A 144,179-nucleotide genomic window follows, 5' to 3' on the forward strand; every position below is an offset into this window, starting at 1 on the left:
CCTGCCAGACAACAGTGGGGCAAGCAAGCACATGCAGGACTGCGCCTTTAACCCTTTTTTCAAACTTCTATACTTTATTTTTAAATATAGGTCCGCTGGAGCTGGGTTTAATTAGACAGCAATAGGCCAAAGTAAACGCAGCTTGTGGAAGCTTGATCTAAGTCCCTGGAGTAGCAGAAAAGAAGTGGTCATGAGAACATTTTCTTTATCGGAAGGAGCTTGGGTCGGTGGTGGTGGTGGTGGTTTGGGGGGGGGGACGTCAGGTGCATCGTGAGGTGAGATCGTTGAGATTAGTAGGAACGAGGGGGCTTTTACGATGGCTTCGCACGTGCTCACAGTGAGCGGCGTTCCGGTTTAAATTCTGGCGGAGCGCTGCGCACAGGCGTTTCTCTCGGGCAATTACGCCAGAAATTAAGTCAGTGTACATTAGCGCGACTGCCTCGCCCCGTGTACTTATATCCTGGCTTTGACTGCGAGCCAAAAGAAAAAAAGCACAGCTTTTGTTCGTACTTGTTTGTAAAGTAGAGATCTTACCAGTCGGTTCAGCTTGGGGAGCTGATCAAACGCGGTCACGCGGTATGTTCTTACACGCCTCGTTTTACACGGCAAACTTGTGTCGCCCCGTTCCCTTTCCAAATGCTGCAGAATCCGAGGAGCAGAGGCGACGACTTACCTTTGTTTTTTCCACCAACGTATTAAGAAGTTAGCTCTTTTAATAGACCCACATTGAAATGTAAACCATGAACGCTGATATATATACATCATTACCGGGTCATCGCATGCCATTTTGTGTAGACATTGGATTAGGGTTAACTAGCGCACATATAGCTTCATATTAATGTTCAGTTTATCATCACGCGCGGAGATTTGAGAACGTTAATGGATCTGGCTTTAAAGACTGACCAAACGAGCGTCGTATGAGCAAATCAATCAGAATGTTCCCGATCCCTTCAGATATCTGAAGCTAAGCAGGTTGTGATCCTGGATAGTGCTTGGGATGGGCGATCCCATCAGATATCTGAAGCTAAGCAGGGTGTGATCCTGGACAGCGCTTAGGATGGGCGACCCCCGTGCATAACGCGGGGTCCTGTGGGGCGACGTGGTGGACATTGTAGCAAAATCAATTGTTGTACTGTACTATACTCCAACGTCTATGCTCCCCGCCTTTAAAAACTTGCACTGACCCGTCGTGGTTAAGTATGGTCATATAAACCCCCCACGACTGGTACGACGCGCAGAAGCCCTCTTCCAGGAGTGGATTGACAAAATACCGGTGTACGTATCAACACACTCACAACCTTCTCTCGGTCTCTTGGGACTTCATAACATATGTCCACTTCATAAGATGCGTCTTGCACGCTCGCCTGCAAATGTATTATAAAGCTGTGAGATCAATGCCACGTGAGATGTCACGCCTTTGACACTGCAATATGCCTCCGTGTGCTGTTGCCATCATCCCTGCAAGTGCCCCCCCTCCCCCCAATACATCGGTGCTTGTGAACGAGCAAGATGATAATTTGCGAGCCGTGCTCTGCTCACACCTGGCGCAGCGGGAGCGCGTGACGGGGCCGTGAATCATCGTGCCAATACGACGCGCGGATAACAATGTGGATATGTTTTGGGGGCGGTTAGAAGACACGTCCATTAGTGTTCGAGGGAGGATGCAACCGTCACTCAACAACACCGTTGTATCAAAATGGGGGACCTTGTTGCCAATATATATTTTGAAAAAAAGGTCCCATTCTGGAGCTGCTCACCGCAAGCTACAAATGCCCTCTGGTCTGACACTGCGCCCTAAATTAGGCCGTCTCTGGTGTAGGACAATCAGTTTCAAATGCAATGCATCACAGATTAATTATCAGAGTATTCATAATAAACATTTTTGGGTTAGATCGCGTTATTTATAAATGTGTCGTAACCCTCCACCACCCAACACGGCCAATCACTAAAAAAAAAGTGTCACGTTGACAAAAGACAAATAGTTCACTACTTTAGCCCACCAGTGTGTTGAAGAGTGAATCCACAACATTTACAAAAAAATGTGAGTACGCCGGTTCGCTGGCAATTACATCCAGCATCATCGGGCAATTTTCCAGAATGGTGAAGCCCTCCACTTGCTCCCGTTCTTAAATAGAGCAGCAGCAGCAGGGTGATGTCATCATTTAACTCATTCAGGTGCAGTGATTTGAGGCGGCGGGGGGGGGGGTATTGTAATTATATAATAGATGAGTAATCAGTCAATTGTTATGATTAGCAATGAGTTGTAGATGAGTTATTAGTTGTAATGTGTATTATTTAATAACTGAACCTAATTACTACGACCACTCAAATTCAGAAATTAAAGGTGAGGGGGGGGGATTATTTAATAGATTAGCAATCAGTTAATTATTATGATTAGTAATTATTTGTAGTGTGTGTTATTGTAATTATATACTACGTTAGTAATCAGTTAACTAGTATGTGTTTCCCCTATAAGAAATTGTAATATGTATTATTTAATAATACGCTTCCAGGCCGCACTAAGTCTGTTGCTGTCAGTGCGATTAAAATATTTGTCTTTTATCAACGTGACACTTTTTTACTGATTGGCCGTGTCGGGTGGTGGAGGGTTACGACACATTCATAAATAACGCGATCTAACCCAAAAACTTTATTATGAATAATATTGGTCGCGAAAGCCTACTACGTGTTCAACTTATCAGAGTATGTTTGTTTGCATGTTCACCGCAAGTACGTGTGGTTAATGCAGTACTTGATCCCTTGCAAAAGGTTTCTACTTGGCGTTTGAACATCTGAACACAACTGTTGTATTGCCAGAAAGGGTAAAACCTATTCTTATTTTTTCATACCGTTGTATCAGTCCACGGTGCTATGATTTTATCCTTAAAACACACAAATTCGTATTCAAGGTCCAGAGTTGATTTGCTGCTGAAAAACACATTCCTGCGGAGGGAGCTGGTAGGAACGTTGGGTTACTCGGTCATTGGGCAGGGTCAACGGCGGCGTGGTGTATTCCGCAAATATGCCCGACTGTGAGGGCGGGCACAAGCCAGTATGAGTAGGTTAAACGTTGAGTTATATAAGGGCACCACGGGGTGACCAGCCCCTCCCCACCCAGCCCCACCCCTCCCACCCAGCCCCTCCCCACCCAGCCCTTTCACACCCTCCCCTCCCAGCCCCACCCTCCCCACCCAGCCCCTCTCCACCCTCTCCTCCCCACCCTTTCCTCCCCACCCAGCCCCTCCCTCCCCACCCAGCCCCTCCCTGCACGACGGACACAATAATCCCCTGTGGGCTGGTGTAACCAGGAGGTTCCTACTAGTATAACATTGAGGCGTTGCTCATCTTCTGTTTACGGCCCTAAGCCACTGGAGGAAAATCCACATTGCTATGGTGGGGCTTAGTCTATCCAAAGCACAAAGCCACTGTTGACTTCCCCACAAAGTGGTATTCATTTCAGCAGCCCGGACGGATGATGGGCTGAGTCAACCCCTAACCCGGAACTTGCAATCTTCGCATTAAGAGTTGCTCGCTCTTCCGCCGTTAAACTGGCCAGTTGGCTCAGTGGGTAACGATGGCAAATAGCGGTGGTGCAGTGGTTGGAGCTCTGTAATATGAATCCGATGACGTGAGTTCTATTCCCAGCCACGGCTGACATCAGTGACAAGTGGTATCTGAGTCGGTCTGTCCTGGCTCCCTCAAGCCATTCTTTCAGTAACCAGCTTGGTGAAGTATGGTCAAACAATTCCTATGACTGACACGGCATGGAGAGGCCTTCATCCAGCAGTAGATTACCCATAGATCAGTATTTTTTCAGAGGTGCGTCAATAAGTCTCGAAACCCGTGAGTCTATTATTGGCCGATTCTTTATCCCTTTTCATCTAGCAGGGGATAATGGATGTTTGATGATGTGTGGCGATGAATTCACGGGCCTTTGTCGACCCACTGCTGGATGAAGGACTCCCCATGCCATGTCAGTCATGCGGGTGGCTCTGCCATACTTCACCACGGTGGCCGGTATTTGTTGGTGAAGGGAACTTTTGTCACCGGATTCATTGCATGGTATGCTAACCACTGCACCACCGCTCCCGACGATGGATATATCATCACAATTTCTGAACAAGTGAGCAACACTTGATAACGGCTCTACCACTTGGTCAGAGGGCTTCATTTGTCACTCGATATTTTCCAGAACGCTGTCACGCTTCGCGTAGGGACTAATGTCGTCAGGCACTACCACGAGAATACAAGGGCCGCCTTTCCATAACAACCCTATATATGATTGCACCCTACATTCAAGCACTGTCATTTAAAGACATCTGGCAACCCTAAAAGCTATTCATGCAGAACCATGGGGACCACATTCGGCGAGATGGACGTTTACTGCCAAAAAATAACCGGCGTTCCGGAGTGTCCCGACTGATCTGAAGCACTGCGTGTGCACAAGTCCAGTGTGGTTTGTCTTGAGAGAGAGAGAGCCTCGTTTCTCACCACGAGAAAGTGTCATTGGTAAGTGCGAGCTCTATAACTGCCAAACTAACACGTCATCGACGCCAATACTCATTTAAATGTTGGGGGGGTGGGGCGGTGGGGGGCACAGGCACTGAACATTTGTGACTGCGTGTTCACAACTTGAGAGAGGACACACACAGCACGCAGCAAAGCACTGCGGGGTGTGGCGTTTCTCGCATTGGCAGCTGCTGACCGATCAAGCGGAACCCACAGAAACGGCTCATGGCCCCATCACCAGGGCGGGGCGGGGCGGGGGGGGGGCTAGATTACCACACGGGATGATGACGATGGTTGATGATGATGGGGGAAGGGAGGGAGGGAGAGAGAAGAGGAGGAAGGTTCTGATGGTGGGGCATTCTGGGTGTAGGGTGGGGCATTCTGGGTGTAGGGTGGGGCGTTCTGGGTGTAGGGTGGGGCGTTCTGGGTGTAGGGTGGGGTGTTAGGGGTGTAGGGTGGGGCGTTAGGGGTGTAGGGTGGGGTGTTCGGGGTGTAGGGTGGGGCGTTAGGGGTGTAGGGTGGGGTGTTCGGGGTGTAGGGTGGGGCGTTCTGGGTGTAGGGTGGGGTGTTAGGGGTGTAGGGTGGGGCGTTAGGGGTGTAGGGTGGGGTGTTAGGGGTGTAGGGTGGGGCGTTAGGGGTGTAGGGTGGGGCGTTAGGGGTGTAGGGTGGGGTGTTCGGGGTGTAGGGTGGGGCGTTAGGGGTGTAGGGTGGGGTGTTCGGGGTGTAGGGTGGGGCGTTCTGGGTGTAGGGTGGGGTGTTAGGGGTGTAGGGTGGGGCGTTAGGGGTGTAGGGTGGGGTGTTAGGGGTGTAGGGTGGGGTGTTCGGGGTGTAGGGTGGGGCGTTCTGGGTGTAGGGTGGGGTGTTAGGGGTGTAGGGTGGGGTGTTAGGGGTGTAGGGTGGGGCGTTAGGGGTGTAGGGTGGGGCGTTCTGGGTGTAGGGTGGGGTGTTAGGGGTGTAGGGTGGGGTGTTAGGGGTGTAGGGTGGGGTGTTCGGGGTGTAGGGTGGGGCGTTAGGGGTGTAGGGTGGGGTGTTCGGGGTGTAGGGTGAGGCGTTCTGGGTGTAGGGTGGGGTGTTAGGGGTGTAGGGTGGGGCGTTAGGGGTGTAGGGTGGGGTGTTAGGGGTGTAGGGTGGGGCGTTAGGGGTGTAGGGTGGGGTGTTCGGGGTCTAGGGTGGGGTGTTAGGGGTGTAGAGTGGGGCGTTCGGGGTGTAAAAGGATTGGAAGAGGGCAAAGCCCTCAGTTGTGGGGGTGGAGGAGGAGGGGAGGGAGCTGTTGTTGTGGTTCGGGTGAGGAAGTGGGGAGGTGGCTGTGGCTCGTGAGGAGGTGGATGAGTGTTCAGTGTACGTGGGGAATTCACGAGTACAAGACGGGGCAGGCATGGAGACGGGCGATATCTCGATCAACACACTTTAGTGAGGTGGGGGGGGACATTTGACAACAGAGCGGCACTGTTTTCTACCTGCGTTCTGAAAACTCGCCTGACCAGTTTAAGTGACCAGCAGTCACGTTCCCTCTCTTGCTGTCGGTAGATTGAACTCTAAATTAGCCTCTCCGTGTCCACCACTACCCTGCACCGTGCACACGCTGATCAACAAACTTTTGCCAGGTTCCACATCACATTACCGAATTTCTCCCCCTACAATCTTGATGTGGTTAAAGATCGGGTTGAAAAAAACTTCATGTGCATCACTTCGGGTCTTGGAGTGGTGTGTTATTACTCAATTCACAATACACTGAGACTTTTAAGGTCCCGTGCAAGACTCGCGTCACCGCCGCAAGCGGCGAGAGCAATAAATGGATGGGCCGAATGCCGGATGATCCTAGTAGCACAAGTAGCTACATATGTAGTTGCACAAGTAGCTACATATGTAACAGCTACATGTGTAGTAGCTACGGGCCCCGCACTTTCAAGGGCCTCGCACTAAATGTATTCAAACTATCAATTCCGATTCAGTGATTCTGCACTTGCTCTATTACTATGGTACTATACCTCCTTCAACTTTTTTAGAACGACTGGGTGTTTAAGGTGAGCGATTTGTCGTATTATCTGGCTGTATAGCAAACGAAACAATACAATTACTTTACTATGCAAGTTGAAAATGTGTGTGTTGCGTCTACACCGCTGTGATAATTAGGCTGTTTAAGAAATTAGTGTTGATTTCTTAGCTGTTCCAATACGTATTTCCCTGTTTGTTTCCATAACCGAGTAAGACAAATTAGATTATTCCGATATGAAGCCAGCCTGTTCTCCATCACTAGGTACTGTTCGTAAGAACCACGGTGAGGATATAAATGTTTCAATCTGATTTTTTTTTCAGAGAACAGTAAGTGGTTTTACTGATGAAAATTTTAAAAGGCGTCGTCTAAAATTATATCCAATTTTCATCTTAATAAACAGAAGCTGCTAGTCCTCCACACAACATCCCCATTCCTCGTGGTCTTTGGCTGCTACGATCCTAATATCGGAAGGAAGAACGTTCCAGACGGCCGCGCATCTGAAAGTGCGTGATGATGCAGCGAGCGTCTTTGTTCGATGGTTAGCCAATCTTACTCCAGCATATTAACTGATCCCATGGCTCCGTCTCCACAATGTTCATACAGTAAGACGCGTTATCCCCTCCGCAAACGAAATTCAATTTTAAAACATGGATGAACATACATGCTGCAATACTTAAATGCCGGGTGCAAATGCAATTATTAAATTACGTTATTAATTCGAACATTTTTTCCCCTTTGTACTTTTTTTCTCATTGATCGAAAATCAGTAAGAGTACCCACATAACAGAGTGGGTAGTTCTCAAACTCAAGATGGAAAGGCAAGAAGCCTACTTTCTTTAAAAAGGGGATTAGCTGCAGCCCTACAATGTCTAGCTCACGCTACTGCTGGTGGCAGGGCCTGCACGAGAGGGACCTCCAGAAAGGTCCTCGAGTGGGCATTTGGCCTACTCTTCCACATGGGCCAGACATCTTGGAAGATGTGGGAATGCCCACACTTTACCCTACCACATGCAACCTGTTGACCCACGAACTCTGCTGTGCCCACTTAGACTGCTGTACGGTCCAAGGACATTTATAATCAACGCACAGCGTGGTCCAGATGTCTTGTGACCTCCAATGAATCGACTCCTAACTTTTTTCCCCCTTTGCACATTCATTTCTGTTTTACATAAACCTTACTTACAGAAATAATATGAAGTATTGCAGAATTAAAGGAGGGTCACAAGACATCTGGACGACCCTGTCCGTTATTTCAACAGCTGCGCCAGCAGGCCGCACCGTTTATCTCTCGATTGTGACGTCAGTGTGTTGACCATTACACTGACTCCCACATCGCCGACGATTCATTACCCCCCTTGAAGAATGCACGTGGAGGTGATTCATCAACTCCCACCTTGCCCAGATAATGCATTCGAGATGTGAGCCACATCACCGTGGCCTCGACGGAGTGCCGCGTATGTCCGCTTCTATCCTCTCGCAGTTGAGTGTGGTACCTTTATGAATATTCTCACACTTTGGTGAAATGCTGCGGGTTGCTTTTCAACGCCTTGTCCGTGTGTCTCCGGGTGGATTTAGAATGCCTCTCGTGGCTTTTGCCGTTTGCCAATAAGTGGCAATCATGGGTAAAAACAAGCGGTGTGGGTGAGTCAGTGGATACGGGCTGTGATGGCGGTGGTGGTGGTCGGAGAGACTTTGCGGCGATGGCCTTGTTTGTCCCTCATTGTCAGCAAACAGCAGCTTTGTGTACAGGATCACGGTCTGACGGTGGGACTGTTACTGATTTGTCATGTTTACAAACGCACGCCGACAAAAACACGGCAGGTTTCCCTGGCAGCAGGCGCGCGAGCGCGTCACGCTGCCCCTGCCCGCAACCTGCTCGTTGTGGTGGAGACCTGTGCGTTCGCGCAATGTCGATACACATTTTTCCACCGCAGTTTCAAATGTGGGCATTTTTTTTTCTACAGTTGTGTGTTTCCCTGAAAGTTTTGTGATTACACATCGTACCCATATTATTATTATGGTTATCACACTTGTACTGGCAATCCAGGGGTCGCCGGTTCGATGAACCCAGCTCCACCCAGCTCCATCCACCACAAGTGACCAGTTTGGCTGGCCGCTTGTTGTGGACAAAGTGCCGGTCTCGCCAGAGTGGAAGAGTAGGCCAAAATAAACCCTGTTTTCCTCGAGTGGAGACCCTTCTGTCAGCAGTCGCATGAGCAAGCGATTGCAGGGCTGCACCTTTACCTTTTACCGACAGTCATGTGATTATAATAGTTTTATCAGACTACGAAAATATATATTCATGCCTAGATTGTTGTCTGTGATTGCTCCATGTGGTCTGGTCAATGCAATGCTTTATTGAATTGAGGGCTAACTCTGTTAGATTATAGCTAAACCTGGTTTGACAATAAAGTAATACATCAAACTTGATTTAATGTAGTACCCTTCACAATAATATAAATACGACATACGATTGCATGTAATCATAACAACTGGTATTCTAGACAAGTATTGCAGTTTTATTATCAAATAAAAGAGTGTATATGAAAGGTTATTCTTTTTTATATTACACGTGTTTACCCAGGTAGACCTCACTGAGTCTAAGGAATTTTTTTTAGGAGGGTCCTGAAAAGTGTTTGCAGTAGGGGGCGCTGCCACTGTATGCAATCCCAACTGAGTAATTGGCAGATAATCTTTCAGCAATGTCAATGTTTGGCCAATGCCCGTTACATTATGCGAGGAAATGGGAGAATCCGGAGGAGTTCCATCCAGAACAAGGGGAGAACACACAAACTCCGCACAGAGAGAAAACCGAGTCGGAAATTGAACCCAGGCCCCCTCTTGCTTCGAGACCCGAGTGTTACTACGGCACATTTGAGATCCAGGATTTGAATCCAGAATTCAGATTCTCAAGTGCAGTGAATGTATGGTCTCAGCCCGATCAACAACGACTGAACGGGGAAAAAAATCCATCAAAGTTGTCTTCTTCACTCGAATTTGGGAAAAGGAAAGTGTCTCTAAGAAATAAAAATTAACGTTTTCATTTCATTGTAATGTGACAAATGTCCCTATAGTAGGGCGTGTGAGAAAGTCGAATGCCTGGTGTGAACGGGAGGTCTCAGGAGTAGTTTTGTGACATCATCTTTCTGACACTGACTGATACGAGTCGATGCGCCACTCCCTGAGAGTTCAGACTGCTTACGCTATTGCCTCATGAGATGATGCTAAGAGCACAACTGAAATGAACAATAGACTAGAGTGAACCATGTGCATGGTCTGTGAATCAGGCAACAATACAGAATACAGTATTATTTTATATATTTATTGGGTGGCCCATTAATAGATATCCTACTGATTTCTGGTAATTGAATATTGTGAACATGATGGCTCCATATAGTCCAGAGCGACCGAGAAGGAAGGTGGTAGCCTCTGTTTGAGACTCACACACAACGTCGATTCCAAACTACTACGACTATTTTATTTGCCAGGTAAAGCCCACTGAGCTTACAGCTGTTTTTCAGAGGTGACGTGACCACATATGATAGCGCATCAAAGTGGCTTCTCATCATCATGTGGGAAGGTAAAGTAGCAGCCAAATAATCTAAATGAATGTTTCTAGATGTAGAGGGCGAAACCTGAGGACCTGGAGAAAAATCCACACGACCATGGGGAGAGTGAGATCACGCGAACTCCGAATATACTACAGGCATCGTCGAAGTCTGGGATTGAACCCACGTGCTCCTGCTTAGCAGGCGAGGGTGCGTACGCCCAGGATATATTTGGACATGCACCACCGCAAAGGAAAACAATGTACACATTGCAATGGAAATTCGGACACAGGTTCTTTTAAAATGTACAGAAAATAAATAGAGCGGAAACCAAAAGAGCGGAGACGGGTGTGGTCACATGTACATGATGCCACGTTTAGCAGCCCCCCATGAAAATCGATAATTGTGTAATGTCTCCGTATTCTTTAAGTGAGGTATCTGTACATGTACAACCCTGTAGACGTGCTATACTGCAAACAGAGCAGACACAGATGACGTTTATAACGAGCCAGGCGGTGGTGCCGATGCTGCACGTGGCCTGTAATCCAGACCTGTGGAGGCAGCGAGGGTTGGTGGGTAACACAAACGAGCTTTTAAGCCCGTCCAAGGACGAGTGTATATTGCAGTAAATCTGAAATATTCAATAGAAAAATTGTTCAGCTTATGATTATTAATGGGGGGGTGGGGGGGGGTTGCCCCATATGGAGTGACGTCACCCGCTAATGGTTCTTGGGGAGGGATGCCCCATGTGGAGTGATGTCACCCCCTCATGGTTCTTGGGGAGGGATGCGGCATGTGGAGTGCGCGACCTTCTTGTGCGTTAGTGTAAATTTCCACGCGGGCATGAATATTAATGGCAGGGGGGGGGGCTCTTTTGCAGTGACGTCACGCACGGATGTAGCACTGTGCTGCTTAGATTTATTTTTTACCGTCACTTTCTGTAAAGAAACGTCGTCATATTTGAAGCGACTTGCAGAATAAATTATTTAATTCAGCTCCATCTTCCTCTGCGTTCGTGTAAAAATCCACCCACTTATGAATATTAATGAGGGGGAGGGTGGGTTTATGTGGAGTGACGTCACGCGGGGGGTGGGCCTTATGTGGAGTGACGTCATGTGCGGGACGGACAGACATTTGTGGGTGATTATAGTAGGTAATTCATAATCAACGTTTTTGGGTTTAGATCGCGTTATTTATAAATGTGTCGTAACCCTCCACCACCCGACACGGCCAATCAGCAAAAAAGTGTCACGTTGACAAAAGACAAATAGTTCACTGCTTTAGCCCACCGGTGTGTTGAAGCGTGAAACCCCAACATTTACATTTATAAATAACGCGAACTAAACCCAAAAACGTTGATTATGAATAATATTGGTCGCGAAAGCCTACGTGTTAAACTGATAGTAGGTAATGTTGCGAAACTCCCTGTGCATGTCAATGTGCCACACCGTGGCTCTCCAGAAGGCAGTACAGCAAGTGGACTAATCACCATGGTTTCCATCCGTATGGGAACAGAGTGCTGCCCATTCACACGCAGCGCGGGTCTTCTCCGGGTTCCTTGGTTTCCCCCCACACGTATAAACATCATCAATGGGCTGAATATTTTTACAATAAAAATAAACCAATGCGCAGACCCACCTGGAAAAGAAGTCATATGACTCAGCGTGGCTTTGCTGGATGAAGAAGTAAATTATTACTTGGAATTTAACTAGGCCAGAGTGCATTCAAATTAGACCTCTTGTTAAATGCTGGTTTATATGAGCACATAAACACAGCAAACATTCCAACGTATGAACAAGCAATAGGTATGAACATCGGCTTGGTGGTTAGTACATTGTGCTTGCTCTATAAGCACGGTGACTGGAACTTCCCTTCTCCAACCTGCACAGGCTAGCATGGTGAAGTATGGTCAAACAATCCCCGTGATCGACGCAGCGTGGGGTGGGGGGCTCCATCCAGCAGTGGACTGACAAAGGCCTGCCAATGATTGTGCAACAGATTTTCGTCTGTACGGTGACAGTGTAGGACGCTGCCAATATAAAGTTTTCATTTACAAAGTGATTTAAACAACATTCATTTATTTTTCATAACAAAAGCTAATCGTGGCGAACATAGACGGAAATTAGCTCCGCTGAGGTTTACAACCATATCAGTCAAAACACTCTGCGTGCGGTGGGGGAAACGGTGCGGTATGACCATACGACCTTGAATAGGAAACCACAGAGAGAGGTCAAACCCGCCAATCCAAATATGACCCGAACAAACACCTCTCAGTACCGCATGCAGTGTTGGTATTCATCGGTTTTTATTGAGGTCGGAGCTACACAAGAAACATCGTCAACAAGAGCGAGAGTGCCGCTGCGTTACCTGGTACTGACCGCTTTGCTGTATTTATCACCAGGTTAGAACCCGCTGTGGAGCGGCGGATAACGCACTGTGCTATGAATCCGGGGACTCGTGTTCAGTTAGGGGCCAATGGTCGACAATCGTGGAAGGCGATGTCTGAACCGGTCTTAGTTGTCACTGCCTTCACCAATCCACTTGCCAGTGTGGTGCAGTATGGCAAAACAGTTCCCATGGCAAAGGGGCTGTTTATTATTTTATTATGAGATGAGAGCGGAGGTCTCTTCCAATGGAGACCTGGATTGAATATACTCGTACAATGCGGTACCGAATCTACACGTACAGTCCGTAACAATCATCGAGTGCATTTGTGGCTCGCACCATTTTTATGCTGGAAGTCTATTACGAGGGTGCTGCTACGTTTCTCACAGTCCACAGTCGTTTCACAGTCGGGAGCATTGTCGTTGCATGCAATCCCATTTGACCAATTTGCAGGTGATTCGTCAAATTTGGTCAGGCCTGCCTGCATGTCTGGAATATAATTTTTTTTTTAAATAAAAAATAAAAATAAAATAAAAATCACGACGTTTCGGAGGCAACACAAGCTTCCGTCTTCATGTGGAACCGTCACAGCAAGTAAGAAATAGCAATCGTGCAGTGACGGTTCCACCTGAAGACGGAAGCTTGTGTTGCCTCCGAAACGTCGTGATTTTAATTTTATTTTTATTTTACTTTAAATGTAAATTTTTTACCTACGTGACTTTACCGAAAAAACCTAAAAATATGAATCCTTGCAGTCACGAAAGCTTCAAATCTAGAATTAATGGAACAGCAAACTTCTGCAACAAGCAGCGGACGCGCTACTGCTGGGCCCCCAAATCACCGTCAAAACTGCCATTGGAATTCGATATTTACAGGTATCACCCAACACTACAAGGTGACCAATGGATGGTTGGACAGTAATTGATCCTTGACTCCTTCCGTGCATACCTTTGAGTGTTGTTACCCTTTCGTATGAGTGAGTTTTCCTTCAGGTTTCTCCTACATGCCGAACTTTCACTCGTAGATTTGCTCTTCATTGAGTTTTGGGAATGTACCACATGTTGCTTGGCGTGACGTCAGACAATTTGCTCAGAGCCACTTCAGTTGTAAAGAGGTCGGACATCATGCCCAACAGCACACGCATGTTTGTTGAACTTCTTTCGCACCGTACGTAGCCAAACGCGCTAATCAGGGGTGCGTTTTTGGGTCTTACATGGTCTTAGATGTAAGACCCAAAAACACGTTGGAGAATCACACAGCATGAATGGAATTGTCCAAACTTCTCAAGACTCAGTGATGCTTTGCTGGACATTATTATAATATACTTGAAGTTAAGTTCAAAGTTTATTCACATCAAATGAGCACGAAGGCCCTTTATGCGACTATTTTACATTCCCATGGTGGAGGAAACCTCACCCCTGAGGAAGGAAAGGCTGAGTTGATCTCCAATCTCCGACCAGGAGTTGAACTCTTTTTGGCTTCCGATTATGAGTCAAGGGCTTTAATCACAGCCCCGCCCGGTCGGGTGAATGCACGGTGTGGTTTTTTTTCTCAGACATTCCAGAAGTCAGCGGCGGTAAAGTGACTCAGGGATCATAGGACCGTGCCTGTCCCATCAGCGTGCAGGTCGTGCAACTGCATCGGAGCCATGGGTTCAGAAGGACTCAGATGCTGCCTGGCTACAGAGGTGGATGGAAATTGAACAAGGGAGCCGATTTCATTCCTTGCATCAGGGCTCATTCGAACCACGCAATGCCACTGCGTACCACTGAGATCCCGAGTTTAAAATCTGGTTTCAGCCACATGCAATTAAACTGCTTCCCAAGCGTAGTGAGTTGATGGACTTAACCCGTGCATTAATGACAGCACAAGTCTAAATGAGTTTAATTTGCTCTGGCTAAATGCTAGCATTGGGAATTCAGATAGATTGGTGCATCTGCCCTGTGACAACATTGCTGTGCTACAGGGTGAGTGGAAAGGTGTGCCCCTTGTTCGAGTATTAAACAAAAAACGAATACTATCGTTTGAATATGACATCTGAATCAGGTCTGTAAAAAACCTGCGCCTGCAGGCCATTCATCACCACGGGGTGATGCACCTCGTGGTCACTTCCCACACCTCCGATATTAGCACGGTTGGCTACGTACGGTGCGACAGAAGTTCAACATACATGGCCTGACACCAACAGCACAATAGGAATGTGAATACAAGAAATACAATCTTACGTAAAATCCGCTGCGTTCTACTTTTATATCGCTGCTACGATGGTTACTGTTCCCACGAAGGTCACTCATCCCCCCCCCCAACCGTGTTCAGGACATAGTCTACCAGGCTGACTGCATCATCATCCACAGTGTCCATCCATCACACTGCTGCAGGTCACGATGCTTCCCTTGCTGTCTCCTCCCTGACACGGCTCCACTTTGGAATTCCCTCGCAACGTCTATTTTTCAAAGTCCTCATCAACATTACAAAATTCAAGAACACGTGTTACGCTCCCATCTTTTACACTTTCAACAGTGCCGTTTGTTGCTGCCCGCGTGGCGTTTTGGGACCTTTGGGCCCTGTGCACAGCAACCCGTGATTGAATAAAAACACTTCGTCTGAGTCACCCAAAACAGGACTCCTCAGCCCGAGGTCTCGCAGCAAGCCCAGCCCTGAATCTCTCATCACAACCACAACCACCACCACCACACGCCTCGCCAACTCTCTCCACCCCCAACATCCTCCCCCACCCCACCCCAACCACCACCACCAACACAACCCTGCTCCCCCAACTCACCCATCCCCACAACGCCATTCATCCACTCCCTGCACCAAGTGAAAAATAGAAAAAAAGACTCCGAGCCACACCCAGCCCCGCTCCGAAGCGAGGAAGTGGCGTGGGTGTTGGGTGAGTGTGGGGCATCGTCGTCTGTCTTGCGTTCGTGGCTCTCTTAAAGCCACACAGAAGCGACGGTCCACTCTTCTCGCGCGAAGTTTCGCTCTGCGTCGAGTAAGCGGAGCTCCTCAAGTCTGTTGCCTGCTCACTCCTTCCCTCTCCCACCTCCCTTCTCGTTCCCCTCCTCCCCACCACGCTCTCAACTTCACTTTCTGCCGCTTGCCACGTTATGCTCTCTCTATATCCCTGCTGATGCTGCTGCTGACGGCGCTATAAATAAGTAAAGCAAGTGGCGACTGCGCAGTTCTATTATTCTATACCGTACGTGCGTTGTTATTCTGTGTTAAAAATCGAAACAAAAGTGTGTGTCTGTTTGTTTAAACATGTACATGCTTGCTCAGTCGTAGCCGCAGACCCCTCTAACGCTTCGTAACAATTATATCGCAAATAACGCAGCGCAGACCCTTCTCGCCACTTCGCCGGAGGTGGTGCTGCTGGGGGGGGCATCAGCCCGCGGCGTCCGTGTCCCGAGTCGTCGTCGCTGCGTCAATTTCTCGCCTCGCCCTCTCCACCACCACGGCGAGAGCGCGAGGTATCTTATCCACGCACGACCAACCACCTGGACGCGGGACACTGCACATTTGGACATCTTCTGGCGGGCTGCCTCCTGCTTATACGCCGAAAGACATCTCCCTATCAGATGCAACCTTTTGCTGTTGTTGTTGTTTACAAGTTGCTTGAGATAAGTTGGCTCGCTTGTTATATTTGTTGGGATGTGCGCGCTAAGGCAGCTGCCAAAAGTCAATTGAAAATGCGGTTGCTGTTCTGTATACGAGTAATACCTTAGGCTTCCTCGTAATTAGCGTAATGTCATTTCAGTTACCTAGGCGAGCCTCGCTGAGTCTCACGACTCGTGTTCAGGAAAAGGGGCTTGTGTACCCACCGATGTCTGGCCGCAGCTGTTCAGGATGAGTGTCGTGGGACGGATTGTTTAGTCGCAAAGGGGGACCGGAGAGATCCCGGAGAAAACCCGCGCGCGCACAAGGGGAGGCGGGTAACGCCCAGAGCGGCCAGCAGACAGATTAAAGAATCAGTTGCTCTCAAGGAAAGTCGATTAGGCGTTTATCACAATTCTGTCAGTGATGTGAATTCCACATTATCGTGGCGAGGGAAGTCTTTCCATAGGACACTCGAGTTGATTATTCCTCGAAGGAAGTGGCCAAATATGCCTCCCTCCCCACCCAATCCAATGCAGAGACCTCTTTAAAAACGAGAGAGATGGAACGGCGATTCTTTCCGTGGATACTTTGGATGATTAGTCTTAGTCTCGCACGCATGGAGGGGTGTAGAGAAGGGACGTCACACAGCTTGCATCCCAAGTGTCGGCGGAGTCCGGTGGGGCGTGTTGGATGAACAGGTGTGTGGCTCTCTTCTCACCTGTATAGCGTTACCTGCCCCGAGGCGTCCTGCTTTGAGCACCACGTGCCAATGTGCAGCTTATCTGTGTAATTCTATCCTGCCCGGTAAATATGTCCCCGTACAGCAAATGTTTGTGTTTGCGTGAATGCAATGCGTAAATAGTGTCGTCTTGTGCAGGCTATAGAGGCTACTCGTTAAGAGTATAGACCAAAGCACAGGTAAGTTGTTTAGTTGGGTAGAAATTAATGTATGTGTAATGCAATTGAAAGGCACGTAATTGCCGAAAGTAGTTTTAAGCTTTAAAATATTAATATCAAGTAACTTGATAAGTTAATTCCCCATGCATACAGCTATAGAGTGGGGGGGTATAGAATTCGCCGTACAGTACTTGTATCACAGGAGTATTCCTGTATCAGTTACATTTATTGTTGGCTAAACATCGCATAGGGGATAATAGGCAAGGTCCAACGGGGTTATCAAAGGCCGCGTGTATTGTACTCGTTTAATTATTCTGTGGCTGGATCGTGCGAATTCTGATAGCTTGGGGAGGCCATCATCTTGCAGTGGATTGATCATGGCTGATGATGAGTTAATAAAGACCACGTTAAGTTGACTTTGTTGAATTTGTGAGAACTCAGAGATCGGTATAGTCTCACTGTCAGGAGTGGTTTGGGCCACCAAATTACTAAACGCAAAACCAATGAAATAAAGTTATTTCAATTAATTAAATATACATCGGAGTGAAACTACGGTATATATTCTGTAACAAAAATCTAGAATTGCTCAAATTCAGCGGGGTGATTCAGACTCCCAGACCATTACACAGGAGTCTCCCCGGCCACTCCCTGCACGTGGGTCTTCATGTTTGTGTAGGATAAACAGCTTTTGACGCGTGCTATCGAAGTTACAGTTTTATTCGGGATTTGAGCGAGTTTATTAACAACAAAAAGACGACGCTTCCGTAGCATTGCATTGCTGGGGCGTGGACATTTTTTTTGTTACACGTGGTTTCCATCTTAAAAAAAAAACAAGTTGTGCGTTCGACCGTGAGTCCTGACACGTACCCATGTACTCCCTCCTCCCCCTCCTCGCAGCTCGGGGCCGCTGCCTCCTCCTCCTCCTTCCTTCGTTTGTTTGCCAGACGCTCCGATCCGCCTCCTCCCTCCCAGAGTTGTGCCTGCAGCAAGCGAGAGCAGGGGAGGGGGAGAGAAAAGCCCCCCCAGCACGGTAAGCTGCCCGCATACTTGCCACATGTGCTCAGGTCGCAGTGCGTTAGGGGGCGGGCGGGCGGGTGCAAGTGGAGTGAAGAGAGTTGAGTTGTATGCTTTGGATGGGGGTGTGGAGGGAGTTGTTCAGTGGCTTCAGAGGCGGTGGAGAGTGGAGAAGTGGTGATTGTAGGTGTGGTGTTAGGTGGGTGCGGGTTTAATGTGGAGCCCAGGGACATTAACTGGGCGTTGGCTCATCACTATATGGCAGCATTCACAAATGGAACATTTAAAACGCTCCAGTAGCAGTTTGCGACTGGTGGTCATCCAGAACAGACCTAACGACGCAACACCCCGATCCACAAACACGAAGGAGACATCACAGCGATGTGGCACTTCGCTGCTCCTGACGCGTCCATCTGGGCTTGAATGCGAAACTGCGGTTGTTGCTCTGAGCCTACATCAGCAGCCATACGAAAGAAGAAGCATTTAAGTCTGCTAATGAAGAGCTGTGGTGCATGCACCATCTACCTTCTAGACACTCTTGATTCATTCTTTCCGCAGGATTTTTTCCCCCCATTTTTAATAAAAGTGTTACCATAAATACATTTTGCAATATAGGCAAGATGGCTAGTTTAGAGATTTTTTTTAATTCTCACAGCTGGTAAAAACAATCCCGATACCTTGGGGCGAGGGTTAGGCAGGTGTGGGGGTTGCCCTACTTCCCCACGCTGGTCAGTGTGGCGCTGCATGTTGAAGGCTAAAACCAGAGAGCTGTTGAGATATCACTCAGTGCTGATGTTCGCGATCACTGAGAATCTCTCTTGGACCAACTGGTTCATAGCGCAGCGAAGAATTTCACTGATCCTCCATGGAGGTGTAAGTTACTTTAAGCAGAATACATCTGTAGTTTGGGTGTACTCGCTGCTGCTGGTTTATGTTGCTGGAGCTGACTTGCAGATACACAACTCCGCTCAGAAGCAGCAGCAGCAGCAAAAATGTAAACATTTCTGCGAAGTCGGCTGTGGAATGGCAACAGATAAAATGCGGTTGCGAAGTAAAAACAAAGGCATGAATTTGGCGAATAAGGTTGCATTTTAGTTTTTTGTTTAGAATGGAGCTCGACAGTGACCTCTTGTGTGTGGCCGAGAACGATCGCTGTACAGTAACAATGTCGCATCTCCGATTTAGCCGGGGTCTCTGATGTCGGCGGATGTGTGAGACATCGGTCAGATACGCGAACGTCTGTAGACAATGACATTGCACGGCGTGCAAATAGGTTACGAGACAAAAATAAAGCGCAAACTGCTTTCAACTTGAGAAACTGCTCCGAAGTAATTAAGAACACTGTGACGTGCATCGCTATGCAGTTTGCATGATAGGACCAGAAATATTCCCCAAACAACATTTTTGTTCAAAGCAAAGGGAATTCAATGGAGAGTAACATTTCAGGACCTCTGCTGTGCAAGCCACGATAGCCAGCGATGGGGACGACCCTGAGTCGCGCTTCGCCTGCTCGCGGGCTGCCGCTTTCGGTAACCTTCGTGGTGGACACCGCTGACACGGGCACGGACACGGACACAATTTCCTCGGCACTCGGTTAATTGGTCTGTTAATTTGTCTGTGAATTGGTCTGTTGATTGGTCACAGTGGCTACGTGGCGGTCGGATATGCGACCTTTTTATACCCTGCCCTCGGTGAAATGGGATTGCCGCGTGGCACGGTGGCCACGTATAGCAGCAAAGCGACGCCTCAACAGTAGCGGCGTGAAGTCGTTGCAGGGCATCTGCTACGAGGCCAGGGCGTGGCATGGGTGGTGGGGGACAGACTTTTTGAGAAAGTCCCGGTGAGGGAGCAATGCAGGGTGGATTGGGTGGCATTAAAATCGAACCTGCTTGCCAAAACGAGGCCCAAGCATGCAGAACGTTTAGAAGATAAAAACACATTTTCAAAGGGAAATAAATATAAAAATCTGGAAAAGTAAGTAGGCGGACAGGCAGATTTGATGGACAGACAAGAGGCAAAAAAAAATTTCGGGGCAAAAATGAGTGAACCCATTTCCCATGAACGGCGTGATTCATGGTCTACTGAATTCTGAGTTTACAGTTGCATCTGCAATAGCGGCCGTTATGACTGTGTCCTGAAAATGTCTTGAGGTTGTGACTCGTGCTTGTGGCTTGTGTAGCAAGCGAGAGACCGAACAAGAGCACATTCTGCAGTGGCGGATGTCCACAAAGTGCGCTCAGAATGGCAGTTGAATGCCTGCAAAAGGGCATGTGAAGAACGCGGGGGGCTCCCTTTTCGCCAAAATGCCACCACAATGTTCTTTTTTTTTTCATTTTGTATGATGGAAACGGGCGACTTGCTGCTTGGAATTCTCTGAGAGTTCGTGTTTGCACAGTGAAGAGGCGCTTCGCATGTCCGCTTTAAGGATCGTGTAAACACGCCGTCAGTTTCGGCTGCGATGACCACCCCCGTCCGCCCCCCCCCACTGCTGCGTGGTGCACGGCGTGGTGTTAGTGGTGTGTTGGTGGTGTGTTGGTGGTGTGGTGGTGGTGGTGTGGTGGTGGTGGTGGTGTGGTGGTGGTGTGTTGGTGGTGGTGTGTTGGTGGTGTGTTGGTGGTGTGTTGGTGGTGGAGTGGGGTGTTAGTGGTGGTGGTGTGTTGGTGGTGTGTTGGTGGTGGAGTGGGGTGTTGGTGGTGGTGGTGTGTTGGTGGTTGTGTGGTGGTGGTGGTGTGTTGGTGGTGTGTTGGTGGTGGAGTGGTGTGTTGGTGGTGTGTTGTGGTGGTGTGTTGTTGGTGGTGGTAGTGACAGACTGTGGCGAGCCTCCTCGCTCGTCCCCCCGCCTACAGCCCTGGCCTCTCACAATGAGCTCGTGTTGTGCTCAAATTTTCTAAATTATGTAACGTGGACAAAAATGTAAACTGCACATAGTGTACGCGGCGCCATGGCTCCGCTAAAGACCTTTCTGGAATGAACTAAACCTATTGCAAACTATTTATTTCGTGAGTTTGGTCAAGTCATGTCCTGACTGCATAGCTGCACGTGTGTTTACACGTGTATATCGGAGCATCAATAATCCCCCCTTAGCTACGTAAATAGTTATGCTTCAGAGTTTGAAAACGTTGGACAGTGAACAGATTTTAGTGCGGTTTAAAAGGTGGATGGACGTAACATTGTTATTTTGTGCGGGGTCTTTGAAATGAAATACCAAGTATAGTGTTTGTGCCATTTTCCAATCTTATGCAGGAGTTTTTAAAATAGATGATTATAATGCCAGATTATAATTCCAGACCTGAAAGCAAATATATTTTGATAATCGGTTGAACCTCAGCAGAACGAGAACGATGAAATGCAGTAAAATAAAAATAAAAATATCCCTGATTGAAAACAAGTTGTTGGATTTATGAAAATCAGTGGCTTTAATTAAACATGATTCATCCGGCATTGCAGGATGAGATCTGCAGATGGGATTGAGAGAAATGTCTTGAAGGGCTAATTAGTTCGTCCTTCAAGACAATTCGTTGTATTCCTTTGCTGGCGAGATGTGTGCAGCATTGCAAGACCAGAGAGCGATAAGTTTGACTTGACAAGAAATACGTCCGTGAGACATGAATAATTAACAGAGACTTCTTTAGATTAAACGTTCAGAAAAAGATCCCCTGTAAATGCCCTGCTAGTGTACCGCACACCGCACGAAGGAGTAAGATATGTTCTTCAGGTATGCCATGCATTTGGCGTATTCGTCTTACTTGCTATGATGCGGGTAGTCAATTTGTCATGTACTTTTGTATACTTGAACATTCTTGTAAACACCACCGCGGCGGATAAGATATATCTATGGCAAGGCCACAGGATGAGCTGGCGTGCGAGGTTGTCATGACCCAAATCATTCCGTTCGCTTGAAGCATCCTGCGTTCCTGACGCTCTTGCACAAGAACAACATCACGGTCACCAGACCCGCGTCGTCGGTGCCCATTGACGAGTCTCCCGCACGTTCCAACTTGGGCATTGCGTGAGCGGTTGGCCGCCAACGGGGGCACATCCTCGGTGTCCCGGCTGACACAGCCGTGCGCAAGTGATAGATTCATGGAGACCCCCCCACCCCAGCACGCAACCCCCGCCCCCCAAACCCCCACCCAAGCGAATTGTGTTTTCCAGCTCTAGATTTAACACGGGAAATGTAATTCATCAGCTGTCGCCGCATTGGCGTCAAGTGTTTGTAATCACTTTCCAAGGCTGCGTCGTAAAATATCGGCGGTGGAGGAAAAAAAAATTTGCAGGTGCAGAGCTACATTTGCGGTGAAGTCTGTGAGTAGCTCGCGCAGCCCTAACAATTTCTTGCTCGCGCCCACTGATGGCGAGAAGCCCCTCTCGGAGGTGCCGCTCACTCTTCCACAATGACCAAGACGTCTTGGGCGTATGTACCAGAGGTGTGGACTCGAGTCATGTGACTTGGACTCGAGTCAGACTCGAGTCATGAATTTGATGACTTGCGACTCGACTTGGACTTGCATAACAATGACTTTGTCCCACCTATGAGATGTGGACTCGAGTCATGTGACTTGGACTCGAGTCAGACTCGAGTCATGAATTTGATGACTTGCGACTCGACTTGGACTTGCATAACAATGACTTTGTCCCACCTATGAGATGTGGACTCGAGTCATGTGACTTGGACTCGAGTCAGACTCGAGTCATGAATTTGATGACTTGCGACTCGACTTGGACTTGCATAACAATGACTTTGTCCCACCTATGAGATGTGGACTCGAGTCATGTGACTTGGACTCGAGTCAGACTCGAGTCATGAATTTGATGACTTGCGACTCGACTTGGACTTGCATAACAATGACTTTGTCCCACCTATGAGATGTGGACTCGAGTCATGTGACTTGGACTCGAGTCAGACTCGAGTCATGAATTTGATGACTTGCGACTCGACTTGGACTTGCATAACAATGACTTTGTCCCACCTATGAGATGTGGACTCGAGTCATGTGACTTGGACTCGAGTCAGACTCGAGTCATGAATTTGATGACTTGCGACTCGACTTGGACTTGCATAACAATGACTTTGTCCCACCTATGAGATGTGGACTCGAGTCATGTGACTTGGACTCGAGTCAGACTCGAGTCATGAATTTGATGACTTGCGACTCGACTTGGACTTGCATAACAATGACTTTGTCCCACCTATGAGATGTGGACTCGAGTCATGTGACTTGGACTCGAGTCAGACTCGAGTCATGAATTTGATGACTTGCGACTCGACTTGGACTTGCATAACAATGACTTTGTCCCACCTCTGGTATGTACTGTATGTGTGAACCTCTTTCGCGCCGTACGTCGCCACCCATGCCGATCGGGGGTGCGGGAAAAGGTGGGAGTGTCCACACTTTACCTCACCGCAACCCACCTACTACCAATAGACTTATTCCTATGCATATGCACAGACAGTACATTATAGCATTTGAAATGTAAAATAAATCCAGTAACAACATGGAATGCCATTTTATGCATCCCAAACCTCGCAATGAATACATTTTCACACGTTAGTGCATTCCAGAATGTATAATGAGTACTGAAGAGTAATTTATTATAATGCAATCCGTCTTTGCTTCTTCGCGGATTGGGTTGGGGTGCTGGTTCCAGAGATAGAGATAAGCCTTGGAATTCGAGATTGTCGGCTGTGTGCGTGTTTCTGTGTATGTGTAGAGACACTACGAGTAGGAGGCACTCTTGATTATTAACACGGCATGATGCTAACACTTAGTAACTACGGCTCCCAGTCAGGACAGCTGGTAGGCTGCCTGACTGGCGACGCCGAGACGGTGAAGACCCCAGCAGCACGACGGGGATCCCCCCACTCCAAACGACAGCCCCGAGGTCCCCTCCCGGGGCCCCTCTTATACTGTCACGTGGCCTGGCTCCGCCCCCGGCCACGCCCCCTTCTGGAACCGTCTAGCGGGTTCTCGATGTGACCCTTCCGTACGTGACCTTTCCCGAACATCCCTCGGGTCTATCACGTGGCCTGCTGTCCGTCAGGGCTGCTGTGAGCTGCCGCTCCCCTTCCCTGCCAGCAGCCCGCGCTATGCTGCTACGTGACCGATTCTATGTCACTACATATGTATGTATGTAGAACTTCTTTCACACAGTACGTAGCCAACCATGCTTAACCGGAGGTTCAAGCTTTCTGTTGACATTGGTGTGCGGTGCCAATTTGCCTGTCGCTGTGGTAAGTGAAGTTAGCTTGGCAAGGCAGCAAAGAGCACTGTATTCACATACTATGGGGAGGAGAAGGAGGAGGGAGGGATACTGCCATGGTATAATCACATTGGATTTGTAATCTCAAAGTTGCCGGTTTCTGATCTCCCGGCGTGGCAGATGAGTACAGCGGTGCAAGTGTTATTCAATTCCCCTGCCTCTGTCCACCCAGAAGATTGATTGGGGCAACTCCGCATGAAGTTGATTGGCAAGTTGCGTGGTGTGGGGGAAAGCGTGGATACTCCTACCAGCTCTTCCAGGATGTCTGACCAGCGTGGAAGAGGGAGGACAAACTTCCCCTCTAGAGGGCCGCTCTAGAGCCCCCTCCAGTGGAGGCCCTTCCGCCAGCAATGGTGGGAGCAAGCAAGACCCCAGAGTTGCACCCCAACCTTTACAAAGTGAATTTTTGATATAGAGTAAATAAATAAATAACATTGGTTCTCGACATTCAAAAAAACTTCAGGAAGCCCTCCCACAGGCCTCAGACATGGGTCGCGTAAACATTCAGAATTTTAAATTCCATAGCTATCGGCTTCCTTGCCTGACATTTGGAAAAGTGCAGCAATTAGTTGTTTCCCCCCCCCCCCTGCAAACCCATTTTAAAATAAGAGCAGACTTGCAGTAATTATACTCCGCATTTGTGAGTGTGTTGGTGCATGGATGTCTCTTACATCTTTGCAAACTTGTTTTCCACACAAAGGCTTTTGTGCACTCGCTTTACACACGCCTAAAGAAGAACACTCCATGTTGTTGTTAGTCGTTCAGGAGCCGGGTTCCTTTTTAACCATAGGGTGCATGGGAATACCAAGACGATGATCATGCCCACCAAAAAATGATGGAATTCAATAGCTGTCCATCACTTGGCATGGCGTGCTATATTTATTATCTGATGTACAAGCCAGGAAATTGAAATCCAACCACACAAAAGGAATTAAAGTTTTTTCCCTGCCGCCCAGATATAGTTTCTCCCCGCAACTTCATGCGTAGAAACTTGACCCGAACATTAATACTCGTAAAAATATATATTCATGCTAGAAACTGTCAGGTATAGCCAAATACAGATAAAAGGCCAAACATGGTCAAGTTTTTAACAAACCACAAATTGGACTTAACTTGGCAACACAAATTTAAAGCCAGCAAAGTTCTAGCATACCAAGTGCTGCTGCCGAGTTCTGCCTCTCATCAAAGTTTGCATTCAGTTGTACACTTTATGCTTCATTTGCATATGCGGGTGAATTGAGTTGTTTTTGTTATATAAGGGTGTCCCAGAGGAATGTGTATCGGATCTCCCAGAATGCCTTGATTTGTGTTGCTTCGGCATTGGGATAACACTTCGAAGCCAGTGGCAGATAGCACATTCCAGAATGTCCACATTCCACACTGAGTCTCAACCACCCATTTTGGCTGTAGCCTCTGTTGGTTGAATGGTACACGTTTTCAAGAAGTATAATATTACACAATTTGGTGGTAACACTGTGGCCTTACAGAATCAGAGATATAATAGGTGACATTTCTGGCACGTGTGCTATAAAGCAGGGCCGTTGCCCGAATCCTCGCCAATCATATATTTGTTTTCTTTTAGAGCACGGTAGATCACCCGTTTCCTGCCGTCCTCAATCCACGAATGGACGAAGGTTTCCCACGTCATATCGACCATTGGGTTCATTGACCGTACTTTGTCGTGCTGGCCAGCACGGGTTGATCAAGCCAACCAAGCACCGTTCCAAACATCAATTACCATCGATGTTTGTCGTGGCCAGGAGTCGAACTTGGGTGGCCGGGTTTATAGCGCAGCGTGCCATCACCGCACTACAACCGCGGTCGGTATCGCTGCGGTGTCTGCATTTAACTTGCGCGTACAGACACGCGGATTTGTAAACGGAACACTCCCAGACACTCCCGCACGTGTCTGTGTGCTTGACCCACCACTGGTACAGTAGTTAATCCTCCCTTGGTATGGCGCAGACAACACCACACCTTGTCGGTGTGGGGTGACAGAACTGGTCTGTACTGTCCAGCCCTAACCTGTCTGGTTGAGCTGCAGCAATCTGTGTCAAGCAGCTCAATTGCATTACATTTACTTAACTTGCACGCTTAATGACATCACGTTGCCATCGAACAAGCCACGGTAATGTAATGGCTTGTACAATTTTGCTCCACTGCGCTGAACAGACCTCACGGTATCAAAGGGAGGGCCCCTTACTGTACGTGACATCAAGCAACCGAGCAGCATCTGTTTTTGACAGGCCGTACCTTCCTGATGAGACGCTGAAAGTCAAAACTGGGCCAGAAATTTAGCGATGAAATATATTCTGCCCGATCGTCGCATTTGATGGACTTAATGTAAAACATATTTCAGCAGCACCTGATGAAACACGCTGTCTGTAACCAGGACTTGTGTCTGTAACACAGTATAGCGATAGCAATGCAATTGCAATTCAGTTTGGATAATAATCGTTTTCACAGAAACTGTCTTATTAGTGGTTCGCGGATAACATACGTTTTACTGTCGTATTTGTTTTGCGGTACAATGCACTTTGGTAATGTTCCACAGCTTTACCGGGTGGCCATGGGAATGAAATCATTGAACCAAAGTGGCCCAATGGAGAGCCTGTGAGCAGCGGACACAGCTGCCTCATTGGGGCCCAATCGCCCTCGTGGACACTTTTCTAATTCCTCGTGCGCAGTGCGGGAATATATTCACTGCAGATAGAATATCTGCTCATGACTGTTCACATTTTCACACAGCTTTTCTGTTGCCTAAAAACGCTTGCCATTTGGAGTGCGGGTCAATTGGCAACAACAAAGCATTCTCAGCATAGCCAGGTTGTGTTTTGAAATGAGCTTTAGAAAATAAAGAATACAAAAACTTCTCCCATGCCAAGCAAGTCTGGAAACTGTCTAAAGCTAACTTGCAGAATGTACTTGATTGATACCGATGTGGATTTATAGTGTTATGTCTTGGTGCTCTTTCTGTAAATTATCCCTGTGGATTTTTCTTTATGAAATGATGTCACGAACGTTCGGTTGGTTCTGTCACGTAGCCTGCCGCTGAACTGCCCGCACTTGTTCTGCAATGTTGCAACATGCAGCAAACGTCGATGTGCCTCGCAATATAATTGTTTATATATATGCATCAAATAAAGACACAGTCTCATAACAAGACTTTAGCCCTAGGGCTGACCCGTCTTCAAATATGAATTGTATTGAAGGTTGTTTGTGTAAGGCTGTAGATTATGAAAAATCGAAAAGCGACAAATTTGAAACATCAATCTATACCATTTACAGCGCTGGAAAAGTAATAGGTTAATGTTATTAGTAAGATTTGTAGGGGGGAAAAAACCTCCCCAAATCATTGCCAGAATCCTGCCAATGGTGCGAGAACTAAGATAGTTGCCCAAATGCCGTTGAGAAGACCATGTCTGGTCACACAGCAGATGCAAGTGGTTCGTTTTCATTCTCTTTGTTTCTCTGAAAGCGTGAATATGGCCACAAATATCTAGAAGATGCTGCGTGGTTTGCTTTTCAATTTCCTTTTGGAATTGCAGTTCGCCGAAAATATTTGAGTGTATTAAATATGACCATGTGATGTGTCTTTTTAAATATATATTAAGCTCCCATCACGTAACACTATTAACTCGGCACACTTAGGTTATGCAAGATAGTATTGCATTTCTAAGTCTCTTCACTAACAAAAGCCATTTGGGCTTAGCATATGGCAGCCCTTTGTCAGTCAGATGCTGATTGAAGGCCTCATCATCCTGTGCGAGTCAAATATTGCAAGTAATGTTTTCGGAAGGGGCATTCTTAATGGATACGTGAACTATTTGTTTTATTTAGCAGCTAAAGCCCACTGAGCTATATTTTCAGAGGTGACCTGGCCACACATGATAGCTCATCGAGGAAATGGCTGATATCATTGGCGGGATCAACCCCCCCACCACCCCCTATAACCTGCTGCATTCCAGGCGAGGGAGATAACATCTAAACGACTTGCGGGGTCTATAACGGCTTGCAGGATAGTTTAAGCGTCCTAAAAATAAGTTACCAGGGTGACTATTAAGTTTTTAGAAGAGTCGTTTTTTTTTACAAAAAGTAATGCATGTGAACATACCTTCGACAAACTAAATACAATTTAGCAATTTCACGAAAGCCTAATTAGTACAGTGCAGGGCAGAAGAGCACAATGTCACATCCGACTTGCTCCGTGACGGTCCCAGTGTGCAGCACGACCGCATGTGTGTTTGTGCACAAACACAAATGCGCAGAAAGTGTACGTTTGAAAGAGGATGTTTGAAATATTCACTCGATTTTTTTCGTGCGTTTTTTTAATTTTGGTTCTCGCACCCCCCCCCCCCCCCCAGTAAGTTTCTACCATTATTATTGTTCTGGTGAGAACTTAAAAACAAACACAGTCAGCCAAAGGGCACTGCCGCACGACGGGCAACTCCACCACGGGCAACTCCGCCACGGGCAACTCCGCCACGGGCAACTCCGCCACGGGCAACACCGCCACTGCCGCACGGATCTGTAAATTCGAGCTTCTTCCACGTGGAACAAAATTGGGCCGCCCAGACGAACGTCCACGATTGGTGCCGATGGCCCCACTCGTGCGCTCGGGGTGACATCTGTTGCCACATTCTCCTCCCAGGAATAGGCAAGGGACGGGGAGGGAAGAGAGGATTGGAGTCGGACAAATATTAGCGAAGGGACGTGAGGGGGCTGGGTGGTTGAGGTTCTTGCTGCTGTTGAGTTGAAGAGCAAATTCCGAGAGATGTGGATGTTCAGCTTTGCCAACTTATTGGGTGATCACGAAGGTTACATTAGCAGGGCGAAGTGCTTCGACTGTGTGAATGTAAAAGGCTATAAATAAGACGTTGAGTGTATACGAGGTATCGGGTTCAGTGATCACACTCCACTAGAAACCACTGCGACCTTAGTTGGCTGCCTGGCCATAGATCACATCAGTCTCAAGTAATAACTGAAGCAGTCCCCCCCCGCGTCAACCTACACCGACCATCATGGTGAAGTATGGCCATACGGTGTGAGAAGGCCTTGGTCCAGCAGTGGATTGTATGTATGTTGAACTTCTTTCGCACCGCACGTAGCCAAACGCGCGAATCGGGGGTGCGGGAATGACAGAGACGTGTAAATTATTTACATTTTAAAAAGGACGCTGCATTGATTGTCATCGTGAAGTATAATCAACCAGTAAACCAGTATAGTGACGAATGTCCAAACAATCCCCAAGACTGAAAGGCATTGGCAGACGTTCATCCACCAGTGGATTTATAAAGGCCTTCAAATTGTGTTATATATCACTTCATTGCTTGCATACAAGAATCTCTACGCTGGTTTGAGCGATCAGAGCATTTGCGTGCGTCTGCAATGTATCTCCCGTCAGTCACTGTGAGACTGCTTCGTCTCTCCGCTTTGCTGGCTCCGCCACGTGTGCGCGCGTCTGTGTACTTGAAGGTATCCATGGGTCCCACATGGAGATGGGAGGTGGAGCATTGGCGTGCCTTTCCCAGGCTTATTATAACAACCGTGTAAAGTTTTGATACACACTTGGAAACATTCTGAGTTGTCCTGAAATGTATTTACTGTTGGGACTTTGTACAGAAAGCAAATTACGTTTCCATCAATCTAGCACGGCACTCCCCATTCACGTACAGACGTGGTTCTCTCTCCTCCGCCCTCTCTCCCGGACCAACTCACAGCACCCCCCCTCGCCGCACCCCCTCCACTACAACGAAGTGGCCGCGGGGGTGAGGAATCAATCTGGTGCCCCATAAACGCCATGAATGGAATTTTATATTAATATCTACTTTTTCCCATTTACCTTAACGAAACGCAAACGATTAAAGGAAACGTTATGCATGTCAGCTGCAGCTGGGGCCATCTGTGCGCAAAATGATTTGGGAGCTGGGATTTGGAATGTGTTTATTTTGGCTTTGTTTTTGTGTTGCATGCTGCCTTGGATATCTCCTTTTGAGGGGGTGGGGGGGGACTTTGAGTTGAGCCCAGTTGTAAAATATCAATATATGCATCCGAAACTGCAAAAACACAACCCAGTAGGGCCAATGTGCGTTTGTGTACAACGCCTTTGTCGCACTCCAAAAGCACACGCTTTTTCACGGCGGTAACACCGATGTACAAAAGGGATATTGTTTTCACGGTTTCGGAGCGAGTGATGCGATGTGCCTATGAAGAGTGTCACTGAAATGGGCAGTGGTACATTCACTTTGAATGGTGAGCATTTCCCGTGCCAGTGTTTACGCGTTTGGCACGCAGCCCACCAGCACCGGTGCATTTAGTTTGGTTGAAGCCCATGTATGCGGCTGGCCATTTTGACACGAAACATCATCTCCAGCTTTGGTCACCGTTGACACGGCATCGTACGGCCAGCAGAACCTTTGTAAGAACAACCACGCACAACCCACGGGCTCTCCTTTTTTTGCCCACAGAGTATTTCACAGTTGAAGCTCGTAAAACCACAATTGTGCATTGCTCTCATGGCAATTTTAAGCAATTTCATGGCGTAATAAGCATCCAGCCGGTAATGCGGTGTGATGATAGTGCACGGAGCCTTTCCGAGGTCTAAATGGGCATCTAATTGTCCTTGGAAATAACAGCAGTGAAATGTCGCTACCCATTGAGAAAAGCCACGGCATTGCCAATTGCACATTGCGGAGAGGGTGAGCGGAAAGAGCGTTGGTGGGAATGGGTTTGGTTGTCGTGAGAGCGTAGATTAGGGGCAGCGTGTTTGGAAACGTCGGGGAATGGATGTGACCTAAACGTGCCATGGGTTGGGATTAAGCGAGCAAGTGATGTGCCAACTTTCTTCATCACCGCAACGTACTGTCGTGCCGGTCGCCCAGATTTGCAATCGAGGGTCATCCGATTGAGAAACTGCAAAAGGAAATTGTATCACGATTCGTAATGGGGCAGCCGTGGTGGCAGTTTATTTGGCCAAAGTGTTCGGAGTGGGTGTGGTGTCTGGGGAGTCGGGGGGGGGGACAACCCATGTGATGGGGGGTGGGGGCAGGGGGGACCGATGTGCTGGGGTGGTTAACCACAGAAGTATGAAAGGCCCCCCTCGGGTAACCCTTTGGATGCGGCATGAAAGAATTACAAGTTGGAACTGGTTGGGGCAGGGGAACAGAAATTCTGGCATCGGATGATAGCGAATGCCACCGAGAGAGAAGCCCAGCGGGAATGCACAGCGGCGAGTCGTACACGCACACTGGCCCTTGACTGTGCAGAGGAACGGCGAGCGCAGCTGCTCGTGCATGTGTACGCTTGTGTGCTTGCGTGCGTGGGAAGAAGTTGTGTGGGACATGAAGAGGGCACGGGTGGTACAATGCCACCACTTTTATCGTCCATGTGACACCAACGTATGTGTCGCCCTCATTCGTCGTACGAACAAGAGGGGGGTAACGAACCACATTTATTTATCTATCCCAAGTGTGGGATTAGAGGTTGGTACACTCATCTCGCTGTAAGATAACCTGGGCTGTGTTCCAGCATTTACAAAATCCTAAGGTCTGCCCAGTCACCTTGACCTGCAATTAATTCTAGACCTCTTGTGTGTTTTTTTGTCCTCGTTCAATGCATCCCATTGTTATCAAGTGGCAAAATTACCGGGCAATGAGTGCCCACTGGTGCAGGCAGCACCACCGGGGGGAAGGGGGGTGGGGGGAGCAGAAACACTCGAATCACACCGGCGGCTGCGTGTGTGGTGAACGTTTCAAGTTCCCATTACGGCGAACAGAGAGGGCCCTGTTGGAGCGCGCGGCAGCTTCCTTCCCGTGGGTCGCGCTCGGCGAGAAAATCTGATGAAGCTCTTTATCTCGCCCAGGTCCCCGTTGTCGTCAGTCGACTGCTGGATGGAGGCCACCCCACGCCTGTAAGCACTGGGAATTGTCTGACCATACTTTACCACATTTGTAACGGTGAGGGTTGGTGAAGGTGTTGCAGGTGGTCGGGTGCATCCAGTACTGCTCAAGATGTCACCCGCTAACGAATGTTAGCTGTGGCCGGTAATCAAACTCTGGTTTGCAGGGTTCACGAGCGCACTGCGCTAACTACTGCTCCACCACTCTCCCACCCCTCCCACCTCTTTATCTTTAAATGGGGAAAATTAGGTCCTAGCAACCCATTCAAAAATCCCTTTCCTGTGTTTAGAAGATAGCTGGGGTGGGGGGGGTGTTTGCGTAGAGCTGAAATGGTGGCTGCGGCTTGGGGCGCAGGGGACGCGTGATCGTACGGGACTCTCTCCCGGGTTTGGCCGGAAGTCTCGGGCACGGTGGTGTGCGAGCGAGGGGCGTGTGCGGCATTACGCACACGCCCCGGTGGTTTTACAGCTCTGTTGGATTTGTAACCTCAGTCTGCAATAGAAAATGGAAATGGGGAAACAAAAACCCACTCGCCCTTTTTATAGCAAGAACCATTCGAGTATAAACAAACAATGGATTTATAGTTTTGCGCTCGGTCTGACGGGATGGAAAATTGGTGGAGGTTTGAAAGGGGGAAAAAACCCAGAGCTTCCACGCTTTACGCAAACGTAACAGCAGCAACAACAAAAACAACTAGCAACCCCTCCCTGAACTTGCCTCAACGCCCGCAAGTTAACGGGGCATCCATGCAGTGTCTCGCTTAAACCATGGCTGGTGGATTGGCCTGCACTAGACGGCGGGGGGCTGTAGAAGATGCGGAAGTACCCACAACTGTCCCCACCACGCGCCACCTGCCGATCGACCGACTTTGCCGCTACCCATTTCAACTGCCGCTGCCGGGAGATCAAATCGACGCCGGCGACCTCCGGATCGTGAACTCCGTCGTGCGAAACCACTTCCGCACCGCATCTCAGGCGAGGGCGCTCTCCATTTTAGCGCTCGCAAGTGAGATTTGTAGGAATGAAATGAAAATCGTAGCGCGCCAAAGTTGTAACATTCCATTCTGCCCTCCGCAGAGGGTATGGGATCACCTGGCGGGGGGCCTGGGGGTGGCGTGGCGGAGTGCGCGTGGGCGGCTGTGGAAAAGGGCCGGGGCTTTTGGCTTGAGCGGAGCGGCGCACATCTCGCGCTTGTTCCCTACTCGGCGGAGGAGGGTCGGAGGGGATGGCGAGTGCCCGGGGGGTTAGGGTCCCGCAACTCCCCCGGGCTTGCATCGCCACTCTGTTAACATGCCGCCTTCTGCTTGTGGATCTGGACGCTGACAGAGGGAGGGCGCGGGGTCAGGATTGGAAAGTGGGAAGTTCCCACTCGGACAACAACCGATTGACTCATTTTTTGCAGTGGCTTAAAAGTAACGGGGTGTGGAGTTCTGTCTTGTGCAGCTCCTTTGTCTATCCACTGCTGGATGAAGGTCACCCTATGCCCGTTGGCCTTGGGAATTTTGACCATACTTCACCACACTGGTCAATTGACTGTTATTTGGAGCTGATCTTGGTTGTCCTGTCCACATGCCACAGCTGTATATATATAACTTGTAGCAGCATACCTTCTATTGTTGATGTGAACGGGCGACCTTCTGTATCACATCTATCACCAACATGCGCTATCTACCACAATGCCCACATCTTCCTGTGCTAACCCTTCATTATCTTTGCAATCGAATAGAATACAACAAACATTAGCCAACTGTAATGCAAAGCCACGGGGTGGAGCTATGGCGCAGTCATTAGCACACTGCGCTATGAACACAGTGACCCAGGTTAGATTCCCTGCCACGGCTACAACGTCAGTGGCGAGTGATATCTGGGCAGGACCTGGACCTCCCGCCTCCAATTGACCAACTTGCACAGAGACGGGCATGGTGAGGTATGGTCCAACAATCCCCGTGAACAACGCAGCATGGGGATGTGTTCATCCAACAGTGGTTTTGCAACTCAATGTAAATGCGAAAAACGCGCTTTATTTTCGTGGAGTTGCACATTCATTATGTTTGTGTCAAGTGGGCATTCTGGTCAGCTGTTTACGCTGACCACATGGGGTGAGGGAGGTCTTGTAAGCGAGAAATAAGTTGTGAGCCACTGGCCCAGAAGCATTACTTGAATGAGAGTTGACCCAAGGCAACTTTTCATTTGACATTTTTTACACATTCCGATTGTTTAAAAAAACGTATCTCTTGACTCGGCCAGTGTACTGCCACAACAATGGGCTTTGCCTTCCGACAAAAGTGCAGTAGGATTTTGTTATGCAAAGGAAGCAAAGGAGATTTCGAGATTAGCCTCTCCCGCCTCTTGAAGACTGCGAGCATGTATCGTTACCTGCAGAGCGATATTATCGTCGAGGCTGATATGGGGGATCTCAAAGACGCCGACATTACAAACATTACACCCACGTGTGAGAGTCTCCAGGTAAAAGCCCCCCGTACAAACCGTCTCCTTATGAAGCGTAGATTGAACTCTGTCGCTTGTTGCGATGGCCAGTGTGGGCCCTTTGTAAATGCGGTCGTGAAGTTCGTAGCGGCAGTGTCCATGACTTCAGTCCGGAGGATTGGAGAAGTGGGCTTGGTGGGAGGGGGAACCGCACGTTGCTTGTGAACTGCCCAACTTGAGAATACAGTAGAGCAAGTAAGGTTTCTGACAGGATAGCTGTGGTGGCGTGTTGTGTGCATTCTCTTTAAGATGGCATAATTTGAGTAAAGAGCCTGATAATATCGTCGCTGTTTTGAAGTTTTGTCTATTGATCTTTGTATAATTTTGTTGTTTAAAGCTCTTATACCAAAACCCGTATGCAACTCTTACCAACTACAACTTTTAATTTGTGCCGTCGATCGCTGGCCATTGGAAGTTGTGGGCCCTCTGGGCCAGTGCTCGGCCGACTTGGTTTTAAAAAAGAAAAGTGGTGGCGGCGGTGGCGGCGGTGGCGGCGGTGGTGGCTTCTCCCCGCCCTCTGCAATATACAAACATTGACTTTGGTAAGAGCACCTGCTTGGCGTAGTTGAAATTCCATTTTTTCCGCAGTTCGGGGAGGATTCCAAAAAGCGACTGGCTCTTTCAACAGAAAGCGTCTGGCTGTAATTTTTCCGGCCGAAAGCAGTGCGAGAAATACGCACGAGAAGATAGCAGCCGCACGTCCACGACGGGCCTTTGCAAAGGTCTCGACTCTCCACGTGGCATTGACGCTCTGAAAGTGCTTCGCAGCGGCTCGTTAAAAAAAACGGTTTTATATAATGCCGTTCACTGGATTGGTTCCCATTTTGGCTCCTCCTGAAGGCCGCATTGTTCTGCACATGCTCCAGTTAGACCCTCAGCGGTTCCCCCCACACTGCGCATTCTAGAGAAGGAGCAGATATTTGTTGATGTTAACAGTGGACACAAAGCGGTTGGCACTGGCACGGTGTGATGCTCAGCGCACTGAACTCGCAACTCAAGAGGTCGGCTGTTGGATTTGATCTCCCGGCTCGGCAATTGAAACAACGGTCCAGGTCTCTTAAATCCACTCCCAACCACCGCACCACCCCCCGTCCCTGTCCACCCAACAGTATAAATGGAGACACCACAGTTGGTTGATGGGCTTGTCGCATGTGGTGGGTTAATGTGTGGATACGCCTGATCAGCATGGAAGAGTAGGCCAAATAACCTCTCATGTAGGCCCATCATCCAGCAGTGGCATGAGCAAGGTGTTACAGGGCCGCAACTTTACCTTTCTGCAATAAAGTCCATAAACATGCACAGGTCAGTGTTATTTAAGCTTACAGTAATTTCAGCTGATTTTATTGCTGCAATGACACTACGTCACTAACGCTACGTCAGCAACTGCACACCACATCTCTATATTCACCTTGTGTTGAGAGAAAATAAAGGTGAGAAAATGAATAGACTCCAGAATGGGGCCCCGGTACGTTTGGTAAGAACAATATTCCTCATACCAAGCAAATCCTGCGCTCGCCCTCTCGACTGTTCCAGGAGGGATCCGACTTTTAGCAGGTGGGCCAATTCCTTTTGAGTAATATTTTTTCGTGTGCCAAGAAATCCGGTTGCCGAACTAAAACACATGCATTGATACCAATGCACACAGGTCAGTCGGCCTACTTGCTGTGCGTTCAGCAAAGTCAGGCTTGTTGATCAAAACCAGTACAGAGTTTGCCTGTTTACACAAATTCTGCTTGATAATATTGGTGTGCGAATCCCAAAGTAATTATGATAATATCATATTTTAAGTTGTATTTGGAGACTTGGGAGGGCACAATGAGATTGTGCGCATTCTTGCTGTTATGCTCTTTTACATGTCACCACCTCTTTGGCCTGTACGTAGGCCGTCAACCCTTCCCCATTCAGAGACGTCTGCAAGTTGCCGGGTGGGTGTGTCCCCCGTTCACCGCCGAATCTGCGAGCCGTTCAGCGTTGATGTTATTTAGAGAGGCTTAGCGCCGTTGCTTTTAAAGACATTGTGCTCACCGCGGAGAAGTGTAGCGACACGACCACACTCTATTATAGCGTACACGTACGTCATCGGAATGCGAAAGGGTTAAATGGACGCAAACTCACGACCAATCCGTTTCGCATCAGCGGTTGGATATGCCCTCTCCTCTACCTTGCATTTCACCTGCCACCACCCCGACCCCTAGTGGATATCATGGTACCCCAATAACACGCCGCACCCCCGCCAATAGAAGCATTGCTACGACACCAACCAGTGGGCGACTGCATGTATGCATGCGAGTGATTGATTACATATAAGTGTATTGTTTTAAAAATGGGGGTTAAGCACCGATTCAAGTGTTGTCCCACTGCCACTGTCCTACGCTGGTAAATTTTACATTTTTGCAAGGATAAAAAGGGGAGGGGGGGCTAAATATGCAAGTAATTGTGAACGCACCTGGGTAAGTGCATGACGTGAAATAATGTGCTTGTGAAAACTGCCCGTGGCACTAAAATGCTTTTGATCGCCAAAAAATCCGGGCCCATCGAGTGCAAATGCCAGCTTTAATGAATTGTTGGCAAATTTTAAGTTCACCTATCCATCATGCGTTGCCTTTTAGAATAGTTGCAGTGGATAATGAATTTCTGCCAATTGAGCAAAAGCAATGTAAGTCCCATTCACGATTCCGATGAATTTTTTTTTTATGGACATTTTTGCACTCTCCATAACCCAGCTCCTCTACACACAACAAAGAGGAGCCGATTGGAATGGGGTAAAAAGAAAAGAGAGATAAAAATATTTAAATTATATATCGCCATCTTCAATCGGGCTAAAAAAAAACCCCCAGCAGCAGCGCAGGGGAAACGCAAAAATGCCGTCGCAAATTTTAAAGAAAGCCACGATGAAAAAAACTCGCCCATTGTTCGGGGAAAAATTCCATACAAATTCTTTTAATGTGGAAAAGGAAGCGAGGGTACGTTGTTTGGCGCTTCCTGCACCGTGCGTGTGATGTAGCGCCGCGTGTGGGAGCCGTTGACGTGTATTGTTAGGAGCGCTTCGTTTCCCGTCTATCGGTGGTGGGAAGGCCCCGGTTGGACACGCCAACTTCTTCCCGAGTTCAGCGACGCACCACCGTGGGGCAGCCGCCACGCTCGCTGCTCACTTCCCCAAGGGGCTGCCAGTGCAGGGGAAGCCGTGAAAGGGGGGGGGTCCCTCTCACCGGGGGCTCGTGCCCGTGCATGGGGGGTGGGGGCCGCTGCTGTTGCGTCTCGCGCAACGCACCACGAACCCGGTGATCCGAGTTGGACAACAGTGGTGATTATCTTCACTGTTTTCTGGCGCTCTCTTAGGTACACTCAGACTTAAACGTGTACGTGGTTTGGCATGCAATAACAAAGATTAGGCGGCCGGGCGTGGTGGTGTAGCCCGCACCAACCGGGCTTCTTCATAGCTGCTCACTCGCAAAAACTGTCCCCATTTGTCGGTCGAGGCTATACGGGGGGGGGGGGGTTGGAGCTTTGCAGGGGCATGCACGAGTGTGGGTCGCTGCGAGTGCACGACGCAACGGGGGGGGGGTGGGCGTGCGTCCGTGCCACGCGGCCGTGGCCTGTGCGGCGGCTTGGTGAGTGAACGTGTGCGGTCCGTCAGCGAGTCTCCCTGAGTGTAGGCGTGCGGGTGAGTGTGCAACTCGGTTCGTGAGTGTCGTGATGTATGAGCGCACGGCTGCACATGACCTCGTAGGTCTCTTTTATTTTTAAACGAGTATGTGGAATAAAATGCAGGGTGTGAGCAGCATTGGTCATGTAACTGCCTCTAGAATAGGTTAAGCAATTCCAGTCATTGCAGTTCATCTCTAAGGTTTGGCTTTTGCTGTAAATGCAACGTGTGGGGAGGTACAAAAGCGAAGCCCGATTTTGTGCACGGTGTGTCGGGGAAAAGTTTCACAAACTTGACCCAAAGTACCACGCACAATCCACTGTGGCTCATGCAGCAAGTTGCAAGCTGCGAGAGAGAGAGATACAGAGCTTCTGTGGCTATTAGAGATTTTACAGTCCCTGCTCAGTAAGAGAAGCTAAGCCAATCTTGTCAAGAGCCTCGCCCTTATCGCCGCGTGTTGAGTCGAGATGTGTCGCCCTCCCGCTTGCTTGCGCCCGCTCCGAGCTTGCACGGAACCCGCCGCTCACTTCTGTGTGCCGGCTTTGTGCGCACTCATCACTTCGACACCTCTGCGCCCGCGTGCACGGGTGCTCGGCATGCCAACACCGCAATCGCCTTGTCATAATACGTCTCGCGCGCGTGTGCGTGCGGGCGTGCACGCGCGCAAGGAAATATTTTATTTTATTATTTGTTTTTATATTTTATGGGTCTTTCGGTAAAGCCACGTAGATATAACAAAGAATTATTATTAGTTGTTGTTGTTGTTTTTGCCCGCGTACGGGCGTGCCCAATGGTGCGCGTGCGTTCGCATGCATGCGTAGTACACACGTCGGAACGGGTCCCGTTAACGCAGGCACACGAGGCATTTGGGAGGCTGCGTCGAAAAGTGGCGTTATAAGAGCGCGATTAGGTCACGCTCGAGAGATGCCGGTGGGGGGGGGGTGTAACGTGTCGAGGAGGTGCTGCCACCGCCGCACGGCTTTCTGAAGTGTATCTGGCTGGAACGGGGGTTTAGTGGCGCGCTCGTGCAGTTGGGAGATACGATCGCTGGCAGGAGCCACCAAGGAATCCTTGATGCGTAGTCGCACCACGTGCCCCGCCGCAGCCATATTTCTTGAGAAAAACCCGCGGTGACCTTTCTGGAATGCCGCACTCCCCAACGAGAGGGGGTTGGGGTGAACCCCAAACACGAGGCTCGAATCGTGGGCGTGGAGCCAGCAATTACCGTGAATTCTGTGTCCATTTGTTTACGAAAGATTTTCTTCTAATTGTTTGTGTATTGTCCGGGGTGGATGTTTTCGCTATGCGATGTGAATCAGTATTAACAAGGCGAGGTTGGAGTCGGGGTGGTTCTTCCCGTTTCTACAGCCATTCCTGTAAAGTGCCTTCAAACTGTGATCGGAGGAAAACTTGATTAGGCACGGCTGACCTGCATTGTTGAAGGCCGCGGCAACCTCGTTCCGTCTGCGCATCGCCCCCAATTCGGTTGGGGGCTCTGCGTGCCAACGCCGCGACAACAAACCACCCCGCGTTGTGTGGGGGGGAGGGTTGTTTCTTCGCAACGCGTTTGTTGGATTTCCATTTAACGTAGCTACTTGGCAGGCCGAGGGAGAAGAGGATGCGGGGTGCAGAGATGGTAGTGGAAAGAAAGCAGGAGGGGGGGGGCATAAGAGAAAATAAGCTGAAAGTAGGCCATATCAAGGGTCCACACGTGCTTCTGTGGTGATTATGTAGGAGGTGCCTATTGCACAAAGCCCCTTTAAACCTGTTTATATGGGGCTTAAAGTATGCACATCTGCTCCCCAAATGGGATTCACGTGGAAACAAAGCATTTTCCAGAAGTATAGATTTTTTTTAATATATGTTGCTTATTTTTGGTGGCCAAGGCATTTTACATTTCGTTGCAGTTTGTTAGCTCGCTTCGACGAGGCGTGCGCAGGCCTCGAGGGTCAGGGTTCGGTGGTTGGGGCCTTTCGGGTCTTGTAGCAACGATTTGCTTGACTCTTGCAAGAGTTTGTTAACTGCGCATATTTGTGAGGCTTTAGCCCTGAAGCCTCCTCTGTGATTAGCTGAAATGTGCCCAGCGTTGCGTTTTTTTTTTAAAGGCTTTGCTCCGGTTTTCGGGTGTGGCCGATGAGTGAGCTGTATGACTCGTGTAAAGTAAACCCCATCTCTCACTCATCCGCAAGGTGTTTGCACACATGCAGTGAAGGAAATAGACAAAGCCTTAGGCCGGTCATCATCATTAGCCACGGTTAATCCACTGCTGGATGAAGGCCTCCTCAAGCTGCCACCATCGCTCATTATCTTTCGATTCAACAATCCACTAGCACTTTGCAAACAAACCCACCTCATCACTCAATCTCCTCTGTAGATGTGCAAACGTTCGCGTTCCATTTCTTGGTAGCCACTGCATCATAAATTCTTGACGATTGGGGTTGGCTTCTTCCAGCGATGTGGCCTGCCCAAGTCCGCTTTGTTTTATTAACATTTTTAATTATGCCTTTAACCTGTGTGTCTTCTAATCCAAGTTTCCCTCTCTACGTCTCTCTCTGTAACATTCCAAACTTGCATCTCTCCACACTTCTTGGCAGCAGAGAAGCAGTTGAGCAGAATCCATTCTCCCCCTGCCTTCACCAACACGCACTGACCAGCTCTGGGAAGTATGGTCAAATAATCCCAACCACCCACTGCGTCGCGTGCAGAGGAGGCTCTCATCCAGCAGTGGATCGACAAAATGGCTGTACGTGTAGATACCTATGCTAATGGTTACGTGAATTACAATGGGGAGCTCTGCACGTTAAAGTGCATCCATTTATGTGTCAACGACAGGGTCGTGTGAATCAACAGCATTCCTTGTTTGGTTCGCATTATGGAGAAAACGTGAGCCGTTTTGTTTTCCCAGTCCGTTTGAGAGTCGGCAACGATAGGCGATGTTAGAATCCGTCACGTACAATGCATGGCGAATACGCTTGTTATTTGACCTGTGTTGCCTGTTATCGCGCCATTGAGACAATTTGATAAAACCTTAATTCTGCCAAACTCTTTAATAAGAACATGGAATCTGTATGTATCTGTGAAGTGGTTTGCTTTCCACGTGGCACCTGCTTTGCGTCGATTTTAATTAGTATGTCTATGAAATATAAGGATCTTTGCACGTGTTAATAAGCAAGCAGCGAAAAACATTTTCCCGTGTTTCCCATTGACGGCGACCGGTTCACCTTTCCGCGTGCATCCGTTATCCAGTTGTGGAATGTGGCGAGCGAGCGGTAGTGAACGTCGAAGCACAGCGAGTAACAAAATCATTGCTTTGCTTGGAAGGAAATATTTATTATTTTTTACCATCGAATCAGCCACGTGGGTGTACACTCATAAGGCTTGCACCGTAGAAAAAATATGCCTTTAAGAAAATGGACTTTGTGAAAACGGTTGAGAATATCCAAACCATATGCCGCATCGCCGTTTGTTCTTGGCTCCTAATGCGATGCACATGGTCACGGAAAAGGGATTCGTTTGACGAAAAATTTAGCTGAAATTCCGCGTGAAGAGTTGCAACCGTTGACGGAACGAGGTTTGTAGTTTTAGAATCGTGCCCCCGTGGCGGGGGACGTGGGTGGTTGGTGTTGATCGATGAATCTCTGATGTCCGAAGAAATGTGGAGAAATGGTGACGATTGCAATGAGGCGTTTGCTGCTTCCCTTTCCCCACCACGAGTCTGTCTGAAGTGCATATTTCTCTCATGATTTTGTGCAAGTCATTAATATACAAACACAAAACACTCTGCTTGCTGAGTGAGCGGCTCGTGATGCTGAAGGTCGTGAGTACCAATCCAGGTTGGGGTTTGACTCGGCCCATCAATGAGTTCCACTTTTTGGCAGAACTCAACAGTGGGTGTCATGGACAGACTCGTCCCCGCCATAGGAATGATAAGTACCCACCACTTGCTCAAGGCTATCGGCAGGAGATGAGCACGTATGCCTCAAAGCCCATTTGAGCCGGAAATCGGTTCGACCATGTGACTGCGAACACGCACAATTTACTAGGACAAAAACGTGTCTCCCGCATATGCAGCCTAGATAGAATTCTGAGCGCACAATGTCACAAGTTCCGATCACTGTGGGATGTTGTCAAGTAGCATTGGCATTTTCAATGGGGCATGGTTTAGGCATGGCTGGTAACCAACTTTGCCGCCGGTAAAAGGCCTTTGCTGAGTGGCGTGAATTGCAGGAGTGACAATTGAACTGACCCATCACGTCCAAACACAAAGAACCGATGGGCACATTGCTGCGTTTGGGAACACCCGGCAGCCAAAATCGCCCCACAAAAAAAATAACCTCGTTGGCACATTTCATTTTCTCTCTCAACACTTCACCGTATGGGCCACTCGTTGAAATCACGGGCGGTGTCGTGTTCGTAATTTCTTCAAACGTTGCTTTGATGCCAATGGCTTTGAGCAAATGGAGTGCTTTGTTGAGGGTGAACGAGAGTACTGTACCACTAATTGGCCGAATGCAATTGAATTTATGTAATAATCAGTTTGAATGAAAAGCGTTTTTGCCGCCGATGACTCATTCTAACACGGCTCTTTGGCGTGGTTCAGGGTTGTGCCGCGTGTCGCTCCGCGCAATTTTTAATGTTTCGGTCCACCGTGCTCGGGGGCTTCTTTAGCAAATGCATTGAGCGGCTCACATCCTCCCTTGCTCGGGCAGACATCGGACACCGGCACAGCGGTGGAACCACGAGAGAGAGAGAGTCAGGCGACACAGCCGCGGCAGGTGATACGATGGCATCGCGCGTTCTAACACGTTGACTAAACTGCGACTAAACGGGGCTTGGTGGTGGTTGGCACTCCTTGCTTTTTGTTGGCCTGGGCGAGGCCTTGCCCTGGTTCCTCGATCCGGCCACGCGCGCTTGGCAGATGAAAGCAGTAGACGGGTGGTCGCAGCGCACGAGAGGGGGGTTTGGGGCGATGGCTGTGTGCGTGTCCGGTCTCTGTCCATGAGCATGAGTCTGTGCATGCGGTGCTTGGCCGCAAGATGGACCTGAAAGAAAAGAAGGTGGCAGACAGAGGGGAGGGAAGGCTGTGCGACGCCGCTGCCGCCGCTGTTGTAGCGACGTTGATGCGACGTTCATTTCATTCGTGAATTTCGGGCGTGTGTGTGCGTGTCTCGGGCACATAGAAACAGAATGACACTCAATTCTGCCAGCCGGAAGTCGGTCTTCCGCATCGGCGTTTTCCAGCGGCGTTTGCTTGTTTCGACTTGAGTATCATCAGCACGGTGTAGCCTGTTCAACAAATGCTGCTCCTACTTTTTAGGTTGAACTTTCCACTGCCGGGCGTGGTGCCGGTCATCCACCCCCCAACCCCCTCGTGTGCCATGCCGGCTTTCATAGGTGCTCGCTATAACGGCACTTGGCCCAAAAGTAATCTAGGTCTATATGGGGGATCTTTGTAAAACCGTGTCAGGGTGGTCTCTTGTGTTTGGGCTGCAGTGCATGCGTGTCTGGTGCGTGTGCTCACCTGTGGTGCCAAGCAGTTGTAAGGCTACGTAGGTGTCGGCACGGCCCGTGACGAGTGTAAGTAGTTGATGGAATACGAGCGCGCATATTGTGCGTGTCACCAACGGACGTACCGTGGTTTGTAACGGCCTCACCGATACGAACGAACTCGTGGCACGCTAATTTCCACTTGGGTGTGTGCACACGTTTGTCCCACGTGCTTATTAAGTGGTCAGGTACGTGGGGAAAGTTGGTGCCTTTATTCGGCTGTCATCAGTCCCGCAGTCACGCATTTTGAATGATCTCTACCTGTTGACTGTCATTCCAAATAAGTTTCGTTAATTATTGCGGCAGGGAAGCTTTAAGATCTTTTTGGTTTATGCAATCGGGACAACTTGTTTGGGTGCTTGTTTAATGTACGTTCGTAATAAAACTCACACAGCTGAATGTGTTTACTCAAAGGGGCCGGAGGGAGGGGTTGAGGTAAAACAGGAGTTGCTGGCGGAGCGAGGGAGGAGGTTGACCTCGGAGTCTGAGAGCTTCTACAGAGACCTTGGAAACCGCTTTGTGTGCACAGCAGAAGGAGAGGTTACTCGCCTCGTGAAACAATTGGGAAATCTGGCCCGCAAACATCGTAAAACCAACAAATGCCATTTAAATGCCCTCCCGGTATCTGAAGGTCGCAGCAATAACGCGATCGACTCTGCGGACGGTGATCACGATGGTCACCGTGTGTCACATGTGCAATTGCAATGTGAGACTTTCGTCAACAGCACGTATTCAGTTTCCACCATACAGTGACGATTGTGCTTCATGTTAATATTCCTTTTATTGCAGGTGCAGGGATGGCAATTATAGGTCTACTGTTGTAAGCAACCCACTTGTTTACCGAGGAGTTGCCTTTCATTTTTTGGGGGGGTGGCGGGGGGGGTGTGGCGGGGTAGGGGGGTTAATAGGGTGCAGTGTCTGACCCAAGTGAAATGGGGTTAAATTTCCCACCCAGTGTAACTTGAGGTTTAAATTCTAGGTGCGGAATGCAAAGCATTTCTACTTATGGGAATGCTTCGTCAGTGACCTCGGGATCCCGCCAGAGCAGAGACTTTCGTAATCAGTCAAGAGATTCGTGCCACCTCCTCCTCCTCCTGTATTCTCCCTGGCAGTGTCCCAGCTCCTCTTGACCCTCTGCCACTCCACGAATCTCCCCCTCTCTGCCCCCCACTCCCTCCCGGCTTCTCTCGCTCTGCTCCCACGCGTGCCCCCTCTCGGACCCCTCATCAGCGCCGCGCACTTTCAAGCAAAAATCGAACCTCGGCAGCAGAAAGCCCAAATTGTCCTTAAATACCTTTTTGCCTCGGAAACATTGTGCTGCTTGTTCCCGTTAATTTATATATATAAACTGCACACGCGCCGTGGCTGTTGGCTCCGTGTTGTACAATAATCGCGTGCCTGTCAACAGGTGGTGCTTTCGTATGGTTCCAATGCGTCTCGAGTCTTACGGTGATTAATGGGGGGGGGGGGGCTGCAGTTGCGCAACGGCGCAGTCCTCGCGTAACCTTCTTACCGACTCGTTCCTCTGTCTGCCTCTGGCCAATACTTATGCCTCATGGATGTACATCATGCCAAATACTTAACACACTTCAAAGGAGAGTGCCATGGTGCCCAGCAGCTCCGCAAGGGAAAACGCTCTAGCCAATTGCTTCCTCTTCACACACTTGGTGTGCCTTTTAAAATGTGGATCACAATGCAAGATACAATGTCTCGCTATACAAATGAACAACTTTAAAACGAGTGTCGGTTTTGTTTTTCTCGTTTGCCTGACTTTTGGAGAAACTAAATCGCAGTGTAAGCGCTCCGATGTGTTTCTGCTGCCGTACCGCGCGCTTGTTCGGCAAGATGCCCGACGTTTCCCTACACATCCACATGCTGGGAGCTTCTTGAGGAACTTGGAGTTCCCAAGTTCCTCAAGAAGCTGCCAGCACGTCGGCTGAAACGTCGGACATCTTGCCGAACAACACGCGGCAAAACCCCTAAAGCACAAACGAGAGCTGCGCAGCACAACCGCAGGAAGCCCATGGGCGTAGCAAGCGGCAGTGGATATTAAAGAGCATGAGGGCCTCTGTCACACTCGTACGTATTCATGTTTGGCAGAGGTGGCCACAATGCCTGGTGATCCAGTGACTTGAATGTGGGATTGTGAGATCACAAATAGATGGGGAGGGGGGGCAGTCGTTGTGTGTGCCACCGTCCTGCTGCCTGTAAGACAAGATAGTTGCCGGTAAGGGGGCAGCGATCCCAGCAGGTGAACTCTGCTGTGGCGGTTTTCTCCAGGAAGTTCGTTTTTTGGTTGTCCCTCTCTCTTAATTTTTTTTTGAAAATAATAATCCAACGGTCTTGACCGAAATAAAAAAAACCCACCTCAATCGGGGAACCTGTTGACAAAATATCCTCGGGAACTCTTGCGTCGTCCCCCAGTTTGACAAAGAATGATTTCAGCGATCTTCCAGCCTTGAGTCCACCGCTGTTTTTTTTTGTATGACCGCAGGGACACACGCCTGGGTGTCACGATGACTGTCTCGATGGCTACAGTGTGGCCAGCAACGCCCAACCAGACAGGCAGAGCAAGCCCTTCACCCCAGGGGACAATCTGTCACCAGTCCTCCCCACACGAGCGTGCGGCCCAGCCTTCCGCCATGCCGCACAGTTGCTAGTGGTTGCTCATTGATTTCGCTAAATGTTCTCATGAGTCGTGTTTTTAAAGTGCAGTTGAACTGAATTCAGTTTACCGTCTTAGTCAATAATGCACCAATGCCCAACATAGTTTAGACGTGGTTATCACCCATTAGTGGATAAGAAACTGGTGAAAAATATTCCGCGTTCATGTATGCATACTGGCTTACAAGAACAACAGCGGTCATGCAAAACTAAGTGATGGTGAGGTCATTACGGCACCTGTGCCAGGTTAGGTGCACTTTGAGGGCATGTGAAGTGTTCAGGGTTCGCTGCTGGCAGGAGGTGCCGGGACAGATTCGGGTGTTACGGGTTAACTGGATTATATACGCGTGCAATCGCACACACACCCATGCACACACACGCGACATGTCGTATTCTGCCCCTATACCACCCCCACCAATTTGATTGTAATGATTTGGAGTCACAATTCCATTTAATAAGTGTCCCATCTATATAGTCATGTTTTTTCCATATTTGTACAGTTTTGTTCTCAGCATTGTCTAAAATGTAACCGTATAAAATTGGCATGAACCCTAAATTGCCATTTCACACGTGCGTCGTGATTGTAACAAATCAATAACTTGGAGCTGGAGCGAAGGAATCGATTAAAATTTAAATTTACTCTGTTTTGTGGTTCATTACTTGGGTCCCTTTTAAAACTGATGGCCACCTTCTAAAGCGAGATTCGTCTGATGATGATGTTGTGAAGAACGTCATCATCATCATCAAGCGCCACACATTACCTCCCGTCCAGCAACACATGTGCGAATGGAAGTGAAACTCTCTCTCCATGTTCTCCGATCAGTCGATTATTGGACCATTGTAATCGGTCGGGTAATCGGTTGCTTAAATAATCGGATGGCCCAGCTCCGGAGTAAATCGGTGGCTCATTGTGTCACGTGCCTAACGCCACAATTCTCGGCACCATCTTGGGCCACGTGGTGGCAGTTGGGGCCCAGTGGCTCATCTTGATGAGAAAGAAGCAAAGCTCCACTTTGCCTTAGGAGATCAACGTTCCCTTTTTCCTGGTACACATCGTCACGTAGCACGTAGCCCGTGCCATAAATCAAGTCTAATCTCACTTTGGTGTCTCTGGTCTGAGTTCGAAACCACCCAGCGAATTCCTTAGGATGCGATAAATTTTTGTCTTCTTCTAATCGCTCCTTGTCACTCAAATGTGACTTGCACGACCCCACATGGGTGACTAGATTTGTCTTGCCATTGTTATATTTAGTTGTTTATTTTAATTCCTCAAGCAAAGCGCAGCGAGAGACTAGGCAATGTTCCACGGGAGCTGATGCATAACAGTGGTGGTGGAGGAGAGGACACACCCAGTCCCAAAGCAATCGCGTGGGCATGACAGGTCTGCCTCGGAATGCGATTCGTCTGGAGTTAGACTGCTGTACGCTTTAAAGCCTGAGCATCGTTGCAAAACATATCGTAGAGTGTTCTAGATTTGAAGCTTTCGTGACTGCAAGGATTCTTACTCTTAGGTTTTTTCGGTAAAGTCACGTAGGTAAAAATAAAAATAAATAATACTTGATACAGTAAAAAATAATACTTGATATAGTAAATTTAGCTGTGACGGTCACACCTGATGACGGAGACTTGTGTTGCCTCCGAAACGTCGTGATTTATTATTTTATTTCTATTAGCATTTATATTATTTACTTTTATTTTTACTTACGTGACTTTACCGAAAAAACCTAAGAGTATATTGTAGAGTGCACTCAGGCACATAAAGTCTGGGTACGAATGCTTCGTTTCCTCTCAAGCGGTTTCTGTCGTTGCTTTGTGATCTCATGGCACGTAGACAGGGGCTCTCGCTGCAGTGGGAGAGGCCCTTCTGCCAGCACTGGTGTAAACAAATACTTGCAGGGCTGTGCCTCTACCTGCATGCTTTAATAATGCATTTATTTACAATATAGCTGTTTAGTTTAGTCGCATTATTCGTCGTTCAAAGCGGCGATGGTGCCTTTTACATTTTTCACCAAAGACCTGTAAGGGTAACTTTGCAAACATGTTTCGATGTTTCGATTTTTTATAATGTTTTTGTGCAACGTGTTTTATGAATGCTGGACTACACCCGCACCGCCAAGATTGGAGACTGTTCTCCACGTTGGCGGTACTTCTATGTGCCACGTGCAGATCGGTTCCGTAGTCGTGTTGTTGTTGTTGTTGCGTGCTTGGTGTTGCCTGTAAGGTGAGCGGGATGGGCGCGGTGTTTCGCACGAGATTGAAACGGCGTCTTGTGTTCCTGTCGCTTATAGCGGTGGTAAATTGTCTCGTGTAAACTGACTGTGCGGTACTTTGCATTTAAGGGAGATGTAACTTGTCGGGTATCAACTCATTCGGTGCAGATTGTATCGGTGCACTACTGTTGTGCTCACGGTAGGAGCAGTGGGAGCGGTAGGGCAGTGGTTTGTGCCCTTTGCTCTGAGTCGGCTTTGCCTGCCACGGCTAACATCCCCGCTAACATCGCGGCTAACATCAGCGGCGGGCGTTGATGTCTGATCTGTTCCTGGGCTTTCCCCTGCTCTCGCCAACCCGCAGTGGACCTGTGTGGAGAAATACGGTCAAACGAAACCCCCCTGGTGTTCGACACGGGGGGAGAGGCTTTCATCTATTACGTGACTTGCAGAGGGCTATAAAAAAGTGTTATGATAAGGTCAGCTGTCAGTCGACAACAGAGCTTGATAAACAGTAAGCTGGCAAAGGTTGAAATGTGAAAAACTGTGGTCAGGAGTTTAGTGTTTATGTTTTGCTCAGGGTAACATGGTGGGGCTTCGTCGCTTGGGCTCATCTTGGTTCTACAAAGGCATGCGGCTTGCACTTAACAATTTTAGTCCTGTGTTTGTGTTCAAAATAGCACTGTTGTTGTTGAATGCAAATGATATGCAGTGCTATATTTTACGTGAAGCCAAAGTAACAAAAATGCAAGTTGGTCTCCCTGTTCCTAATGAACACTTTTGTGCAGTTGGTCACCATGAGCCGATGGTGGGATTACGCATTACCGTGACTATGGGAAATCTGTCCATAGTTATACTGCTTCGTGACTTTCCACAGAGTGATACTCATTTTAGCGTTCATAGTTGGTTAACAGGCTGAGTCCATCCCCACGTAGGATTTGAACTTGCAATCGTCTAATTGGTAGTCGAAGGCTTTAACAACAGCGCCACCTGTCCGGATGTGGCGCTTGTAATTATAACGATTACTAATGTTCAGCCCTTTGTCTCAACTATAAACTCAACATTTTTTTTAGTTTACCAGCTAAGGCCCGCTGAGCTATACAGCTCGTTTTTAGAAGCGACCTGGCCACGAATGACAGCTCAACAAAGTGGCTTATCACGTGGAAATGTAGAGCAACCAAATACTCTCAATGCATGTTTTTAAATGTGGAGGGGAAAGCCGGAGGACCCGGAGAACATCCACACGACCAGGGGTAGAGACACGCAGATTCCAAATATACAGCAGGCGTCGAGGTCCGGATCGAACCCACAACCTCCTGTGCACCAGGCGAGGTAGTTAACATATCGGCACCGTGGCACCCTTGTCAATCCACTGCTGGATGAAGGCCTCGCACGCTGTGTCCGTCTAGGCTCTGCGTCACCACGCCGGTCCGTGTGAATTGGTGAAGGGGGCACTAGAACCGGTTCAGATGTCACTCCATACTGATATTAGCCCATGGGTGACAATCAAACTCGGGTTACCGGGTTTGTTGCACGCACTACGCCGCCGATCACGACACCACCACTCCGCCCCGCCCATGTTGTTATCTTTCCATGTAAATGCAGTATCACATCTCCTTGTGGATAGTCTTCCGTATGGGTTACAGATTACATGTTACTTAGTCAATGGTCCAATAATTAAGTTAAGAAACTATAAAATATGTTTTTTTACTTTGGGATCGTATTTTGAACCGCCATCGCAAGCGCAGACCGTATTGCATAATTGAATGGCATATTAATAGGAGTGTCTGACCAATCAGAATTACACAAATAACTGCAAATATTTTTTTCGAACTCCTCTCATCGTCGGCCCTATTTTCGCGACCCCTATTATCCGCGAGAGCCGTATGGCCCCGCGAGAACTCCCATGACCCACAACTATCTTCTTCCTGTCACCTGCACATTGTATGCAATGTTCAGCTGCTTACCTTCTGGCCCACCCCGACGGGACGCGTATGACAAAGAGCTTCATAGCTCGTCGGATTTCTATGGATGAGTGATGGATAATAACCCCACGGATAATGGGATCCGTGGCATCGCCCCCCCCCCCACATCATCACGGATGAGAGGGCGTTTTCCTGCGTGCAGTCATCGCACGGAGTCCAAAACGACTGCCCCCCCCCCGCTCCCCAACCGTGCATGTGCGTGTTTATTACACGTCTGAGTGTCTTGCTGCATGAGCCAATTGTAACTTGAAGCACTGGGAGACACATAAATCCGAAATACTTTCCTCCGAACCAGTAGGGCTGACAATACTCTGGTGCAGCCTTACAAACCGAATGCCCTCTACCCCCCCCTACACACACCATGCAATAATGATCGTGTGCGCACACACACACATGGGTGTGGCCGCCACGGCTGCTTAGAAGTTCCACACCCTGTGTGCCTGCTGCTATTGTGACTCGCTCCTCGGGGCATCTGTGACAGCCAGCTTACCTCTGTGTGGAGACTCGAGTGATTCATCGTCGCCACACATGCAAGTAACGTCTTGCATACGATGCCATTTAGGCGCCTCCGATTAGCACGGTCTGGCTACCGTACGGTGCGAAAGAAGTTCAACATTCATACGTACATTTCGACTAGATTGCAACTTTGGTCGTAACGAGTTTTCTTTTTGTAAGAGTCGCATGTCGCAGCCCTTGTTCATCGTGATTGCAAAACTACTAATCGTAACAGCTCCCCTCCCCCCCAAACACCTCTGTGGTTGTTTAGAAGTAGCTCGTACACACGCACGTGTACACGCACACGCACGTGTACACACACACACACGTGTACACACACATGCACGTGCTTTACACGACGTGAAAGAAATTCCACGCGAGTGCGTGACGAGCTCTCACTCCGCCTCTGTCCGCCCAGCAGCATAAATGGGGCACAACCGCAATGAGTCTATCGACATTGTCGTCGTGCGTGGCGGTGGTGGTGGCGGTGGAGTAAAGTGTGAGTCCTTCCATCTCTCCCGAGACCATCAGGCCAAGGCGTGTAAGAGTCGAGGCCAGAACTGGCCCTCAGTGGGCACTCCGCCTGGTGCAATCCCTTCTGGCCAGCAGGAGCGTGAGCGAGAAATCGCAGGGCTGCGCCTTGACTGCTGTTACTGCGTCCCTTTTACACTCTGTTCCTCGTGTGGCACAGCTGGGTATTTGGCCCACTGACAAAAAAGCAAGATGTCACATGGCCAATCATTCATCCCTCTTCAAACGCTTCTCAGCTTGGCACACAGAGCCGTGATTATTTGACTTATTATCAAGTCCTGTTTGAACTAAAAGGCGTGCACACCAAAACTTGCAACACAAAAGAATGCCGAAAAACATCACGCTGTGGATCATCCTTAGCGGCCACATGCGCGCACACTCCTGAGATTTCTCGCTCGGGAGGCCCATTTGACAAAATGCTGCAAAGTTGGCCCCAGCCGCACCTGTCCAGCTTCTGAGATTGCTACTGCGTACACAGGTGACGCACACAGGTGATGTACACAGGTGACGCAGGTGTTCCCAATCCCTGATTAGAGCTCGTGGCGGGCAGCTGCCTGGCTTCAGGCGCAGCTGTTGCTGCTTTATGAGCAGGTGCCTAGAATCATTGTTTTTTTGTCGCTTTCTGTGCTGCTGCTTGAAAGTCCAGTGAAACTGTAGGTCATAATATAACCTGTTTGAGCGAGTGTGGAATTTGTAAGTTCTCCCCCTGTATTGCACGGGTTTCCTCCCATATTTCAATAAAAAAAAACGTGGATTGCAACTGGTCATCGGCCAAACATTCCAACGGTGACAAATTACCTCCAAATGACTCGCTTGGGATTGCACACAGCAGCATTGGCCCCTGCCGCGACAAGTCGAGAGGGACGTCCTCCATCCAGAGGGTGTCCTGCCTCGTACCACGTGATTCTTTGCTCCTCCTCCGTCACCTTCTTGGCCCATGCCGCGACTTGTGGATTGCCGTAATCTTAGTTGGTCGGGCTTTGGGGCCATTTGACCATACTTCCCCAAGCTGGTTAGTGCTGGTTGGTGTGGAGATGCCTACCCTACGAGGGAATGCACCGCGGTCACCCAGCTAATTACAGTGCAGTTAAAGGTCAAGGTGCAGCCCTGCAATTGCTGCTCGTACTACTGCTGTCGGAAGTGCCTCCGGGTGACCCGAAAGAGCCCCTGTGGGAGGGCAATTTGGCGTCCTTTTGCGCGCTGGTGGGACAATGTTGGGGAGAGGTTGGAGTGCCCGATTGGGGAATCGGTTTTACGAGACGGCGACCGACGGCTTCAACCGCGACTAACGCTCGCAGCCGCGTGTTGTTCTTCAGTGCGTTTTGGCGCAAGGCGGCACTGGAGTCGGCACACGCACGGGGACTTCCTGACCGAGGCTAGCTGCGTGCGTTTACGGCCGAAGAACTCGATTGTAAAGCATCGTGGAATGCGAACAGGATGTTTTGCCCGACCTACGCGCCATGCTGCCACATGGCACAGTTGACGCATAAACGCTCCTTAAAAAAAAATATATAACTTGCAGCAGGCTTAAAACAACATTGTTATAGTACCTGCTATTAAAACTTTTGTTTTAGAATCTACGAGCAGAAAAAAGAAGAAAAACTACGTTTACGAGCAATCGTTTGGTGTTCTGCTATTTTGGAAGGAGTCCAGAAAGGTCTGCATGGTTCGTTGGCCGACGGTTGGCTACTGCAAGTGTTGTGTTTTGTAAGGGAGAGCTTCCGTGGAGTCGTCGTCGTTCGAGCGCTCGACTTGCGCGGCAGATGAAATGTTGGGCGATACTCTTCACTATTCCCCCCCCCCCCTTCTGCATCCCCTGCGTCCCCATCTGACTGCCCACCCAGCGTTATAAACGGGCAAACCACGGTTCGCCGCTCGGCAGGTCGCGCGCGTGGCGAGCTAAAGTGTGGGTGTGCTCCCATATCTTCCACCCCCGATCAGCTTGGTTGGCTACGTACGGTGCGGAAGAAGTTCAGCGTACGTACGAGATGTCTGGCGATCGCCCAAGAGTGGGCCGAGATGCTCCCTCTAGTGGAGTCCCTGCCACCAGCAGTGGTGTTAACAAGCAGTTGCAGAGATTCACATTTCCCTTATTTGATTGTGTTTGCAATCTGGTTATTCGCAGACAGGTTTGGTGGGTCAAGTAATGATGCAGCCACATCCACTCGGGGTGAAAAGATGTGCCTGTAGTAGGCACTCCGCACCTCCGATTAGCACGGTTGGCTGCGTATGGTGCAAAAGAAGTTTGAGGTACATATGGCGGGTAGGTTTTCCGACCAGTCCATTGTATTTGTTTAGATTATCTCCTCATGTGCGTGGACTTTCCCCAGCACTCCGCATGTAAAATACACATGGAGTTGACTGAGGTTTTAATAGTTGAATTAAGACATGATCATTTTAACGTCAACGGGTTAATCACGAATGTTTACTTTGCTTGGCGTCTAATCTTAGGACGTCATGCAATTACGGTTTACACTTTTTAAACTCGCAAACATATTAATGCAAATTAGGCTGAATGTTTGATTTCCGCCCACGATCGTATCAACCTGGAATGCGACCGATATCGTCACATCTCGCAAGCTAAGCAGAGCGGAGCCTGGATAGTGCCACGATGCATGGCGCAGTGTGCTGTGGGCTGCTGCGGTGCTACGTTGTGGGCATCCGAGAGCAGCGCGAACAAATCCGGCGCAGAGGTCGCCGGATCAATTCCATCTCATTGGTGCCCAGTGGTATAATAAATGGGCTATAACCAGCAGTTGATAGTCACGTCGCATCTGCTGCTGGGCAAAAGTGTGGTGAAGCGTGGTTAGAAATAACCACAACGATCCTGCACGGCATGGGGATGTCCTGGATACAGCAGTGGGGGATTGAGGTCGTTCCCGTTCGTGTCCACCACTCTGCTTACTTTCTCAAGTGAGAGCGGCGTGGAAGAATCGCGGTGTGACGATTCTCTCCCTTTCAACAAGGCCAGAGGAAGTGGTTTGAGCTTTGAGATTACACGATGTAACACGATTTTTGTCCCTGGGTAGTACGTGTTATTTTTTTATTGCTTATGCTTCAAAAGTATAGAAAATAGCTATTATTCCCCACAAACTTTGCTTTTGTGACCGGGACTTTATGTGAAGGAATGACACAAATGCACATGTTTTCTCATTGAAAATAGGTAAATTTCAAAATATCAATGTCCTGGTCACAAAAGCAAAGTTTGTGGGGAATAATAGCCATTTTCTGTACTTTTGAGGCATAATTAATTCGGAAATAACACTTACTACCCAGGAACAAATAGTTTTTTTACACTGATATCGAACCATTTTTTTTGCGCACGTGCTTTCTCCGCTGGTTTTATTCCCCCGCTGGTTTTCTTCCTCCCGTTGCGGGAGTCTTAAATGTGTTGTGCATTGGCGGGGGAGGCTGGAGGGAGGAGTGGACCGTGGTGAGCTTGGGGTGGGACTGTGAGGGTGGTGAGAGAGCTCGCAGGGAGCGGGGTTGGGAGAGATCAGACGTTTTTGGAGGAGAGTAAGAAGTGTGTGGTGGTGGGGGTGAGTGGTGAGGGATGTGGTGGTGGGGGTGGGGGTGAGTGGTGAGGGATGTGATGGTGGGGGTGCGTGATGGGGGGGGGGTGGTGAGGGATGTAGTGGTGGTGAGTGGTGAGGGTTGTGGTGGTGGTGGTTGTTGGAGACTGAATCGTGCTTGAGCCACGCCCGCTGTTTATAAAATCCCAGAGATCCTGACATTCATCGGAAAATGTCCCAGAGGCATCTGCGCACATGTGATGTTTGTCTTTTTTTATTTTTTTTAAGATTTCTGCTGTATGCATGCATACCAGTCGCCATTTCACACAGCACTCCACAGCGTGCCTTGTCTCACAAAATGGCGTTGCAACCATACGCAGATGTGTGGCTTTTTTTTTAAACTCCTTCTTTCCTTGCCGTTCGTCCCACAAACCGTGAGGTTCTTCTTCCCATTAAGCGCGGTTCATCGGGCAAACGTTGGTCTAACAGTTCCAACCACGTGGCAACTTAGGCAGTTTTTTTTTTAACGGGGTATCCCTCAGGCGTTTGCGTGAGCCAAATTTCAGCTTGGCCGACTTGCAATTAAGCATGAACCCTTGACCCCCCCCCCTCAACTCGGCGTGAAAGATTCGTGCCAAATCACTTTCCGAGCGGCACTGTGCAAGTCTTAACGAGCGCCAGCAGAAGTGAACGCTGGTGTGGCCCAGCGTGACACGATGCCTGCAGAGCCAGCCAGTAAGGGGGTTTACAGGATACATGCCCACGACCGGTCATGCAATACCCCAGAGATGGGACGAGGAGGCAGAGTGAGCGGACAATGGAAGGATCCAGAAAGGAAAAGGCAAAAGTGCCGTTCTGCAGTTGCTCATGCCACCGCTGTTAGAAGGAACTCCACTCGAGGGTACTTGGCCTTCTCTTCCATACATCCTGGAAGAAGAGTTGGGTTACCCCCGTGTTACCCCGGGAGACGCGACGTGCCGTGCCTATCAACTGTTAGTAGTATACCATGTATTATGCGACCGCGCGCCAAGGAAATGGAATTGAACCGGCGACCCCTGCACTGATTGCGTGTCTCGTGTGCTGACCGTTACGCCACGGCACCATCACAAGGACACAGTGGTGTATAATAATAATATCAAAATCGGCAGCGTACGACCGTAATGGGTGTCCTTCGTGGTGGCGAAAAAAATTGAATAAAGAAAGCACCGCAGGAAAGTTCTCAGGGCTGGCATTGTTGTTGGACGTCGAATGAAAAGAAACGACTGCATTGTTCACAGATTGCAGGCCGGCTACCTCACCCTGTTCACACGGCGTGATATAAACAAGGACAGGTTTTTTTGCCTCCTCTACCGCCTCCGTTGTGTGGACCTCGACGCATGAATAGACCGTCTCCGCGTTTATGAACATTATTTTCACGAAATATATATGAAGATCTGCGGCCCAGAAGTTACCTTGGCTTTGTTGCCCATGTTTGCTGCATGCCGGACGTTTGTGTGGTTGTTGCGCACACCTCTGTGACACGGAGCGCCTCGGAGGCAACAAGGCCTGGGTGGATCGCGTGGACTTGTGAACCTCCCAAACTTGCTCGTCTGCAAGATGGAAGGAAAATGGCACTACAGCAAGTCGATTCTTCATTTCGATTGCCCCGATATAGTACTTGCGTGGGTTTTCATTGGGGTACTTGAGTTTCCTCACACGTGAAGCCAAAACATTCGTTGATTGAATTGACCAAACTTTTTAGGACACACCTGCAAAAATGAGTCTCGACACCTGGTGAGGCTTTCATGGGTAAATAAAAGGCATTAGTAATGTAAGTGCTGCATCTTTTGACAAATGTTCTGAAAATGTAAGATCCATTTGGATTGCCATACTTTAATCCCAAACGTAAGGGACCGTTTTTTTACTATAAATGACGTGCCTTTTATTACTTTCTTACACAACTGCTGGCAGAAGGGCCACCACTCGATTAGGGTACCTTGGCCTACTTTCCCATGGATGGGCAGATACTTTGGAACATGCAGGAGCACCCACACTTTGCCCCACCACACGCAACCTGCAGGTCGACCGAGGGACTGCATCGCTGCTCATGCAGCCCGTGTTTTATTTGATTGTGCTTGCGTGTGCACTTTTTTCATTTGTGTTTTTACAAGGAACCTTTTTTTTACCCAACACTGCCAAAAAACAAATACTGGGCAGATTTCAAAATTGGCTCACGTATTTGGGCACTGTTTGTCTATTCCAGGGCTGATTGTGTAAATGTTCAGACTTAAGTGGCAGTTTGTAAGGTAGTTTAAACATCAACAGGTAATGGCTTGGCACCAATTTATTTTATCATCGAAGAGACTCAGAAAACAAACCGGTATTTTTAAAGGACTTTTTGCGCTACACTGGACTGTGCCGACACTACAAATATCACCTCAATTTACACTGCAAATGATACTGCAGGGGCCATGTTAGGGCGCCGTGCAGCGACAGTGCTTAGGGAGATGAGGTTTGTAGCCGGCGGTGGAAGCAGCAACATCGTCTGGGAACCAGTGTGTCGAATGTCAATCATACTCTTGTCCCAAATGAATCGTCGCAATCCGGTGTCGCGATTCAGTTTGGGAATCTGTCCCCTCTTGTTTGGATTCCGCCGTCTTTGCTACTCGATTTTTCTGCACCGTTCTGCAAGCCCATTTAGCCTTAATGTAATATTCACATATCGTCTTCTTCTATATAGTGTGGAAAGATTGATTTGAAGCTTTCGTGACTGCAGGAATCCATACTCTTTGCTTCTTTTGGTAAAGTCACGTAGGTATAAATAAAATGAAAAAATATATATTTCTACCTACGTGACTTTACCAAAAGAACCAAAGAGTAGAGTGTGGAAACATTGTAATGTCTTGAGTCTCACCGGCAATTCCCTGCGTGTATTGTGAACATAATTGATGCATTTCTGTGTGATTACACGTATATAAAAGGTACAGGTGCTGCCCTTTAATTACTCGTGCACACTGCAGGCGGTGGAAGGGCCTCCGCTATACAGGTAGCTCTGTAGGGTATTCTGCCTACTCTTCCACACTACTGTACATGTAAACAGCATTCCTCAAGTGCTTGCCATTTATGCACACACATTATCACACTACTCAAGAATGCGAGCGCTGTTTTGTAGGAAAAAATTATAACATTTCTGGAGGCTTTTGGACCCTGGCAGAAGTTGAAATTATTCACGTTAGAGTATAGTGGCGCTTTGAGTTTTTTTTTTGCCAATGCAGGGTGCCACTTTAGATGAATGTGCCATGTGGGTTATGAAAAGGTGGGGCTGGCAAGCCGCTCTTGTCAACTGTTGGGCGGGTCTCGTCCTGACCCAGCGGTCGGCATTTCACCCAGGCAGCTGCCGAGTGATTACACAGCACCCTCTGCTGGGTGCAGTCGTCATCCTCCCTGGAAATTCTCACATTTTAATCCGTGGCTCGTAAAAGAGGGATGACCCCGATTGACGTCTCTCCCTTTAACGTCGTTTCACAAATACGTCGCCACTTTATTATTCGCACTGCTAGCCGATTGGCGTCGCCTCGACACACGCTCATGTCGCTGACGGCATTGTCCGTCCATTCTCGTTGTCCATCACCTCTCAGCCTTCGCCACCACCACCGCCACCCACTAACTATTACCCTGTACATCGCTTCTTTGATTGACGTCGTTTTGATATTTAGCGTCGCACCTTTCGGGAACGCATTCCCCATCGATGTAAACCACCGAGGTGTTACTGTACTAAACTCTCAATTTGCGAAGTAGTATTCGCAATGCCAGTACATCTCTAAAGATATTTCCATCGACTGTTGTAGATTGTACAAAATGCCGGTAATAAGTGAGCTCTATCTAATGCAATGTTTCCAACATATTTTAGACCGTGTCAACATTGGCAGACCCAGGTCAGGTTCATATTATATTTGTTCCTGATGATATATGTTGTGCACGTGCACACTTAACCGCGGAAAATTTCATCTTGTTCTTGAGCAATAAGGCGGCAGTTTTAGCGGGCAGTTGTCACATGTAGTTTTAACAGGCTTCACTCGGCTGATTATTAAAGGAAAGAGTTGAGTTGCCAGATGCAAAATACTTATTTGGAGATGGACAATTTACACGGATGCCGAGAGTTCGTTTTTTTTTGGCATGGAACGAAAAATGTTTTCACGTTGTCAATTACCCGTGTTTTTAAAAGTGCAAAATGTTTAACCGCTTCATGGGTCTCTCACGTGCATTCGTGCACACGTGAATGTGTGTGTGTACGTAAAGAAACACGCATTCCACAAAAGAGTTATCAGCCTCGTGTGATCACAAACACCTTGAACATTAACAACGCACGAAAGGTTTTCGTTGCGCGTGCAAAAGCTCTCGGCCTGCACATGCATTCATGTATGCGTTGTTGTTTCCAGCCGGTCGTAATTTTTTCAATTGCGATGTGGGTTTGGTCATAATTTAGGGAATTGGAATCATCCATACCCAACCGTAGCACATAACAAGGAGTTAAATATAACTATACGCCCTTTAAAAATTTAATTTGATTATGTTTTCGGCGGCAAACTGCGATGTAACACGGCGTCTGTGTTGACCTTATAAATACATCGGAGAATTGGACGTGAAACAGATGCATATTGAGCTAACGCGGATCACGCATTTGCATGGGGGCTCGGCAACAAAGAGCGTCGGTGTTTCCACAACGATATGTCACGCGCACGGACCACATAAAGTTAATAAGGCACGGAAGGAACGCAGATGGCGGCGGGTCAACATGCGTCGCTGCCGTGACTTCACAAAAATGTGTGCGTGACGGAGCCCGGGTTCAGAGGATATGCCACCCCCTCGCGCGCGGGGAAATTGGAGCGATCGCCGTTTCTCAGTAGGCCCAAATCAATGAACGCTACTGTGTGCGCGGGAGTTCGGTTTTTTGTTGTTGTTTGTAGCAAGGTCCCACGGTTGTAGCGAATGGATTTTGTGCCCCCAAAAACATCACGCGCCCGTACTCTTCGCTGAAAAAACGAGCAAACATCCCAGCCAACAGTGGCCGGTCGCTGTCTGTGCAACACCAGACACACCGAGACGCCAAAGAGATGCAGAAAAATGTCACTCGGCCAGTTCTGGTTCTCGATCGCCAGCGAGAGGGAGACGCGATTGCTCAAAGACGTCTTCAGCGGGTTGAGCCCCGAGCGATGCCACTATTAAAAAGTTCAATTTGCACCGACTGCAAGTCCACGCCCGTGATGGCAGGTTTGGTGGTGACGCGAGCGATCCGTGCTGCTGTGTGTGCGTGCATGGAGTAGTTCTGGTGTCGCCGGTGCCAAGTTGGATGTGTTCTGTGTCTGCCTCACAGATAACTCAAGTGGATGCTGGGGACGAGATATGAGGACTTCTGAATCCTAGGCTGCTTCACTGTCAAAGTTCTTTAAGGTAATAAATACGTTTTTATTAAGTTCTCTCTGCTGCTGTTGCTGCCGTATGCATGCAAACCTGCAGTAATTGTTCCGCGCTGTTGTGTATTACGTGTGTGTACTGTGGTTGCAGTAATTGTTCCGCGCTGTTGTGTATTACGTGTGTGTACTGTGGTTGAGGGTCATGCCAGTTGGTGACCTGGAGATGTGGATGCACAGAAGTGGACGGTAATCCATTTCCCTTCCATGCAAATGGCAGCAGAAGGATATTTGAGAACAGGATTTTTAAAAGAAAAAAGGATTTGCACAAATCTAACAAGATTTGGCTTCTAATGGTAGGTTTTTACCCTTTTAACTGGTACAAAACTGACACCTTTATTCAAGGCATCATGTTTGCAATGACCACAACACAAGTAGTCAATAAAGCAAACAAAAAGAAGCAACTCTGATAAGGATAATAATATGCACTGTCCTTGAAGTTGATTGGCCCACACCCGAGACGGCTTTCTTTAGAGCCTAGTCCCCATTGGTGTAGGGCCAGATGACACCAGAAGGCGGGTGTGGGCCAATCAACTTCAAGGACAGTGCATATTATTATCCTTATCAGAGTTGCTTCTTTTTGTTTGCTTTATTGACTACTTGTGTTGTGGTCATTGCAAACATGATGCCTTGAATAAAGGTGTCAGTTTTGTACCAGTTAAAAGGGTAAAAACCTACCATTATATTTTGCCACTGGTAAAAGAGATCTCATAGTGTACATGCTTACCCCGAACTCTCAATACTTTGATATTGCACTGTTTTTGAGTTGTACGCCTTCTGGTGTCATCTGGCCCTACACCAATGGGGACTAGGCTCTAAAGAAAGCCGTCTTGGGTGTGGGCCAATCAACTTCAAGGACAGTGCATATTATTATCCTTATCAGAGTTGCTTCTTTTTGTTTGCTTTATTGACTACTTGTGTTGTGGTCATTGCAAACATGATGCCTTGAATAAAGGTGTCAGTTTTGTACCAGTTTAAAGGGTAAAAACCTACCATTATATTTTGCCACTGGTAAAAGAGATCTCATAGTGAAGATTTGGCTTCATTTTGAAAATCCAGTTTAAATGTACTAATTTGATATAGTAAGGGCTCTTCGCATTGTCATCAGCCATGATCTATCCGCTGCTGGATGAAGGTTTCCTCAAGCTCTGGCCATTTCGTCATGGTCTCCCCTGGGCTGCCAATGCCTCCTGGGTCTCGACCACCGGGACACCGTCCCTTCCCATGACGTCTGTCCGGCCTCATTCCATTCCCTTGCATTATTAAGTTGGTGTAACGTATTTAGCATGCGGCTTTTGGCTAGCCATTGAGACGGTCACTGCATCGCGCGCTTTCACGTGCGCTTCTGCGGCCATCTGGAATGCTCTTCCTGCCAATATTATCAAGCTGCTGGAGCTATGTACTTTTAAATGATCTAGGTTGAGCGCTCATTTCTTTAGAACTGCTATTTGTGTTTAGTTTGTCATTCCCCCACACCTCTGATTAGCGCGGTTGGCTACGTACGGTGCGAACATGAATACGGATATGTCCTGCTAATTCCTGTTTTTGTGTAATGCCAAGCATGCACCTATCCTTGCTTCTTCATGCACTGTTCAGCAGCACTCCGACCTGCCCCTCATATCCCTCTGCGTGTACTCGTATGGCTTTTCCCAGTTGTCCCTTCGGTCGAACTCTTCAGTCATTTAGCAAACTCTTGTTGCACCTGACTCATATTTATCTTGGACCCCACTCGCATATATACGCAAGTCATGTTAACTGGACATCCGCGCATAGCGTGCCACTGAGCGAGCTCCCGCTTGACGCGTTGAAGATTTTGTACGTAGCGCACAGATAGACAGGCACGCATTGCTGCTGCATCTATACGCATGTAAGCGCTAAGCGCTAATTGCTTAAACGCACGCAGTATTTGCAACGACAGACCTTGGCTTACCTGGAACCTGTATATAAATTGTGTACAAGGATGGTAAGATACAATTCTGGGCTGACACCATCACATGGCAATGCTCGGTGCTGGTCACAGGGGCTGTTTAACCATACTTCACCACGCTGGTCGGTACAGGATGGTGAATTTGCGGAGGGTGGGAGGAGGACGCGGTGGTTTGTGATCATTTGTAGAGTATTTGCTATAAATTTGAACACGATAAGCCACTTCGTTGAACTTTTGATAAAGGGATATATAGCTCTGTGGGCTTTACCTGGTAAAATAATAATAGTTGATTGTTTTTAATAGCTTTGTCCAGATCTAGCCGTGGCTGGAAATCAAACTTGGTTTGCCGGCTTCGTAGCCTTGATCCTGGAGAGGTTCTCCCTTCATCCGTACCTCTGATTAGCACGGTTGGCGATGCACGGTTCGAAATAAGTTCAACATACATAAATCCAGAAATCCTTCTCACCCGTGCGTGCGTGCGTGCGTGGATAGGAATCTACAGGAGCCCTGCGGGGCCCTCGTGGGCGGGGAGCGACACGATGGCGGAGGGAGGGGACGGCTCGGAGAGCGTCGTGGAGATCCTCCTGGAGGGGGATGAGGGCGTGTCGTCGCGCGACTTCAGCATCGACGGCGGCGGGAAGCGCGGCATCTACATAAAGGAGCTGGACAAGGAGTCTCCGCTCGCCAAGAAAGTTCGCCTCGCCGAAGGTGACGACGACGATGACCCGGCCGTCTTGAACTCTTGCCGCGTGCAAACTCCCATCGTGCCTGATGAGCCACTTTGTTGAGCTATCATTTGTGGCCAGGCGGCTTCTGAAAAAGAGCTATATAGCTCAGTGGAGCTTTGCTGGTAAAATATAAAAAAAGTTTTTAATAGCTCGCTCCGTATCACTTGCCGCCAGGGTTCGTTGTTAACTGTGGCTGGGAATGGAACTTGAGTCGTCGGCTTCGTAGCCTTGATCCTGAGAGGTTCTTCCTCCATCCAGCAAACCGTCTCACCCGTGTGCGAGCCATGTCGATCCACGTACAAGTAAAATAGGCGTTCGCCGCTCGGCTTATATTTGCTTTCCATAATATTATTTAAGGAAGAAAGTTTTGGACCGGTTTCATCACCAGGCCTATTAAACTGAATATTATTGATGTGGAAATTCCATAGGCCGATGACTAAATCATTGAATGTTTTATGCAGCTTCACAAAACATGACCTTAATGACAATTGTCAACAACGTTGATGATAATGGAAATGGCAAGAGATGATTCACGATCGGGAATGGTCGGCATTGTTGGATATTCATTTATTTACATTATTCATCTCCAATGTAACCGCCGCTTTTAATCGCTTCCCCGTGTATCAGCAAAACTGACGCTCTCTTTTTCTTACTCTCTTAACGCTGCAGGGGACCAAATAATCTCGGCGACGGTCTACTTCAAGGACATGAAGTACGAGGACGCGGTGCGCTTCCTGTCGCTCTCCGAGCACTACACGACAGGCCTGCGCCTGCGCCGCACCTCCGGCACCACCTCGCCCGCCGGTTCTCCCACTGGAACGCTGGAGCACCCGTCCCGCAGAGCGGCAGGCGGCTTCTCGCTGGAGGGCGGCTCGCTCGGGGGCGTTGGCATTGGCGGCGGCGGCGGCACGGCGACCACCGTGGAGTACAGCATACACGGAGCCGGCCACCCGCGACACTTGGAGTTTGGCGGCGCCGAGTCCACGTCCCCGACGGCGCGCGACTTCAACTTTGGCTCAATGAGCCCGACGGGAGGGGTGGGTGCCCCGGCGTCGCGCGCGGAGGTTGATGATGGGGCGTCCTCGCGAAGCTACGAGACGTGTGTTTGGTTCGTTGTCCTTCCCCCGCGCCTCCGATTAGCACGGCTGGCTACGTACGGTGCGGAGGAAGTTCAACACGAATACCTGTGCAGTGGCGATTATAATTATTATTTCGAGCACGTGTTCTATTCGTGCCATTATTTAGCATAAGGATATCACGAAATTGCTTGCTTTCACAAATGAGTCTGCCAGTAGGGGGCTACGTTGCTACTTGGTCAAATTTAATAAATTTGGTTTTATACTGTAATTTGAAGAAACGAGTGGCCGACTGTAAGAATATCATGTGATCCGTAACATCCGCTGTTGGCGTAGACAACCACATGGCCTGGTGGAGGTTTTGTAAGTTCACGGTGCACATGTTCGGCCCGGCAGGGTTCTTTTCCCCAACCTAATGACAATAGTATATTCAAGCACACACACGCGCACGTGTGTGTGGGATGCCCCCGCTCACGATAAGAATAAAAACGGCCACACATGCGTGCAATAATAAATCGGTGAAGAAGCCCCACACGCTCGCAGATATACCATAGTGCCTAGGCCAGTGGGTCAGTCGGTCCCCAAACCTGTGGTGCGCCTATCCCCGGGGTATGTGCAAGTCTCCGGAGGGGCGGCGGGGGGAAGGGGAATGTGCGAGATGATTTTCACAATAGTGGTGGTCACATAGGTGTCCCCGGTTCAATTGTAGATATTCAGTTGATTGTCGTCAAGGTATGTAAACTACTTGCCTTGGGTGTCAACTACATTTTGTATGTAATTAAAATGTAGTTCTTTTACAATCGTGTGGCGCATGCACGGCTTCACCATTACCTTTTTGCGTTTAGTTTGTTGCCCTTCCGCCGCACCTCCGATTAGCACGGTTGGTTACGTATGGTGCGAAAGAAGTTCTACATATACGCCTGTGCTTGAACTGTTTGTGCGGCTCCGTGTGAACACCGTCGTTGTTTTTTTTGCCATTTACCCCGCCCTCCGCAGAGCGCCAACAATGAACAGTATACAAAGATTTTCGAGAAGAAGATCAAACCTCGTCTGTCCTTCGAGGATCTGGATGCAAGTGGGGGTCCAACAGGCGGATCGGCGTTTGAGCACGGGGTATGATCCATGAGACTCGCCGCTTCGTCGGCGCGGCCAGTATACAAGCGAGCGCACAAATGGCAAACGCAGCGGCGCTGTCACCTAGTGGCATAGCGCGACTACTACGTTGCACAGAAGGCAGAATAACAATTAGTACGGTTATTTGCAATTACTAATTTTTGCTCCAAGTTTGTAAATGATGAACATTACACTACCTTTAACATGCCAATATTTTAGTTGTGGGGTTTTCCCCCTGTATTTATAGTGCAATGCTTGTTACATTCTGAACAATGAGTTTACATATTTATAGGTTTTTTTCGGTAAAGTCACGTAGGTAAAACATCAAAATTAATGAAAATAAAATAATATAAAACAAAAATCACGACGTTTCGGAGGCAACACAAGTCTCCGTCATCAGGTGGGAACGTCACAGCCGAATTAGCTGCATCAAGCGAGGCAATGACTCAAGATGTAATCCCCTATAAGCAAGTTGAAGGGGGGAGGAGAGGGGGGGGGGAGCCCATCAGAATGTGGTAGCCAATGAATGGAACGCATCGGGAGGGAGGGGGGCAGGGCTCAAAGACAGCACGGAGTGCTAAGTACAACGCATCGGGAGGGGGAGGGGGGGGGCGGGGCCAAAAAAAAAAATGGACGACGGCTTGGACGCGGTTGCTGCTGCACACGCCAACACAATGGACAGAGAGGGGGAGGGGAGGCCTGATACACATGATAGACAAATGAACGAAAATGCCCATGTTTATACCAATGCTGGCTGAACAATGAAGAGAGTACTGTTAAAAAATAACTGGGGATGTTAACACTCGGTAAAGTAAAGTAAAATAGTGCCTGTCAGATAAGATGGTCCAAAAAAAGTGTAATTAAGTCTTTTTTGCGTGGTTGATAACATCTTTCCAATGATTACTAAATTTGTACCCATCATCACGGTTGAAATTATGTCTGTGTTTGTATATTTGTATGGCTTCGTGTACAAACCTTTGAAGGTAGCCGGGAGGTTTGCAGAGAACCTTGGTCTCGGAAAAGACAATTTCATGAGAGCCCACCGAGTTGTAGCAATGATCGGCAACGGCAGAAGAATCAGTTCTGCCGTGTTTCAGATCTGACTTGTGCTCGCGGACACGATCAGAAACATGACGTTTCGTTTCTCCAATGTAGCAATCACCACAAATGCAACTCAATTTATAGACTCCAGGATACTGTAAGTCAATTACATACTTACACTTAAGGTCCTTGAATTCCTGTACTTGCTAACAGTCGCTTAGTTAAATGTGGCAGCATATTAAAATAGTACGTTTGTGTTTTCATTTCAGATTTCTACATCTCATAAAGGAGCATCCACTCATGCAACCACTGTACTCTTCAAGGGCCAAAGAGGCTCAAGGACCTCAGGAGAGTTTGACCCAAACATGGAACACACATTCCAGAGTGGAATTAGCTCATCCAGCTACTCGTTCAGCAGCGACGGTGGAAGAGTTTGTCCAGACTTTCAAATAAAACAGGAAGCAGAGAACGGTGATCACAGCATTAAGCTCAGCGGACCAACGATAAAAGGACCAGATGATGGCTTTTCATTTACATCCAAGACATTGAACATTTCTGGCCCAAGTGTTCAAACCGATGTATCTGGTCTACGTGAGACTGATGCCCACGGCAAGGGTGTTGACTTCTCTGTCCCCGGTTTTGATACACGATCACTGGGAGGGAAAGTCTCTGGAACAAAGATAACGACGACGGAAGTGAGAGATTCGAGTTTCCAAATATCTGGCGCAGATTTGAGCCTGAATGTGAAGAAGCCGAAAGTAACTGGCGGTATGGAGATAGCCGATTCAAAATTAGATGCCAAGACCAAGTCGGCACAAGTGGATGTGAATGCTCCTGGTGTGGAAATTCCTGGAAACCTGAACATAACCAAAATGAAAATACCAAAGTATGAAGTAAGCTTTCAGAAAATGAAAGGATCGGGAGCTGACGCTGGAACGTCTGCAGCCTTTGAAGCCACTGTCAAGGGTACGTACATTTTTTGTTAATTCGTGCAACTCAAAAAGGAAACTTGAACATGCAGCAGTTCATGTAACGTGTCCAAACTAAACATGCCGTTATCACTTCACAGATCCGAAAATACACGGACAAGATGGAAACTTCAGCATCAATCTTCCTAAAGGAGGAGGCATTGATGTATCTGCACCAACACTGGACTTTGATGCAAATGGACTGAAAATGCACAGAGATGTCAAAGCACCAAATGTGCAAATGAAGGGAACAGAAGGCAGCATCAAGGGTCCAACAATTACGATGCCACACATAACGGGACCTGATGTGTCTGCTAAAGGTGTAGATGTCAAGCTGCCAAAGGTAAAAGGTAGTTTTGATGTGTCTGGATCTAAACAGGAAGGAAATATTCAAATTCCTACCATTGATGCAGGTTTGAAAGGGGCTGATGTCAACATTGAAGGTTCTGATGGAAGATTTAAAATGCCAAAATTCAAGCTACCAAAGTTTGGCATTTCTGGTCCTCAAATTCATGGACCAGATGCAAATTTGGATATTGATATCCCCAAAGGTGATGTTAATATTTCAGCTCCTAAAATGGACATGAATGTTAAAGGCCCAAACTTGCAAGGGGGTTTTTCTGTACCTGATGTAGACATGGAGGGACCAGATTGGAATATCAAAGGCCCAACATTAAACATGCCAAATATTTCAGGGCCCAAAATATCTGGATCAGATGTTAATCTCGAATTTAAGAAATCAAGCGGAAAAGGAGGATTGGGTGTATCTGGACCAAAATTTGAAGGTAATGTTCAAGTGCCAGGTGTCGCTTTAGATGTTGAAGCACCTGATGTAAATCTTCAGGGTCCAGAAGGTAAATTCAAATTGCCCAAAGTAAAAATGCCATCATTTGGTTTTTCAGGTCCTAAAGTCCATGGATCTGATGTAGATGTAGATGTCAGTCTTCCCAAAGGAGATCTGAATGTATCTGTTCCTAAAGTGAACGTTGATGTCACGGGCCCAAAATTGCAGGGAGATGTCAAAGGGCCAAAACTGGAAGGAGAGATGTCCCTACCTGATGTAGACATGCAAGGACCAGATTGGAAAATTAAAGGGCCCAACATAAAAATGCCACATATTTCGGGACCCAAAATATCGGCTCCAGACCTTAACTTGGATGTAAAAATGCCAACGTTTAAAGGAGGAGTTGATGTGTCAGGACCGAAAGTAGAGGGTGATGTGAAAGTTTCGGATGTTGATTTGGATGTTGAAGCGCCTGATGTAGATCTCCAGGGACCAGATGGTAAATTTAAATTTCCTAAAATGAAAATGCCAAAGTTTGGTTTCTCAGGACCAAAGCTTCATGGACCTGATGTAGATTTTGATGTCAATCTTCCCAAAGGTGATATTAATGTTCCTGCTCCTAAAGTGGACATTGATGTTAAGGGCCCAAAATTGCAGGGAGATGTCAAAGGGCCAAAACTGGCAGGAGATATGTCCCTACCTGATGTAGACATGCAAGGACCAGATTGGAAAATTAAAGGGCCCAACATAAAAATGCCACATATTTCAGGACCCAAAATATCGGCTCCGGACCTTAACTTGGACGTAAAAATGCCAAAGTTTAAAGGAGGAGTTGATGTGTCAGGACCGAAAGTAGAGGGTGATGTGAAAATGTTGGATGTTGAAGCGCCTGATGTAGATCTCCAGGGGCCAGATGGTAAATTTAAATTTCCTAAAATGAAAATGCCAAAGTTTGGTTTCTCAGGACCAAAGCTTCATGGACCTGATGTAGATTTTGATGTCAATCTTCCCAAAGGTGATATTAATGTTTCTGCTCCTAAAGTGGACATTGATGTTAAGGGCCCAAAATTGCAGGGAGATGTCAAAGGGCCAAAACTGGAAGGAGATATGTCCCTACCTGATGTAGACATGCAAGGACCAGATTGGAAAATTAAAGGGCCCAACATAAAAATGCCACATATTTCCGGACCCAAAATATCGGCTCCGGACCTTAACTTGGACATAAAGATGCCAAAGTTTAAAGGAGGGGTTGATGTGTCAGGACCGAAAGTAGAGGGTGATTTGGAAGTTCCAGATGTTGATTTGGATGTTGAAGTGCCCGATGTAGATCTTCATGGACCAGATTCTAAATTTAAAATGCCGAAAATGAAAATGCCAAAGTTTGGTTTCTCAGGACCAAAGCTTCACGGACCTGATGTAGATTTTGATGTCAATCTTCCCAAAGGTGATGTTAACGTTTCTGCTCCTAAAGTGGACATTGATGTTAAGGGTCCAAAATTGCAGGGAGATGTCAAAGGGCCAAAACTGGAAGGAGAGATGTCTCTACCTGATGTAGACATGCAAGGACCAGATTGGAAAATTAAAGGGCCCAACATAAAAATGCCACATATTTCGGGACCCAAAATATCGGCTCCAGACCTTAACTTGGATGTAAAAATGCCAACGTTTAAAGGAGGAGTTGATGTGTCAGGACCGAAAGTAGAGGGTGATGTGAAAGTTTCGGATGTTGATTTGGATGTTGAAGCGCCTGATGTAGATCTCCAGGGACCAGATGGTAAATTTAAATTTCCTAAAATGAAAATGCCAAAGTTTGGTTTCTCAGGACCAAAGCTTCATGGACCTGATGTAGATTTTGATGTCAATCTTCCCAAAGGTGATATTAATGTTCCTGCTCCTAAAGTGGACATTGATGTTAAGGGCCCAAAATTGCAGGGAGATGTCAAAGGGCCAAAACTGGCAGGAGATATGTCCCTACCTGATGTAGACATGCAAGGACCAGATTGGAAAATTAAAGGGCCCAACATAAAAATGCCACATATTTCAGGACCCAAAATATCGGCTCCGGACCTTAACTTGGACGTAAAAATGCCAAAGTTTAAAGGAGGAGTTGATGTGTCAGGACCGAAAGTAGAGGGTGATGTGAAAGTGTTGGATGTTGAAGTGCCTGATGTAGATCTCCAGGGGCCAGATGGTAAATTTAAATTTCCTAAAATGAAAATGCCAAAGTTTGGTTTCTCAGGACCAAAGCTTCATGGACCTGATGTAGATTTTGATGTCAATCTTCCCAAAGGTGATATTAATGTTTCTGCTCCTAAAGTGGACATTGATGTTGAGGGCCCAAAATTGGAGGGAGATGTCAAAGGGCCAAAACTGGGAGGAGATATGTCCCTACCTGATGTAGACATGCAAGGACCAGATTGGAAAATTAAAGGGCCCAACATAAAAATGCCACATATTTCGGGACCCAATATATCGGCTTCGGACCTTAACTTGGACATAAAGATGCCAAAGTTTAAAGGAGGGGTTGATGTGTCAGGACCGAAAGTAGAGGGTGATGTGAAAGTTCCAGATGTTGATTTGGATGTTGAAGTGCCCGATGTAGATCTTCATGGACCAGATGCTAAATTTAAAATGCCTAAAATGAAAATGCCAAAGTTTGGTTTCTCAGGACCAAAGCTTCACGGACCTGATCTAGATTTTGATGTCAATCTTCCCAAAGGTGATGTTAACGTTTCTGCTCCTAAAGTGGACATTGATGTTAAGGGTCCAAAATTGCAGGGAGATGTCAAAGGGCCAAAACTGGAAGGAGAGATGTCTCTACCTGATGTAGACATGCAAGGACCAGATTGGAAAATTAAAGGGCCCAACATAAAAATGCCACATATTTCGGGACCCAAAATATCGGCTCCGGATCTTAACTTGGACGTAAAAATGCCAAAGTTTAAAGGAGGAGTTGATGTGTCAGGACCGAAAGTAGAGGGTGATGTGAAAGTTCCGGATGTTGATTTGGATGTTGAATCGCCTGATGTAGATCTCCAGGGACCAGATGGTAAATTTAAATTTCCTAAAATGAAAATGCCAAAGTTTGGTTTCTCAGGACCAAAGCTTCATGGACCTGATGTAGATTTTGATGTCAATCTTCCCAAAGGTGATATTAATGTTTCTGCTCCTAAAGTGGACATTGATGTTAAGGGCCCAAAATTGCAGGGAGATGTCAAAGGGCCAAAACTGGAAGGAGATATGCCCCTACCTGATGTAGACATGCAAGGACCAGATTGGAAAATTAAAGGGCCCAACATAAAAATGCCACATATTTCGGGACCCAAAATATCGGCTCCGGATCTTAACTTGGACGTAAAAATGCCAAAGTTTAAAGGAGGAGTTGATGTGTCAGGACCGAAAGTAGAGGGTGATGTGAAAGTTCCGGATGTTGATTTGGATGTTGAAGCGCCTGATGTAGATCTCCAGGGACCAGATGGTAAATTTAAATTTCCTAAAATGAAAATGCCAAAGTTTGGTTTCTCAGGACCAAAGCTTCATGGACCTGATGTAGATTTTGATGTCAATCTTCCCAAAGGTGATATTAATGTTTCTGCTCCTAAAGTGGACATTGATGTTGAGGGCCCAAAATTGCAGGGAGATGTCAAAGGGCCAAAACTGGGAGGAGATATGTCCCTACCTGATGTAGACATGCAAGGACCAGATTGGAAAATTAAAGGGCCCAACATAAAAATGCCACATATTTCGGGACCCAATATATCGGCTTCGGACCTTAACTTGGACATAAAGATGCCAAAGTTTAAAGGAGGGGTTGATGTGTCAGGACCGAAAGTAGAGGGTGATGTGAAAGTTCCAGATGTTGATTTGGATGTTGAAGTGCCCGATGTAGATCTTCATGGACCAGATGCTAAATTTAAAATGCCTAAAATGAAAATGCCAAAGTTTGGTTTCTCAGGACCAAAGCTTCACGGACCTGATCTAGATTTTGATGTCAATCTTCCCAAAGGTGATGTTAACGTTTCTGCTCCTAAAGTGGACATTGATGTTAAGGGTCCAAAATTGCAGGGAGATGTCAAAGGGCCAAAACTGGAAGGCGAGATGTCTCTACCTGATGTAGACATGCAAGGACCAGATTGGAAAATTAAAGGGCCCAACATAAAAATGCCACATATTTCGGGACCCAAAATATCGGCTCCGGATCTTAACTTGGACGTAAAAATGCCAAAGTTTAAAGGAGGAGTTGATGTGTCAGGACCGAAAGTAGAGGGTGATGTGAAAGTTCCGGATGTTGATTTGGATGTTGAATCGCCTGATGTAGATCTCCAGGGACCAGATGGTAAATTTAAATTTCCTAAAATGAAAATGCCAAAGTTTGGTTTCTCAGGACCAAAGCTTCATGGACCTGATGTAGATTTTGATGTCAATCTTCCCAAAGGTGATGTTAACGTTTCTGCTCCTAAAGTGGACATTGATGTTAAGGGTCCAAAATTGCAGGGAGATGTCAAAGGGCCAAAGCTGGAAGGAGAGATGTCCCTACCTGATGTAGACATGCAAGGACCAGATTGGAAAATTAAAGGGCCCAACATAAAAATGCCACATATTTCGGGACCCAAAATATCGGCTCCGGATATTAACTTGGACGTAAAAATGCCAAAGTTTAAAGGAGGAGTTGATGTGTCAGGACCGAAAGTAGAGGGTGATGTGAAAGTTCCGGATGTTGATTTGGATGTTGAAGCACCTGATGTAGATCTCCAGGGACCAGATGGTAAATTTAAATTTCCTAAAATGAAAATGCCAAAGTTTGGTTTCTCAGGACCAAAGCTTCATGGACCTGATGTAGATTTTGATGTCAATCTTCCCAAAGGTGATATTAATGTTTCTGCTCCTAAAGTGGACATTGATGTTAAGGGCCCAAAATTGCAGGGAGATGTCAAAGGGCCAAAACTGGAAGGAGATATGTCCCTACCTGATGTAGACATGCAAGGACCAAATTGGAAAATTAAAGGGCCCAACATAAAAATGCCACATATTTCGGGACCCAAAATATCGGCTCCGGATCTTAACTTGGACGTAAAAATGCCAAAGTTTAAAGGAGGAGTTGATGTGTCAGGACCGAAAGTAGAGGGTGATGTGAAAGTTCCGGATGTTGATTTGGATGTTGAAGCGCCTGATGTAGATCTCCAGGGACCAGATGGTAAATTTAAATTTCCTAAAATGAAAATGCCAAAGTTTGGTTTCTCAGGACCAAAGCTTCATGGACCTGATGTAGATTTTGATGTCAATCTTCCCAAAGGTGATGTTAACGTTCCTGCTCCTAAAGTGGACATTGATGTTAAGGGTCCAAAATTGCAGGGAGATGTCAAAGGGCCAAAACTGGAAGGAGAGATGTCCCTACCTGATGTAGACATGCAAGGACCAGGTTGGAAAATTAAAGGGCCCAACATAAAAATGCCACATATTTCGGGACCCAAAATATCGGCTCCGGATCTTAACTTGGACGTAAAAATGCCAAAGTTTAAAGGAGGAGTTGATGTGTCAGGACCGAAAGTAGAGGGTGATGTGAAAGTTCCGGATGTTGATTTGGATGTTGAAGCACCTGATGTAGATCTCCAGGGACCAGATGGTAAATTTAAATTTCCTAAAATGAAAATGCCAAAGTTTGGTTTCTCAGGACCAAAGCTTCATGGACCTGATGTAGATTTTGATGTCAATCTTCCCAAAGGTGATATTAATGTTTCTGCTCCTAAAGTGGACATTGATGTTAAGGGCCCAAAATTGCAGGGAGATGTCAAAGGGCCAAAACTGGAAGGAGATATGTCCCTACCTGATGTAGACATGCAAGGACCAGATTGGAAAATTAAAGGGCCCAACATAAAAATGCCACATATTTCGGGACCCAAAATATCGGCTCCGGACCTTAACTTGGACATAAAGATGCCAAAGTTTAAAGGAGGGGTTGATGTGTCAGGACCGAAAGTAGAGGGTGATGTGAAAGTTCCAGATGTTGATTTGGATGTTGAAGTGCCCGATGTAGATCTTCATGGACCAGATGCTAAATTTAAAATGCCTAAAATGAAAATGCCAAAGTTTGGTTTCTCAGGACCAAAGCTTCATGGACCTGATGTAGATTTTGATGTCAATCTTCCCAAAGGTGATATTAATGTTTCTGCTCCTAAAGTGGACATTGATGTTAAGGGCCCAAAATTGCAGGGAGATGTCAAAGGGCCAAAACTGGAAGGAGATATGTCTCTACCTGATGTAGACATGCAAGGACCAGATTGGAAAATTAAAGGCCCCAACATAAAAATGCCACATATTTCGGGACCCAAAATATCGGCTCCAGACCTTAACTTGGACATAAAGATGCCAAAGTTTAAAGGAGGGGTTGATGTGTCAGGACCCAAACTAGAGGGAGATGTTAAAGTTCCAGATGTTGATCTGGATGTTGAAGCTCCTGATGTAGACCTCCATGGACCAGATGCTAAATTTAAATTTCCGAAAATGAAAATGCCAAAGTTTGGTTTCTCAGGACCTAAGCTTCACGGACCCGATGTAGATGTAGATCTCCCTAAAGGTGATATCGACATTTCTGTACCAAAAGTAGATGTTGATATCAAAGCTCCAAAACTTCATGGGGGTGTTGATGTGCCACATGTAGATATTCATGGTCCTGAAGGGAAAATTACAGGCCCAAAAGTGAGTGTGCCATCAATTGACGTGCAATTGCCAAAGATATCTGGCCCAGATTGTGACCTAGATGTTAAGCTGCCGAAGGTAAAGGGTAGCATTGATGTGACTGGTCCAAAATTAGAGGGTGACATTAAAGGACCCCATGTTGATGTTGATGCTAAAGCTCCAAATTTGAACATTGAGGGGTCTGATTCTAAATTTAAATTCCCCAAATTTAAAATGCCAAAGTTTGGTTTTTCATCCCCAAAATTCCATGGACCAGATGTGGATTTTGACGTAAGTCTTCCAAAAGGTGACATCGATGTTAAAAGTCCAAAGTTAAAGGGTGGTATTGATGTATCTGTGCCCAAAGTAGAAGGGGAAATGAATGTTCCTGATGTTGATGTGAGTTTGAATTCACCTGATGTGGACATTGAGGGAAAAGATGCTAAATTTAAGCTCCCCAAAATGAAAATGCCTAGCTTTGGAATATCAGGACCTAAATTTCATGGACCAGATGTAGATTTGGATCTTAGTCTTCCAAAAGGCGACTTAGATGTTTCTGTACCAAAAGTAGACATTGATGTAAAAGGCCCCAAGTTTGAAGGAGACATGAATGCACCAGATATAGATGTTGAAGGTCAACATGGCAAAATAAAAATTCCGAAATTTAAGATCCCATCAATTTCAGGACCACATATTTCTGGTCCTGATTTTGGCCTGGATTTAAAGATGCCCAAGTTAAAAGGAGACATTGATGCATCTTTGCCAAAAGTAGAGGGTGATGTTAAGGTTTCAGATGTTGATGTAAATATCAAAGGTCCCGATATGAACATAGAAGGAGCTGATGCTAAATTTAAACTGCCTAAAATGAAAATGCCTGACCTCAGTTTTTCAGGCCCCAAAATCCATGCACCAGATGTTGACATGAATCTCAGTCTTCCAAAAGGTGAAGTTTCTTTCAAAGGGCCAAAAGGGCATGGTGATGTGTCTCTTCCAGACATAGACATTGAGGGACCGGAGGGGAAAGTAAAAGGTCCAAAGATCAAGTTGCCTTCAATATCAGGATCAAATATATCTGCACCTGACCTCAATTTAGATTTGAAAATGCCAAAATTTAAGGGTGGAATTGATGTATCTGGACCAAAAGTAGAGGGTGATATAAATGTTCCAGATTTTGATGTGGACATTGAGGCACCTGATGTCAACATTGAAGGCCCAGAGGGGAAAATTAAATTGCCAAAAATGAAAAATCCAAAGATTGGATTTGCAGGTCCTAATATAGATGTAGATCTAAATATCCCAAAAGCTGATGTTAGCATTTCTTCCCCTAAACTAGATACGGACATAAAAGGGCCAAAATTAGAAGCTGATCTATCTGGACCTGATGTAGATATTGATGGATCTGACTCAAAATTCAAAATGCCTAGATTTAAACTCCCAAAATTTGGATTTTCAGGTCCTAAAGTTCATGGTCCCACTGTAGATATTGATGCTAATATTCCAAAACCTGACATTGATTTACCTTCTCCAAAAATAAAAGGAGAAGTTAAAGGACCACGTGCAGGAATTGATGTGAGTGCACCGGATGTCAATATTGAAGGGCCAGAAATGAAAATAAAAAAGCCTAAATTCAAAATGCCAAAGTTTGGATTTTCTGGACCGAAGATTCAGGGTCCTGATATAGATGCAAATGTTGATGTGAATCTCCCAACAGCTGATGTTGATATATCTTCTCCAAAATTGAAAGGAGATATCAAAGAATCTGCTGGTGGACTGGATATTCAGACACCAGATGTCAACATTGAAGGTCCAGATGCTAAGCTGAAAATGCCCAAAATGAAAATGCCAAAGATTGGATTTTCAGGTCCTAAGCTTCACGGACCTGATGTAGACTTAGATCTCAGTCTCCCAAAGGGTGAAATTAGTGCATCTGCACCGAATTTAGATATAGATGTTAAAGCACCAAAAATTCATGGTGACCTGGATGTTCCAGGAGTGGATATTGAAGGACCAGAAGGGAAAATCAAAGGTCCAAAAATATCCATGCCTTCAATTTCATTGCCCAAAATATCTGGCCCAGACCTTGATTTTGATGTGAAAATGCCAAAATTGAAAGGAGGAGTTGATGTATCAGGACCAAAAATTGAAGGGGGTGTGAAAGTACCAGATGTGGATGTGAATGTTGATGGTCCTGATATTAATCTTGAGGGACCAGAGAGTAAACTCAAATTTCCAAAAATGCCCAAATTTGCTTTTTCAGGACCAAATATTCATGGGCCTGATGTAGATTTTGATATTGCTGCACCAAAATTAGATATTAATGTGAAAGGGCCAAAAATGGAAGGACATGTGGATGTACCTCATTTGGATATAGAAGGACCTGAAGGGAAAATAAAAGGCCCAAACATGAAACTACCTTCAATGTCGGGACCCAAAGTATCAGCTCCAGACCTTGACATGAACATAAAGATGCCAAAGTTTAAAGGAGGGGTTGATGTGTCGGGACCAAAATTAGAGGGAGATGTGCATGTGCCAGATGTTGATTTGGATGTGGAAGCGCCTGATGTAGATCTCCATGGACCTGATGCTAAATTTAAATTTCCTAAAATGAAAATGCCGAAGTTCGGTTTCTCCGGACCGAAGCTACATGGGCCTGATGTAGATTTTGATCTCAGTTTTCCAAAAGCTGACGTTGACATTGCTGCACCAAAAGTAGATCTTGATGTTAAAGGGCCAAAAATAGCAGGAGATATTGAAGCACCAAATCTAAATATTGAGGGTTCAGGAGGAAAAATGAAAAGCCCCAAATTCAAAATGCCTTCATTTTCAGGACCAAAAATATCAGGTCCAGACCTTAACGTAGACATAAAATCACCAAAGTTTAAGGGTGGAGTTGATATGTCAGGACCAATGCTTGAAGGTGACATCAATATTCCCAATGTTGATTTGGATGTTGAAGCGCCTGATGTAGATCTCCATGGACCAGATGCTAAATTCAAATTTCCTAAAATGAAAATGCCAAAGTTCGGATTCTCAGGACCTAAGCTCCATGGACCTGATGTCGACTTGGATCTTAGTCTTCCAAAAGCTGACTTTGATATTGCTGCACCAAAAGTGGACATTGATGTTAAAGGACCCAAATTACATGGAGATGTGTCTCTACCTGATGTAGACATTGATGGACCAGAAGGAAAAATTAAAGGTCCAAAAATAAAAATGCCAGATATTACAGGCCCCCAAATCTCTGCTCCAGACCTTAACTTGGACATGAAGATGCCAAAGTTTAAAGGAGGGGTTGATGTGTCAGGACCAAAACTAGAGGGAGATGTGCATGTGCCAGATGTTGATTTGGATGTGGAAGCGCCTGATGTAGATCTCCATGGACCAGATGCTAAATTTAAATTTCCTAAAATGAAAATGCCAAAGTTTGGATTCTCAGGACCTAAGCTTCATGGGCCTGATGTAGATTTAGACCTCAGTCTACCAAAAGGTGACATTGATATTGCTGCACCTAAAGTAGATGTTGATGTTAAAGGGCCCAAAATCGAGGGAGATATTGAAGGACCACATATAAATGTTGAAGGTTCAGGGGGAAAAATAAAAAGCCCAAAATTCAAAATGCCCTCATTTTCAGGGCCTAAAATATCAGGTCCTGACCTAAATTTGGATGTAAAAATGCCAAAGTTAAAGGGTGGAGTTGATGTATCTGGACCAAAGGTTGAAGGTGACATCAATGTTCCTGACGTTGATTTGGATGTTGAAGTGCCTGATGTAGATCTACATGGGCCAGATGCAAAATTTAAATTTCCTAAAATGAAAATGCCAAAGTTTGGTTTCTCAGGACCAAAGCTTCATGGACCTGATCTAGATTTAGATGTCAATCTTCCCAAAGGTGATCTTAATGTTTCCGCTCCTAAGATGGACATTGATGTTAAAGGCCCAAAATTGCATGGAGATGCATCTCTTCCTGATGTGGACATTGAAGGACCAGATTGGAAAATTAAAGGTCCCAACATAAAAATGCCACATATTTCAGGACCCAAAATATCAGCTCCAGACCTTAACTTGGATGTAAAGATGCCAAAGTTTAAAGGAGGGGTTGATGTGTCAGGACCAAAACTAGAGGGAGATGTGCATGTGCCAGATGTTGATTTGGATGTTGAAGCACCTGATTTAGATCTTCATGGACCAGATGCTAAATTTAAAATGCCTAAAATGAAAATGCCAAAGTTTGGTTTCTCAGGACCGAAGCTTCATGGACCTGATCTAGATTTAGATGTCAATCTTCCCAAAGGTGATCTTAATGTTTCCGCTCCTAAGATGGACATTGATGTTAAAGGCCCAAAATTGCAAGGAGATGCATCTCTTCCTGATGTGGACATTGAAGGACCAGATTGGAAAATTAAAGGTCCCAACATAAAAATGCCACATATTTCAGGACCCAAAATATCAGCTCCAGACTTTAACATGGATGTAAAGATGCCAAAGTTTAAAGGAGGGGTTGATGTGTCAGGCCCAAAACTAGAGGGAGATGTGCATGTGCCAGATGTTGATTTTGATGCTGAAGCTCCTGATGTAGATCTTCATGGGCCAGATGCTAAATTTAAATTTCCTAAAATGAAAATGCCAAAGTTTGGTTTCTCAGGACCAAAGCTTCATGGACCTGATCTAGATTTAGATGTCAATCTTCCCAAAGGTGATCTTAATGTTTCCGCTCCTAAGATGGACATTGATGTTAAAGGCCCAAAATTGCAAGGAGATGCATCTCTTCCTGATGTGGACATTGAAGGACCAGATTGGAAAATTAAAGGTCCCAACATAAAAATGCCACATATTTCAGGACCCAAAATATCAGCACCAGACTTTAACATGGATGTAAAGATGCCAAAGTTTAAAGGAGGGGTTGATGTGTCAGGACCAAAACTAGAGGGAGATGTGCATGTGCCAGATGTTGATTTGGATGTTGAAGCACCTGATTTAGATCTTCATGGACCAGATGCTAAATTTAAAATGCCTAAAATGAAAATGCCAAAGTTTGGTTTCTCAGGACCAAAGCTTCATGGACCTGATCTAGATTTAGATGTCAATCTTCCCAAAGGTGATCTTAATGTTTCCGCTCCTAAGATGGATATTGATGTTAAAGGCCCAAAATTGCATGGAGATGCATCTCTTCCTGATGTGGACATTGAAGGACCAGATTGGAAAATTAAAGGTCCCAACATAAAAACGCCACATATTTCAGGACCCAAAATATCAGCTCCAGACTTTAACATGGATGTAAAGATGCCAAAGTTTAAAGGAGGGGTTGATGTGTCAGGCCCAAAACTAGAGGGAGATATGCATGTGCCAGATGTTGATTTTGATGCTGAAGCTCCTGATGTAGATCTTCATGGGCCAGATGCAAAATTTAAATTTCCTAAAATGAAAATGCCAAAGTTTGGTTTCTCAGGACCAAAGCTTCATGGACCTGATCTAGATTTAGATGTCAATCTTCCCAAAGGTGATCTTAATGTTTCCGCTCCTAAGATGGACATTGATGTTAAAGGCCCAAAATTGCAAGGAGATGCATCCCTTCCTGATGTGGACATTGAAGGACCAGATTGGAAAATTAAAGGTCCCAACATAAAAATGCCACATATTTCAGGACCCAAAATATCAGCTCCAGACCTGAACATGGACATAAAGATGCCGAAGTTCAAAGGAGGGGTTGATGTGTCAGGACCCAAACTAGAGGGAGATGTGCATGTGCCAGATGTTGATTTGGATGTTGAAGTGCCCGATGTAGATCTTCATGGACCAGATGCTAAATTTAAAATGCCTAAAATGAAAATGCCAAAGTTTGGTTTCTCAGGACCAAAGCTTCACGGACCTGATCTAGATTTAGATGTCAATCTTCCCAAAGGTGATCTCAATGTTTCTGCTCCAAAAGTGGACATTGATGTTAAAGGCCCAAAATTGCAGGGAGATGCATCTCTTCCTGATGTAGACATGGAAGGTCCAGCCTGGAAAATTAAGGGTCCCAACATAAAAATGCCACATATTTCAGGACCCAAAATATCAGCTCCAGACCTTAACTTAGATGTAAAGATGCCAAAGTTTAAAGGAGGGGTTGATGTGTCAGGCCCAAAACTAGAGGGAGATGTGCATGTACCAGATGTTGATATGGATGTTGAAGTGCCTGATGTAGATCTCCATGGACCAGATGCTAAATTTAAATTTCCTAAAATGAAAATGCCAAAGTTTGGATTCTCCGGACCTAAAGTTCATGGGCCTGATGTAGATTTGGATCTCAGTCTCCCTAAAGGTGACATTGATATGGATGCACCTAAGATAGATATCGATCTCAAAGGGCCAAAATTGCAGGGTGATGTTGATATTAATGCTCCTTCGGTCGATGTTGAAGGTCCTGAAGGCCACCTTAAAATGCCCAAAGTAAAATTACCAAAGTTCGAGGTAAATCTTCCAAAAATTAAAGGCCCAGATATAAACCTTGATGTAGGTTCTCCAAAAGCTGACATCGATATATCTGGACCAAAAATTAAAGGTGACATGAGAGCTCCTGACATAAATATTGATGCACCAGATATATCATTAAAAGGACCGGATGTGAAAGCTAAAGGTTCTAAGTTCAAACTTCCAAAGTTTGGTCTGTCTGGTAAAAAACCTTCCTTAACTGATATTGACATGGATCTAAAATCTCCTGATTTTGATGCAGATGTAAGTCTCCCAGAAATGAATGTCTCTGGCACAGCAGGGGAACATTTTGATGTAGAGTCCCCAAATTTATCGGCTGAAGGGCCTGATTTTAAGCTTAAAAAATCTAAGTTCAAGATGCCGAAAGTTGGATTTACTGGCCCCAAAGTCAAAGGATCAACCTTAGATGTAGATATGAGCTTGCCAAAAGGGGATGTTGACATTGGATTTCCAACAATTGAAGGAGACATTAAAATCCCAAAAGCTGATTTATCTTGTCCAAAAATTAAAGGGGAATTTGAAGGTCCAGATATTGCAGTGAACACTTCGTTACCAGACATTAATGTTGAAGGTCCTGATTATAAATTGAAAAAGCCCAAGTTTAAAATGCCGAAGTTTGGATTTTCAGGCCCCAAAGTTCAAGGCCCAGACATCGATGTTGATCTTAGTCCTCCAAAAGTTGATCTCAATGCACCCAAATTAGATATTGATCTTCGAGGGCCAGAATTTGAAGGGGAATTTTCAGGACTCAATGTAGACATAGAGGGCCCAGAAGGAAAAGTTAAGGGTCCAAAGTTAAAGAAGCCTACCTTGGGATTCTCAGGACCCAAAGTATCTGGCCCTAACCTTGACATGGATGTCAAAATGCCAAAGATAAAGGGAGGTGTTAATGTGTCAGGACCAGCATTAGGTGACATTAATGTTCCAGGTGTTGATTTGGATGTTGGTACTGCTGATATTGATGTGGAAGGACTGGATGCTAAGTTTAAACTTCCTACTGTCAAACTTCCCAAATTTGGGCTTTCAGGGCCCAAATTGGATGCTCCAGATGTAGACATTAGTCTTCCAAAAGGTGAGATTGATGCATCTCTACCTAAAGTAGATATTGGAGTTAAAGGGCCAGGCTTTCATGGGGACATTGCAGGTCCACATATGGATATTGGGGGACCAGAAGGAAAAATCAAAGGTCCCAAGATATCTGGACCAGATGTTGATTTGAGTCTTAAAATGCCAAAGATGAAGGGGGGCATGGCCATATCTGCACCAAAAATAGAAGGTGACATTAAGGCTCCTAATATGGACATTGATGTCAATGCACCTGACATGAACATTCAAGGCACAGATTCCAAATTCCACCTGCCCAAAATGAAAATGCCCAAGTTTGGCTTTTCAGGACCTCAAATACATGGACCAGATGTAGGTGTTGACCTAAACTTACCAGAAGGTGGCATTGATGTTTCTGCACCTTCGCTAGACCTTAATGTTAAAGGAGCAAAAGTTAAAGGAGACATTGATGCACCCAGTGTAGACATTGAGGGACCGGAAGGAAAAATAAAAGGTCCAAAAGTTAAAATGCCTACAATAGATATTTCGGGACCCAAGATCTCTGGACCAGATATTGATATGGGTCTTAAAATGCCAAAGATAAAGGGGGGTATGGACATATCTGTACCAAAAGTAGAAGGTGATCTTAAGTCTCCAAATATGGGTATTGATGTCCATGCACCTAACATAAGCATTGAAGGACCAGATTCAAAATTCCATCTACCCAAAATGAAAATGCCCAAGTTTGGTTTCTCAGGTCCAAAATTAGAAGGACCAGATGTGGATGTGGATGTTAACATTCCAAAAACTGACATTGATATTTCCTCACCAAAACTGGATGTTGACATTAAAGGGCCAAAACTGGAAGGAGATGTTTCCATACCTGGTGTTGATATTGAAGGACCAGATGCAACATTTAAAATGCCCAAAATTAAAAAGCCTAAATTTGGTTTTTCAGGTCCTAAAGTTCATGGTCCAAATGTAGATGTGGACCTCAGTCTTCCAAAAGGTGACATAGACATTGACGTTAAAGGTCCAAAAGTGAAGGGTGATGTTGGTGCACCGCATTTGGATATAGAAGGCCCTGGAGGAAAAATCAAAGGCCCAAAGTTTCAAATGCCATCTTTCAATCTTTCAGGACCAAATATATCAGGCCCAGATCTTGATGTGGATGTTAAATTGCCAAAGGCAAAAGGTGGTGCCGATGTGTCTGGTCTGGAAATAAAAGGAGATGTCAGAGCACCAGACATTGGTGTGAATACCCATTCGCCAGATTTAACTATTGAAGGACCTGAAGTTAAATCCAAAAAGTCTAAATTTAAAATGCCAAAACTTGGGTTTTCAGGCTCCAAAGTTCAGGGCCCAACTGTGGATTTAGACTTCAGCCCTCCAAAAGGAGAATTTGACATGTCTACACCAGGAGCAGATTATGATGTTAAAATTCCAAAACTTCATGGGGATACACCCAAAGTGAACATTGAAGCACCCAAAGTGAACATTGAAGGAGGAGGAGGACAATTCAAAGGTCCAAAAGTAAGCATGCCTTCTGTAGCAATTTCAGGGCCCAAAATATCTGGTGAAAACCTTGATGTGAATCTTAAGATGCCAAAAGGTAAGGGAGGTATTGATATATCCGGTTCAAATATTGAAGGTGATTGGAATACAGGAACAAATATTAAATTTGATGCAAATGCCCCTGATGTTGATATTGAAGGTCCTGAAGGGAAGTTGAAAATGCCAAAAATCAAATTACCAAAGTTTGAAATAAACCTTCCACAAGTGAAACAACCAGAAGCAGGGGTAGGTGTTGGCTCACATGATATAGCTGTATCTGGTCAAGTGAAAGGAGAAATTAAAACCCCAGAAGGTGGAATACATTTACATGGGCCTGATGTGAAGATTGAAGGGCCAGATGCAAAGCTTAAAATGCCAAAAATTAAAATTCCCAAATTTGATGTTAATCTGCCCAAAGTAAAAGGTCCTGAAGTTGATGTTGACCTCCAAAGTTCGGACTTTTCTGGACCATCATTTAAAGGTGATGTGGATATGCCAGATGTAAATGTCAGTATGGATTCCCCAGATTTTAACATTGAGGGTGCAGAAGGAAAGGTGAAAAAGGGCAAAATGAAAATGCCTAAGTTTGGATTTCATGGAAAAACAAGCAAGCCAAAATCAGATGTAGATCTTGACTTGCCAGAAGCTAAAGGAGAAGTAGAATTTTCATCCTCCAGAGTAAAATTCAAAGGACCTAAAGTCAAGGGTGGAGGTGATGGGTCATTGAGTAGTTTTGATGATGCACATTTATCGGTAAAATCGCCCACTTCAAAAAGTCCAGGTATTGGGATTTCCTCTAAGGGTTCCTATACCATCGGTGGATATGCATCTGGTGGTGCCGAGTGTGACCCCACACTACTAGGCGTACATTCTGGTAGCTCGGACCTCGCTGCAAGATCGAGCAATGGCCAAGATGATGCCGAAGGGAAAGGCAAAGGTAAAATAAAACTGCCAGGATTTTCGTTTGGAACTAAGAAAAAGGGCTCCGCAAACATCTCTGGAAGCAGCGAATTTGACGGATCGGTAGAGGGCGGTTCCTTCCATTTTGGCGCGCCGGAAGTCCGAATGTCCTCGTCAAATTCCGAGCACGACTCCGATTCGGGTGCGGCAGGTTCAGCAAAGCTGCACCTTCCAAAGATTGGCTTCAAGAAGCCAAAGGAATGAGCAGTGATTCCCCTGAAAATGTAGTAATAGCATAGGGTTACTTGCGCTCATCTGGTCCTGGTTTGTCTACATTTGGAGAAACTGATAACCTAATAAATCACTTTGTACATACAGAAAAATCTATAAGTATCGGCATACCTGTTAAGTTATCGTAGTTTTTTTTCCTCTTAAACACCAATTCACGTACTCACAAATCTATAAATAAAATTTCGTTGTATTGTCCAAGCTATGAATTTGTTTTGTAATTGAATAATAGAAAATACTGCTAGGGTGATTAGTTCTAAGAATAAAATGTGGGAGCCTGAGTTATCCGAAGACAGAGCCCCTGTACAAATGGTCCACTTATTATTGGCTGTAGTTGGTAATGTAGTGTAGTTTTTAGAAAAGTAAGTTTGTACATTTATTACATGCTAAGATTTTCTTCGTGGATGATTAGTATTCGACTTGTTACATTTTATTATTCGCAAAACACATTAACATCACCTACTCGTACAATATATTGTAATGTTGTCTTTTTTGCTACGAATAACTTTTAATACAGCTGTTTCGCAGGTGTGTTTTGGCAGTTCTGTTGGATGAAAATAAAAACCCTTTTTAAAGCAGCTTTCAACTTGGGTCTCAGCAGATGCTAAATAAAATGTATCTTAACGCAAAGGGTTATTTTTACAAGGCCTTGACTACTGTTTCCCTCCAGCCCAAGGATATCTACTTTTTTAGTTCTGCCTTTTAAGAGACGAATGAGAACTCTCCACCTGTTGCAACATTACTCCCATGCAAAGCGGGTGGGGAAAGCAAGGGTGTATATAACACGTGAAACGTTGAGTGGATCCACCCGATAATACAAGGACCTTTTCAATGTAGTGGGTCACGCTGATGAAAGATTTGCCAAGTGCTTATTCCAAAGATGTCTTCATACTGTGATCTTCATTTTTTAAAGCAACATTGTGTTCTTCCTGGAAAACCTACACTTTGGCATACATTCTTAACTTTAGAATACTAAATATCGGTCCAAACAAATCCTTGCAATTTAAGGCTGTACACTTCACAATTTTAAGAGTAGTTTGTTGGTGTCCATAGATGTTGTGAAGGTGTCTGTAGACAGGATAAGTCTATTCTTGGTTCTCTCGGTAAAGTCACGTAGATAGAAAACAAACATCTAAATTAAAAGCAAAAAGAAACCCACGACGTTTCGATCGCAACACAAGCGGTCTTCTTCAGGTTTTTTTTGCTTTTAATTTTGATTTTTTGTTGTCTATCACGTGACTTTACCGAAATTACCAAAAATATGAATTCCTGCAGTCACGAAAGTTGTAAGTCTAAGGATAAGGCGAGTGGCACGTTTGATCGGTTTTTATTTCTAAATGTGATCGACAGAACAATGTTTTTTTTTCACTTTTAATATTAATTAAAAAATGCTTATTACGTAAGCTCTTCACTGTTTGTGTAATGGGGATGCTTATTTGTTATTTCTTTTGTTTATATATATTTGCACTTTGTTTATTAAATTACTGCTTCTTGAGCTGCTTCGATGGTTGGACGTATATTTTTTTTAAGTTCTTTCATATTCGCTTCATGGAACATTTTTAGTAACCAAATCACAATATAAGACATTGGGGTGTATGGTGTTTTGTAATAGAAACAAGTACTTTGCCTTGTTATATTTTTCTTAACTGAATAATGTAGTTTTAATCGACTTTTTTAATGTGACGTCCAATATTCCACCCAATTAAAGCAGTTTCAGTCGGTAAGGGGGTGTCTTTTATGAATGTCCAACGTGGCCTTAATGCTGGTGTTCAATGGTGGCTCTGTAATTAATTTTTTGTAAATATTCCTGCATCACTCATGTATTGGGGTCTTTACCATTAAAGAGAAGCATAATTACACTGCTGTATCGTCTGTTTGTTGACACTTGTTCACACATCTCGCGGTAGTTTAATTGAGAAATCCCTTTTATAGTTTTATGGGCCAAAGCTGACGTTGCTACAACCTTTTTATTTTTTTGACAAAAAAAAATCACTTATTGGTACCACATGAGGTGGCAAAGTCTAGTAATGGTTTTTGTAATCCTCCACGTGTGTGGGACATATTCTGATATGATAACCTTTGCGGAGTGGCAGCTTAGTTGTAGTTACCATGACTTTTATACCCATACCATATGACAGGCGTCCGGAACGATGAAATGGGCATTATGACTGAAAAACTACCTAGACAAAAGCCAGTTAGGTCACGAACTGGTCTTAATTGGTGTGAATACATAATGAAAACACAGGATAATAAGGAATAACATAGTGAGGTAAGGAACTACTTGGATATTATAAACTTTGTTTACTTGGCAAAGTTTGTATAAAATCGTAAAAGTGAACTTTATTAAATTTAAAAAGTATTTTTTTTTTATTTTAATCAATTATAACAAAGTTATTGGTAATAACTGTGTGCATGTTATGAAAGTTTACAATTTATAGAAGCAAAATATAAAAAAATATAAAAATTGACAAACTGAACAAAAATAATTATTTTTGCCTGTAATAGCTGGCCTGAACTAATAATCTTAACAGGTACATGAACAATACATTGAGGGTAAAGTTAACACTTTAGATATCTTTACTGAACAGAAATAATACAGAACCACCAATACTTGCCTCACCTGCCAGTAAAGGATCATGAGCAGACAAGCTGCTAGAAACAGAAGGAAAACAGATGGCGCCAATCTCTTCCAGACTTAACTAAGTCACTGACATTGAAGAACAAGCGTGAATAAATGCAAGAATTTGTATGAAATACATGCCTTGGGGACAAACATCCATTTTGTAAGTTATGTATTGTCTTCATGAACAGCAGAGGTGTTGGAATGTTTTATTTGTAACGTCTGGGCAAACAGGCGTGATTGCGATAGGTGCAAAAACAGGTTTCCTGCGAGAAAAAAATAAACAGCTGCTCATTTAAAAAAGGTTATCATGTATTATTTTACTTCTGTTGGTGTAACAAATACAATGGCACCATTGAAGTTGTGCCACCTTGGCTGGTACCGATATTTAATTTACTCAATTATCGATATGGCTTATGAGTAAATTATCTGATCACCCACTCCTAAAATGGATATCACGTAATTCACCGCCGTTGGCCACACAATGTTGGAACCACGAAAGTTATGCCACCTCCTCGGGTGGCACCGGCAAGTGTTAATGTCTGGTCTGAGATCGTGGACTCTTAATGAGCATAGCTTGTCACGTGTGTTGTGACCTCACATCGTGTTCTGGCCTCTGTGACGACACCGCGCTGTGCTGTGGACACCCGTGCGCTTTGTGCACCCGGACCTGACAGCTTATTCAGTGCACTTAGGGGCCGTCCATAAATGACGTCACGCGATTTTGGACACTTTTTGAACCCCCCACCCTCGTCACACGACGTCACAAAAAGTCAGACCCCCCCTCAAATATGCCCCCCCCCCAAATAAAACATGCTTCAAATCGCTTTAAACTATTGTCATTGTAGTGCGTATTTAATGTGGCGCTGCACTTTTATGTTGTAGGAGAAAACATTTATTAAAAAGTCTATTTAATTGAGTAGAACGTGTTGTCTATATTTATTTAAAGTTGCGCATTTTTATGTTGACGTCACCTTTTTCAACCCCCCTCCCTCATCACACATCGTCACAAATGTCTGACCACCCCCCCCCTAGGTGCGTGACGTAATTTATGGACGGCCCCTTATCACCGTGTGCTTTGTGCACCGTGACATCACATCGAGTCTGGAGCAGACTGTGCGTGATATTCCTATTCCTGTGGTTAATACACCGAGAGCAAGGACCAGGGTTGCACCCAGAACCTCAGCCTCCGGCTCCAATCTCCAGAGCAGGACACCAATTGCCAAACTGCTCCAGCTCTAGGGCCCAGGCCGGTGCGAATCTTTCCATTCCACGTATGCCAAAGGTGTCACAACGTACGAATCCGCTTGCTAACTGCGCATTAACGTACCCGCACATCGCACACGAGTATTTTAATGACAATGCCATACGCCCAACTCGTATTCAATGGGAGAAACAGCACACAGAGCTGCCTGCTTGTCATGCTCAGACTTTTTGTTCAGGATGACCACAATCGCATAAAGCTATACGATTTATTTCCCAAATAATACTACGTGAATTACATTACAGGAAGAAATGTATCAATAAATCACCATTTTCAGCTCCGTGTTCATCAACTCCAGGATGAAGTACTCGCCATGCCACGTCATAGTATGTAGCTATATTGAACCATACAGGTTGTTGTCAATATAAATGATGAGGTTCATGTGGGGCTGGGAATTGAATGGTCGCCAGGTTTATAGAACAAAAAATAACCCTCGACAGGTGTAGAGCATCTACATCTTCCTTGCAAAATAATGGATCACAACAATCCTAAGACGGTTTGAATCGATAACATCACGTGGCCAGTGTTTGCCATGTGGATAATCACACACGTTCACATTTACAATCAGTGCTGGTTGGCAAGGAAATTCAGATACTTCTTGGAACTGATGGTAGCCGTAGCCAGGATTGAAATTAGGTAAATGCGTTTCTATTGCACAAACCACTGCACCACCATTCTCTCCATCAATAGACCAGGTTCCAATTTCTTAATTAATCTATTTAAAGTTAAATTCATGCTTCATTAACAGAATTAGTGAAAATGAGTTGAAATTCACAGAATTCAAAGTAGTATTATTGTGAAATATACTTTATTCAAACAACCAGTCCACAGCATGACTCAATTTTAATTTCTCCACAACAGTGCCTTGAGTTTTATCTTCATCTAACATAATGGACATACAAAAATAGCTTTTATTCAATGCCGATATTTACAAGTAGCATTTAATACATAGTCCCTACACATAATCCCGTGAATTTTACGTCACTTTTAATACAACAAGTTAATTTTAACATTTAGCCTTTGTCAGAATACGCTATTGCATTCCTTTTAGGAATAAAGTGTATGGCTGCCTAAGTTAGAAGGCGTAATAAAGGCGACTATCAAAAGTTCCTCCAATATGGATTTTCATAATTGTATAATTTGTCGTCTCTTCTACTGCCGGCAGTCGAAGCAGAAAACAGCATCGCAGTGGTTGTTATAGCTACACACACACACAAAAAACATGTCAGACAATCAGAAACATTGCTTGCACGACCACAAATTCAGTCACAGACACATATACAGCCCTTTGTCAATCCACTGCTCGATCTCGGCCACACTATGCAGGGTTACAAGGAATATTTTACCATTCATCACCACACCGGTAAATGTGGGTTGGTGATGGTGGGGGGCGGGGGGAGTACAGTACAACAATGGATTCTCCTGCACTGCCCTCTACTGCCCACCTTGTGGTCCTGTAGCAGGGCGACAAAGTGGGCAGTAGAGCAAACCTTGAGAGCTTGTGGGATCTATCACATTGTGGGTGATTTGGTCATAAGTATTGACATTACTTGCTTAATGGCAGTTGTATACCGTTACATGTATATACACACAAACGAGCAGGTAGGTGAGAACGATTATAGCTACGTGGAATGATGTCCATCCCTATAATCCAGCAGTTTAGAGGCAATGGTTGGGTGGATTATGTACGTTTGTGAAACTTAAGCCTGCTGGGCTGCGGGGGGTGGCCAGGAGGTAGCAGCATTGCATCTGGGTACATGAACTCGTGAGTATGAAGCGTTCAGTGTTAACCCCTCGTATATTCAGGTTTTCGCTGAGTAATGCAGCTTCTTCCCATATTAAAAACACTTCTCCAAAAAACTTGGTAAAACATCCCAATGCAGGATACTTCTTAAAAAAAAAAAACTTCGTATTTGGTAAAGCTTTACTAGACATCCATGGTGGGGGGGGGGGGTCAAAGGGAGGCCCTTAAACACTTATTTGAGAAGGCACTGCATACGACTTGCCTCGTCTGTCAAACAGTTGAAAAATGGGTAAACAACAGCCTGGCCTCTTGTTCCACGCCAAACCACGGGAACTGTCATGCCCAGTTACACTTATGAAGCATGTGCCGCTATTAAACTGCTCCCAATGCCAGCAAAACGCACAAGGGGACGGTAGGGTCAAGACGCCGCACACAACCAGTGCCGACACACGATGGCACCTCCGTGAAACCTGCTTCCATCGCCCATTTGCTGACATGTAGAGTTGCAACGCTCTGTGACAGTTCTGAACGGATGCTACATCATATAAAAGACACAGAAATAAAGAAAATGTTACGTAGCAACTGACTCGACGGCGGAGCACACTGTGCAGAAGGTCGATGCGCAGCCGATGCACAGTTGAGAGCAGTTCCGGCACACACGGCGGTCGCATCGGCTGCACCGGCCGTGAACCCCGTCGGTCCGCGTGCACGTGCTGCACACGAGGTGCGTGCTTGCTGTGTCCGCAAACAAGGGGTCAGAGATGCGTGCAACATGCAGGTGAGCATGGTACAGGTCCATTTGAAAAACACACACTCTTTGTAACAATGTTGTCACAATGACAAGCCACTTTTCATCATCCTCTAGTCTCTGGCACTACTACTGAATTCCAAAATAGTTTTTCTCCCCATAACAGACATTCTTTGCATTGTGCCGACCCAAAAGCTGTCCTTCCAATTCAAACTTAGCGAGATTTCAGCTGATGAAATATGAAGGAACTCGCTTTCTTTTGTGTACGAGGGCTGAGGGCTTCGGATTTTGAGTTCGGAACAGCAATGCCTCAGCAGGGCCGCTCTGCTTGTCCAGCATCAGCAGGGGCAGTAATCTCGGTCATTAGCCAAAACATCTCCGACGTAGCACCCTCGTAAACAAGTTAAAGTGTATTTATTAGGTATAGCCCTGTGAGCCATTCGGCTCTTAAATCGGGTGCAACCGCAACAAACAAAAAACATGAACAATAAAACATCTTAAAGTGACTAAGTGCAAACAGAAAATCCAAGAAAAGACAGCTAAATATTGCAGAAAAAGCACCGTACACCAACACTGTGCAAAAATCCCAGTGGGATGCAAGTCAAACAACAACAACAACCACAAGACAACTTAGATTAAGGCCATCAGTCTAACTCTGTACTACAACAAACAAACATGGCCAAACCAAAAAAAACTTTCCGAAAATCACCAAAATAAAGCCATGAAAGCAATGAAACAGAGATCATAGGGAACTGTGATCGAATTTTCAAAAGCCATGCGACTCAACGCAGCTTCTCTGCACGACGTTTTCATCGTTCGCACAATCCCAACAACCCAAACTCACTCTGTTGGGCGTCGACCGGCGGCTTGAGCAGAAGCTGCCCCCTGCTGCCCAGGTACATCTGGCCCCGGGTCGCGGCATCCCCGGGTCGCGGCATAGTGGCACCACTCTCATCAGGCGGGCCGCAGTGTCCCTTCTCCCTCGGGGACGCTGGCACCCCCCCGGCGGATGCCAGGGGAGGATCCGTACTCGCCGCCTGTGCCCCGGCGAAGAGGAGGCTCTTGGTGCGCTCTGCAACAAGTGATTGGGGGGGGGGGGTGTGAAGGCGGCATTGCGATCTGTAGCTCACTCGTCGCGTCGCTTTGCCGGCAAGTGTCACGTAGCTTGCCGGCAAGTGTCACGTATACAGGGAGCTGTCGAGGCTTGAGTCTTCCACGCCGGCCAAACGTCTCCAAACAGGTGGGAGTACCCACATTGATCTGCCGATCGACTGTGGTGAACGACTGTTCTTCACCTGAGGACGGCTGCTTGCGTTGTGGCCGAAACGTCGTGAGAATTATTTTTTTGTTTTATTTTATTTTATTATTTCCCTTCTACGTGACTTTACCGAAAGAACTAAGAAAACTTTTATACTGCTGGCTGGTTAGAGACGGTGTGGGGGAGATTGAAAATAATTGCCGATTATTTAAACTTCCGCTACCAGAGGTAGAACCGCCGACCTATGGATGTGCTGGGTATTCACACCACGGCAGCATTTAACGCGCGAACTCATATTAATTAGAAAGGGGATACTGAAAGGAAGCCGCGAGAAAACAACAATCACATCAGATTTAGCACTACATTAGTACAGTGTGCGTACAGTGCGCGTACCATACACGGCCTGCATTCGCTGGCGGGACTGCGCGCCCTCGTTCAGCTGCTTCTGCGACACGTGCGTCTTCCACTGGAGCGGCGCGCAGTCTCCGAAGGGATTGGGCCGCTTTGGCATCGCGTCGTGTCGCTGCTGAGCGCGTCAAGAGTCGCGATGATCGTCGGTGGTTGTTGTAAACTTGAGTCAGGGACGCGCGTGGCCCCACGGCTCCTGCGAAAAATAACTTTAACGTCGTGACGTCACCGTCGCCCCGCCCACGCTTGTGGGCGCTTTATTTATTTATTTGCTAGCTACCGGTAGACCACAGCGTTTGAATGACCGCTCCGAGTTGCCCAACCGCAATTCAGCGTCGGAGGAGGCACCAAGACACGGAAGTCATTTGAAGACAGATGCTGAAAATAAGTTGTGTTTCTGATTGGTCGCCCGTTGCCCAGGCAACCACGTGCGTTTGTTGTACGCTGGTCTCCACGTGTGTGCACGTCATCGATGGTTGTCTCTTTTTAAAACCCAATTTTTTGACTCTGGTTTATTAACGACAGCTGGTTTGTAAGTACGGTTCTGTGCGCGTGTTTCTGTTACGTGGCTTGTTTGTGTGTCACTGTCATTAATATTGATCGAGTTTCACAAGCTGTGTTGCCAGCCGTGATCGATCCACTGCTGGTTAATATGATTATTGACTTCGGGGTAAGTTCGTCATCAGTGTTGGTAAGAGTTGTGACCTGCAGTGTAGTGTGGTTGAGTACTTTTGATGCTGCTAATCCTGCATAATGCACGGGCATAATATGACTTTGAAACCCCTCGCCCACCTCCTACGCATTTCCCATAAATATGCTAAATTCCTCTTGATATGCAAATTATTTTGTCAAGGCGCTCTCCTTCCCCCCTCCAACCCAGCTTAAATATACGCTCCAAGCTTGGTGGTGTTTCATTCTTCACCTGAGGACGGCTGCTTGCGTTGTGGCCGAAACGTCGTGAGAATTATTTTATTATGTTTTATTTTTATTATTTTGTTACTTCCCTTCTATGTGACTTTACCGAAAGAACCAAGAAGATGAGTACTGTGGGTTAGACGGAACAGGTAGACCCAGTCCTGAACATGGGTCAAGGTGTCCGTCGTTGATTTTGACTTATTATGATTTATATTGCAATTATATAATTAACTAGTGCTAATGTGCAGGAAATCAGTGGTGTCATATTCAATGCACAGTCGTTGTTCGTCATGGGCTGCTGCCCCATGGCACTTAGGTGGTGTTTCGAGTTCAGTGCAGTACTTCATCACGTAATTACAATACTTAAAGAATTCGTCCTGCCGTCATCAGCAAAGGTTGACTTTGTGGTGTATATTAAAATTGGAATGGCTCAATATTAAAATGTATTTTATAGCGTTGCTTTAATTTGAACAGAATAAACTATCAATACATCTCACTACACGTAGGCTTTCGCGACCAATATTACGTAAATGTTGTGGATTTACTCTCCAACACACCGGTGGGCTGAAGTAGTAACTATTTGGCGTTTTGTTTACGTGGCAAATCCCTTACTAATTGGCTGTCGGGTGGTGGAGGGTTTCGACACAACATTTATACTTACGCGATCTAACCCACAAACCTCGATTATGGGCATCTCACTACATCTTGACATTGTACAGCATGGTCCAGATGTCTTGTGACCCGCAATTAATTGACCTCCAACAATGTTTGGTATATTCATTTCAGTTTTGAATATACAATACTTTAAACAAATATATGACGTTTTAGATAATTAAATGGGGGCCACAGGACGTCTGGACCACCCTGTACAGTATTTGCATACTATACAATATATTTCGATTTAAAGCTTTCGTGACTGCAGGGATTCATATTCTTGGTTCTTTCGGTAAAGTTACGTGACTTTACCGAAATAACCAAGAAAGAATCAAGAATATACAATATATTGTAATAAAAACAGATTTCTAGATGTCCAGGCTTACGATTTAGATTTTGTTATTGTATTAACACATTCCTGCGGAGGGAGCTGGTAGGAACGTTGGGTTGCTCGGTCAATGGCCAGGGTCCCCTCCCTCCCCACCCAGCCCCTCCCTGCACAACGGACGGACACAATAATCCCCTGTGGGCTGGTGTAACCAGGAGGTTCCTACCAGTAATATAGTAATGCATGCACTATTTTGCACATACGCTATACATCCGAAGTATTTATTGTACAGTATGTAAATATAATACAGTAAGAGTTCGTAAATAAGCAAGCAGCACATTGTAAGGGCAATGTCAGAACATAATATGAGGGTTTCCAACGCTGTTTGAACTACAACCGTGGTGAATAAATGAACACATGTACGAGTGTGTTATTGCTCAGAAATATCGTAATTATACCTTAGAACAAGCTTGCATTCTCTGCATGTCATGCTGTGATTCATGTACAAATTTAAATTCCAAATTATCCACTGCACTGCAGTATTGCATCGTGAATTACCAAGCATGCTTGTGCTTTCATTGAAACATTTATTTATTTATTTTCATAAATCCCAAAGAAATACCACTGAAGAATAAATAAAATACATTTGTGCAAAACAACAAGTGCTGTTAACCTCGCACCAGTGCGAGGACCTAGCGGCCACGCTTCACGTGTGAAATATTAATCTTGCAGCAGACCTGTTGCCCTCTGACAGACAGAGCAGTGGAGCATGGAGCCTGGAAAGTGCATTCCGAACAAATTTGTGGCGACCCACCCCTCGTACATGCTTCCCAACCGGTACCGACATGCAATACTTCAAAACCCTCGTCATTCATTCTGCACACAAGCCATTCCACTCATTTGTAATTGCTGCAGCCCTCCTGTACAACAGTGGGAATCGAAGACGTTGAATATTTTGCACATTCTCAATGAATATAAGTTGGTGCCCATGTCTGTTGGTAGTCCTCAGTCAGTGGTGAGATGTCAACTTTCCATGGTCAGGGCCTGTTTATCTAGAGGACAACTAGAGCATATGGCAGCCAGAAAGTTCATACACTTATATTTTTGTAATTCTTTAGTAGTAGGGGTAATAATGCATGAATTAATGAATTTGTTCTTATTATTAGGTTCTTCACGATCCTTGCATAAAATTGCTTGTGTGAGAATGATGATTATGAATAATTATACCCCAAGTATTTACAATGTGATGTATCACAACACATTCTTTAAATCCCAACTATGATATTTCCCCTTGGTCGCTGACCAATAACTTGTAATGGCTTTAATTGGGCGTCAATAAACACCTGTAAGGTATATAGGGCATGCTGTGGATAATACCCTACATCAGTTGTGGCCCGTGGGCTGCATGCAGGCTCTGGGGCCCCTCGTGGTGGCCTGGTCTCGGTGTGTCTCCGGGGAGATGCGTGGGGTCACGATGAGTGCACAAGCACAGTGTCAAGCTCGCGGCCCACTGAAGTGATGGAGGGCCGCTTGTGTGGCCCACCAACTCGTCTGGGTTTCCCATATACTGCCCAACATGCATAGGCATCAGTTACATCAGTGACCAATGTTAAAATGTGTTCACAGATTGTGGCTTGCATACATGATGTATTGTTTATAGTGCATGCTAAAGAGTTTTACAAGGTTTTAACATGTATTAACATAATGTTAATAATTTAATAGATAATTGTAGAAATGCAGTAGCAAAACATGAGTGGTGTGTATTGTGCTGTAGGTTTGCTCAGGTGAATGGGGGGCCCAAAACCCCAAGCGTGTTGGGACGTGCTGAGCCACGCAGTGCCCCCCAGCCAGATGTGTACGGAATCCTGGACACTTATCGCTGGATCACCACCTACCGAGAAGCCTACATGCCACACACAGAGGTGTGGAGTCTTTTCCCACAATACAGGCATAATGCTGATGTTAGTTTTGCAGATTTGACCACTGCTAATGTGTAACAAATGTTCGTGATGACGTTACTCAATGTTCATACGTGTGCATGTTTTGAGTATAAAAAGTTACATCTTGGTGACATACAAGTTTATAATTATTGGGAAGACAACATTGGGAAATATATGATACGTATCTAAGACATTTAATGAAAGTATATAGGGGTTGAAATAGTGAAATACACGTGAAAGAGCAATTAGGAGTTTTGTAAAACGGGAGTTTTATAATGAAAAGAGGGCATGCAATTGTGCCTTAATGTGTCTTAGTGCACACCGCAATCTGAGATACTTGACAAATAAAATGGAACTAAAGTAAAAAAAAAGGTCTGCTTAGAAGATTGGAGAGATGCAAATCGTGAAATATATTGAGACCAAAATAGGAACAAATGGATAAAGGAACAAACTAATCAGAAATGTCATTAAGCTCTTAAATACGTGGACTTTGGCAGAACACATGGCGAGCAGCTGTGATGCCTTGATGAACCTGGTAACAATCGCAGCCAAAAGAGAGAGAGAGAGCCTGGGATGGTAGAGTGATTGAATGGCTCAAGCCGGATTGTGGCATCGCAAAACTATGAGGGGTGATGACAGCCTATGGAGGCCTTCATCTCTACACTGTCACTCAGGACATCCAGCAATGGATGGTCAATTACTGATGATGATATAACTTAATATGACTTGGTGAAATGTCTGTGTTGTGTCGCGATATCTGCATGCTTTTGTTATGCAGTGTAATTGATGTAAACATTTAAAAACCTCTTTGTTTTGTTTGTTTGCAGGGACATTAAAACCGAAGCACTTATCTTCTTGGCCCCATCATAATAAGTTCACCGAGGAGATATTTGGCTGTCAAACCTAAATATAATTCATAACCAATTTAGGATACTATTAAAGTGAAAGCTCTCATTGCTATACATACACTATTCCGTTTACTTTAGCTGTAGAGGTATTTAGTTAATCGTGGAGCAACTTAATGAGCAACAATTTCAAATACAGATGCAATAAGAGATGAGGAAAGTCACATGCATTATTTTATGAAGCTGTTGGTACGCCACAGAAATCTAAGCAACTTGATACTTGTAAAGGGGCATTTTCACTTTGAATAGCATACGATCGGCCTTCTGGATGATTACGGGCCTTCTGGATGTTTTACAGCAGCATTTTTGTGAAACTCTGAACCAGTTTCACCTCTCTGATTCTCATCAGCAGTCATACATGGTAAATAACAGTTGTTGATTTTTACACTGCAATATGTTTGAAAAAGCGCATTAAAACAATCCCTTGATAATCTTCAATCGCATTTGTAAATTTGTTTATTATAAATGAGTCACATTGCTCATGTTTCCCCGAATATGAGTGTATACATAATTATGAAATGTTACATTCACAAAGATGTTGCATGCCTAAAGACTACAACATTTTCAGTGTTTTATTTGGTGCATACACAACAGTTGCTGGTGTGCTTTGTCATGCATTTCTTGATATCTGTCAGGAGGTGGCAGTGGTGTGACACTCAAGCTCTCAACATCGTGGGGCGGTATTGATATCCCCGTATCTGTCACATGCTATCCCATTGCAGTAGAAACATATTCACCTTTTTTGAGCTGCTGAAAGATGAAAACCCACCACTGTTCCATGCATGAGACATCCTAAAAGTTAATTCTGGAAGCCGGCGAGTGAGATGAAATCCCTGCTGTCTAGCCGCTGTCCCATATATCAAACCATCCTGGAGGCTGGAGCATCTGCTGTGAGCACTGGCTCCACAATGTCACAGGTCAAAGATGTGTAGCTACAGGTCCAAAATGAAGAGGCACTGACAGCAATGCTGAAGAAGAATATTTAAAATGCTAAATATTCCATCTAAAAATTCTTTTTTTTTTCACGACAAAAATATAGGATATTTTCAATGCCACCTTTGTGCCTTAAATCATTCAAAATTTACATGACTTTGACCATCGAAGACAAAACACCAGAGATTAATTTGATTTTAGAACTCACCCTAACAACAACAGCTGCCATTTTCCACGAAGTGGCGGTGACATCACCACGGCGCCTGTGCCAGGCCAGGTGCACTTTAAGGCTACGTGAAGTGTCAAAGGCTCTCTGACAGGAGATCACGGGACAGACAAAAGTGCCATCGGTTGACTGACTAAAATGACTGGCAGATGCTCCAGCTGTGGCCCCTGTTGTGCCACCTTGCTGAATGTTAACTCCGCTCATTGTCAGCGTCGCTACTCTGCCCTCCGTTCTTGTTGGAGGACGACTGCCTCCAACTGCCCAGTAGCATTTTTCACGAGCCTTCTCCATAGAGGCCAATCTTGACACAGCTGGTAACAGTATTTGGCAAGTCCACTCGTTAGTGTGTGCGAGGGGCTGGTAACCCCTCGACCTGGCACATTATCCCAAGCACCATGATGGAAACACTGAAATGAACTCATCCCAACGTGTACAGACAAACACACAAGGCTTTACCAATGCTAATAGGTTACTCCCTTCATGAGCAAGAAGGTGGCAATGAACAGTTCTTTCAAACATTTCTTTTTTCGGGTTCCCCATTTAATGCGTGAACAGCCATGACGAATCGTTCCATGTTATTGGGATCGTTCGGACAGCTTGGATGGACCTGCGGGCATGCCTTTATAACAATGCATCCCACACTAAAGGTCATGACCTGCAGAAGGCTCAGTCAATTTGGCAGGATGTTGGCATATGTTTTAGATGTGACATGGGGTGCCGAGCCATTTACTGATAATCAGCAGCAGCCATGATCAATCAACTGCCAGATGAAGGTCTCCCAAAGCCATCCACCATCTCCCACAATCGTGTCAACTTCTGCATACGAGCTGATTTTATCACTCCATCTCCTTGGTAAACTTCCTTTCAGAACCGTTCCATTCAACAGCTCACACTCTGGCACTATTCCATTAATTATATTACCGTGTTGATTTTAAGGAATGAACATATATGTTTGGGTATATTATATGCATGTTTATTTGCCTAGTATTGTATGGCATACGTGTGTAGAAATGCTGGTGAACTTGATTAAAATCTGTATTGTGTAGCTTGCATATGCAGGGTGACACTGCCATCATCGGGGCCTCATTGTAATCTATTTTTTGTATATCAGCAGTGTCTCCTGTGAAAGTGCTGCACATGTAAATTATGCATGGTATTTGTATACACTGTTTATTTAGTGCGTATATATGCACATACACAGTAGGTGATAGTTAATATTAGCTGGATAATGATTACATTCTCTTTCAATTCAATGGATTGTCACTATTCAGGGTCACAATTCAATTCAAATATAGATTTTTTTTTTATATTTGCATGCCCTGTTTGTATTATCTGTCTTGTTCTGCTTCATTCGTTTTATTATACTAAAGTTAACATTTGCATAGAATTCTCATGAATCATAACTTGATTCTTAACTGCAACATTCTACGTAGAGTGAGCATCATAATTTATTTTAACCGATGAATCGCCTTATTCGGCGAATGTGGTATACATAGTTTAGTTTGCATTGCATTTGTAATTGTTAATAATCGTGTTTAATTCATTACATGAAGAAAAAGTTTGCTCAAAATGCTATTAATCACTAAATATGTATATACCTTGACCAGCCCACACTCACTGTTTTGGTAAGATATGGTCAAATAATTACTGACATGGCATAGGAAGGCATTTATCCAGTGATAAATTGACACAGGGCGGTACATTAACATTATTTATGTTAATACGTTAATGCACAATTCTGCACACAGCATGGAATAATAAATCCGCATTTTGGACTGAGAAATGGCTAATCTTTCAATGCATCATTAATATATCCATTGATATTAAATATTACAAATCCATATGAAATGAGAAATGAGTGCATCAGGTTTTTATGTATGTTTTTAGCAGTAATCATGTCCATTATTTATGTCTGCTCATATATCTGGAATGATAAGAGATTCGTATCTGAACGTTGTTTAATGCACCAATATATTATTGTACATGCTGCATAGATAATTCCACCATTAACCGATTACATGTGTAATTAAACATGCCTGTGTGAATCTGATTGTAAGAAAATTCGCTCGGCGCTTCGCATATATTGCTAGAATTCTCATGTTTATCGTGGTAATAAAATAAACGGAAAACGATCCAAACAATGACTTAGCATTCAACAGTTGAATTAAATTGTGTTGAATATAAGGTGCAAACATTCAAAAATATAGATGGGATTTTCATAAATGAGCAACACTAATTGTCATGGACACCACCTTGTTTGCATGGAGACATTGCCTTTGTGTGTGTGTGCACGTGTCACACATTGGTCACCTGACAAGATAGAGGTGGCAAGTGTGCAGCCTGTAATTGCTGGCCAACACCATTGCTGGCAGAAGGGCCTCCACTAAAGGGAGCTCTAGAGAACCCTTCTAGAGAGCATTCGACCTCCTCTTGGACCCTGGCCAGACACTTTGAGAGAATAGTACCCACACTTTACCCCACCACACGCGACCTGCCGATTCACTAACTGCAGTGTACCCATAATTGCTGCTGGGTGGGCACAGAGACGGTGGGGAGGTTTAAGAAACCTGCACATTACAACTGCCGTGCTGGCAGATCGAATCAATGACCTCTGGATTGCAAGTCAAGTTGTGCTAACCATGACACCGTGACTGCATTCACGTGACTAGTCACGTGACTGCATTCACGTGACTGCATTCCCGGTGTTAATTCGCCATCCTAAAAAAGGAATCCTTGTCTTTGTGTAGAATGACATTGACGAGAGTGAAATATTTGTTTAGCAGTCCCAAAATAAACTGCTCCATTCTTTGTTTTCAAATGAGGTCACCGAGGCAATACAATGCACAAGTTGCAGTCCACTACATGTGAATGAGCTAATAAGCAATGACATTTAGCGGTCTTGCATTCATATCAAAAGGACTGTTATCCCCCCTTGCATTGCCTTCCGTTTAAAAATTCATGGCAATATTTTATTTAGTTTTTTTTTATGATGGAGAAAAAGCATGTTAAATTTACAGGTTTCATTTTTGCAAACTAAATCAGTGGTGTCACAGCTGAGCCTTTATAATATGACCTTTGGGGGTCACTGTGAAAGCTCACGTGGGTCCTAATGGCAGCCATAGGCACACAAGAGACACACTCAATAAGCACCAAGCAAGAGAAACATTGGCCTATTTTGCTGGGTGACAATGAAATAACCCTGTAAATAAAATATGTTCCATACCATGGCTTATTGATCCAGACACGGTCACAAAATAGAGGAGTGAGAACAATGTCATTGCTTTTAGAGGACAGGTAAGGACATACTGGCACTTATACGTGAGTATTTGTGATCACATGGAATTGTTTATACGACTCAGGCACGCTGCAATACACCCTAATGCATATTCATCATAGCGGAAGTCACGACTTCACCGACACATTACATGGAACTGCAACCATACAAAAGAGAAATAAAGTGTGGGATTTCTAGCTGGATTTGCCCGTGATTCTGAATATAATTGGTCACAAAAGAACAGTGATGTCTCTTTCAAGGTGCACGTGTATGTAAGAACCTAGTGTGTGGTGAGTGCAATGTCCTACAATTTCTGCAGGCGGAGTGCAATTTCTGGACACATGCACTGTTTTCAGTGGATACAGTTAAAGGTGCAGCCCCGAAACGTATTTCTCACGCCACTGCTAGCAGACAGACCTCCAATCGAGAGCGCTCTGAATAGTCCCTTGAGTGAAGAGCTCCCCTAGAGGTGATTTTGGCCTACTCTTTCACGCCTACAACTTTCCTTACTTTGCCAAATGCGACCTGCTACTTGACTCGTATCTGAACTGAAACTGATGTGCCCCTCCGACAGGTCGAGTTGTATTGAAATGAATAGGTGGCGATTGCATCACTGCTGAGTATAGAGCCAGGAATAATTATAACAAGCTAACTATTTAATTATCTTTATTTTACCAGGTAAGGCCCAATGAGGTAAAAATCCCCTTTTCAGGAGCGGCTTGACCACAAATGATAGCTCAACGAATTATTGGTCATAAACCACTTTTATAATATAAATTAATTCCTTGGATGGAAGGGAGCTTTAGTTTAACTAGTCTGGCTGCACCACACGAATGATTATGTTTTTGCCTGTGGCTACTATTCTTAGCCAATTATAGGTTGTACACAAGTTAGCATGTCATGTTAAGATGTAAAAGCTTGCTTCATCTCATCAATATAATCGGATTACAGAGAAGAGTGCTTTAATCCTGAAACGCATTGCCAACCAAAGAGAAAAACACATTAAAGTTACATTTTCAGCTCAATTTGGAAAACGACAAGAGGTCTTTATGGGATTAACATTAAATTAAAATGTCTTTCCTTCCCGTATATATGATATAAGTCAAATCATAGGGAGTCTATCGATAAGTTTTAAATGTAATTACTACTGATGTTTACGCAATGTAACGAGAGACATGAACAGCAGCTGTTAATATATCGGGGATGCTGCTGTTGTTTAGTGGTCAGCGCACTGAACTTGCAATCCCAACGTTTCAACGCCTCCTCTCAACGTCTCCTCTCAACGTCTCTCCAATCTCCTGGCGCGGCAATCGAATCAATGGTTTGACAGATTAAATGCCCACCCCCACCCGCCTCTGTCCATTCGGCATTGTAAACGAGTTCCCACAGTTAGTTGATCGACAGGTCGCGTTTGGTGGGGTAAAGCGTGGATACCCCCCATATTTATGCGACATCAACAAAAACACGAGAATCTTCCGATTACATGATGGTGGCGAGCGATGGCACGTCTAGCGCTTTGTGCTCAATGCATTTCACGCCACACCCGAGTTATAATACCGCCAATAATAATTCGTTCAAGAAAACGAATTAAACACCTTCGCAGCCAGTGTGTTTAAATGACTCTGCTCCGCTAGAATTTACCCTAAATCACACCGAACCTGTTCAAGATTCTTACGATGATAACAGTAAATCCCAAAGGCTCCAACAGCCAAAATGAAAGCAACTTACAAAAAATCTTATAAGCAGCGGGAGAAACGTCCCAAGCCGTCCCGTCTGACTGCCTTGTCACAATAATAACACAGATTTGCTCCAAGCCAAGAGGTGCAGAAAGCATTTAAAATGCATAAACTGCTTACTCTCCCACTAAGTCTCATAAAATGTATCCACCGCGTATCAAGATTGACCCACCGCTGACATGTCCCATCTACTTTTGCTGCCCAGGGGCCTTCTAGCAGCTGCCATAGCGAAATGCACGTGAGGTTAGGCTAAGCGCAATGATGTATTGCAGATGCAGTGTTGATGAGCGGTCCAATGTAGAGCCCACTAACCCACTTTTATTTAGTATACACAGCTATCGTGAGAAATTATGGTAAAATAAAGACACACTCTTTGGGTTGCCATCTGCCCTGATACAGCCATATGGGTCGGTGTGTTATTGTTTGACAATAATAACGATAATATATTTTAATACGGGAATGGTTCTCTTAACGTGTTAAGATGCTTTTTATGAGGATTCTGCATTGAATATCGATTTACATTTGACACGTCTCAACAACGTACGTAAATGTATATAAGTGGAAGGAGTCAGCTGTGGTTCCCGTGTCCTGGCTATCCCGGATCGGCAGCCATCTTGTAAAATGTGCAAGTATTCCTGGGACAATAAAAGTCCACTTTTTGTGAGTTGTGTAATAGTACGCTACTCAAGACAATGCAGTTCACATGCAGTTCCGCTTATTCCAGTTTTGTGAGATTTTTTTTCTCCCAATTGTGTCCCAATTATACTCATCAAGGTACTGTATTTATTTGTATTTATTTTCAACATAGTACGTAAATATATAGTAAGTCTCCAATAACATTAATTTACACTTATATATAAAGTACACAATGGTGTAGCTTCAAATAATTGTAATGCAGTTCTGTATTAGATATATTTTTCTATATTATGTTGAAAACATTAATTACCGCTGTTCATTATGTGTGTAATGAGGTGGCCACAATGATGATGTGTATGTTTACGATGTGATATACTCACATACGTGCCCAGGACCAAATCACATAGACTTCGCCCGATCCTGTCAGATCTTAGAAGCTAAGGAGACCTGGGCCTGGATCGTGCTAGGATGGGTGACCGCCATGCATAGAATGGGTGCTGTCGGCTACTGCAAAGCTACCTTGATCGCAGATGGCAGCATTGCAGCAATATCCATCCATCGTTGTGCTGCCGTATTATGCCAAAGGTTCACCTGTTGAGACTGGCATGTGAGGGACCAGTTAGAGTACAAGTTCTGCCTCTGAGTTCTCGATCGAAACAATGAGTGGGATTTGCGACATATGTGCGCGTTATAAATTGTGTTTATTGTGGTGTTGGACTGCACCAAGGGTGCGCCTTGTCTCCACTCCTGTTTGTGATGTTCATGGACAGGATATCAAGGTGCAGCCGAGGTGTGGAGAATATCCAGCACGAGGGCATGGAGGTGGCGTCGCTGTTTTTTGAAGACGACGATGTCCTCCTGTTTGCCTCGTCAGCCTGCGATCTCAGCGTGCGCTTGAGCGGTTTGATGCCGAGTGTGAAGCGGATGGGATGAGGATCAGCACCTCCGAATCTGAGGTCATGGTTCACTCTCGGGACACGGTGGAGTGTGCTCTCCAGGTGAGGGGGATCGGCTGCCCTTCATCGAGGAGTTTAAGTAGCTCGGGGTCTCTTTCGCGAGTGACGGTCAGTGGGAGCGGGAGATCGGCCAGCGGATCGGTGCGGCGTCCGCAGTGTTGCGGGCGCTGTAACGCCCTGTGGTAGTGAAGCGGGAGCTGAGCTCTCGAACAAAGCTCGCGGTTTACAGGTCCATCTACGTTCCCTCCCGCACCTATGGCCATGAGCTTTTGGTAACCACCGAAAGGATGACGTCACGGGTACAAGGAACCAACATGAGGGTCCTCCGTGATCGGGCGAGGAGCTCGGGAATCCGGGAGAGCCTCAGAGTCGAGCCGATGCTGCTGCGGATCGAGAGGAGCCAGTTGAGGTGGTTCGGGCACCTGGTAAGGATGCCCCCCGGTAGATTCCCCCTGGAATTCTACCGGGCAGCAGCAGCACGTCCCACTGGGCGAAGACCCCGGCGCCGGCCCAGGGCACGCTGGCGGGACTTTGTCACTCGGCTGGCCTGGGAACGCTTCGGAATTCTCCAGCAAGAGCTGGAGTCTCTATATAGTACTATAGTAGTGTAGTGTATAGTGGTGGAGTGTATAGCAGTTCAGTGTATAGTGTAGTAGTGTATAGTAATGTAGAGCTAGAGTCTGTCGCCAGGGAAAGGGAGGTTTGGACTGCCCTACTCAACACGCTGCTGCCACGACCCTCACCAGGACAAGCAGACTGAGAAACGAACGGACGAACGATGATTTTACTCCAACATCTCTGCTCCCCACCTTCGCTGACTCCCACTAACCAGAAGTGTGGTTGAACAGTCCCCACGACCTGGAAAAATGTGGGAATGCACTCATCTCGTAGTGGATTGACAAAATGGGCCTTACATGTTCATGCAATATATATGTATATGTGTGTGTTCCTATATATAGGTAGTTTTGTTAATATGCATTGCATGCGCCTGAAATATCGGCCGCTTACTTGTGTACGGATATATCTTACAACAGCAGTGCATTAGCTTGAGGCATATTGGACAGGTTTGTTTATGTCAACCGAAAAAAATAACCTTATTGCACACTGTACCTTTCAAATGTATGTCCACGTGCAGTTGCTTGCGCTCAGCAGGTTCACAATGCACCACCGGGGAGCCATGTATAGTTGCGGGGCATTTCTGTTATGTTTTTAATGAAAACAATTCATAACCTTTGTGTTTGCCCCCATAATAGCCGAAGCGCCTCGCAGAAAAGCGACCGCTCATCGGCTGTGCGCCGTCTTGAGAGCGTAGTGATGCACACCCACGGTAGCACGTGCGAATTGTGTCGTGGCATTTTTCCATATTCTCCGATCGTAGCCGAGCGTTGTAGAGGTGTTTATAGAATGCTCCCCGTGCAGGCGAATGGGTATTGGGAATGATTTTCGTTTTATTTTTTCTGTATTAGGTTTCATGAAGTCACGCTATTTAAAGCGGATGTGCGACAGTTGGCTGAGTAGAAACATCATATTTTGAGTGGATGTTTAAGAAGACCATGTGAAGATTAACACAAATATTTACCAGGTTAGGCATTTTTTTAAGTATTGGCCTTATCCAGCCCGAATTATTTCAAGCTAATAGGCATCCTTTATTTTTGAAATGTTAAATACGCCTTTAAAATGTCACGGCTTACACCCCACCAAAGACAACATTTGACCCCCACAGATCTACGCACGCACACACATTAGCATACGCATAGACTCACCTAAACAAAGGCAAAAGTTCCCCAGCAGCCTATAGAGACTATTAACGAGTGCAAGGGGGTGGTGTGGCCAGAATCACCCTGAGCCTGGTGTGAATGTTTACACGTTGCACCACGTACTCATTGCCGAGTCAACCTAGGGGAAATTATACCACACCCCACTGTTATTAATCATCGGCAGGAATTTAACTCAAGTCACCAAGTTCACAGCACAGAACGTGGATTGTGCATTGCGTGCCCTTTGTGCAGGAATGGATGAATTATTTATGTATTTGTCAATGCAGCCTCGATATCGGACAACATAATCAGCGTAGTGAGTTGCAGGCGTTCATTCAGCAACACTCTGAAGGAGCTTGGCTTATGCCTTAACGCACTGCCTAGACTCTATCAATTTTCTCTTTGTTCTTAGGCGGTTGCAAATGTCATCGTACAACATTGCCTATGTTTTCCCAGAATTGATTAGGGTCCCATCACAGAAAATATATATATTTAAAAAGCAATCGATGAGAAGGTATGTTGCTTTGGAGTAGAGTGTGAGTACAAGTACTGTTAGTACTTCATTCAATGTGACCAGGTCAGTGCAGCAAATACATTGTTGTACTCTTCTTATATGTGCGCACATCTTTGTTGTTACTCTTTCATGAACTAACACTGCCCAGCATGGTGAAATATGGTCAAATAACCCGCACGACCCGTATGGGATTTTGGAGGCCCGTTTTCCAGCAGTGGATTGGCAAAGGGCTGTGCATGCGCATTTGTGGGTTAAAGAGAAAATGATTCCGTTAAAAAATTGGCCAGTGACCCAGAAATTGAAAAAGCCATGTCATGCCACTGAGCAGAATATATTAAATATTGCAAGCAGAATTGGAGCAAAGTAATACAATATGTAAGCAACATCAATATAGATATTTTAAATTAGATTTTCTCTGACTTTCAAACATTTGAATGAGGAAAACAAAAGCATTGTATTTCCCTTTTTAAATGACTGTAACTGAAATTGAAACGGTGCTGCATGAGGAAGTAATTCTAATGTTAATTAGGCTTTGGCAAGACGAATCGTTAAAATGGATGATGGCCGGTGGTCCATCGTAATGATGGAGTGACAGCCAAGGGATACAACGTCTCTGATCGCTCCGTTGACTAAGGGGCCGTCCATAAATGACGTCACGCACCTAGGGGGGGGGGGGGGTCAGACATTTGTGACGATGTGTGACGGGGGGGGGTGAGAAATGTGACGTCACATCAAAATGCGCAACTTGAAATAAATACTGTATAGACAACACGTTCTACTTAATTAAATAGACTTTTTAATAAATGTTTTCTCCTACAACATCAGAGTGCCACATTAAATACGCACTACAATGGCAATAGTTTAAAGCGATTTGAAGCAAGTTTTTTTGTGGGGGGCGGGGGGGCAGAGCTTTGTGACGTCATATTTGATGGGGGGTCTGACTTTTTGTGACGCCTATTGACGAAGGGGGGGGGGGGCGGTCAAAAATCGTCCAAAATCTCGTGACGTCATTTATGGACAGCCCCTAAGTAGACGGAGCGATGCAATCAGCCCGTGCATGCGGTACAAGCCAACCATCCCCGCAGTATAGGACGCATCTCCTAGGCTATTTGCAGCCCGTGCACAGGTGCCAGGTGGATTGCTACATCGCAGCGCCGTGAGAGATGGCGACTGCCTGGCGAGGCCTTAATTCATCAGTGGATTGATCACGTTTGATGATGGCGACTGCATTAAGTGTGATCGAACAAATAAGACGTTGACCTTGTTATTTTGACAATGATAATAATGCTTGAGTTTTATAACGCGTTGCTCACGCAAATTGCATCTCACAACGCTGAGGAATCGCAGGCAAGTGGCAAGGCAGCCAGGCTCTGCGATCCTCTATATGTTAATATGTTTTCAGACAATTTGTATTGATATCATACTACTCCCGATAATAATACTTAATTTCCATTTTTCTAGGAAACGTTAATTGTGATTCAAAACTCTTTCAGGAGGGACCTATATTGGAATGTTTGGTCTATTTATTTTGAAAGCGTGTTACGCTTTTGGAAGGACAATTGCAGAGCCCAGATACGTTCCACAACTACACACAACCAAACGCCCAACAGTCCACACAGATGGGTTGATAAACCCCTTTGCTGTACGGTACTGACATCTGCTATCTCTCCGATGTGCTTTTGGGCAGTGCTGCGGGGTCCATGCGGTACAACCCAACCATCCCCGCAGTAGGACGCATCTCCTCGGCGATTTGCAGCCCGGAAGCCATGCCTCGGAGTTTCGCCAAATGTAATCCAGCAAAGATGTCTTCCTGTAAACCACTGGATGGCACGCGCTCACTATTAAACCTGGCAAAGTAGGCCCCGTGCAGCCAGCCACCCGCGAGATAACCTCTCGTTTCCTTGTAACCCGATTAGAATTCCTAACAACACGTCAAGACGCCCGCCGCAGTAGCGCGTGCTCACGCAGCGCACAGATATCGAGCTCGTCCTTGTATCGCTGTCCATCCGCGGGCTCATCTTGAACCCTCGGTGCTTGTATCGCTCATGTAGTTGATTATGCGGCACGCTCCGTGTTGCAGTGCGCGCCCGCGTGTGCGCCCATGCTGCGGAGGGAAAGGAGGGCGATGGTGCTACGCTACGGGGTTGGTGTGATGCATATCATTGGCTATCTGCTCTGACAGCTGTTTCACGCTTCGCCGCCAGCCACAAACCACCTGATATCAAGGCTGTTCCTCACTCTCGCTGTCTCTGCCTTGCCAAAGCAAGCAGCTTGACCGCACGCCGGCACCACCCGCACCGCCACCCCCGCAATTATGTCCGTGTTATGGCACGAGGTGGGATTAAAACAGGTGAATACATACATTGGCGAGCATTCTCGCTGGACGCACATGTTAATTGTCGTTTTAAGCCAGAGAACCATTCCAGCAGGGACCTGCAAGGGTGCAATTTGTTTGCTTAATCTACAAACAAATACGTGGTAAATTTGACACACGCAAAAGCAAACACGTGCTGTATGTGAAAAGAAATACAGTTTATTTTATAGTAACAAAAAAAATCTCACTGTGCTATGAACCCGGTAAACTGAGTTTAAGTCTCAAACACGGCTAACATCAGTGAAGAGTGATATCTGTATCCTTCACCAAGTTGTACTGACCAGGGTGGTGAAGTATGGTAACACAACCCCCGTGTCTAATGCGGTGTGGAGAGACCTTCATCCAGAAGTGGCTTGACATGGGGCTGTAAATTATAATTGGTTGTGAATCACTGTACAACTATTAGATATGCTGTTGTGCTTACTACCCTCATAAACTCCTGCCATGTGCACAGTGGTTTATGAGGGCCAGCTACCGAGACAGGCATTGGAATGATCTCCACAAGTCCGGCGACCTTAGGGCAGATAGTGGGAGACTTTCAGGGCAGACCAGGGAGGTCGCGTGTTTACTGTGCTCCAGCCGCAGGTTCCGGAGGAGGGCAAAAAGCGTTGGCGATGTGCGGTGGCAACTCCTACGGCTTAGGCCTTGGTGACTTCTTGATCTTGATTTACGGTGTTAACCCAGAGCTTGTATTCATTATCACAGGAGGATGAATCTGTTCAAACCTGGTGGTGAGTGCGAGATAGGAATCATAGCCGTGTCTGGGCTGAGCTGCACACGCAGGATGTTCACGGTGCCTTCTGTTTTAATGAGAGAGAGAGAGGACAGCAACAAGGGACGAAAAATAAGGTTAAAGAAACCCCAGGTGTTTAGAAATTGCTGCTGGTGGTAAAATACTAAATTTAAAATCCATGACGCTGGGATTTTGTGGGAGCACTCGACCGAAAAGCAGCACCAACAAGTCGAATGTAGAATCCAGAAGCCTGACATCCCCATGGCTTGAAATGAGCGCGGTCCAATTTATCATCTGGGGTAGCAATCCAGACATTTTTTGCCCGTACGCAGCAAGGGGAAGGCATTATAGAGAACTAATTGTAAGCAATTTTAAACCCACAGGGTTAAGCGTCCTGTACAAAGCGCCAGAGGTGGGACAAAGTCATTGTTATGCAAGTCCAAGTCGAGTCGCAAGTCATCAAATTCATGACTCGAGTCTGACTCGAGTCCAAGTCACATGACTCGAGTCCACATCTCATAGGTGGGACAAAGTCATTGTTATGCAAGTCCAAGTCGAGTCGCAAGTCATCAAATTCATGACTCGAGTCTGACTCGAGTCCAAGTCACATGACTCGAGTCCACACCTCTGCAAAGCGCCGCATTCCTTTCATATGATTTTTAGACGTGCAAGGACATTAAGAGACAGAAAGAGGGAGACACGGATCAGCGAACATATGCAGGTTAATGACGTAATTCGAAATGTAAAAAAAAAGTAAGTGCCCTTGTGAAGGACGCATCACACGGCTAGAAGGGATGGTGGTGGCTGTTGAGCAAGAATAGTAACGGTGCGGTAGCGAAGGAATGGAATGCATCTGGGAGAAGGTCCACCAGGAAAATAGAGCAATGAAATTATGTTGTATGCAGGTGCTAGGTGGGTTATTTTACAGTGCAGGATTGTAAGAGATGGTAAAGGCTTGGGGAGGCCTTCAGACAACATTGGCTGATGACGATGATTATTCATCGCAGGTTGTGTAAGAATTGCACATTACAATGCAGTAGTAGTGGTGTTATCACAGCATTGCAATTTCAAACTTAAAAGGAAGCACATCCTGGGTAGCCGCCTCATTATGAGCATGCTGCATGAATGATGCAGTGAGCCGGCAGCCAGCGCAGACTGAATCTGGGCGGCACAGGTGTGGGTGGGTGGTCATATTCGGCATTGAAAGGTTTCCAACACCAGAACGGGCAGAGGGCTCCGGTGAACTATCCCGTCAAGGTGATGGAGGAGCAGACACAATATCAGGAGTCTCCAGAGACGCTGGACTTCAGAGATGATGTGTTGCCTCCATAATTGATTTTGTTTATTTGAACTCTGCTACAAATCTTGTTGCAATAATAATGTCAATTACGTATCCAGGGAAACCTCAAGACGTTTGGAGGAAGGTCCTGCATTTGGAATTTTTGACCAATTCCTTCGTGTGTGAACAGGCCACTTTGTCAAGCCACACGTGTGCGAACCACTACGCCACCCACCCCACCTTCTTAACGAGTGATTGCCACATTCTCTTTGGTGGAGCGGTGCTGCGGTGTGGCAGGGAATTAGAATGCATTGTGCTATGAACCGGAATGTGGCCACCTGCGTTTGATCACCAGCAATGTGCAGAAACAGTGGAGGACAATATCTGATCCGGTACCAGGTCCTGCTTCACAAGCCCCTGATGAAACAGCACGGTGAAGTATGGCCAGACAACCCCTACTGGCGACATGGTCATTGCATCGCACTCTTTCAGACGCACTTCTGCGTCCGTCTGGAACGCTCTTCCTTCCGATATTAGGAAGCCACCGAAGCTTTACACTGTGAAATCACCTAGATTGACACACTCATTTCTTTCAAACTCCTTTTTTGTGTTTAGTGCGTTTTCCTTCTCCCGCATCTCGGATTAGCACGGTTGGCTACGCACGGCGCGGAAGAAGTTCAACATACGCGCGTGCACTCGTGGGGAGGACGACTTCATCCGTTGAAAATCTGGAGGTGCGCATACGCGCGCCCGCCAAAGGCTCTGATCCTCACTGCACGAGACGTTGCCGTGGATCAGCGGCGAGCAACGCTCCGCTCGATGTTCAACAGGGCTCTTCCTCCGCCGATGCAATCGGCACGAGCGAGCGTGCAGCCCGAGGTGGCTTCCAACGCGGCGTCGTCCCCAGCTGAGTGGCAACGATGATGCAGACTGATCACGGCCCCGCTCGGCGCAATCGCGGGCTGCTTACATTTGCATTTTGTAATGCTCGGCCACCCATGCTGCTTTTTGCCTGCCCTTTATTTCTATGTAAAAATGATGTGCAGAACCATATATATGGAAATTAAAGTGACATTCGGTAAAATAATAAATGTATAAAATTGTAAGATAATAATGTATTGTGGAAGGCCCTTACTGGAATGGTGACTAATTATTCGAGTTTGTTCTGCCAATGTAATGTCTCTGCCAATTATTTACACACACTCTGCTCGTGCAATAACGATGTGTGTGTGTGTTTTTGTGTGCACAAAGAGAGGGCAACGATTCAATTCATAAAGCCACAGCGTTGCCGTCGCATTTCAACGCCATTAGGACACGTTAAATTACATTTCGTTTACAGACTTCTTACATATTTGCATCAAAACACTTAGACGGTTTAAGAGGTCCTTCTGCATACAAGCGACAGTGGATTAAAGTCCTCATTAAATGCAGAATTAATTGATTTCCCATGGGGATGGCTTTGGCTGACACATTGCTTTTCAAGTTGTTGGCCATTTGAGTTACTGTAAATATTGACCGTTGTTGGCTCTGCTTTGTCCCTTGCTTCTTGTGTCAATCTCGTGTAACGCCGCAGAGAGCGTGTAACGCGTCCATGTACCAATAATATTCACCGTTAGCTCGTAAGATGCTGTATCTAAAATTGCCACGCTTAATATGCGAGTGACGCCAGACTTAGGCTGTGCTGCACAGGACTGCGCTCGGCCGTGATGCATGTGATCTCTCACCCTCTCAATGCTGACCCTGCAAAACTGTGTCTCTGCTTGGTTTGATGCAGTCAGCACTTTATATCGGCAGTCTTATATATCTCGTGTCAACCCTCTATATGTGTAATTGCGCGATGTGCGTCCTAACCGCCCTGCTCTGCTTATAATCATCATCGTCAGGCATGATCTATCCACAGCTGAATGAAGGCCTCTTCACACCGCTGGTCTTTGTGATGCCACAAATCCATCGTGTACCCGCACGTGAGCGTATCTCATCGTGAGATCTCCATTGTTGTTATCGTCCCAGGCACGCTCTCTCCTTTGGTTGCCGTACCATCACCAGTCTCGTCAACTGGGCATCATCCCTTCCAGCGAAGCCCACTTACTTTCCTGCATGGCGCATCATCATCATCAACCATTGCATATCCACTGCTGGGTGAAGGCCTCCCCATGATGCCGCCATGCCTCGTGGTGCAGCGCTGCTGCCATCCGTCTCACTCCTGCACGTAAAATGATCTCATCGCTCCACCTCCACAATGTGTAATAATCTCAAGTTGCGTTATGCTTTTTGAAACGCGTAGCATTGGAAGGCACGTAAATATGAATGCAATTGCACAGCGAAAGTGACTGCTATGACGTATTAACTTGCAACGGTATCAACTTGTAAAGTTATGTCCTCTAAATAATAATGGAAGTTAAATATTTAAACGTAATGCAATTTGCATTTCGCATACAATTCGTTTTATTGCACTCACATTTAGAAACATAATTTTGACATTTCACAATCGAGAAATGCCTTTGCCACAGGGGCATATAAATCACCCGTGTTGCAACTATGTCGCTACATTCGTTGATACTCTAAAACAGTTTTATTTTTGTGTTACTCATTGATTTACATTGCAGGTAATTAATTTTGGACTGAATCTGTAATTTGCTGAATTAATTATTGGCACCATTCGGTGAGAGGTTGTTAAAAAAAAGCGAGCCGTTTGCGTGGCGATGTCTGTAATTGAATCATCTCAGTGTTGTTGAACATGAATGTGTGCACTCATGCGTGTAACATGGGCAACTGTCCCCCTGCCCGATGACACATGTTTTGTTGTCGTTGCGTTAATCGCTCCTGTCATTGGAATTCGCTGACGGTGGAGTTGTATTATCACTATTTACTCTTATTGCTTCCGTTCCCCTGTCCCCCCCCCCCCACCCGTTACAGCAATGTAAAACATATTTAATGTTTAACAATATATTGCTTTATGTATAACGGACAACGTGCAGAAAGCAGCATCACGTCAGCGAAGGGCATCGCATTTAAACCTTGACCTTCAGTGCTCTCCGATGTGTTTTCGGGTTGTTACCGCGGGTTGCTCGCCACGTTGTTTCGACAGTTCGTTCCACGTGCTGAGAGCTTCTTCCCAGCACACGAAGAAGCTCCAAGCACCTGGGGCGAAACGTCGGACATCACGCCGAACCAACACGCGGAACAAACCGCAAATGCTCTACAGCACAACCGTGAAAACCTACGTGGGTGGTAATGAACTTCATCACTGTGTTCATTTTATCTGCGGTATTTTAACATTTCAGTTTCAAATAATAACAGTAATCCAAATTTACATTCTACACATTGAAACAGGCACTGGAAGAGCTCTTAACACGAATTGCATTATTCCTTAACACGAATTGTATTATTTGACCCATGTTGCTTTCCTTGAACAATAAACATTACATTTAAAATGTCAAAAAATTATAATGAGTTATGCTAAATATGCTTACGGAGAGAATGTAGACTGTATGCAAATGTGAGTGCAACACCAATGCCTGAAAACCCCACTCGTTAAATAAAAGATGTGACCCTCAGCATAATTTTTCTTTCGGAAAGAAACACTTTTACTGGTAGGAACCTCCTGGTTACACCAGCCCACAGGGGATTATTGTGTCCGTCCGTCTGTCATGCATGGAGGGGCTGGGTGGGGAGGGGAGGGTGGGGAGGGGCTGGGTGGGGAGGGTGGGGCTGGGTGGGGAGGGGAGGGTGGGGAGGGACTGGGTGGGGAGGGGCTGGGTGGGGCTGGGTGGGGGGCTGGGTGGGGAGGGGCTGGTCACCCCGTGGTGCCCGTATAAAACTCAACGTTTAACCTACTCACGCCGGCTTGTGCCCGCCCTCACAGTCGGGCATATTTGCGGAATACACCACGCCGCCGTTGACCCTGGCCATTGACCGAGCAACCCAACGTTCCTACCAGCTCCCTCCGCAGGAATGTGTTTCACATTCTTCAGTGCCATGGCTGCTCAGTGTTGAGAATGCATGATCTACCCTGAGTCGGTGAACAGATTGCATTGCAGATTTCATGGCTGAGCAATGCGTGCCACATTCGAGCAGCCTCTACGTTTATTAACAATAATTTCCTCCGGGTGCATCCAAGAATGAATTTGCCAGCAGCAACATTCTGTCGTGGTAATTCTTGCAAAGCCTGCCGATTAAATACAGGCCGTTGGCCGATCTGGACGAAGATGCCCGGATAACCTAAGTGGCAAATTCCCATAATTTAACCCACGATTTACACATTTTTCAAAGTGAAACGAATTCTCGTACAGTATTCGGCGCAGCAATGGACTTGGGCTAACACAAGCGGTACGCGAGCAGGTACGGGTAAAGCCAGATTAACGACGCTGGTTCTCTTGGCTAAATCATTCCGAGCTCTTGCTAAACATTGCCTTCCTTTTCTCGCTGAGAGACCACTGCTTAGACAGAGTTCTTGTAGGGGGCGTTCGTATTGCACGTACGAAGACGCCGTTTTAAAACTGGCAATTGAGTGGTACAGTGTGTAAGTGAAAGATAGCATTTGTAAATTAAGAGTCTGTACGGCGCACTGCAATGGCGGTTTACGCGTTACAAGATATTTTTCCTAGTCCCCTCCACCACTACCACCGCGTGCCATTATTCTCAAAGCAGCAATTGATCTGTTAGCCCAATGTGCTACAGAGGCAATTAGAATTGGCAGAATTGACGCCCAGAATTGAGGACGAGGGCCGGTCGGGATTGACGGGCGCTCTCCGCGAATCCATACCTCGAGTAGCCCCGTCCAGCCGCCACCTCTGTGCTCCCCACTGGTTCATTAAATGTCCATTCAAATGCAGCTCCGAGGCACCAAGGGATTTACTAAAGAGCATCCAAGTGGAAATTGATTTCAGGGAGCAACAAAAAAAAAGCGGAGGGTAAAAAAAAAGCAACTCAGAAAGTGTATGGACTCTTAAAGTGTTATGTCCTTTTAAGTACAGTGCTTGGCTGCCCTGTGTATTGCTGTCCTGGTGTAATGGTCATCACAATGGACTTACAATTCGACCCCTCTACGTAGCAGTGGAAACAATGGGGGAAGTTTCTTAAATCCGTCCTGGCGCCTCTGTCCATCCGGCGGAATTGTTGCGTGCACCCACAACAGCGAGTTGATCTGCAGGTCGCAAGCGGTGGTCTAAAGCGTAGGTTGCTCTCACCTCTTGCAAGACGTGGGTACACGTAGGCCAAATTAGCCTCGAGAGGAGCCCACCAGAGCTTTCACGAGTGGAGGCCATTCTGCCAGCAGTGACGTGAACACGAAATTCGAGGGCTCAGACTTGACCTCACGACTATCGTTGTAAAGGAGGATGCCGGATTTTGGTCTGAGGTACGGTTCAAGAGTTGTCAGGAAACCAAGGCTCTGAGTAATTGATGCTGAAACTTACTGCAGTACAATTTTTTAGGAGGGGGGGGGGGGTATTTCCAATCTAGAGAGGGTGTAAATGTGACCAGGAAGAGCCAATAGATGGCGGACGGATGGATGTGTGAACTCTTCCTCATTTCCAAAGCATCAAATGTGACTCGGTGAGCAGACAAGACAAAGTCTCCTCATTGTGACCAGGGTCTCAAGCAGCCAATCGGAGCATTTACTTTGTGCAAGATAAACCACGAATTTCACCCATATGCACAGTTAGTTATAGCTGGCGTGATTTTGGCAGCGGATAACTGACCTGGCTAAATTATTCATAATAAAGGCTTTTGGGTTAGATCGCGTAAGTATAAATGTGTCGCAACCGTCCACCACCCGACACGGCCAATCAGTAAAAAATGTGTCACGTTAACAAAACGCCAATTAGTTACTTCTTCAGCCCACCAGTGGGTTTGAAGAGTGAATCCACAACATTTAGAATTTGAGTACGACGTTTCGCTGGTAATTACATCCAGTATATTCGGGCGATTTGCCAAAATACGCGTTAAACTGGCTAAACTAGTTCAAATTACGACAAAATTGCCTATGACAAAGTCCTGTCAGAGCTCTGAAGTTGACCAGGGTCGATCCTGAATTGCACTCAGATGGGTGATCACCAAAGCACAGAAGACAGGTGAAATAGGTGCTGTGAGCAGTAGGGGGCAGTGCAGGGAAACGCAGTGTTCTGTCCTCCCTTCACCTCCCAAAAAAACAACTAAAAAACACTCACGGCCAGCAAAGCGTGGGGAGGCCCTTATCCAGCAGTTGATTCACAGGCAGGATTTAGATGTTGAGGTGCCGTAATCATCAGCTGTATGAGAATGAATGGACACAATTCGTGTGGCTTAATTCTTACTCAATAGTCACGATGCATTGGTGTTTTTAGTAGCCCCCACAAAACTGAAAGTCATGTATTCGTGAACAGCATATTATTTAAATAGTATAAATTAGAAATTATACGTTCCTAAAGAAAATACTTTAAGGTATCTAGAACGGAGGTGTCAATCGTTAGTTAACTTCTCTGCCGCAATGCTAACTCGTGCACTGCGAAACGTTGGGCCAGGCTTCTGTGACTCAGCACAATGGAAGCTATACGCAATCGAGACAAACAGCCAATTTAATTAACACTCAGATCACATCTTAGGTACAATACAATTAACATTTATGTAGCGTCCAATTGCATCTTCAGTCAGTTTACAGAAAACACAACGCTTTAAAAAAAAAAACAAGGCAAAAAACATTTGAGCTCTTTGCAAATGACAAAAAAATAAGTCTAAAGTCTTAACCCAAACTAGGGCAACAGAGTCGCAGCCACACGAAGTTAGAATGGAAAATAATTCAAGATAGCAGGAGTAGGCTTGAGGAGTGACCCCCCATGGAAACACGGTAAATGGTTAGTCTTATAACAAGGCCTTTAACCATAGCCACAGCCTTCCTCGCCTTGCTTTTATCTCTACATGCATATATTTTAATATGTCCAATGGCAAATAAAGGGCAATTCAGGTATGCTGTTTTTACAATATGTATGTTATTGCATTTGTCTAACAGCTACATTATTGACCTGCAAACTCACATCATTAACACCTCCCCAGGACATAATTTAATTGTGCTGCATATGTAATTTTGAGGAAGGCATTGCCAATTGAGCCACTTAAACAAAGAACATATTTGATTTAGAATAATCTTTGTGGCCAGGAGGTGAATTAAGGGGTCGTAATGCAGTCACACACTCCTCCAATTAAAACTGATGCTTGCAGTTGAGCTATGTAAGTGCTTCCTATGTGTAGTCATCACAACACCATTATCGGGGCTTGGTTATTTATTGTATTTTCCGGATAAACCGTCGTAGTATGAAATTTTGAATTGTATTTTTTCAGCCAGTAAGATTTTTTTAGATTCTACGTGAATATACAGGGGCACGTAAAGTAATCTATCTTGACGATATAAATCCAATAACAATAATATGCTGATATGATCTAGAATCATAAAGTAAAAATACAGTTTGCACAAAAAACTAGCATTATTGGACAGCTCTTGTAAAATGTTTGTATTCATTTCATACAATGCACATTTACAGCCTTTTTCTAATGCATCCTCTGCTGGATTAGTGTCACGTGAGTTGTTTGACCATACTTCACCATGCTGGTCAATTGCTCGTTGGGGAAGATGGAAAACACAGACGTAGAGTCCACCAAAGAGTTTTGCTGCACTCCCCTCGACTCCAAACCCACAGCGCTCCGATAGCCGAGGCACCATCCCAGGCCCAAAGCCTGCTTTAGCCTCTGAGGTCTGGCAATATAACTGGTGCATTCTGTATGTTTTGAATATTGACTTTTCATATATTCCAGACTATATTTATAAATATATATTTACAGTTTGGGTTAATGTAGCAACTAAATTGAACCACATCTCAAGATGCTATAAAATACGAAATCCACACCAGATTTAGGGAGGGAAAGGTTTATTATAATGAGGAAATGCCCCATAAAATATATGGGTTTCCATGACCTGTGGACTGATTTGTGATGGCCACATGTTTTTGTTTTAACATCACTGAAGAACTAAGTGTGTTTAGAGCTGGTGTTCGGCATTGTTCTGAATGACAGGCAGGAACAACAAAAAAACACGTTAAAGCCATACAGCATCCATATTGTTTCCATTTGTATCCATGCCACTTTTTCTCCTGCAGTTTCATCACAAGAAATGTTTACCAAGTAAAGGTGCTATGTGTTTAGCCTGGCAGCGTGAAGTATAATATACATTGGTGACCATATGCAAAGAGCCATTTTGGTTGTCATTCCACCAATTTTATGGAAGCAAAATGGGCAGTTTTTCATTAAAAAAAATCATTTTGTACGTCGCCAATTTTCCACACAAAAACGCTCCAATATACCAAAGTTGCAAAATGGTCCAAATTTAACAGGGTGAGAGAGGCGTTAATGTGAGGAGGGGTGGAGCCAACGATTGTGAAAAGTTTATTCTCTTACTGTATTCATAAACGTACCACCGTTGGGCCAAATCAAGTCAAACCGTGCTCTTTGGGGGGCATGTCTTGCGATAGAGAGTGCTGGGAGCACGTGACCACCCATTCCACCACAATCCACGCGCGTGTCGCCTCCAAGCTACAACGCATCGTTTGTGGAATTTACATCGAGAACTTTCGATCCCGTCATTGACACAGTGCTGCGGTCACAATTCCCTTTCAAGGTTGTTTCCTCCTTTGAATAAACGTACAGCCACGAGGATGAATGGCATTAACATTGCACGTTATACCATGCCACGTTGTTAAAACAGGACAGGATGTAGCCTACCTCTTAAAATGTTCTTTCCAGTAAATCCGGATCAGAAAAAAAATCATCTTACTTAATTCCCACGAGCACCACCCACCGAACGCAATAGAGAATATATATAGGTCGGGATATCAACATGCACTTGCTTGCCTGAGGGGCGCCCGTGATCTTCTTTTGCTCAAATAAGCTTAACTTTTAAAACCCTCTAACAGCTTTAGTCTTCATGGGATTCACAGCACGCAATAGCACGAAAGTATTATGTCACGGACGAATGTGTCCCTAAGGGAACCCTGAGCACACACTTGCGTGCACACAAAGTGCTGTGTGCAATCATCCCTAAAGCCAAACGGTCTGGCTGACTCGGCATCGGTAACGCGCGCGTGTCCCCTACGTTCAGAGAGCCGTGCGAAGGCGTTACTTCCACGTTAGTTCTGTGTGAACCATCCCAGTTCAGTGACATCGACTAGGATGGCTTCAGATGTGAGTCAATATCAAAATCACGTCACAATTTGCGGGGCTTGAGATAGTTTTAATACATTTCATATCATGCACGTGACATTCATTTGAATCTAGTCGACAATCCCTCAGAGAATGACCGCAGAAGAGATTTTTCAGAGAACTCCTGACATTATTCAGGTGGCCTTTTTATTATTTTTAATCAGTCGGTACCGCACTTTCCCAAGTGCTCTGCAAAGAGATTTTGGCATGACATTCAAACTGATATTTTTCATTTTGCAGAGCTGGAATTTAGCCAAACCAAAGTGAAAACCCAAATTGAATTGAGCATATTTTTTTGGGTGCACTCATTGGTTACACTTGAGAATTCGGTTTAATCACGGCGGCTGTCTGGATATAAACCCATGATCCCAATGGTTATGAGCTCATCGCTCTGAACTCTGAGCAACCCAGTGGCCTCTCTAGCCATTATTTTTTTAACAGGAACTGATGGTTTTGGGGCATCGATTAAGGACCACGAATGGGACCTTCAGCCTCTGCATAACATTTATTTGTAAAATCAATAATGTTAAGCATTTAATATGTATTTGTGTTCCCATATTAACATATACACATCGTTACTAAGCCTAATTTCATCTTAATACGATGTTTGGTTTGCGTGCTGCTTTCTCCCAAGTCTTTTTTGTTAGCGTGACCGAAATTAACGAGCTAGTAAATAGATCAATAACCGTGCCTGTCCTGCACGCCTGACCTGCCACTCTAAGTATCTATGAGCTTGATTAGCTCAAAAGAGAGCGAGCCTGGGTTAGTAATGGGGTCTCTGATTGCTTCATTGCGCAGCTGTCAGCGGTCGCCCCGTCATTATTGGCCGGCCTCAAGTGGCTCCCACAATGCAGGTCGTGTCCCCTGCCACTCAGTCGGCACTCGGGACGAGAAGCTGGCGAGTGAGCCGAGGACTGTGAGTGGGGTGACACAAGTGGAGGGCTGGGGGGAGGGTGATAGGGGCATGGTGTCTATGAACCCTGGGGTCCCTGCGGCTGAGAGGGCCCCTAAGCGACGAGCGAGGATATGTTAACCATCGTCGCCATCCCCTTTACGGGCCGTGGTCAATCCACTGCTGTATGAAGACCTCCCTCCCCAAGCCGTCGCCATTACATTTTGACAGTTACGTGATCTAGGTGAAGGTGCAGGCAGATGGGCCTTCTCTTCAGGGAGCCCTACAGAGTCCCTTCTGCAGGTAGAACGATGAGATAGTTTATGGACCGTATAGTGAATTACTTAACATTATACTGTACAGTGTAATAAAGTAATGTGAATGAACCCGAAGGCAGTTAGCTTATTTGAGTTTGCTATAATGGCAGTTGATATCAGTGGTGTAACGATTTGCCCCGATTGCAATGCATAGCATTGCTGCTGTTCATGATCATAATAAAGAATGGTGATGATCCTTGGACAGCGCTTGCTTAAATGCCACATCAAATCTCACCTCAAACAATTTCAAGGGCACCCACCCCCCACAATGTGACAAAAGACAAAGATCCCCCATGTAGCCTTAACAGACTGTTGGGGCAGGTGCTGTGAGCGAGCACCTATGAAGGCCGGCACGGCACGCGAGGCGGTGGGTGGCCAACACCACGCCCGGCCGCCTTTGTCTCCCCAGATGTTTACACATTGCCACCAGGTACTAGTCGACCTAAGGGAGCCCCAGGACCAGTCCAAATGACCGTCGCCGGTGTTGGCCGTGAGCGGGAATCGAACCCGGGTCGCCGGGTTCGTTGCGCAGCGTAGCGCTAACTGCTGCACCACCGCTCCCCAACGTGACTCAGACCCATTGTCGCCACTTTTCGTGGCGTGGTAACGTCCGCGTGCGATAGCCACTGCCGGGCTGAACAAGGATGGGGTCCCCTTTCAGCAACTCCCAGCGAAGGCCCCCTCCTCCTCCCTCCCCGAAGGCCACCCCTGGAGTGTGATGCAGGCAGGGGCGGTGGGGTTGAGGGTAATGGGAGGACGCGTACAGAAACGGCACGGGATGGAACGCTTCAGAATCGTCGCGTGCACCTTATAAGGCCATGCCGGTTGGTGGAGAATTAGCGGTGGAATGCGTTCGTTTTTTTTTATGTCAGGGTATATTTGTGTGCCCTCTCCTAGACAGTGTAGGCAGTGAGGGGATGGATGCTGCCATGTTGTGATGATTAGCGGAACTTAGCGGCGCACGGCAGGACTTCCAATCGAGAGATCTCCAGTTCCATCTCCCGGTGCGGGAGTTCAAACAACGGTGCAGGTTTCTTAAACGCCCTCCCTCCTGCATCTGTCCACCCAGCAGTATGAACTGGGGCATCGCAGTTGGTTGATTGGCCAATCGCCCGCGGTGAGATGCGGTGTGGATGCTCTCGCCGATGTCGAGACTTCTGGCCAGCGTGCAAGGGTAATAGTCAGAATATTTACTCACACTGGAGGAATCCGATGAGCTATAAAGCTCCTTTTCACAGATGTCCAGTAGGGGCGGGTCAGAAAGTTACAAAAAACAAACAAAACAAAGGCACTACAGGTGTGAAAAGTATAGGAAAGGTGAGCAAATCACAAAAACCCATAAGATAAACTTTTAATTTTACCATGTAAAGCCCACTGACCTATTAGCCCATTTTTATGAAGCAACCTGGCCACAAATCTTAGCTCGACGAAGTGGCTTATCACGTCGTAATTTGTAATATCCCAATAAAAACCGGAGGATGCGGAGATAAAATCTACACGACCACGGGGAGAAACACGCAAACTCCAAATATACAGCAGCAGGCGTCAGCGTCGGGATCTGGGCCGAGCCCCCCAACTTTTTCACACCTGGCGAGGAAGATGACACCTCGCCACCTCGGCACCCTCGAAGGCAGGGCTCCCTAGAGCTCCCTCCAGTGGAGGCCCCCCTGCCATCAGTGGCATAAGCAAGAAATTGCAAGGCTGCACCTTTGCCGAGATAGAGGGAATGGATGTATGTGTTTGTTTTCTCTTCCTGTTGGGATGATTTTTTGTTGATGAAGCTTTATGGAATGTATTACACGTTCAAAGAGGGAGGTCGCGTGGAGTGGAGTGAGCAATGTACATATATTAGACCTTCGCCTGAAATGTGTGTGGATGGGTGTGCGTGAGTGAGCATGATTTGGCCATGTAACAATGCGTCAGTTCCTTGATTAACATTTTTTTCTCAGCTCAATGTACGTCTGGAATTGTGCATGTGATAAGCCATTACGTACACCGAATGCACACTAAATTCAAAGTAAATTCATGTTACACAAACGCCAATGCAGCGAGTAACATTGGTCGCAAAAGATACACGCAAAATTTGAATAATTACAAACAAGATGTCAACAAAATTCAGCATTATTTTCATTTTATGTACTTACACGTGTTTACCCTGTAATGCCTCACTGAGTCTCAAGACTCTTTTTTAAGAGGGTCCTGCCAACATGTCGCAGTATGGGGCAACGTTGCCACGCGCAGTTCCAGGTTGGGTCATTTTCAGGTAATCTTTCAGCACTGGGATGTTTGGCCAATACCAGATACATTTGTACGGTTCATATTTGTTCATAGTTGGCTGATATTATGAATTATCAAAACTAAAATAAAATACAACGTAACCGGTTTTGAGAAATTGTGAATTATTTCCCATGCAGTGCGCACTGGTAGGACCGTGCATTAATTCCCGTTGATGATTGATTTAAAGTGGGGTTTAGCTAATCTTGTGACGGACGTCCAAGCGTCAAACCCCTCTCCGTTTTGTCAATCAACACATGGTGCTGCGTTCAAGCCACGTGGCTTTGGCTTAAGTGACCTCCGTTTTCAGACAAGCACTCACTGTGGGAAGCCCATTGTATGTCAATATTGGACAGAGAACCAATATAAATTCCACTCGACAAAAATATATGTCCTACAAGCAAAAAATATATAGGATCGTAGCATGTCGTAGAATAAAAGTATACACGGATCAATGCTTGAGTTGAAATGCCCTTCATCAAACGTGAGAAATAACATGAAATTTGTGCCTGGTAGGTTAATGTGATTTATAGCTTCTGTCTATAGTTTGTGATTTAAAAAATGAAATGAAATGTTATTGGGATTTACAATTGCGTTTTCAATGAAGCAGACTTGCCACTAACTTTAAAGAGGAGTTGCGATGTTTAAAAAAAGCATTCGACGTTTCAGGTTGCATTTATTTTCCATTTTGTTCGTTGTCAAATTGTACTTCTTGTCCTAGAATTATTTTTGCAAAGAAAATGTTTTACTAGAAAATAATAGGCAATGTTGTGTTCATTTCGAGGAAAGTACACTCCTGCGCAACAATACAAGACATCCTTATGAGTGCAGAAATCGCTCAAGTATATTTAATAAGGGTTATTTCGCATGCTTATTCAAATATCTTTCAAAGCAAACAAAAGTGCTAAATAATAACAGCAGTAATTGTACACATCTAGAAATGTCATTAACGTTTTTTTGAAGGTTGTAGTCTTCAAAGTGTTGCTCATATTTATATAATATCATTATTCCTAATTATATTCTAATTGTGCAGTAGATGTCTCCATGTCGTGCGATGTGGAAATTTCCATTCTGATCTGTGTCATTTTACCCAGTTTCCCACTGTTATAAAACAGCCTCCACAAGATATATACAGCGCTAGCATATGAGCAAGATACAAAAGATGAGACCAAAAATCCTTCAGTGGTGTCTGATTCAGCAGTGCTAAGCTTGAGGTCATCCAGCAGTGGATAAAGCAGAAATCAAGCATGTGTGCAGCATTATCCTCCACATTATCCAGACCTATAGATTCACACGGACACTCAGTCTTACATGGAGACCCATAGACTCACATAGAGACCCATAGACTCGCATAAAGATGCATAGACTCACAGAAAGACCCCGTAGACTCACAGCGAGACCCGTATACTCACACAGAGACCCATAGACTCACATAGACCCCTTAAGATGACATCACAGAAAACCTACGTGTTAAGCCTATGTGTTAAAAAACAAATCACGTAACTGCTAAGGTGCATGCCAACCACCCATTGCCGCTCTGATTGAGATCATCAAAGGAGGAGGCAAATCTGGCACGTGTTTACAAGTTGTCCGTCGGAGGTCTCTCCAATCGCTTCATATACGTGAGGTGCCGCACCTGCTCGTTCGCCACTTGGTCTTCTCCAAAGTAAATACTATCAGAACACATTTGTCCGACTTATGTTTGGGCACTGTTTTCAATTTCTTCTGTCAGGCGGTTGTTATTTTACGCCGATTTATATTTGCCTCATTGCTGTAGTTGTGTTTTGCACGTTATGGCTTTTGCCATTTTGGCGACCTAAGGTCACTCTTACAAACGAGACGATCCTTGTTTTTTGTGTGTAATATTTTACCAGGTTGAACAAAACAAACTTGGAATGTTGTCAGAAGGGCAAGTGTATGACCGCGGCGAGATGCATGACAATTGTGATCCTTATTGACAGCTTTACCGAGTCTCCAGTCCCGAACAACGATGAAGGATTGCAGCTCAGGTTGTGAATTACGTGCCAGGAATGGGAGATATGAATTGATTTATCCAGAGGCAGTGAATAAAATATAAAACGGCGGTTTTCAGCCCGTGGGAGGACGGCCCCACATGCTGCGACGTGGCTACAGTGCAGGATAAATGTTTAATATCCACTGGGAACGTTGCCACGACAAAACACACGAACGTACAACTTGAAGCAAATATCTTACAAACACCTCTGGCAACAGGCGTGGGCATGCGTGGACATGTGATGTATTCATGTGGAGGTTTTGGGGGGCGGCGGGGGGGACAAGGGCTCTCGATTGGTGCCCACCATCCCAAAAAGGTTGAGATCGACTGATATAAAACGCTGACGCAATACTGCGTAAAATGGAAGTGTCTGAGCGAATACCTCTTCTCATTTGAATGCCCAGCTGTAGTAGAATTGGGTCTCATTCTCATAGCTGGGCGGTGTTGGCTGTGCACGTGGCTTGTAATCCACCACTGTGGAGGCAGCAGCGAGGGTTGGTGGGTCAACACACAAATGTTGTGAAGCTCCCTTCTTGTGGGCGTCGAGGAGATGTCATGCCCTGCTTTGCCAGCAGAATGCAGCTCAGCAAAGTGTGGACTAATATCAGCTGTCCCTTGTGTGTGGGACAGGAGGTGGGTGTCGCCTGCTCGCATGAGTGGGATTTCTCTGGGCGCTCCGATTTCCTCCCACGTGGATAATAAACACTCACACATTGGCTGAAAACATCTTAATATATGGAGAACTGCAGAGCAAGTGTTGGCTTTGTAATGTGCATTATGATTTTAATTTGAGCGGATGTTTGGTTCACCGCTATTGTTTTTCTTTCATGAATTCATGGCCCCTTGAGCCTCTTTGGGCCGTAAGCTTTTGCTTAATTTGCCAATTCCCTGGCGCTGCCACTGCTCTGAGCTTGCCCGCCGCTTCACCAAAAACGCAGGAAAATAACTGTCACACTTTGGGGCGATGTGCGTTTTCTTTAGCGTCGGTCGGGAAAAAATTGGCCAATTTGCAAAAAAAGACCGCCAGCTTTGGACGATTGCCTTTGTTTTCCCATTTAAGAAAATAATAAGAGTCCTTATGGGGCTCATACACAAAGCCATGAATGTGGTGTATGAAAAAAAATATGCTCTGGAGAAAAAAGGTATTTTTCAAGTTAATGCTTTTGGAGTCGGTCTCATTAGAAATGATATAACGGTGAGTTTAACAAGTAGTTAAAGGTCAGATTTATCTTGCACCCCTTCAAAGAGCTCTGGGTGTAAATTTACTAAGGCAATGCTCGTATAGAATTACAATATTTACTATTGACGAACTGCATTTAAATGTATCTTCCCACAGTTAACCAGTTCTTAGCATTCACAGGACATGTCATCAAATAAATTATCTTGAAATATATTGCAGGAATATTATATTATTGCCGGCTATATATATACTGTCATATGTGGGCATGTGATGTCGTATGTAGATACTTAACATTACTCTTTTTATTATTTGGGTATTTCGGTAAAGTCACGTAGATAGGTTCAAAGAAAATAACAAAACACAAAGAAAATGCATTCCTGCAGTCACGAAAGCTTTAAGTCAAGAATTACTCTTTTTTATGTTACAACTTTTTTATTCAGTTAATTTATCTCAATAGCAGTACAGATCACATTACACGTCATGGTGATCTGTTGAAAACTGTCATTGCAATACTTTTCTTGTAAGGGTACAGTTGTCTTTAAAATTGGAGCGTTGAATCTCATTGCCTCGGAAGTGTGCATGTGCTTATGGATCGGAGAGAGAATTGTGATATAAGAATATTGTTTTACAAAGCTTCCTGCGGGAGCGCGTACGTACGCATGCAGCGGTTACAAACATAACGCAACAAAAATTGCGGATTTCGCTGCCCTCATTGATTTTGCATCGCTTGAATCAGATGACGGCTAAAAGCCTCTCAGTTCCACATCCCTATGGGTATACCCATGCGATGTCGTCGGCAAACCTCGATCAAGGGAGTATGATTTCATCGCCGGTCATAAATCCTAGCAGGAAACTCAATACGCATTTTTTTAAGAGCCTGCTGTTACTGCGCACCTCGTGGAATCAATTAAGTGTTGTTCTCTTTGTCAAATAAAGAAACACATGGGCAAGAGACACGAGTGGCGGGTTGACTACAGCACAGTGCCGGTGTCGTTGCAGCGCAAAGCGCTTGATTTCATGCTGCCAGTTTTCACTTGGCACGCGGCACAAGTGGACAATGCGGAATGGCCCTCAGTGTGTGTCCACTCGTCGTTGTCCTGCGCTGTACGTGCCCTGCGCGTGCCTCTTCTGATGAAGTGGTCCTCGACACAGACATGGGCGTGCAGCCACCGTGGGTGCTGTTGGTGTCAGAACATCACCAACATGTTTAGATCTGGCTAAGATACAACCACAGTGTTTAGAGCTGTGGTGTAACATGATGAGTCCCACTGGTCAGCACACACACACACAGTCAACATGCACAGTACACACACAGTCTGTTTGCACACACACAGCATGCACACACACACAGTATGCACACAGCATGCACAGTACACACAGTCAGCATGCACAACACACGCACAGGATGCACAGCACACACATTCACCATGCATAGCACACACACACTTTCACACAGAGCAGTCAGCAATTCCTTTACAACCGCTTTGAACAAATGAAAAGTAAGCACAAAAACACGACGGTGTTTGTAAGTAGGACAGCCCCCACCTCCCACAGCGTCTGTGTGCCCCATGATCTCAGACCATGTCACCTGTCCTCAAATGAACAAAAACTCAACACATTTCACAATAACACTACCTTAAGTGCAAACACAATGTATATAAGGCGACAATGCTTGTGCATCAGAGTTTCACCACATAATGTATCCTCAGATTAGAATCAGAATATATATTTAATACTGGATGAATTTGATGAGCTGTAAAGATAGTTTTCGCAGATGTTCCAGTAGATCGGCATTCGCTGCTGGTCAGACCCCTTAACATGCTGCAGCATCTATCAATTGGTTAGGTATCAAGGTGGCTACAAGTAATATCCCTTCATAGGCACTGGCCTTCTATTAGCGCTCTCCTTTTCACCCAATTGCGGAACACGCAGTCATGGAATTGGCCAAACATCCTGGGTAAAGGGCATGCGTGTGTCTTTTAGGTGATTTGTCTTTGAGGATAATTGTCTTTGAGGTTAATTGTCTTTGAGGTTAATTTATACTAAACTGATACTAAGCTTGCTGTACAGGTTCATAACAAGGATATGCGTTCTGCTATAAATTTCAAGAAATATTGTATACACCTCAAGCAGGAGTATAAATGCATGGTGGCCAAAAGCTGGGCAGGTGGCTGAGCAGGAGAGTAGTTGGCTCGCAATCATCAGGTCGCACTCAGTACGCACAAAGTGCTTGCCACAAATTAAACACCAAGACCTTGCTGATCGTACCAAGGAGCATAAACCACCATCATGCAAACTCCGGTCATCCTCGCAGCCACTATGGGCTAGCCAACGCGCTCTTTCAGATGCGCTTCTGCGGCCGTCTGGAACGCTCTTCCTTCAGATATTCGGAAGCCACTGGAACTATGGACTTTGAAATAATCTAGATTGAAAACTCATTTATTTAGAACTACTTTTTGTGTTTAGCTTTGGATCTTTCCCCCGCACCTCCGATTAGCGCGGTCGGCTAAGTATGGTGAGAAAGAATTTGAATGTGTGTCGAACTTTTTTCCAATCGTACGTGGGCAACCGTGCTAATTGGAGGTGTAGGGGAAGTACAACATACACGCAAACAATTCGAATGACGCGAGTTCACATACTGGTTGGGGTTGACTCAACCCATCTCAACCCATCATCCTTCCAGGGAGATTAAAATTAGTACCACCTTCAGAGGAAGTCAACCGTTGGCTTACCTCCACCATGGAAATGTGGAATTTCCACCACTGGTGGAGGACTTTCAATAATCGATGACCACTGCCTCCAAGCTCATTTGATCAAGAAATACTTTTGACTATTGCCATGCAGAGCGAATTTCACGAAGGAATTATTTTTCGCAGTGACATGCTCTCCAATTTTTATTGAGCTCAGCTCCATGACGAATCCCTGAGCCGAATACAAAAGCAATAACCATTCTCCCGGTATAGGAATATCGCTAAACCCTCACTCATGGTGCAGCGTGGCCTTAAATGGAAGGTATTATCCATGCTATTAGGGGCTTTATGATATGCGCGCAGTGGAAAATCTCAATTACGAGTGACACACATATTATACACACACGCGCGCGCGCTGCCAATCCAATGCGGTCCCCATCTCCTCTGATGCCGTTCATCCTCCCCTGGTGCGTTGCGCACCGAGCGCAATCGACAGCCGACGGCGGCTGACGGCGCGGCTGGCACGGGCGTCGCGCCGCGCGCAAGCTCCCGCCGGTAGCAGCGGCGGCATCGGCATCGGCATTGGCCGGGTGCTCCGCTCGCTCGCTGCATCCATCTTCTTTAGCAGGAAATTGTTGAAAATGATTTTGCGGTAAAGGCCAAGATATATCGGTGCGCGAGCGTGCGCGGCAAAGATTCCTCCCACCCCCCCGTCCGTCCTCCCCGTGTGCTCTGCACGCGCGTGTGGGGGCTGTGGGGAGGTCGCGGAAGGGAGGGGAGGGAGCATTTCTTGACCGTGCTTTTTTTTCCACGCTCCCCAGATAATCGTCCGTATGCCAGTTGTTGCCCTGTGGATATTTGGCGACCACAAAAAATATATAAGAAAAGCAACATATGTTCATCGCAGACCTCGCAATAAAGCCGAAGCAAGCATTTTTTTTCCCAGAAATGTACAACAAAATATAAAGGTGCAGCCTTGCATTTTCTTGAACAGCTCATCGCTGGTAGAATGTTCTCCATTGGAGGGAGCTCATGGTATTTGGCCTACTGTCCCACGCTGGCCAAATGTCTTGGAAGAGATGGGAATACCCACACTTCAACCCCATAATGTGATCTGCTCATTGACAAAGTAACTGTGCGTGTACACGTTTATACTGCTGGATGGACAGAGGCAGTCAGGATTGGTGGGGATTTAAGAAATGTCCACTGTTGATTCAATCACCGCGCCTTGACAGATCGAACCTGAGACTCCTGGATGCAGCTTCCTACGTTTTCAAAAACGATTGTACATTGTATGGTACTGTCTATTATCCAGATTGGGTAAATGCCATGCCATGGCTTTTCCGAACAATTTCGAGTGCAGAGACATAGCCTTGGTGCGATGACACAACGCGCCACCTTCATTGTGGTTACCAAATTGTCAGACGCGTTGAAAGAAACACAAAAAAAACAGGTATGTTGTTGATGCCGGCTTACCGGCTCGACGATGCCCTCCCCGCTTGTCTGTGATGCCTTCGCCCGCCTCTGTTGTCGCTGTTTCTCGTCCAGAGCAAAGCGAACACTGTGCGTACGTTGCAATGTAAATTGTTACGACTACGAATTTCAAATGTCTCCACGTTCTTTTGTTTTGCTGCCCACACGCGAACATATCAATCGTATCCATTGAATGAGGATTATAACTCACCAAAGGTGCCTGATTAAAACAGAGAAGATGAAAGGCTAATCCTTTCTTCGATGTCACCGCCAGATTGGCCGCAATATAAGGGCACGTTTTAAGGTTCATTTCGCTCAGTGCTACAGAAACCTGCATGCCTGTTCAGCACTCACGTGAAACAAAGAGAGATGTGTCCAGTCTAACCCCTCCCCCACCCCCCGATTTAAAAAAAAAATGATATTGCTGCACGTTGCTTCGACATTTGTGATGCCCATAATCTAGCAGCAAACATTCCCGCAGCTGCATTAATGTCAGGAGGCGATACTGGAGTCACTGCTCTAAATATTCAACAGTTAGCAGCCAACTGATTCTGAGCTGGACAGCCTGAGTCGAACATCTGGCCACGGCTTGCGTCAGTGGTGAGTGATATCTGACCCGGTTCTGCTCCTGGTCCATCGCAATTCCACCCCAATTCACCAACCTGCACTGACGAGCGAAGTGCAGTTTGGTCAATCAAACCAGCGGCGGATTGACAAAGATACATCCGTGAACAAATACGTGGGAGATCCCGCATTGGTCGTGATGCACAAGGTGAAGTAACAGCAGTCTCAACATATTCGTCAATAACACTGCCTTAAAGGGAAACTAACATTTCTAATGGGCGACATGTCAGACGGTGGTCGTCTGTGATATGCTCTGAAGAAGGGTCATTGCCCAGAACGTCGCCGAGTTTATTCAGTTATTATTAAACGTGTAAATGAGGTGGACCGCACTCTCCTATGAACCCAGCAGCCTCAGTTCAATTCCTGACCATGGCTAACAATGAGGAGGTATAAATCCTGCAGTGGATTGATAGTGGGCTCTAAGTAATGTAATTATATGTAAAGGCTTAAATAGGCTTCTAGATGTGTCAATTTTTCATCATCATCATCATCGTGTAATTGATATGACCTTCATATCCTACATTTTACCACGTAAAGTAAACATGTAAATACTCCTGCCCAGTGCACACGCACACACACGTCAACGGTATTCACACGAGAAGGTTGTTTATATTTCAACAACTCACGAGTAAGATCACCTATTAATTACATTTCCTACATACTGCATAGACGTAAACAATAACATGAGGAAATTGCTGCCTTTCTGGAGTGCATGCATAGGAAGTGACAGCGAGCAGAGGGAAGTGAAAGAGGGAGAAACACGGCTGAGGATTTGTTTTTTTAGCATAAACCCTTGCATGCATCATCTCGACTGTGGTGGATAGCGATGATTTACATGACACAGGATGAGGCCAATGGAGCAGCCCAATAATGATTTACTCACGCCGCTGCTGGTGGTTGTACCCAACAACAAGAGTGAGTTCCCGAGGCACTTTGGCCTACTCTTCCACGCTAGCCAGACTTCTTGCAAGCGGTAGAGGAGTACCCCCACTTTGACCCGCCACACGCACTGCAAGCTGCCCGACTGCCTGTGCGTGTAACCCGGCTACGCCGCTGCGTGGACAGAGGCAGGGAGGTATTGAAGAAACCTTCACCGGCGACTGCTGGATTGCGAGTCCAGTGTGCTGCCAACCCTTCCACCGCAGCAGTACGTACGCGTGTTGAATTTATTTCGCGCCGTACGCAGCCAACTGTGCTAATCAAGTATTCCTTGATTCATCTTCTTGGTTCTTTCGGTAAAGTCAAGTATAATGGAAATAATAAAAATAAATAAAACATAATAACATTTTTATTATATTATTTCCATTCTATGTGACTTTACCGAAAGAACCAAGAAGATGAATCCCTGCAGTCACGAAAGCTTTAAAGCGAAATGTATTCCTTGATTCATATGACTTCAACAAAATCATATGATAGTGTTCTTTTGGCCGGGAAGTGGGGGGGGAGTCCACAGACTTGTAAAATCACATTTCTTTAAATGATCTTTCTCTTGCAATAATTCATGCACGAGAGGGGCTTACACGCTGGAGGAACAGATTCTCTTCCAACCCCCCCGCGCCCCCCCACCTCTTGATGTGGCTTCACTCATTTGGCGTCGCCGGATCGTGGCCAACAGTGAGGCGCTGTGCAGGGGGGGGGGAGTGGGGGGGGGGCTCCTTGGTTCCGACGTAACCCCAACGTGGATTGGGCGGTCGAGCGAGCGGCCTGCGGAGCTATGGGAGGGAGCTCGCGACTGGGTCTCTCTATGGTGGGATTCGATTTGAAACAGTAATAGGCCGCTCTCCACCCCCATGGGAGCGTGCTGCTGGGCTGGGCAGATAAGGCCCTATTCCAATGCCAATTGGTATATCAAATGTACGAGAGACAAAGTTTGGAGCAGAAGGCTTTCATGGGCTCCTGATACCGGCGTCAATGTTGACGGAAATGCATTTCTCTTCCTTTCTGGCGTTTTAAATTCGCGTTATTTCGTCGCTTGACCGTGCGCTGCGCTGATGCGGCGAGCGGTAAACAAAGCGCCATAGAAACACATTTTACAATGAGAGGATAAAAAATCGACCCCCTGTTTTTTTTACCTTCCTTTATTTATATTTTCAACAACGCAAACAGAGAGAAACAGAACCAGGGTAAAGGCGTCACAACCCTTGAATGGGCAACGGTACAGACTCTCTAATTAAAGGTTATAGGAAGTACACGCATACATTCGAGGGCTTATACATGTGTGTGCAAATCCACACGCCGCACGAGCACTTTAATACAACATTTACAGAGCACAATATACGTTCAATAATTGACATTGCATTTATATTATAATAAATAATAATGACAGCCACTGTCAATCCACTTTCAGATGAAGACAGTCCCCGTGCTTTGTCAGTCGGAATATTGTGACCATACTTCACCACGCTGGTCTGTGTGGGTTGATGCAAGGGGTGTTGATGCAGGAGGGGCTGGTCCAGCACTGGTTAGAATGTGGGAGTCGTGAGGTCGCCGGGTTCAGAACACGGTGCGCTAACCACTGTGCCACCGCTCCCGTCGTTGCATTTTAATTACACCAATTATGTAAAATATGGATTTTTACACCGCAGTTCAATTGCACAATTATGTAAAGTTGTTTGTGTTAAGCAACACTATATGCAAGGATCGCAAGCTTTTAGAAAATCAATGCGGCAAAAGGATTTTTAGTTTAACATCTGTCGACTGGGTTCTAAATGTCCCCGTTATAAACACACGCCCAGAGGTGTGCAGGGAAAAGGGCACACTCGGTGCTTATAAACTCGGCCCGTATTGGCGCTTTAAATATTAACAGGCGCGCGTGTGCCTAATGCTCAATAACTGCATGGGCAAACCCCCTGGAAACATTACAGGAACACATGATTGGGCTTTCCACGGAGGAAACTGCCGTTCCACAAACCGCACCAGCTCCTTAATGAACCTAAAGCGTGCACATCATTTGGCTCGAAAGCCTAAGCCCGTGGGACTTAGCCACGGCCTTCCTTTGTGAGCCGTGATGGCTCCGGATGATGTTACCAGATGTTCGCATTGTCACCGATAAGCGCAGTCGCGCAAGGAATATCCAAAGACTGGCGCCGTTGTGGTTTAACAGGCGGCTTGCAGTCCGTATATTCACTCCCGACAGCAGTTTGTCTTATCCAATCACCTGCAGAGAGCAAATGGCATTTGTTTTATATCAACCGATAAAATGACCGCTGCAGGTACGTTTACCGCTGCAAAGACAAATCAACCGGGATTGCATCCTATCTTGTAAATAATAACAATAATTTCAACTTGTAACGCACACAGGATTCACCCACTCTGGAAGAGACAGAACGTACAAAGCGGCACGAAGAACCAGGGACAGTGGGAAAGGCAGCCATGCAGTGAGTCAGCAACACATTCCCCCACAAGCTCAGCGGTCGTCTATAGATGAAGGTGTTGATGGTCACTTAACGAGTGTTTACATGCGGGAGGAAACCGGACCCCCAGAGAATAACCCACGCATGCGATGTGGGCAAGATTCGATCACGTAGAGATGGAACAGATGGTGTCCACATTTGCTGTACCGCATTCTCCTGGCAAGCCAGTGTATGGCACCTCCTGGACGCCTACAGGAAAGGAGTTTCACAACGTCTGTGCTGTGATCCACCAATCCCTCGCTGCCTCCACAGTGCTGGATGACAGGCATGCGCCACCACCGCCTTGGGAGCTAAGCAGGTTCGAGGCTGGACAGTTGAGGGCAGTGCATTGACATTAATGCTTTGACCGTACTGTGCTCCGTGCCCCGCGAATCAAATCAACGCTAACCCAGTAAACCTGAGTTTAATTCCAGGCCATTGCTAACATCAATCACAAATTCACATTAGCGGCATGTTGGGCCCTAGCGTTGACCGCCCAGCGACTGAGCGGTGTGGTGAAATACGGTCAATGATCCCACACGACCCGTGCAGAGTGGCAAGGCCCTCATCCAGCAGTGGATTGACAAACAGGACGCGCCGTGCACGCGCCGTGCACGCGCCGTGCACGCGCCGTGCACGCGCCGTGCACGCGGCGTGCACGCGGCGTATGCGTGCACACATTTGCAATGGTTTGTTTGACACGGGGACGATTAAAAAAAAGGTTGAAGATACTTCATTGGAATAAAAGTGTACAGGTAATAATTACAATCTGCCTTCTGCTGTTGTAATGGCCCATTTTCTCTCTTACGGGCTATAAGTTAGCAGACAGATTTATATCTGCCATTAAACTTTTAATTACACTTCATTTAATTCGGAAACGCACTTAAGTACATAAATGCATAGATTGTACGATGTGCATAGTGGCTCGTCGAGTTAATTTGGCGCGACCCCTTTGATTTTTTTTTTTAAAACCACCCTTTAATATATTCATTTCATTAGGGCCATTTGCTGTTGTTGCACACACGACTCGTGTTTGATGGTAATTCGCCCGCCGCTCTGCCTCCCCGTAGCCGCCAAACGAGTCTTGATGAGGAGGGGACTCGGAAGCGAAAGGGCACGTCTACAGGGGAAGCCGCGGGGACATTTGCTAACATTTGTGGAATACTTATCAGTCGCGTGCAAATGCCGAAGCTGAAATATAAATACTGGAAGCAATAAAGCATCTGAGTTATATCTCACTGGATATTTTCCTGGGTAGCTGCTAGATGGGAGTACGCATGAGCTAAGCATCCACAGCCATGGCGAGAGACATTTTCTGGGTTGATGACCCAGACCTGGTCCACATGAAGCCCTGGTTAGAAAGATGTCTTAGCGTAGGACGTGAGTATTTTCTATAATCCTAGTGTTACCTCTCTCCGTCTCGCAATGTAATTCCAGGCATGCTTCATCTGGTTACAGCTGTGTGCAGTATGCAGAACCTTTCACAGCAATCCGCTCCAAGACACTTCAGGTTAGATTTGCATCTTTATGGAATGGCAAAAACACATCACATTGGCGATTTCCTTTACAAGGGTTTTGAAGACTAAAACAATTGCCTTTGATGTAATTCTTGCTTTGTAAATTGGTAGCTGGTAAAATGGTTGAAAAATTGCCAGCCTACCGCTTAAATGGGTAGGGTGGGTGATGGAGACATTGGCCACATTTAGACCAAAATCAAGATGAAAAGCAATAACCGTCAATTTGTGAATTCTCACGCAATGGAAATATACGCACTGCCGTCGTCGCATATAGAAGATTTCCTCGCTTTGTGTGGTATTTGTATTCCAAAAAGGGTGCGCAAAGCAAAGCTGCATGAGACAACTACCTACCAAACAGTGCATACAATACATGCAATGTTGTCCCACGTCCAACCACATAGCCGTATATGAGTGAATTCCAACCGCACAGAGCGAATTTTGGGTAAAAATTGGTTAGCCGCATGTAAGCGAAATCAAATTGCATAAAGTGAGGAAAACGTATATGTTCGTAAAAACAACTCTATATGATTTATCCTATGAATGATTCATACATATTTCATACATTTATATATATATATATTTGGTGAATACTGTACACATCAACACATTTTCAAACGTAAGCTTGCGTGTTCACATTTTTTGTCACGTGGTATTTGCACAAAAAGCATGAGCACGTTTGCTCAGAGTTTAATTAGCAGCTAAGCATAGGATCATTCATTGATTTACATTTTTTTCAATCAACGACGACACTCACAATGCATGCATCAAAATGTGACAAAAAATCCATTCTATTTGATTCATACATGTTGTATTTAATTAGTTCATGTTAACCCTGCAGCCACTAGAGCCTTGACGTGCAATAATAATAATAATAATACAAATTTCAATGTGTAACGAGGGAGAAAGACGCAGAGGCACGAGGAAGCGCAGACAAGCAGGAAGGCAGTCAAGGCTGCGAGCCACCAACAACTGTCCAAGCTCTGCAGTCCTCTAATTATTCAGATATTCTCAGCAAATTCATGAGTTTACATGTGAGAGGAAACCGGAAGTGCCTAGAGAAACCCCAAGCGTGCGAGGGTGCAACACTGCATCTCATAGAAATGGAACAGAGTCCACAATGGCTGGACTGCCTTCTCCTGACAAGCTCGGGTATGCCACCGATGGTAAGGGGAGTTTCGCAACACGTGTGTGATCCATCAACCCTCGCCGCCACATTGCTAGGTTACAGGCGTAGCCACCATCATCAGCCATGGTCCATTCACTGCTGGACGAAGGTCTCGGCGCACTGCCACCATCGCTCGTGGCCCTGCGATGTAACACTCCACCTTGCACCTGCACGCACGCTTATTTCATCAATACATCTTCCCCAGAGGACGCCCGCTTGGAAACGTAACATGCCTTGGCTCTCGCTGTCATTAGTCTTGATCCTCCCACCGTCCCTTCTAATAACGTGTCCTGCCAAAGCCCACTTATTTTTCACAAACAGTTTGAACGATGTCATTAAACTGGGAATAGTCTCTGGTCCACGTGTCCCTCCCCCTTTCTCTCAATGAATTCCCTACATGCCAATTAATTAGTGACTGTAGATCAAGGTAAACCCCTGCAATGTCTTACTGACACCACGGCTCGGGGTCGGGCCTCCACGAGAGAGAGCTCTAGAGATCCCCTCTAGAGCTCCACCCTTCCACGCTGACCAGACGGCTTGGTAGAGGTGGGAGTGCCCATGCCCTATCCAATCACACGCGACCTGCTGATGAACCACCGTGTACCCCATTCACGCTGTTGGAACTTGTGATAATGTGGCAGACTCTGTCTACTCGACAGACCTGCTCTCCAAGAGGACGGCTGCTTGCGTTGTGGCCGAAACGTCGTGAGAATTATTTTATTATGTTTTATTTTTATTATTTTATTATTTCCATTCTACGTGACTTTACCGAAAGAACCAAGAACATGTGGCAGGGATTGATTCGTAGCTAGATCTGATACCGGTACTGTGTTGGTGGTAACGTTATTACCCCTGTTGTGGCTCGCGGAATCGCGTCGCTGCCCTACGTGGGGGAGATTTAAGAAACCGGCCCCGACGTTTCCACTGCCGTGCCGGGAAACTCGAACCGGCGACCCGAACTGCAAGTCGAGTGGGCTCACAATGTCACCCACGGGTAGCATCGCTATTAATTAGCCAAGGTTAAAAAAAAAAACACATGTTGAATTATTTAAGGTCAGATTGTACAAATTACACTGCAGTGAGTGAGTCACATACGAGACGGTGGGAGTGTGTTCCTAAAGGCTAATATATGAAAAGAAAAGGCAACACGGTGCTTCCAGCGCAGCGCAGACACCGTGGGAGGCACGCCACGGGATCCGCAGCCGATGGGAGTCACCCGAGAAGAGCGATCGAGATGGCCTATGGGAGGGGTGAGGAAGGTTGACAAGAAACACAGGGAGAGGCCTGTTGCGTGATGGCAATGCAAGAATAAAGATGTTTTAACAATTTGAATCTCTGCGACCGCTGGCAGGCGAGTGGAGGCTGTGCACTGGTTGTTTCCAGACCAGTGCTATGCAGCTCTTGATGGTGACTTCTAAGGTAGATTGCCCTGTGGTTTGGTGAGAGATGGTGTGTGCATTACAATGATCTCGCTACAATCTTCTCATCACAAGCTTGATTTTGGGGGCCAGAGATCAAGAAGCAAGACGCTTTGAACTGTTTATTTTTCTTTCACTACACACATACTGTGTAAACTCACACATTTTAATAATCTCCATTGGCAGCCAGGAAAACAAAAATCTACATTCCAATCTACATACCAGTCTCTCCCATAGCATCATTTGTCATGATGATTATCATTATAGTCAGCTACGGTCCATCCACTGCTAGATGAAGCCGTTCAGCCACACTGTGCCCATCGCTCGCAATCCTACAACGTTGCTACAATTCATCGCACCAATGCGCATGAGATGATCTCACTGCTTCATCTCCACGGTAGTCATCCTCTCGGGCGCATTCTCTTCTCTCGCCTGCCAACTCATTCTCATTGTCGTCCGTTGGCCACCAACTCAAACAGTCGATGACATTCATATTCTTGGATCTTTCGGTAAAGTCACGTAGAAGGGAAATACAAAAATAAAAAATAAAACAATAAAATTCTCACGACGTTTCGGCCACAACACAAGCAGCCGTCCTGATGTTGTGGCCGTGAGAATTGTATTATAATGGTAGGTTTTTACCCTTTTAACTGGTACAAAACTGACACCTTTATTCAAGGCATCATGTTTGCAATGACCACAACACAAGTAGTCAATAAAGCAAACAAAAAGAAGCAACTCTGATAAGGATAATAATATGCACTGTCCTTGAAGTTGATTGGCCCACACCCGAGACGGCTTTCTTTAGAGCCTAGTCCCCATTGGTGTAGGGCCAGATGACACCAGAAGGCGTACGCCTTCTGGTGTCACCTTCTGGTGTCATCTGGCCCTACACCAATGGGGACTAGGCTCTAAAGAAAGCCGTCTCGGGTGTGGGCCAATCAACTTCAAGGACAGTGCATATTATTATCCTTATCAGAGTTGCTTCTTTTTGTTTGCTTTATTGACTACTTGTGTTGTGGTCATTGCAAACATGATGCCTTGAATAAAGGTGTCAGTTTTGTACCAGTTAAAAGGGTAAAAACCTACCATTATATTTTGCCACTGGTAAAAGAGATATCATAGTGTAATTGTATTATATTTTATTATTTTATTATTTCCCTTCTACGTGACTTTACCGAAAGATCCAAGATTATGAATCCCTGCAGTCACGAAAGCTTTAAATAGAAATTTAAGTCGATGGGATATCTCCAGTTTTTGTTTGTTCCTTAATCCATTTCTCAAAATAATTCCAAGAATGCACCTCTCTCCACGCATTTTTGCAACATGTTCAGCGTTTTAGCTCCATTTACTCTGCGAGTGCCAATGTCTCTGATCCATATGTTATCGCGGCCGCTATGCACCGATGTGGAAAAGTTTTCTGAAGGCAACATTCGCATGTCGCTATTCACGATGAAATGAAGTTTTTTTCCCTCCGAATCGCGTGTCATCGGACGACTCATCTGTACATAAACGAATAAACAAATTGTTCTTCAGTCGATGACCACACATTGCACACACAGGACCTTAGGATATAGTTAATGGACACTCTCCGAGCTCTGAAATCTGTACACGCACCCACGTGAATGAGTAATACGTCAGTGCTGCATTATGGCTCTTGTCATTCATTCCCAGACACATGGTCTATGTGCAATACATTTATCTGCATGATGGCTTTGGAGAAATGTGTACACTGTGTGTCGCAGTATTGATGGATTTTTTAAAAATTGCTTTTGCCATTGTCCTCCTCATCGTAATAAGTCCTGAAATATGTGCAACTATGGAGGTCCTGATTTAAAATAACACACACGTTTATCTTAAGGCGCTTTAAATTGTCGTTTTTCATGGTCAAATCCAGTTTTCCCAAACCGCATTTCATAGGAAGACTCATGTGTACATAAGTGATTTGATCTTGGGTGACCATATTCTACTACACACAATGAATTTTGGATATATTTAATGGGCATTCGACGAGTTCTGACATCTGTATACACACCCATATGAATTTCAAATAAGGACCACAGTAGCAACCCGTAAACATCCTTCGATCGGGATGAGACTTCACGGTTTTGCATAATTCAACAACAAGAAACACTCCCAATCATGAAACGTGTTCGAAAAATAAGGACCACCATAATACACACGTATACAGTCTGTGCAGACACTTGCCCTAATTGGCTGTTATACGTGCCCTTCCAAAGCCTCCCAATGTCAACTCATCATAGCTGGAAAAACAATGAGCTGCGATGACAACTCACTGTGCTCCCATCACCTGCATCTGCTACACGAAATTAAAATGAATTCGAGCCTCGTGAGAATTCGGCCGTGGTGCAAGGGGTGAAGCACACTCGACTTGCAATCCAGAGGTCACCGGTTCGAACCGATTCTCCCAGTGAGGCGGTCGAGACAGTGGGGAACGTTTCCTAAATCCCATCGCCGTTTTTCCCACGCAGCGGTACGAATGGGTACGCCCCAGTCAGTCGGCAGATCGCGTGCGGTGGTGTAAAGTGTGGGTAACTCCCACCTCCTCGAAAATGCCGAGGTAGAGTGGAAGAGTTGGTCAAATGCTCTCTAGAGGAGGCCCTTCCGCCAGCATTGGTGTGCGTAACATCGGGCTGCACCTTCACTGGTTTACATCTTTTAAGCCTTGTCCCCGATCAATTATCTCGATGACACTGATCATTGAAAGATTGTTTCTCAAGCTCCAGCAGTTTCCCCTGTCAACAATCGACCTTTCCACACTTTTTTATTCTCTGCTCATTCAAATCTAAATTGGGGAACGATGAAATGCGCTTTTAATGCACTCGATGGATACCGAAATCTGGAGCAACGGGCTTTAAAAACAACGGCGCTTGAGAATCTCAGCGTCTGTTTGTCCGACAACTTTAGCAATAACCCGACAAATCTTGATTGCAGCCAGCAGTTTCGCTCGACAAACCTAAAAGTTAAATAATCGTAGATCCCTATAACTAAACACTCCGTTTACTTTTATCGATAAAATACCTATGGAGGATGTTTCACACACCGTGTATATTCATAGGGAAGTGGGTGGAGCAGTGAACGAGTAGCTTGGTGGTTAGCACAATTCACTATGAACCCGGCGTTTGGATCCCAGCTTAGGCTCAGTGATGAGTGATATCAAAACCGGTCCTGGGTCTCACTACGAATCCTTGAATCAAATGTCAAACAGGATATTTGGTGAATCTCTATATATTTGTTTTCATGAATATGCTGCTTGGGGCAATACACTTTAGCTTAGTTTGATTTTGTCGAGCACCACCACTGCCTTCATCCAGCAGCGGATCGACACGTGGCAGTACATTATTCTGCTTGTACAACCCAGGGTCTGCATTTTTTCGTGCATTTGTGATCATCGCCTTCGCACAATACACAATAGAGGCTGCACGCCAAATGTTTTTTATGCCACACAATGGTTTTTTTTACGTGGAGACGCCTACGGTGACTGTCTACGCTGTACCCGGCAGATGCGGACAAATCTATGCATTTAAAATGTTATGACATTTTCTCATTGTTAGCGCTGACGCCACCTTCCG

At 46.0% G+C, this 144,179-nt stretch overlaps 2 protein-coding genes and 1 long non-coding RNA gene across 4 annotated transcripts; 2 read left to right on the forward strand and 1 right to left on the reverse strand.

The window, feature by feature from the left end:
- Positions 1-15,322: 15,322 nt before the first annotated feature.
- LOC144728727 (neuroblast differentiation-associated protein AHNAK-like) lies at positions 15,323-67,502 on the forward strand. Its single transcript, XM_078608335.1, has 8 exons — positions 15,323-15,433; positions 15,776-15,911; positions 17,833-17,965; positions 60,535-60,611; positions 63,051-63,266; positions 63,956-64,323; positions 65,359-65,475; positions 66,786-67,502. Exons 5-8 carry the CDS (start codon positions 63,098-63,100, stop codon positions 67,500-67,502), a joined length of 1,371 nt encoding a protein of 456 aa, XP_078464461.1. The 5' UTR covers positions 15,323-15,433; positions 15,776-15,911; positions 17,833-17,965; positions 60,535-60,611; positions 63,051-63,097.
- Positions 67,503-89,873: 22,371 nt separating this feature from the next.
- Positions 89,874-93,463, reverse strand: SIVA1 (SIVA1 apoptosis inducing factor). The gene is made up of 4 exons (XM_078608415.1): positions 93,228-93,463; positions 92,421-92,648; positions 91,416-91,563; positions 89,874-90,285 (listed from the first exon to the last, which is right to left on the reverse strand). The coding sequence occupies exons 1-4, from the start codon at positions 93,343-93,345 to the stop codon at positions 90,237-90,239; spliced, it is 543 nt and encodes a 180-aa protein (XP_078464541.1). The 5' UTR covers positions 93,346-93,463; the 3' UTR covers positions 89,874-90,236.
- Positions 93,464-93,651: 188 nt separating this feature from the next.
- Positions 93,652-98,422, forward strand: LOC144728774 (uncharacterized). Of its 2 annotated transcripts, none has more exons than XR_013587565.1 (4): positions 93,652-93,774; positions 95,894-95,976; positions 96,914-97,061; positions 97,907-98,422. It is a non-coding gene; the product is annotated as an uncharacterized LOC144728774 (long non-coding RNA). The 2 variants fall into 2 exon arrangements; XR_013587566.1 differs by having other exon boundaries at positions 93,660-93,774; positions 95,875-95,976.
- Positions 98,423-144,179: the final 45,757 nt, after the last annotated feature.

This window comes from Lampetra planeri, chromosome 30, assembly GCF_965212315.1.
Source record: "Lampetra planeri chromosome 30, kcLamPlan1.2.h2, whole genome shotgun sequence".
Taxonomy (NCBI): Eukaryota; Metazoa; Chordata; class Hyperoartia; order Petromyzontiformes; family Petromyzontidae; genus Lampetra; species Lampetra planeri.

Coding starts and splice junctions, on each gene's coding strand:
- LOC144728727 (XM_078608335.1), top strand. CDS start 63,098: ATGGCGGAGGGAGGGGACGGCTCGGAGAGCGTCGTGGAGATCCTCCTG. Junction 63,267..63,955: donor GAAAGTTCGCCTCGCCGAAG/GTGACGACGACG, acceptor TTAACGCTGCAG/GGGACCAAATAATCTCGGCG. Junction 65,476..66,785: donor GATCGGCGTTTGAGCACGGG/GTATGATCCATG, acceptor TTTTCATTTCAG/ATTTCTACATCTCATAAAGG.
- SIVA1 (XM_078608415.1), bottom strand. CDS start 93,345: ATGCCAAAGCGGCCCAATCCCTTCGGAGACTGCGCGCCGCTCCAGTGG. Junction 91,564..92,420: donor GCCGGTCGACGCCCAACAGA/GTGAGTTTGGGT, acceptor TTGCGGACACAG/CAAGCACGCACCTCGTGTGC. Junction 90,286..91,415: donor ACAGTGTGCTCCGCCGTCGA/GTCAGTTGCTAC, acceptor GTGTGTGTGTAG/CTATAACAACCACTGCGATG.